Below are 144179 nucleotides of genomic sequence, written 5' to 3'. Positions count from 1 at the left end.
AGGAAGGAAGGAAGGAAGGAAGGAGAAAGAAAGAAAGAAAGCATTTCATCTTTTGCTTTTTGCTTTTGTTTCAGGACCTGCTATGATCCAGTCCATAGACTGAATCACTAAGCATTAAGGCTTAGTAAAGTGAAAAACTGGTTCACAATCCATGAAGGACAGAGTTATACTAATATCTATGAAATCTAAAAGCACTTAATACAAATTAGTCTTCTAATATCAATACTTTTTACTCCTCCCTTTTACCTTACTACTAAATTTGACTCCCAAATTCCAAATCTTTCTTCTTAGAACTTTAAAATTTTCTCTGTCTCTCTCAGCCCTTCACTCGTGGTCTTCTTTCCCCATATATTCTTCTGTTCTTATTGTGGAAGTTTAAAATGAAGTACGTTTTTTTGTTGTTTTTCTTGTTGTTTTTTAATAAATTATGTGAAACATCACTTTTCCTTTGCTGCCACCTAGTGTACATAAGAAGCTATGCAGCTGAGAGGAATACCCATTAAGCCTAAGGAATGATGTGAAGGAAGGAATGTATTTCATTGTTTATGGAAGAATATTTAATTGTAACTGCTTTTTATGCCATATAAGAAAAGAAGTCTCATCATTTCAGAAAAGGTTCACTGAATGTATTTTGTAAAATCAAGTTTCATATATCATTCTTTAGTATTCAATGGAAGAGTTTAAAATGAACTCCAAATAGTTTTTCCTGTGTGTTTAGACTTTAATTATAAAGTATGATTTCACGATGACTGAACATGAATCAAATGCACCTCCATCTGCTTGTTTCCCACTGGGGAAGCTGATCCTCCAGTGCTCTGAGCTCTGTGAACTGGGGGGTTCCAGATCCAGATCCAGGATCCAGAGCAGCTCATACATGATGATAGCATTTAGAGGCCCTTGACTTCTAAAATGTAGAAATGATTTTTAGTGTAGTCCAAACACCATGCCCACCCTTGGCACAAGGCTTTCCTCCCCATCAAATGCCTGCTCTAGCATTTCCTCCTAAATATCTCTCTTCTCTATACACACCTAAGTTATTTTCGTATGTTTGCAAATGCTGCATCTACTAGATGGTCATGTATGTGAATTTAGTTTTCTCCAGAAAAGTCTTCCATAAATGATGGCAACAATATCTCTACAATTTTTGGTACAGCCCATAGCTACCCAAATTGTACTAAAATGATAGGTTTTAATCAGAAAATAAGTTATGCAGCATTCAGAAGTACATATTTTGAAACTTTTCTAGCAATCTGACATTGCTATAGTTTTTTTCTTTACATTGTACAAAAATTAATACCCCTTCAATGAGCAACATATAACTGTTTACTAAAATATTATATTAAATTATACAAAAGGGAATTAGTAAATTTCATATCCAGTAATTAGTTTTTAAGGGTAAAGATAATAAACAAATATTCAATTAATTAAAGAACAGCAATTCAGATCTATTGTGAGACTTAAGAATAAAACTAAATATTCCTGTGAGTTTTTAGTTGGGCACCAGTGGTTCACCCCTGTAATCACAGCTACTCAAGAGGCTGAGATCTGAGCATTCAAAGCCAGCCCAGGCAAGGAAGTTTGTTACACTCTTATCTGCAATTAACCACTAAAAAGATTGGAAGAAAAGTTGTAGATCAAGTGGTAGAGCACTAGCCTTGAGCAAAACAGCTCAAAGGTGGTGTTTGAGCCATGAACTAGTTCCAGGACTAGCACAAAAAATCCTGAGAGCTTTTAATGGACCTGAGTAATACTTAAAATGTTTAATAAAAGCTTTTATTAAATGTGAAGATTACATAGTCTGTATCCTTAATTTTGTATTAGATTTATTAATTAGCAAATGAACCATCCATACATTGCTGGAATTTGTTGATGTACTTAACCATCCAATGTGTTATTAAATTTAGTTTTCAAATATTTTATTGAGATTTGTATGTATACACTCAGAGAAATTGCTCCATGATGTTCTTTTTTCCATTTGTCTTTTTCTGGTTTTAGTATCAGGGTAAGTAATACTAGCTTTAAAGCGTGAATTTGGTAGTATTACTTCCCTTTGCATTTTTTGAAGATCATTAATATTAATTATTTCTTTATTCATATTTTCCCATATCAATAAGTTTAAGTAAACTCAGGGCTCACTTGGCTTCCTTCTTCAAAAATGTCACTGTACCATTTAGGCCACGCTTCTAATCTGGCTTTTTGCTGAGTAACAGGAAATGAAGTCTTCCAGGCTTCTGAAGGATTGGCTTCATTTTGAACCACAGTCCTCCAGACCTCAGTCTCCTGAGAAGCTGGTTAAAGCTGTCTGTGTCATCACCCAGCAGGTGGTAGTTCCCAGAATTCTTCAGGGAATGCTTGTGGGGTCAGGCTTTTCTTAGTTTGGAGATTTGTTATAACTCTACATTTCATTATTTATTATAGACTCTTTCAAGTTGTTTAAGCCCTCTGATTCAAATTTGAAGTGTTCCATTTGCCAAGAAAGACGTCTATATTTTCTTGATTTTCCAGTTTGCTGTAGCATAAGCTATCAAAATATTCCCTGTGTTCTTCTGAATTCCACTGGTGTCGCTTTTACTATCACTTACCCTGTTATCTCTGACTTTATAATTTATGTCTTGTCCTTTAATTTTTAGTTAGTTTGGGTAAAGGTTTGTTACTTTTATTTATACTTCCAGAGAACAATATAACTCTTCTATTTATTTTATTGTTTTTCTTTTGGTCTCCATTTTATTAACTTTGTCATAATTTTTACAAAAGACTAAAATACTCAAGACCACAATTAGAATAAGCTGAACAGAAACACATTTTATATTTTAATTTTCATCCTTTTTTATGTATGTGCATGTACAAGGGCTTGAACTCAAAGTTCAATGTTTATGGTCTAAAACTTGAGCCATACCCCCTTTCAATGTGTTTAATAAAGCATACCATAATACAACCATGTCAGTATTACTCCATTTACAAAATGTGGAGTTAGTTAAAATTGCATTTTTAATTTTTTCTCATTACATTTTATTATCTTTTTATTGTTATTGTGAAAGTGAAGTACAGAGGGGTTACCGTTACATAAGTCAGGTCATGAGTACATTTCTTTTTGAACAATGTCACCCCTTCCCTCATTTTCTCCCAGTTTTTTCTTCCCATTCCCTCCCACACAAGTCATATAGTTTATGTTCAACATGGTTTCATAATGTCTAGTGAGTATTACTGCTGCATTTGTTCATCCTTTGTCCCTCCATTTCTGTGTCCCCCCCCCCTTCTTATCATTCCCAAACAGATAAACTTACAAACAAGACCAAAGGTACAGAAAGCAAAAATAGCAGCAAAGGAAAAAAGAAACAAACCTCTTGTTTCCCTTCCTTGGAATTCATCTGGATAAACATCATTTTATAAGGTCATGTGCACATTGCTATTGAGCCTCTGTGAATCTCTCCTAAGAATAACCTCATATGTGAATGTCTAGAGACCTGCATAATTTTTAAATGTTTTTTATTGTGAAAATACTTTACAGAGGGGTTACAATCACATGAGCAAGGTAATGAGTACATTTCTTATCAAGCATTGTTGCCTCCTCCTTTGTTTTTCCCCTATCATCCCTTCCCTCCCATCTCCACAACTACATTCCCTCCCCTTCCCCCCCACCCCACCTAAATTGTAAAGTTCATTTTTCAACATAGCAGACCTGCATAATTTATTATGCCCAAGTGTATTTTTTTTACCCTACAGTGTGTTTACTTGTAGATTTATAGGCATATTCAAACTGTGCAATCTATGTTTCCTTGGGTCTGGCTTACTTGGCTTAATATAATTTTTTCTAAGTCTTTCCATTTCCTTACATATAGTACAATATTATTCTTTCTGATGGAAGAATAGAATTCAATGTGTTATATATCACATATTCTTGATACTTTAGTCCAATGAGGGCCATCTAGGTCAATTCTATATCTTGACTATGGTAAACAATGCTGCAATGAATATGGTTGTGCTGGTAGCTTTAGGGTGGCCTGATTTATCATCTGTTGGACAAATGCCCAGGATGGGATTGCTGTGTCATAGGGAAGCTCTGTGTATAGACTTTTGAAGAAACTCCACCCTGTTTTCCAGAGTGGTTGAACAAGTTTACATTTCCATTAAAAGTGTAGGAGAGTTCCCTTTTGGCCATATTACTGCCAGCATCTTGTTATTGTTAGTTTTCTTGATAATTAACATTGTAACTGGGACGAAGTGAAATCTCAATGTTATTTTGATTTGCATTTCTTTTATGGCTAGAGATGTTTAACATTTCTTCATGTGTCTACTGGCCATTCTTATCTCTTCTGAGAAGTCTCAAAGTCTTTAGACCATTTATTAATTGGGCTGTTATTTCTTTGGAGGTTTAATTTGGGGGAGGGGTTAATTTTTTGAGCTCTAAGTATATGTTAGATACTAGGCCCTTGTCTGATCCATAGCTAGTAAAGATTTTCTCCCATTCTGTTGGCTTTCCATTTATCTTGTTAGCTATATCCTTTGCTATGCAGAAATTCCTCTATTTGATGCAATCCCATTTATCTAGTCTTTCTTTGATTTGTTGTGATTCTGGATTTTTACTTAGGAAGTTTCTACTTGTGCCTAGGAGCCCAAGTGTTTCCCTTACCCCTTCTGTAATGGTATCTGGTCTTATATTGAGATATTTGATCAGCACTGATTCTGGTGCAGGGTGATATGTATGTGTCTAACTTCAGTTTTATGCTAGCATCATTTGTTGAAGAGGCTTTCTTTGTTACATCCTTTGTTTTTAGATCCCTTATCAAATATTAGGTGCTATAGGTCTGTGGGAGTCACTTAAAGGTATTCTATTCTGTTCCCTTGATCCTCAGGCCTGTTCTTCTTGACTTGGTCAGCATGATCAATACTATCAAAGCTATTGACACTATTACAGAAATTATTATTATTATAAGCTTCTGACTAACACAGCAACTCAGTGCAGCTGGTGATAAGCCTCAAGGTTGTCAGTAGCCTTCTGCAAAGCTGCTAGCTTGGTAAACTTGAATGAGGGAGTGATGTTCTTTTGCTTTTTAGCAAGGATGGAGAAGGGACAAAAGCTGACTACTGGTCAACCTATGTCTAGGGTTTTCTTTACCAAGAGGTTTTTACCCTTTATCAATAATTTTGTTTTGTTTTCTGATTTCACATTTTTGTTCCCATGGATATTCTTTTCCCAGGGAAAAGGGGTATTCAGGGGAGAGAGTAAATTTCCAACAGCATGAGGGACTTAGGCCAGACAATAGGAAGGAATTTCTGCCAGTGAATAGTAACTCAGATATTACAGAAAACCAAAGATCTGGTGTTTTAATGCACTAAGCTGTTCACATTGTAATCAAGTTATCTTGACTTATCAAAAGTGTAAAGAACTGTTGCATTATTTTAAAGAGGAACTGTAGTTAAATTTCAAGTTTTTGCTAACACCAAAACTTGCTGTCTTTTCTTCAGAATTTAAAACTTAACTCATTCATTTTTTAACACCATAATGACCAGTAGAACAAACTCCAGAGTCCATCTCAGGGGTTCCACAGAGCAAGGGCAACTGGGGCTGAGGAATGTCTCTCAAAGGCCTTTCCCTGGTTGCATCAATGAGGCCTGTCCCCTGACACAGGAGTCAGGTCATGACAGGGGTCGTCCTGTCAGAGTGAGAATAGAATCTCGCTGGGGCCCCCAGGTGAAGTGGACTGACCCCTTGGACAAAGTCACGGACGCTGACCAGTATCTTAAAAGATGGAGTTTATTCGATTGGCTGGCCAGGGCTAACTCATCTGGGGAATGAGCAGCTCTGAACTCAAATAGCTCAGGGTTTATAAAGGCAAAAAAAAAAAATGCATTCTTTTAGAACAGATGCAAGCAAGCTGGTGTACAGAAGCAAAACTTAGCAGTTATTTTGCAAACACGTAAATCACAAACATTCCTGAAACAAAACCATAAATACCCCTGTAACAATTTCTTTTTTTTTTTTAATTTAATTTAATTTTATTTGTGAACATACTGTACAGAGGAGTTACAGTTACATGGGCAGGATAATGCGTACATTTCTTACCAAGCATTGCAGCCTCCTCCTTTGTTTACCCTTCACATCCCTTCCCAGCCTCCCCCCTCCCCCCCTAATCCCAATCCTTCTCCTTCCCCCCCCTTCCCCCCCCCCCCCCCGCACTAACGTTGTAAAGCTCGTTTTGGACATGACAACTTGTACTTCTCATTGTTGCAACAGGTCCACCTGTATCCTTAAACAACTGGTTTTTCCCCATCTCCTCCACAAGTTAGACTGACATCAAATATAGTGAAAGCAGGGGTTATACTGTGGGGGAGGGACATACAAAGCAACAAAGAGATAATCTTATAAATGTGTTAGAAACACATGCATGAAAGAAAAAAACATTAAAATACACATCTAAGGGTTCATTTTCCTGACATCACATTATCTGACCTTTTCCGCTTGACTCATACATATACTAGATATTACAAATAAGGGAAACCATGGGACCTATGTTTCTTTGGGCCTGGCTTACTTCACTTAATATAATTTTTTCCAAGTTTTTCCATTTCCTAACAAATGGGGCAATGTCATTCTTTCTGATGGAGGCATAGAATTCCATTGTGTATATATACCACATTTTCTTGATCCATTCATCTACTGAGGGGCATCTGGGTTGGTTCCATATCTTAGCTATGGTAAATAATGCTGCAATAAACATAGTTGTGCTGGTAGCTTTAGTGTGGTCTTGTTTGTAAACATTAGGGTAAATGCCCAAAAGTGGGATTGCTGGGTCATAGGGGAGCTCTATGTGAAGTCTTTTGAGGAACCTCCATACTGCTTTCCAAAGTGGTTGAACAAGTTTACATTCCCACCAACAATGAAGTAAGGTTCCTTTCTGTCCACATCCCCTCCAGCATCTGTTGTTGTTAGAGTTCTTGATTTTTGCCGTTCTAACTGGAGTGAGGTGATATCTCAATGTTGTTTTGATTTGCATTTCTTTTATGGCTAGGGATGTCGAACATTTCTTCATGTGTCTATTGGCCATCCTTCTTTCTTCTTCAGAGAAGTTTCTCTTTAAGTCTTTCGCCCACTTATTTATTGGGCAGTTGTTTCTTTGAGGATTTGTTGTTGGGGGGTTTAATTTTTTGAGTTCCAAGTATATTTTAGATATGAGACCCTTGTCCGTTGTATGACTAGTAAAGATCTTCTCCCAATCCGTGGGCTTTCTATTGATCTTGCTAGCTATGTCATTTGCCCTGCAGAAGCTCTGCAACTTTATGCAATCCCATTTGTCCAACCTTTCTTTGATTTGTTGTGTTTCCGGGTGTCTATTCAGAAAATTTCGGCCTGATCCAAGGAGACCTAGGGTTTCTCCTATTCCATCCTGTAATGTTTTCAGAGTGTCTGCTTTGAGTTCAAGGTCTTTGATCCATTTGGAGTTGATTCTGGTGCAGGGTGATATATAAGGATCTAGCTTTAGTTTTCTACATGTAGTTAACCAATTTTGCCAGCACCATTTACTGAAGAGGTTGTCTTTCTTCCATTCTATTGTTTTAGCTCCCTTATCAAAGATTAGATGGCTATAGGTCTGTAGGTTCATTTCTGGGTTTTCAATTCTATTCCATTGGTCCTGAGGTCTGTTCTTATGCCAATACCAAGCTGTTTTGATTACTATGGCTTTATAGTAGAGTTTGAAGTTTGGTATTGATATTCCTCCAGCAGTGTTCTTTCCATTCAGGAGCGTTTTTGCTATTCGAGGTCTTTTATTGTTCCATATGAATTTTTGGATTGCCTCTTCTATTTCCTTGAAGAATTTGGATAGGTATTGCGTTGAATTTGTAGATAGCCTTGGGAAGTATTGCCATTTTCACGATGTTAATCTTTCCAATCCAGGAGCATGGGAGGTTTTGCCATTTTTTAAGTTCTGTGTTGATTTCCTTTTTCAAGATTTTAAAGTTTTCATCATAGAGGTCCTTCACTTCTTTAGTTAAGTTAATTCCTAGGTATTTTATTTTTACCCCTGTAACAATTTCTTGACCTAAAGCAATGGGCAGTTCCTGGTTTTGGGGCCAGGTGTTTTGCTTTTTCAAAACTAGTAATAACAGCAGAAGGGGCAGCCAGGGGCAAATTGGCTAGTTACAGTAGAAGGGGCAGCCAGGGGGTAAATAGGCCTTGTTCTTTCCTCCGAACTAGTTGTTCCAGTTCTACCCTGCCTTGCAAAGTTTGGCCTTATTCTTTAAAAAAATCAATCATTTTGTTCTGTTTCTAATTTCACATTTTATACTCTTTTTGGCGGGTCATCACACTGCATTGATTAACTCCCTAAATGGCTTGAATCACCAGCCTCTGAGTAGTCTCTAAGCATACCCTATATGGAAGGTTAAGGCCTATATTTCCTAGATGGAAAAGTTCTGCTGGTACCTGAGTAAGTCCATTTAAGGTTTGGCATCTCCATGGTGGGGGAGGGTGACGTCCCCTCCCCCTCATGTGATAGGCATACCTGGATCCCTGGAGACAAGGGTGGGCACTTGTCTGATAGGTTACTGAACCTGTCAGTTCAGTGCCTGCGACTTGGAGTGTCCTGTGACCAATCCCCCTGGTGGGGGACACCACCATATGTATCTAAATGTTCCTGTCCTATCTCTGGTCTCGTGGCTTGTCTCAGTCATCATGGCATCCCAATTCAGATCTCCATCAGAGCTGAATTGGGTTTATTTTGTTTTCGTTCTTTCCTCTCTAGCCTGTTCCCTAGTTGTGGTAAGTGTATTTGTGGATTGCAGGTCTTCATTATATAGTTAGCAGTCTGTAGGCAGTGCATTGTAACAAAGACTCGGTGTTTTAAAGACTCAGCCCTTAGCTTCTTGGAGATGGTGCAAATGAGAATGTAAGGCCTACTAGGAGGTGTTCTAGTTCTTTAGGGGGTGTCCTGGGAGGTCTTCTGGTTATTTAGGAGGTGTCCTTGTCAGCCTGATTATGGATTGGAACCTCAAAAATTTTGAGCCAAAATAAACCTTTCTTTTTAAGGTTACTATCTCAAGTATTTGCAATATCAACTCAAAATTAACTAACTCAAGCCTAATTGTAGAGAAGTCCCCAAAATATTTTCAAAATCTTGTATTCATGACATCTCTACTAAAGACAGATTACTCTCTGGTGAGTGTATATTTATAACTTACAGAGTAGTTCCTCATCATGCCTCACGGACCACCTGGAGCACACACACACTTTGCAGATTGCTGACTAGCACACTGAGTGAACATGGCATTTGACTACTTGCTCTGGCACTGCTCAGCTTTATTCCAGGAAGGATTGCAGAGGGAAAAGCAGATTGCAGAGGGAGAAGCAGATAAAAAGCTGATAACCAGAACCAAAGTGCCAATCAAATAAAAACTATCCTTGCTCACTAACAAGCAGGATCACCACCAATGGATGCCTACATTTTCAGAATAAGTAATGGGAGATGCTTATGATTCAATGGTTAAACAGAAAATAAAAAGCACTTGAGAATTGAAAGCAGGCCCCTCATGGAAAAGAATGAAAACAGAAAAGTTTGAAGATAGGCATATCCAAGTTAACATAATGCTTCCTGTTTTTTAAGACTTTTTAACCTTGTTAGCACAGTCTATAGTCTACTTTCTGTATTTTTGCTTACAATCATTTATGCAAAAGATATAAAAGGCAAACAAGAATACTCTGAGATTGGAGCAAGAACCAGCCAGATGGGAAACAGGAAAGGTGCAGGTGATGGAGATCAAGATGATTGAAGTGCATTATATAAACTGTGAGAGTGGCCATAAAAAGACAAGGAGAAGAGAGATCAAATTCTGTTAAAAGTACACCTTGTGTGCATGGAAGTAACAGTAAAATCCTTTTGTATAATTCATGTACAGGATAAACTTGTGCTTTTCCAAAGCTATTCCAATTAAGGAGTTTAAGTTCATCAGAGCAGTTGTTGGAAATATCTTCGTGTCTTCTCCTATGTGACACCTCATATCCCAACAAGGGAACCCAGCAAGCATAATTTACTTTTACAGAAGAATGTGCTACTGACAGGAAGCCAAGCAAGCAAGTCCAAGCAAGCCAAGTCCACCATGGCTCTCACTCATCACAACTTTGGGATCATAAGCTTCCTTGCTCAGATAAACTTTCAAAATAAGCAAAACCAGGACATCTGGCCAAAGTTTGTCAGAAAAGCGATCTTAGCTTCTTGTAAGATAGCAGCTACCCTTCAAAAAGCAGTGCTTATGTCAAGTACTTGGGCAGAAAAGATTCTAACTCCTACAGTCCTGCCTTGTTTTATCCTTTCTTCAAACCTAGTCAGCTTTAATAGACTTTCCCATTCAGCAGCATCCAAAGGGAGAATATTTAAGAAACGGATTTTTGTTTTGTAAACTGCCCTCATTCATACAGCAACCAACACAGGCATTGCTATGAAGACAAGTACAAGAGGCAAATATGGACAGCAGTATTCCTTTGTCTTCCAAATTATTGATCAACAAGCTAGTAAATGGTTCACCTTTTGCCAGCCTCCAATCCTTGTAAGGCCTTTGTGCAGCATTGGTTTCTAATCACCACAGAGACCATTCCCTTTCCAGCTAATATACCCAGAGCTAGTCTTTCCATGCTATCCTATAGTTAGCATTTAGTTGTTTTATTACCTTGATGGTATCTAGTATAATTATCAAGGCTCTGGTGATAATAAATTCTAATCCAATCTACTAATGGATCTAACCCAATCTACATTTTATAGGTATTACCAATTTAAAGCTAGAAATCAAATAGCAGGTTTGATTAGGAACTCTTTGGGAGACCCCAAAAGCATCTACATACATAGAAGGGTTGGAAGACCCTCTGGGGATGATATCTCTCTCCTTTCCTGGTGTTAGCATTTTCCCAACCTGGCAACCTGGCCAGTCTCAAACAGCTTGAGTGAAATGGGTATAGGTTGAACCAAAGTGCAGTTTCCAACCCAGCTGGCCAGTAAAGTCTCCAACACTGGTCCTCTACAATACCAGACACCTTTCTAGGACTTAAATAATAAAGTTGCTTTTGGATTCTATTTTTTCTTTGATGATCAAACCTTGCTCATAATAGTTGGTGAGTTTGAGCTGACTGATTAAGTAGCGGGCCTGGCTCAACTGAGGTCATGTGGTTCCCACATTTTCAATTACCCTGGAAGATCCAGGGTATAAACAGAAAGTTTATCTTTATAAAAAGGAAGATTCTCACATTCCAGGCTGACCTTGTTCTGGCGTTCTAAGTTCTGACAGCCATGCTTGATAAGGACTGACATCAGCCCTCCCATTAAAAATTTTGTTGGTTTTACACAACTGCTCACCCAAGGCTGTTGGGAACATTTCTTTTGTCAGCCATAGGGCCTGAACTCTGGGCCTGGGCATTGCCCCATAGCTCTTCAGCTCAAGGTTAGCACTCTACCACTTGAGCCAAAGCACCAATTCTGGCTTTTTCTGTTATGTGGTGCTGAGGAATTGAACCCAGGGCCTCATGCATGCAAGGCAAGTACTCTACCACTGAGCTACCTTCCCAGCCCTTGAAACAATCTTGACTGGCTTATTATATAACTATTCCAAAAACATGTACTCATCCTTCCTATGTTTCCTCTACTTGCTGCACTTTTATAAAACCTTCAAACTTATTTATATAACATTCTTTTAAATAAAATATCTAGGAAAAAGTAATCCTACATGAAGTTTTTTTATGCAATAGCAATAAAAACAACTTGTTAGACCTGGAACATTGTAAATAACCAAATTTCAAGAGCCTTTTGCTATTAACTCAGTTAATTACTGAATGCCTATAACAGATCCTTCTGAAGATATTTACACAAAGACAGGGATATACAAGATTTAGTTTAACAAGTGCACATTAAAAATAGAGCTCAAAAATAAAAATCAGCCTTAACAGATATTTTCATATTTCCCCACATTCTCCCTAAAAAATGGCACTATAAAGAATGTCTGAGGGAGCCTTCTTAGCTCCAATTTTCTTGGGCTTCCTAGGTTTAGAATTCTTTTTTTTTTTTTTTTGTCAGTCATGGGGCTTGAACTCTGGGCCTAGGCTCTGTCCCTGAGCTCTTCAACTCAAGGTGAACGCTCTACCACTTAAGCCACAGCGCCACTTCCAGTTGTCTAGTGATTTATTGGAGATATGAGTCTCATTTTCCTCCCCAGGCTGGCTTGAACTGTGATCCTCATATCTCAGCCTCCTGACAGCTAGGATTACAGGCCACCAGCACCTGGCATAGCTTTAGAATTCTTAAATCACAGAGACATGCTGAAATGGGAATACTTTTTTGTTTTGTTTTGTTTTTTGGGGTGTACAGTGCCCTTCAGACTGCATTTCTATTTCACCCCCTTTTCTCAGCTCAGTTACTGGAGATTTTTCTCAGAGATGACTCCATCTCCAATATTTCATTCTTCCCCAGTTGCAGATCAAGACTCTTAGACACAAAGAATTGAAGAGTCTGAATCTAAGACACTTCTCTCACACACAGCCCCTGCAAACACGCAACTACCAAAGCAGTATTTATTGTTTCATTTTTTACTACCAAGGCCAATGCATGAGGTTGCTTGCTTCTGAGGGTGCCTGTTTGGGCCTCTTCCTGATGCTGAGGATTAACTTGACATCTCAGGTCCATTGTCAGCTACAAAGGATAGCAGGTTTAGCCCATCCAGGAGGTTGGCTCAACAGGGCGGCTGGATGTGCCTCCTCTTGAAAGGCTCCTACGATCCCTCACGAAAGGCATGGAAGATTGGAAATCCCTGGGGAAATTAAGGTATCCTAAGAACACCAATTCAGCAAGGCAAAGTTTACTCCTGCAGAAGGCATCTTGTTTGTCGCATGCCCAGCACACTGGATGGGGAGCCCACCACTGGCTCCCACAAATTTGAACTTTGGTATCATCTTTCATGATGGCTGAAACTTTTGACCCCTTTCAAACTAATCAAAAGCTTTAATAATCAACCAAATCCAGAACACCTGGCCATAGTAAAAGAAAACTAACCAACTTTTACCCAGCTGGTGTTCTACCACTAGAGCCATGCCTCCAGCCCCTAGCACTTCTCTGAAATAGTAACGTGTGACTACCTTTAGAAGGGCAGTGCTTATCTCAGTCAAGCACCTCAAGATTTAACTTCTATAATTCTCCCATCTTATTTTACTTTCTTTTCTTCCAACCTAGTAAGCACTGACTTTCCTACTCAGCAGTATCCAATAGGATATTTTGATTTAAAAAAGTGTTTGGTTAAGGCAGTTTTTCAGTCAGTCACTGAACAAAACCTCTTATCCAAGAGATAAAGCACCCTTCCACACATTACTCTGAAAAACATTACTAAAGAGGTAAATATTGACACCATGACTCATTTTTAAAATGCTTGCTCCATCATCAAGCTAGTAAAGGGATTTGCCACCACACACAGACACACAGCCCTTTTTTTTTAAGTGACTGTGGCCTGGTCCTGGGTCTGATCTCATGCTCTGGGCACTGTCCCAGAGCTTTTTTTTGCTCAAGGATACCACTTTAGCCACAACTCCAGTAGTATCTTTCTGCAGGTTAGTTGGAAATAAGAGTCTCATTTTTCCTGCCCAGGTTGGCTCCAAACACAGATCCTCAGAACTCAGTCACCTGAGCTTCTAGGATTACACTCGGCTTCATATGAGTTTTTAGGTAACTTGTTTGCCAATATTCAATCCTTGTAAGTCTTTCTGTAGCACTGGCCTCCAACCACCACACAGATTCCCTTTCAAGTATTATATTTAGAGCTAATTTCTCCCATTCGATCCTACCAGTGGCTCCTAATTTTTTTCCCTTGGTGACATTTCCAATTAACAAACCCTGTCGATAAATAAGAGCACATATTGGAATAATTCAATTGTGGAGATCATAGATTGTGGAGATCAACTTAATAAAACTAATTTGAGTTGCTGTTTCTGGTTTCTAGCTTTAAGCTCTTTGGGAGATTTTCAGGGGCCCCTAAATAGCATATTTGTAAATATGAAATTTGAATCACCCACTAACTATGAAGTCTCTCCTTACCTAATTTAAGGTGTTTGAGAACAGTCAGATGTGGGTTAGCCAATTGAACCAAAGCACAGGTTCCATTCCAGGTGGCCAGTAACATCTTCAACAGTGGTCTTCTGCAATACCACCAAACATTTCCCCTGGCTATACTTAGTACTTATTGCTCATCTCAAAGGCTTGGCCTTCACTAGATCCAGGTAAGTTTCCCAGAATGTCTAATTTTCTCCAGGTATAGTTGGCCTTGAAAGAATGGAGCAGGTCATTTTCAGGGGTTTTTGAAATAGACTCTTGCTTTGAGAAGAGCGAGAGGGTGTTGTAAGTTGTCTCGGATCACATTTTGCTGACCTATCATGCATGTTATGCCCATGGGGTCTGAGCTCCATGACAGCACAAATATCACCTCTTGTGTGGCCTCCCTGCCCCACAGTCAGAGCAGTACTCAGTATGTGGACAGACTCACCACAGTATTTACCTCACTTATCCAGTCTCAGTTTCAGTCTGGGTAGACTAAAAATTGGAAGTCATACACAGAGTGTCTGCTCCAAGACTGAAGTTGCAGTCATATCGTAGGATTAACTAGAGGGTCCATTGAGGGCCTGGAAATAAGCATGATCACTTTAAGGGCATTAAGACTGTTTGGAGTTTCCCAAGCAGGATTTTTTCACACGTCAATACCTGACAAACATTAGACACTTATCTGGGCATTATGAAACTGAATCATGTTTCTGACCAATTTGATCAGAAGCCCCCTACTTACTAAAAGGGAAACATGCTTTCCTGCTAGATAGAAACCCCCAAGACTCCCTCCCTCTTTATAGGAAACCCTCCCACCCTCTTGGTAGAAAACATTTAAGGTATAGCTTGCCTTTGTTTTTTTGGTTGGTCTTGGGGCTGAACTCTGGGCCTGGGTGCTGTCCCTCCGCTCTTCAGCTCAAGGCCAGTGCTCTACCACTTGAGCCACAGCGCCACTTCCAGTTTTCTGAGTGGTTTATTGGTGGTAAGAGTCTCATGGACTTTTCTTGCCCACCCTGGCTTTGAACCACAATCCTCAGATCTTAGCCTACTGAGTAGCTAGGATTACAGTCATGGGCCACTGGTGCCCGGGTTTTTAATATTTCTTTTCTTTCTTGTTGTTGTTGTTGGTTGTGGGGCCTGAACTCTGGGCCTGGGTACTGTCCCTAAGCTCTTCAGCTCAAGGCTACCACAGAACCATTTCTGGCTTTTTCTGCTTACCTGGTGCTGAGGAATCGAACCCAGGGCCTCATGCATGCAAGGCAAGCACTCTACCACTGAGCCACCTTCCCACCCCTTCATCTGAGTTTTTAGTTAACTCATTTGCCCATGGTCAATCCTTCTAAGGCCTTTGTGCAGCTTTGGCCTCCAATCACCACACAAACTCTTCCCTTTTCAGATAATGTTTCTAGAACTAATTTTCCCATGCCATCCTACTAGAGCAGTTTGTAGGTTTTAAAAAAATCTTTTAGTATAATTAACAAACCTCTGTTGATCTTATTCTAATCTACATTTTTTGATGTCCTGGGGCTTGAACTCAGGGCCTGGGCACTGTCCTGAGCTTCTTTTGCTCAAGGCTAGCATTCTACCAGTTGAGCCACAGTGCCACTTCCAGCCTTTTCTGTTTATGTGGTGCTGAGGAATCAAACCCAGGGCTTCATGCATGTAGGCAAACACTTTATCACTAAGCTACATTCTCAGCCTCCAAACTACATTTTTATTTATAGTAATCATCAGAATAAAACTGATTCATAAGCTGCTATCTGGTTTCTGGCTTGAACTCTTTGGAAACTTTTGGGGAATCCTGAATAGCACCTATGTAAATATGAGATACAAATGACCCTCTAGGGAAGGGGTCTCTCCTTACCTAGTATAAAATGTTGGAGAATGGACAGGTGGGTGAAATGCTAGGGTGAAAGGGATGGTCAATTGAACCAAAGCACAGGTTCTACTCTAGTTGGCCAGGAAGGTCTCCAACACTGGTCCTCCACAATACCATCAGACATTTCCCCTGGCTATGGTTAGTGCTTACTGCTCATCTCTTCACAGGATCGGCCTTCACTGCATCTCGATAAATTTCCCAGGAATGCCAATTGCTCCCCCTACCTAGAGAGGCAAGGGGTATAGTTGGCATTGGGAAGATGGGGTTTTGTCTTAGATCCTTACTCTTGTGAATAGCAACAGCAGGGTCTTACAAGTTTCCCCAGGCAGTGTTTAACCGACAGATCATGCACTCCATGCCCTTGGGGGTCTGAGGTTCATCACAGTGGGAAGTGGACCACTTGTTTTCCTGGTCTCTGTGCCACACAATCTTAACAGTAATGGTGGAAAGAATATTTAATCCATTTCACCCAAGCATTTTGTTGTTGTTGTTGTTAGTTGTGGGCCTTGAACACTGGGCCTGGGCCTGTCCCTGAGCTCTTCAGCTCAAGGCAAAAGCCCTATCACTTGAGCCACAGCGCCATTTCTGGTTTTCTGGTGGTTAATTGGAGATAAGAGTCTCAAGCACTTTCCTGCCTGGGCTGACTTTGAACCCCAATCCTCAGATCCTGAGTAGCTAGGATTGTAGGTGTGAGCCACTGGCACCGGCAGTTGACTTGAATTTTAAGTCTACCCAGAGAGTCTGCTTCTGAAACTGAGGTTCCAATGCCATACATCCTTGGATCAGCTAGAGGATCAATCCAGGTTTTAGAGTCAAAGTGGGAAGGAGTTTAGTGAGTAAGACTTTTCTGAGTTCCTCTTTCAGCATATAAGATTTAAAACACACACATGCAAGCACATATGCATCACAAGTTTTTGTTTGGACAAAGGCACATTATGGAGCTCAATAATGAAAATCATCCATTATTTAGTAGTGTTCTCAGACCTTTCTCAACATTCTCCCAATGAATTATCAGAAGCAGGTCGATGGATCCATTTTTCTTGGGTTCCTTAGGCGTAGAATTCTTATTCCCCATTTTAGCAGGTCTCTTGTGCTTTCAGTTTTTGGTGCACTTAATCCTCCCTATTGTAAATTTCTTGTGTACCACCCTCCTTTCATATTCAACTCTCCCCTTACTGGAGATTTCTCAAAGATGGCTTCCTCCAGCTCCCACATTTTTATTCTTGGGCCAGAGAATGAAAACACAGGTCAAGACTCAAATTCTCTTGGTGCCTAAGACACACTCAGCCCATGAAAAACCCAACCAGCAAGGTAATATACTCTAGTTCAATTTTTCCTCTCATCCATGAAGTTACTTTTGATTGGGGTGCTTCCAAGAGCCCCTTCCTGACATTGCTGATAAACTTTGCATCTTGGGTTTGCCATTAACCACAAGGGATGGTGTTTAACATAACCTTAAGCTACTTCAACAAGGCAGGATGTGTCTCCTCCTGAGGGGCTCCCAGGATCCTCCTGGAATAATAAGGATCCTGGACAAGTCCCCAAATTTTTGGGAATACTCCCCTTGTATACCCCAATATCCCAAGAAAGACCACCAAGTTGAAAGGAACTTAGCACGGCAAAGTTTAGTTCTGTTAAAGGGCATGTTACTGACAGGAAGCCTATTAAGCAACCACTCTGAGTAGGAAGCCTGCCCAGGTTTTACCCCTAATGAGTTTCTACTTCTTGTATTGACCAAGCTGTGTTCACAATCTTGCTCAACTGGCTCTTTTGAAGCTCAGCTGGCTATTTCAAAAGGGGTTCACAGTTTCAGAAAAATCAACTAAACCAAGACAACCGGGCCAGAAATTGTTAGAAAATTCTTACTCAGCTTGTATTCTATCAGTTAAACCATGCCTCAAGTCCCTAGAATGATTCTAGTAACAGGATATACTTTAATTAAAATAGCTTTTTGTAAGATGATGGCTACTCTTACTCAATGCTTTACCTCAAGCAATTACTTTGAGAGAAAAAGATTCTAACTCCTATCCAGTCCATTCCCAGACAGAATTTGTCAGCAGCTCCCTCTTTGGAATGGAGGCTTATGAGCTTCGAGGTGAAAACACCTTATTCACATATTGCTTTGGCTCCCTTAGGCAACCTCACCTCAGCAAGTGGTTATGAAACCAACAGCTGTGTATAGCTGCTTCATTATAAAAAAAAAAAAACCTGCCTTGTACTTCTGCTCCTATCGCTACTAGAAAGAGGAAAGCCTGCCCTCTCTGGAGGCACGTAGCTGGGGACTTAAGCACACATTTTGGGCACAGAGCACAGAATGGGTTGCAGCATTTTCAGAGCCACAGATGAATCAGTCAGATCCCAACTGCTTGGCACACTCCTGATGCCATATTTCTGAGCCAGAGCAGTTCCAAGCTGCCAAGACACTATGGTAGCAAGAGGCCTGAGGGAGAATTCTTGGTGGGAAGGAGAAGGTGAAAGTTTGGATTTAGGTTTTAGAAAATGCAAGCCAGGGGCTGAGAAGGTGGCTCAGTGGTAGAGTGCTTGCCTTGCATGCCTGAAGGCCTGGGTTCGATTCCTCAGTACCACATAAGCAAAAAGAAAAAAAAAAAAAGCCGGAAGTGGCGCTGTGGCTCAAGTGGTAGAGTGCTAGCCTTGAGCTGAAGAGCTGAGGGACAGCGCCCAGGCCGAGTTCAGGCCCCACGACCGGACCAAAAAAAAAAAAAAAAAGAAAATGCAAGCCACTTTCTGAATTGCTTGAGGCAGCGAGCACATCAACATGTTTTCTAGCCCTCTAGATGCAGAGTATGAGAACACTTCCCACATCTTACAGTCAATCCCTCCTGCCTGGCAGTCTTCTATCTCTTACGGGAGTTAAGCAGCTTTTAAGAAGTCTAACGGTGCGGATTACATTCTCGTGGGTTTAAACAAATGACAACACATTCTTATTGAAACAACGTAGCACTAGATTCTTGTTTGAAGCATTTCACTTGTGGCTGTGCTACTTACAAGGCCTTAATCTTAGTCAAAATAACTTGTCTGAGCCTAAATTTTCATTCTGCATAATGGAGACCATCATAGCAATGATGAACCTTGTGAATAGCTTCCTACATGCTATAGAGTGGTATTTGTTTTCTTTGAACTATCACCTTTTATCTATCTATAAGGTTGGTCTTCATTATTGTACTTCTATATCCCCATTTTATATAGAAAAACTATAACTTCAAGAAAAATTTTATACCCAGTAGTTTATAGAGAATTTTTACCCACATTGAATCTACAAAGGGTGAGTTGAGATTCTGCCTCAGACAAGCCCCATAAATGAGATCATAGCAAATAGCTCACACCTAGCCTCGTGGAAAATTAGTACTGCTAGGGAAGAGCCTTGATTTTGTCTCTTAAGGAATAAGGTAGAGTAAAGAAAGTAATGAGGCCAAAGCAAGAAATACTGTCATTCATCCTTGCCTGTAAAGCAAAGAAGAGGTAGTGTGTGGTAGCCAACCAGTGAAAATGAGAGAGCAGAGTGGATGTAGGCATTGAAAGCAATTTTTTAAGAGCCAGCTTTAACTTATGTAGATTGCTAAATAATTATTTTTTTAAAACAAAGACAAATTGCCAAGAGAGATTCTATTAGCTTGAACTCTTTCTCTTAATTCCTGCATTGAGTAATTCACAAAATTAAGATCTTTGAGGTTCCTTGAGTATGACAGTCCAGTTGGAGAAAACAAAAGTCAGTGAACCTGGTTTATCTGGAGAAGAAAGCATCCTCTGACTTTAGGATATATCCATTTCTATCTCAGAACAAGAGGAAGGAAAGAAATAACATTCTACAGAATTTAACACCTTAAAGATACTAGTTTGCTGCATTAATTTTTCATTTTTAGATTCATACAAGAAAAAAAGAAAAGAAAAGCCGAGAATTGCTGGGCCCTCTGCTAGCCTAGTACTAGGTGCTTGTTGTTTTCGGTTTTTCCTAATCCTTTAGAGATTCTAGTGAGAAGAATTGAGAAAATGCAGACATTAGCCTGCTTCAGATTAATCTGCAACCACAGTGGCTAAGTTAGCGAATTCTAAATCTAGTCCCAAAGCTGAAGGCCAAGGCTTCCCTCCCCCCAACATCTTCAGAAAAGCAGTATTGCCTATATCTCGGGTTTGTTTTCTTTAAAGAATTCAAGAGCAGAAAAGTTTTTAAAGCAGGTTTTCTTCAAAGCGAAAACAGAGCAGTGAAACAGACTCCTCAGCGAAAAGAGGAACCAAGAGCTGGTCAGAAGGGGCCCACATCCCTCAGGTATGTGTAGCACCCTTTGTCTCCACCCCTTAGGGCCTATTCCTGGATTGATTGATTGATTGATTGGTCAAGGGGTGCGCTTGTGCTGCATGGCATCTTGTAATTGGTTTCCCAGTCTTGGAGCATGAGTATGGAAGTTTCCTTATTGGATGCCCCATCTCAGAACACAAGCGTGGTAAACACTTTTGATTGGATGGCAGGTAGAGGGACACTCCCCAGACCATAGTCAGAAACAGCGCATGCATTAGCACCTGAAGCCAGATGGGAACAAGGTGTGTATTTTTAGCTGCAGTCATTCATCCCCACCACGTTGGAGCCAATTCCAACCATCACCTGTTATCCATAACTACCCAGCTGAAGTGGTTTAACTCCCTCTGAGTGGTACATCTCCACTTGGTACTCACAGGGCTTAAACTTGCATACTTACCTTGAATGCAACTTGATTTGTACTTACAGAAGGCAAATTCAGTTCTGCTTTGAGCCAATATTGTAAGATACCTTTAGCAAATCCAGGGCAGAGAAATAACTGGACTGGATTTCTAAAGTCAGGCGAAGTAGGAGCCACCATTCCCCGAGTGCTTGTATTATCTTCACAGTCCTGTATTTTGTTGTGGGAAGTAATTTCTCCTGAAGGTACATTCTGAGCTGAATTCAGGCCAAAGATTATGTTTGTGCATCTGAAAGCACATGCTTAGAAATCTAAACTGCAGGTGAAGCAAGTTTTTAGTAGCAGAACAGTATGTTCAATATGTAACTGGTAATGACATTTTGATGAACAAGTGAAAGGAAAATCATAAAAGGAGTGATATCGATCAAGCTGCATTGTATTTATTAACTGACTTGTTGAATAATGATCTTTTGTACAAATACTTAAAGGATTATATATATATATATATATATGCAATACTATGTATTTTCTGTGAGTGCATATCAATCCACAGTGTAAGTATCTTAAGGACAGGAGAACTCAAATGATCATAACAATGCAACTAGTAATGGTTTAGTCTCTTATCTGTTGAAAGAAGACAGTACAGGCATGAAGATTCCAAGAAGATGGAGGCATATTCCAGCATTAGGATATAGCCCTCTCTGTCTTGGCCTGAGGTGACCACTAAAATGCCAGTAATCACTTCCAAGTTCCAGGAAGTGAGGTGAAGAACAGAAAGAAGGAAACAAAGAAATACAGAACATGTGCGGACTGTCCTTTAAGACAATATTCTAGAAGCTATCAGGTAACATTTTTCTCTGTATTATTATCTAAATATTATCACTCTTTGGAAATGTTATCTCTATTTTACTTAGCCTGGAGTTCAGTTAAATGGACAGGTGTCTATATTGATTCAGAAAGGAAGGGCGGATATTATAGTAGGCACCTGAGATGTTTCGCTATATATATCAAGGGCTATAGACCTCACCTGTACTGTTTTACTGTTTTGTAAGGGGACTCAATTATGCATTTTATGTGCATAGAAACTACTTTGAAGCTTAAGAAAAAGAGGAAACATCTTATATGCTACATATGCTATTATATATTTAAAATGCGTATGATAACATCCAAATTACGGCAAATTGACTATGTATTTTGTGCAAAAGGGGTGATTTCCCTGAGCCTACTCTCATTACGCTAAAAAACAGCCTCACACACTTAAGTGAGATATAGCTTTGAACCCAGGTTTATAGTATACTGGCAATTTAAATTGCTTTCCCAGCCTGTGGTTGCTTTTTTCTTTTCTTCAATAATTGTGGTCAAATGCAAACAACTTAAAATTTGTCATCTTTTTTACACTTTGTATTAGCATTACCTAGTTATATAAGTGGATTTCATTTTGATACATCCACATAGGCATACAATGTACTTAATTATACTTACCCCTTCATCATTCTTCTTCTTCTCCTCTCCCAGGTTTTATTATCTTAATCACGTTAGCAATACAGCATAGTAATAGTAAGTACATTTACAATATTGTACAAGTTCAATGTCCACACTTTTCATCCTCCAAGATTAAAATTCTATACTCATTAAAACAATTTTGCACTCTCCTCTGCTTCAAGATCTCCATCAAGTACGGTTTTGCTTCCTGTCTCTATCAATTTGACTGTTCTATGTAACTGATATAAGTAGAATCATACGATATTTAATCTTTTTATGACTGGCTCATTTCACTTAGCACAGTGTCCCAAAGGTTCATCCATAATATAGCATCTGTCACAACATAATTCTTTTTAAAGTTGAAGTAATATACCACTGTACATATAAACCACATTTGCTTTATCTTTTCATCTGTTGATGGCCACTTAGATTGCCTCCATGTTTTGAGTATTGTACAAAAAGAATATGAATGTACAAAGACCTCTTCAAGACCTTGCTTTTAGGTCTTTAGAGTATATGCCAAGAAGTGTAGTCATTGGATCATATGACCATTCTCTTTTCTTTCTTTCTTTTCTTTTTTATTCTGTCACGAGGCTTGAACTCAAGGCCAGGTTGCTGTCCCTGAACTTTTCCTCAAGGTTAGTGTTCTACCACTATAGACCACAGGTCCACTTCCAGTTTTCTGCCCAGGCTGGCTTTGAACCGCTATCCTTGGATTTCAGCCTCCTGCCCTGAGTGGTTAGGATTACAGGAATGAATAATCCTGTTTTTAATTGCTTGGAAAGATGCCATCCTATTTCTCATAGAAAGGTTTCAATTTTACCACACTTTTGTCAATATTGTTACTTTACTTTTTTGTAATTATCCTAATTCATATGAAGTGGTAATTTTCTTCATTGGCTTACACTTTCCTGGTGATTAGTGATGTTAAACACCTTCTTCATGTGCTTGTTAACACTTGAATTGTCTTCTCTGGAGAAATATCTGAGTTCTTTGCACATTGTAAAATCAGGTTTTTTGTTGTTGTTGGAATAATATTCTTTATATATTCTTGATGTGAACCACTTATCAAATATATGCTTGCAACGAAATTTATCCCATTCTGTGTTGCTTTTTTGGACACTGTTGATTGCATCCTTTGGTGTTGGGAGCCGACAGTAAAGCTCCAAGGTCATCTTGACCCTTGTGCTCACTTGAAGGCACGTACAAGGAACTGGCTTTCATGAAAAGCACCAGGTGCCTGGGTTTGCTTTGCTATGTCTGTAGAGTTTGTTTTACTTTCTATCAGTTGACCTTGTTTTGTTTCAATCTGCACCTTGTTTTTATTAAAATGTTCCTTGCTTTTCTGCACTATGGTGACCATAGGTTACCTCTTGACTTCTAATAGTATATAATAAGGAGAGTTAAAAATAAACGGTGCTGCAGTCTTGAGCTGCAGACCTCCCGACCCCATCCTTTGTCTTATGTCTTTATTTTTCCGTCCTCGCCCCCTAATTCAGGATTCCCTTTCGTTGCCGGCAGGCTCTGGCACTTTGGTGCATCCTATTTTGTGTTTTCCTACAATGACTGACCCTCCTCTGTGTCAGTTTCTAGTATGTCTTCTGGTCCTGTAACTATGAACTATCATATTGATTTGCACTCCTGTTTTTGTAACAGTGATCTAAAGCTACATAATAATGCTCTGGTTGCCTATCTGCTTCCATTTTTGGATCTCTTTCCTTCAGCTTTGAGTAAGGACTTGGGGCATATCCACAACTTATTAGGTCCTTAAAAACTTGTAGAAAGTTGAAGCTATTAAATTTAGTTAGTTCTGATGGAAATATGTGACTTCCAATTCCTAAAATAGAGCAAATAAAATGAAAATTGAGAGCTTCATAATGTAGAAGCACACCAAAACTCTAGGTACATATTTTTCTTCATATGAGTATTTAAAATTGTGTGAAGCTAGAGATTTAACCTACTTGCAAGTTAACAATGAACTTGTCACATTTTCATGGATGCTGTTGGGTCAGAGACAAAAAAGGACTTAATTTTTACAGCAATAGTGAAAGTCAGTGAGATATATATAGATATAGATATATAGTGTGTAAATGTGTATTTATATATTTGAAGTGAATCAGCCCTCAGTGCCACTGAGTAAGGTAAAGCTAGCCAGGTGCAACCTAGACAAACAATGGGTTCTGAGCTTAAGCAACCATGATCTATATAATGAGCAATAGGCATGCCTGAACTTTACTCTGGAGGATGACAATAGCTTAGCAATAGCTTGTAAAAATATCCTTGCAAATATACTATAGAATAAAGAGCAGCTAATGTTCACTTGAAGATATGCAAATACTTGAGACTGCTGTGGAATTGTTTTTTTTTTTCTTTTGTTTCTTGGAGGTTCCTAGCTACCAAGACCAATATATATTTCTCCTAATAAATACATAGCTCTCCTTAAAAATGAGGCATGACGGGGGCTGGGAAGTTGGCTCAGTGGTAGAGCGCTTGCCTTGTATGCCTAAGGCCCTGGGTTCGATTCCTCAGCACCACATAAGAAAAAGAAAAAAGCCGGAAGTGGTGCTGTGGCTCAGGTGGTAGGGCACTAGCCTTGAGCTGAAGAGCTGAGGGACAGTGCTCAGGCCCAGAGTTCAGGCCCCACAACCAGACCAAAAAAAAAAAATAATGAGGCATGACAATTGGTTGAGATTTCTTATTCTTTTTCTAGCCCTAAGCCTTAAGACAAAATAGGGACTTCAATCCTATCTAGAGTACAAATTCAAAAAAAGAAATAGATGGAGTTCATATTTTACACATCTTAGAGTCATTTTTTAATGCAGGTGTGGAAGAAATTTAGGAAAAAATAGGTCCACAAATATATCTTATGAAGATATTCTATGTATTTTAACAGTAATAAAGGATTACATTTCTGTTTTTTAGTGTGTGAATATTTACAGAGTATATACAGAGAACCAAAATTTATTCCAGGGCCTATCATGGAATAGAATGTAGCAACTTTTCTATATATTGTTTGTATATTTATAGAATTCACCTGCCTGACTTCTCTCCCATTTTGATAAACAGAGCAGCTGTTTGACATATTGAAATATAAACATTATTTTTCTACCCACAGGATTCTACACACTTTGCTGCCTACTAAATATAGAAAAGATTCATGCAGAACCCTCATCTTCAAGGAGCAATTCTCAGTATCCCAAATAGCTCGTGTTTATCTCCCACCCCTTTCCTCCCAGCTGTCAATCTAGGTGAGTGATGACTGAATTCTCTAAGACAGAAAAACTCAGATAATTCACAGGCATGCAGTTAGTATCCAATGGAACCTTTTTCACTTGGATTATATTTTATCACTATCTTTGTGAGAACTTCAGCTTCCTTATTTGGAAACTGAACTGTCCCAGTAACAGTTAGTAGATGAGTCTCATTATTTAAAATTTCATTTAACTTAACTAAATTTGGAAGAATTGATTTCTCAGACACAATTCACATTTGAGATTCAGTAGCTGCATGTAGCCAGTGGTTAGTCTGTTAGACAATGCATATATAGAATATTTCCATTATCACAGATTTTTCTGTTAGCACTGTTTTAGAGCATGTTTCTGCTTGTTAAGGGATGGTCCATGTTGATAAACTACATATGCTCCATAGTTGCTACTCAGACTGAAGATCAGATCAGAAAGGCTAGATACCCGTGAAGTTAACATATAGATATAAATTGTTCTACATAGGCACACTTATTTGTGAGGAGGAAGAGGATCAAACAGTCAGCAGATTCAACCCTCTCAACTCTAGGACTGAATAGGTGAAAATTTCAGCAATTCTTTGCAGCTTTGCTTCTGTGCCTGAAATTGGCTGTGGTATTTCTCAGTGGTGATTTTGTTTGAAAGTATAAATCTGTAATTACCACATTAGCTCACAGAAGAATTAGGGTTTGTGCTTTGTAAATGTCATTTGGTATTTACATGTGACAGTTCAATTTCTCCTGGTATCAGTCCATCACAAATACCTTTCTATTGTTTCTGAGTTGTTTCTTCCATTAATTTTGATTCTTCTTACAACAGGCATTTAAAAAATAGTGGAAATAGTGGGAAAGTTAAGACTTTCTTGTGTTTTATAATCCCATTAGTGAAAACAGGGGTTATACCATGAGGGAGGAACATACAAAGCAACAAAAAAAAATCATATGGTACCTTATAAATACATTAGAAACAATAGCAAGAAAGAAAAAAAACACTTGTGTTCCTATCTTGGGGTTCATTTTGCTTAACTTCATCTTATCTGGTCATACGTACATAGCTTTTGACCTTTTCTACTTGTCCCAGACATCCGTATAATTTGGGGATGGGAAGGGAAAAAAACAAAATGTTTAAATAGGGATACAGGTTGACCCATCGTAACAATGAGTTGTACAAGACACTATGTTGAAAAACGAACTTTACAATTTAGGTGGGAGGGGGGAGTATAGTTGGGGAGGTGGGAGGGAAGGGATGATAGGGGAAAAACAGAGGAGGCAACAATGCTTGATAAGAAATGTACTCATTACCTTGCTCATGTAACTGTAACCCCTCTGTACAGTATTTTCACAATAAAAAACTTATTTAAAAATAATTCCATTATTACTCAGTAAGCTTAATAGAGAATCAGAATCCAAGAACTATGTGAAGAAATTGTATCTCCAATCACCTGTTCCCTTTCATTAATTACTGGAGCAAAGAGAACTGGCTCCCCAGAATCTCACCTTCAGAATTCAAGAATGAGGTTGGAATAAGACAAGGAAAGAGAGACAGTAATTTGCACTGAAGTAGCTGTGCTGTCGCAATGAACACATGTCCTCATGCAATCTTTTTGAATCCCACAGTTAGCTTGTTTTGTGGTTTTTATTAGTATGACAAGGATGACTGACTTCCCCAGATTTGGAGTTGGAAATGTGTGGGACACATTCCTTTGTCTATGGAATCTGCCTCAAAATTGTGTATCATTCACTTTGGCTCTCGGTACCTTTCCCATCTTTGTTGCAGGTATGTATTTCTACAAATGGAGATGTTGGTTCATCATTTGCCTTTAAATTATTAAATTATATGGATTTGGGAGATTGTGTAATTTGCTGTAGAAGCAAGATATTATGGGTAGGACCCTTTGGTCCATGTTGACATTTCTTTGTGGAATTCTTATTAGGAGCCTTACTCATGAACTCATGTGTAAGTAATTCTCCCCATATTCCAGTATAATCCAGTAGAGTGGGGCAATGCATTAGAACTTTAAAACATGCCTATAATTCTTTTAAAATATGCTTTTAAATATAATAACATAAGTAAAAGCCTTTGGTTTTCTTTTTTTAGTTTTTAATTTAAATTTTATTGTCAAGGTGATGTACAGAGGGGTTACAGTTACAAAAGTAAGATAGTGATTACATTTCTTGTCTAACTTGTTACCCACTCCTTCATATTTCTTCCTCTTTCCCTCCTTCTCTCAATCCCCCCCAAGTTGTACAGATCATTTCCAACATATTGTCACTTTTGATTTCCTTTAAGTATATGTTTGTGCTGTTCCCATCCTGGACCTCCACAAGGTGAACACTGGGACACCATGGTTAGACCCCTCTGCCATGCATATATGAATATACATATTTTCCTACAACTTTGGGGTCATATATTTGTTTGATTATTTATTTGTTTATTGCCACAGCTCCACTTCTGGCATTTTGGTGGTTAAATGAATTTTCCTGCGGGAGCTGGCTTTGAACTATGATCCTCAAATATCACCCATGTGAGTAGGTAGGATTACAGGTGTGAGCCTACTATATAATTTGACTTTTCATCTCATTATATCATGCATATACTTCCTATCCAATAACATCATAAGAAATTGCATACTGGTCTAAGAACATCACTTATAATGATTACATGGGAGTCCAGTGCTTATAAATACCATAATTTATTGAACTGTCTCTATCACTGAAAATCTTTTTTGTCTCCAAAATATTAAATGCATCATCAAAGTTCTTTTGGATTTTTCATTCTAGTATTTACTTTTTATAAATAGATAAGTATCTGCTAGTTGTTAGAAAGAACCAAATACAAATTTTCTTCTTACATAATAATCCATCTTAACTTGGTTCATCTAAAACAGTAAATTACTTCTCCCTATGAAGTTATTCTTTTTCCCAGCATGCAGTTCTAGTTTTGTGCACACCTTATCCACAATAATTCCTTTTTCTAAAATCCCTCTTGCTATCATCCAGTTTTTGTAAAAACTTTTTCCAAGGTATTTCATTAATAGGAAGGCATAATTAACTAATACCAACTTAATGTTATCATTTCCATGGGTATTTGTATTTTAGCCTGGAGCAGAACATGATTCTAACAAGATTATACTTTAATGGAAGAATCAGAGCACCAATCAGAAGGCTGAGAGTACCCTTATGAACAAATTTTACCTTGCATTGCTTATTTTTGCTTTAAGATTTGAAGGCTGAAGATTACCAGCTCATATAACCCCTATTGTAACGGTATTTGATCCTGGTGCCCTGCATCTTGTATATACATTTTTCTAATTTGGGGAGAGGAAAGGAAATAACAAAATGCTGAAGCAAGAATACAGGTTGACCCATTGTAACAATGAGATGTACAAGAAACTTCACAACTTCGGGGGTAGGGAGAAGGAGGAGTTGGGGCAGTAGGGAGAGAAGGGAATGTAGGGGAAAAACTTAATGGAGGGAAAAGAAATGCTCGACAGGAAATGTACTCATTACCTTACTCATGTAACTGTAACCCTTCTATAGAGTAGCTTTACAGTAAAAAATATTGTTTTAAAAAAGATTACCAGCTCATACTCCCACTCATACTTACACCTTAAGTGCTTCATATAGCTCAAAATGGGAAACCAAAAAGAAAGCAACTTTCAATATAGATTGTCTGCTGTTGTAACACCGAGATGCCAAATGCAGTGCCCAGCACATAGGAACCCAGAGTACCGTCATTAACCTCTAGAATACTGATTTGTTTTCTTTGGCTGGAAATCTCTTAATTTTATTATAGGCAATAATGTCCTGAAACAATATTCATGGAGAAAAAAAACAGTTCTACAAAATCAGGAAAATTTGTACCAAGTCAAAAAGAAGAAAATAAGACAAGAAAAATTCTATTCCTGATTATATAAAAAATGGGATTGAACATGGATCTACCAGTAGTCTGAAGAAGAGAAACAGTTATTTAAGTGAGTTGTTATTATAAATGTAATAATAGAATGATACACATGGTAAAAATAGAACCTGATGATGAACCATGAACTCTGCCTGGGGAGATCAGGAAAATCCTTCTTGCACAGTGTCTTGATACATGGGAAGGGAGAACAAATATTCTGCAAAAAGATGAAAAGCTTAGGAAGTTCAATAATCTCCAAATAATATGATCAAGAAATGCAAAGTATCAGGAACAGGGTAGCAGTGAATCAAATTGGAGAGATGGAAATGGCCATATAGCTTGGTGTTACAGCACTTGCTTAATATGCACAAGGCCCTGGGTTCAATCCCCAGCACTAAAAAGGAAGGAAGAAAGAGACAAAGAAAGATTTGCGAGGTGGGCATAGCACCATCATAGAAGTTTTATTCTCCACCCCCAGGATTTCATACTGTTAATTACACATTATTACTGCATGGGAGATTTTAAAACTACAGTTGCCCAAGTCTCAGCCATTTTTATTTGAGTGGATACAGATGTATTAACTTCAGCTGATATGACTTGGGGGCACCAGTAAAGCACCAGGACAGAGATATCATGGTAGCTCATATGAGTCTAGAACTTAGAAGAAAGTTTGTGAACCTTTTATTTCTACAGAAAAATAAATGCACATGGTATGTTAGCCTAAGTATGGACATAGTTTAGTCTGAGTTTAAATGTACCAGTATACAACTTTGCAACTTTGGGTAAATTACCTACCTCTCTTTAAGCCTCAGTTTCCTATTTTGGGCATGGGAACCAATGAGACTATAGTGAGAGAGTGCTCATAAAGTGTTTTCTGACTATGCATTTTTAAATTTACTATAACGACCTTTAGTTGACTTGTTTATATAGTGTAAATTTGCACCAGTTCCTGAGGAGCAAAGCCGCCAGGGATGAAGTGTCCTGTCTTGGGTCTCTCAGGTACTTGATGTCATTCCTTACATTCCAAAATTTGTGAAGTCAGAGTTGGACAAGAGGGCAGTTTTAAAACTTTTCTCTCTGAAGCCTTAGCATCTTTCAATATCACAGGGACTCTGGAAAGATGGAAGAATAAAACATAGAGAAACCACAACAGTGCTTTTCAGCTGGCTTACTGTTCATCCTTTTGCCCTATGATGGCAAATTACCAGACACTGTATTGGTTATAAACACTAAATTTATTTCTACATTCTGGAGCCTGGAGGTCCAAGATTGCAATGCCAGCATAGTCAGGATTTTTTTTCTGAGTGATGCTCTGTATTAAATATCAGGAGTGAAATCTATTTGGTTCTGTTTGTTTAAATCCCATTCATGAAGGCTTGCCTCCATGACTTAATTACCATCCACATACACACCAAGGCCCACTTCTGTAACATTACATTTGAGATAGGATTTCAACAAGTGAAACTGGATGAGGGGTTTAGTAAATAAATGTATTGTACTTATACATTTGGGGTTTTTCCCATAAGATTGTGGATCTAAGAACAGTAAGACCCAAACATCGAATGATCTCAAAACTGACCTCTGGGCCACTCTATGATTCTGGGGTATTATATTGGTCTGGCTTATTCAATTCTCTGCCTTCACTACAAGATTATTTGGAGAATACATAAGATAATTACACTAAGTGAGTAGTTATTTAGAGAATTATTTCATATTATTTACTTTTAATTTTTTTTTGGTAAGTACTTGAGTTTCAATTCAGAGCCTTGCATTTGCCAGGCAGGCACCTTACCACTTGAATCATGCCACATCCAGCAATTTTTGCTTTAATTGTTTTTGAGATAGAAGCTTGCATTTGTTTATTCCTAGGCTACCTGGATAGTGAACTTCCTAGTTGGATGTCCAACATAGGTAGGATGCCAGCCACACATTGATACACCCAGCTTTTATTGATTGAGATGGAGGTCTCTTGTATGTTTTCCAGCTTGACCTTGAACTGCCACTATCCACATTTCCATTTTCAGAGTATCTAGGATTATAGGTATAAATCACCTCATTTGACTTCTATTATTTATGTTTATGAAAAGTCTGAAAGTATGAGAAAATCCTCTAGAGTTTACTAACCATGCCCAGATTCTAGGTGATACACTTACGTTTATTCTGTCACAAACTGTGTTTTTCATTCTATTTTATATAGAGATATGGCACATAGAGAATAAAAATATTTATTACTAATGTCAATTCAAAGAGCTGTGATGATCTAGTTTCTTTGTGGATTTATATTTTCTGGGAAAAGATCCTGAGTACATTGGCCAAAAATGTGATAGTCCTAACAAGCAAAAATTTGCTTCCAGCATGATCAGCAGTTTGCAAATAGGGGTTCCATGCCTGTAGAGGAGACAGGTCACAGGGGAATTCCCTGCTGTGACCCTAAAATAAATCTGCTCTTTTCAAAATAACAGAATGGTAAAAATTTGTCAAAATTGTTGTATGGGAACTTTCTTGACCTGATAAAGAGTACTGCATTAGAATGAAAGAATTCCCAGTTGCTCAGAAATCCGGCAAAGATGTCATCCATTTCTATTCAACCACATAGCAGGCATATTTGCTAATATAATGAAGCAAAAATATAAAGTTCTTGACAAATAGCTTTTATTCATAATATATAAAGAACTCCTACACTCATGAATAAGACAATAAATAACCCAATTAAGAAGATACAGAGAGAAGACAAATAAGTACATCAAAAGCCCATCTATTACAAGACTGTTGTAGAAATTCTTCTCAAATGTGTTCAGATTATACTTTCTGCAATGAAAGGAATGTGAATATTTTCACCATCTTGATTCTTCAAATAATAACTTAAAGAAAAAATGCATAAAGTACTTCAGAATTCATGGAATTCTTGTTTCATGTTCTGTGCATAACACTTTACAAAAGGTATATTCTTTAATTCTAGAAAACATCAATATTTTTAGCTTTTTACAGAAAAAAGCAACCCATGACAACTCTAAGAAACAGGTCCAATGTCACCAGCTAGCAGAAGAGTTTTAAATATTAGTATAGTCACGGGGTTTGCAAATCATGAATTGAATTTGAGCCATGGATTCTGGTTTCTGCTCAGTCTCAATTGTAATTTACACATCAGCCTTCAGAAACACACCAATTCTCCTCTTGCCTCCATTTCTGTATTTTGAAAATGAAGATAACATTCTCTCAACCTTAGATGATGAGATATGTAACACCATCTGATGACACAGAACACATATTTGCATTGTTGGGATTGATCCAACAATTGTTAGCTTCTATAAAAATCTATGAAACAATTGTCTTATAGCTTTTATAAAAATCTCAACAAGGGGCTGGGAAGGTGGCTCAGTGGTAGAGCACTTGCCTTGCATGCCTGAGGCCCGGGGTTCGATTCCTCAGCACCACATAAGCAAAAAGAAAAAAGCCGGAAGTGGTGCTGTGACTCAAGTGGTAGAGTGCTCGCCTTGAGCTGAAGAGCTGAGGGACAGCGCCCAGGCCCAGAGTTCAGGCCCCATGACCAGACCCAAAAAAAAAAATCTCAACAATAATTTTATTGGCTTAACACCTTGCCTAAAAGTGTATCCCAAATGCCAACCGAATTTACCCTAATTTTTAAAATTGATATAAAATCAACTCAATCTTCCTGTTCTTTTAAGAAATAATCCTATTAAATGCATTTTTATGAAACCATTACCTCTCATTTTCAGCTCACTGAACTCAGTTTTACAGAGTTGTTCTGTTACAAAACTGGTTGCAAAGACTTTCCCTTGATTTCCCTGTGATAATAGTCATTTGTATGACTTCGCAATACTTTTAAGGCAATTGCAGAAGAAATTATAGCAGAATATTGCATAGAAAATATCTTGAAAATTGTATCAAGAATCTCTTTTCTTTTTCTTGTCTCTTTTTCTCAGTAGAAGGGATTGAACTCAGGGCCTCAAATGTCCTGGATAATTGCTCTTCATCCATACCCCTAGAACTTTGTTTAGTTTTAGTTTGCTTTTCTGATAGTCTCATATTAACTGCCTAGTCTGGGCTTAAACCATGATCCTCCTTCTTCTGCCTCTCTTATCAACATGTGGCACCCTTTTGTTTTGGAGATTAAAGTCCCAGTATTATATTTTTACCATACCAACAGCAAACCTCCTATACCTGTCTAGGGCATAAGTAGTTAGAATAATAGGCATGTACTACTCTCTCAAGCTGAATTTTTCTAGAAAGAAATCTTCAGTAGCTCTGCTAACAAGGAATTATTCACTAACTTCTCTTTAGTCTCCAATTCTCTGCCTCTGTAACTTCTTTCTCATTTTTCTCCTCACTGAAGCCTGCAAATTTGTGATAACTTCAGTTGACAACCTTAATAGAAACAAGGAATTAAACATGAATTTCTCTCAGGAAACCGAAGTCAGCATCTTAGGCAATCTATTTATAAAATAAATAAAATAAAAGTTATTCTGGGTGCCTAGGGCTCATGCCTATAATTCTAGCTACTCAAGAGACTGAGATCTGAGGGTCATGATTCAGAACCAGGCCAGAGAGACACATCTCAGAGATCTTTACCTACAACTAACCAGGAAAAAAGCTAGTACTAGAGGTGTGTCTTAAGTGGTAGAGCACTAGTTGTGAGCAAAGCAAAATGGGAAAGCAAGAATGAAAGCCCTTAAGTTCAAACACCAGTATTGGCACACATATATATAATAAAAAATAAGCTGGCTGCCCGTGGCTCACACCTGTAATCCTAGCTACTAAGGAGCCTGAGATCTGAGGAAAGTCCTTGAGACTCTTACCTCCAATTAACCACCAGAAAACCGGAAGTGGCACTGTGGCTCAAGTGGTAGAGCACTCGCCTTGAGCTGAAGAGCTCAGAGACAGCTCCCAGGCCCAGAGTTCAAACCCCATGACTGACCAAAAAAAAAAATATATATATATAAAATTCATGAGAACTTTTGAAATATATTCTCAATGGAGTTTTTCAGCCTTACATAGCAATGCAATTATGTCATTGATGGAAAAATGGATAGAACTAGAAACCATCATATTAAGCAAAAACAATTATGCTGAGAAAGTAAAATATTGCATTTTCTTGCTTACATGCAGTATCTAGCTGTAAAAATGAAAGACAGAAATATAAAACAGGTTCTGTTTGAGGGTGGGTACCAGTGGAAGGGGAGAGGATAAAAGTATTTATTATTATTATTATTAAAAGAGCATTATCCTCTAAGTATTTTATGTATATTCTATGTGTATGAGAAGAGAACAATAAAACCTGTTGAAATTGTTTCAAGAAGAGAGAAAGCGATAAACGGGATGAATTTTAATCGAGTTAAAAATCTATGGGGCTAAGAAGGTGGCTCAGTGGTAGAGCGCTTGCCTTGCATGCCTGAGGCCCTGGGTTCGATTCCTCAGCACCACATAAGCAAAAAGAAAAAAAGCCGGAAGTGATGCTATGGCTCCAGTGGTAGAGCGCTAGCCTTGAGCTGAAGAGCTGAGGGACAGCACCCAGGCCGAGAGTTCAGGCCCCATGACCGGACCCAAAAAAAAAAAAAAAATCTATGCACAACTAATACAGGCAAATACAAAGTGGAAAAAATATGAAGAGTAGCAGTAATACCAAAATGATATTTAAACATTTAAAAGTTTGTATCAAATATTGAAGGAATTCTCCCAAAGAAAAAATTTCTATAGTAAAATTACTTTCTCCCCTTGTTAAAAATAATGAGCTACACTGTGCACTGGTGGCTCACATCTGTAATCTTAGCTACTCAGGAGGATCACAGTTCAGGCCTGCCTGAGCAGGAAGGTCCATGAGACTTTTATATCCAATTAACCACTAAAAATCTAGAAGTGGTAGAGTACTAACCTTAAGCCAAAAAGCTAAGAGACAGCAGTCAGGCCTTGAGTTCAGCCCTCCTACTGGCTAAATAAATTATTACAATTTTTCAAATATAACAAGGTGTTATTAAGGAATATGAGAAGCATTCCTGAACATGAATGCTATAAGATGTGATTATAATAATCGATTATCATGGGCAGAATGCTTAGAAAATAACACCCATGATAAAAATCAGGATTACAAAGATGAGAAAACTTTGCTACACCAAGTAATGAAATTAGTCATCACTGGAGGAAAAAACCCAGCAAGCAAACAAAACCACACTGGGATGAATATAAGATCCTAGAATTCTCTCTTTAATTTGTCACTAGACAAGGCAATGTGCAACTTTTTATTTAAATCTTTGAAACTCACACATGGTTTTAAGTACAATATCAACAACTATAAATTTGCAATCACATGAAGTAAATTTCCTGGAAAACAAAGCTCAAAGATTTGCATATTTGACTGCATTATAATGAAATATAATCAGATTAATGATTGATTGCGTATTTTTTTTTTTTTGTCAGTCATGGGCCTTGAACTCTGGGCCTGAGGGGTGTCCCTCAGCTTTTCAGCTCAAGGCTAGTGTTCTACCACTTGAGCTACAGTGCCACTTCCAGTTTTCTGGTGGTTTATTAGAGATAACAGTTTCACGGAGTTTCCTGCCCAGACTGGCTTTGAACCACGATCCTCAGAGCTCAGCGTCCTGTGTAGCTAGGATTACAGGCATGAGCCACCCATGCCCGGCTGGTTGCTTATTCTTGACAGAAGAATCTTCAAGGAGTAGCTGTCATTGGCCTTGTCTTTATTAAATGAGTGAATTTATCAAAAAAAAAAAAAAAGAACCTCGGGGAAGGGAGGGAGGGAGGGGATGGTAGGGGGAAAACAATGGAGGGGGTAACAATGTTCAAGAGGAAGTGTACTCATTACCTCACTCATGTAACTGTAACCCTCTGTATAGTATCTTTACAATAAAAAAAAAGTAATAAAAATAAATAAATAAATGAGTGAATTTTACTAAATGTAAATGTAGAGTCATGGAAGAGAAGGTTGGCGAGCACACAAGCACATCACAGCTTCATATTTCTCCATTAGATTATGATTATGCATCAACATTATGGTTCGACTCTAGCACCTGGAATGGTAAGTTGAAGGATCATACTTCGATAAAATATTTAAAATAATTGTTACTACTTCTGAGTACTGATAAAATAGTAAGATCCTTTTTTTATTTCAAGGAGGCAGAATTTGGAAAAGAGAATTTAACACTGACCAAATACAAATATTTGTTTGAAATAAAACTTACATGTCAGTTATGTGACATAAGCAGTACAATTCATTGCATAATATAGATGTTCAGAACCAATTGTTTTTTGGAGTTTGTTTTTTTTTTTGGGGGGGGGGTCCGGTCATGGGGCTTGAACTCTGGGCCTGGGCTCTGTCCCTCAGCTCTTCAGCTCAAGGCTAGCGCTCTACCACTTGAGCCACAGCGCCACTTCTGGCTTTTTTCTTTTTGCTTATGTGGTGCTGAGGAATTGAACCCAGGGCCTCATGCATGCAAGGCAAGCACTCTACCACTGAGCCACCTTCCCAGCCCCCCAGAACCAATTGTTTTGTATGCACTGATTCTACTTGTTATTTATTATTTCCATATTAAGTTACTTATCTAGTACAATCAAGTTTTATACCAAAAAAATGAATATATTCGAAAGTCTGAAGTGCCCATTTCTACAAAGAATGGACTCAGCATCTCTTCTAAATCTCATCCTGTGTCTTTCAAATCTTTCTTCCATTGTTAAAAAAAAAATAAAACAATGATCTTAAAATCAAGCCAGAGTTTTATCCCTTATAACTATACCTGGTCATGAATATACTTGGTCCATCACTCATGTTTTAAGAAGTAAACTAAGATTTGAGTATTCCAGTTTTCCAAATAAAGTTTTCTTTGAATAACTTATTCAAACACATATAGTAGGAATCTAGATCCACTAATGCTTTTAGTCCTATATAATGTGAACAATGTATTAGAAAAAGCATTGGTACTTGTCTTTCAGTAGTGTGTGTGTGTGTGTGTGTGTGTGTGTATGCGTGTGCGCTGGCATTTGGGCTTAAGCTCAGGTCTAACACTGTCCCTGAGCGTTTTTGCTCAAGACTAGTGCTCTTTCACTTGAGCCACACCTCCCCTTCTGGCTTTTAGTTATGGAAATAAGAGTCTCACAGGACTTTCTTGCCCAGGATGGCTTTGAACCATGATTCTCAAATCACAGCCTCCTGAGCATCTAGGATCACAGGCGTGATCTACTGTTGCATGTTTGTCTTTCAATATTTTAACTGTTTTCCTCTTTGTTTTGAATTCAGATGTTGTCCTTTCAGTATTTCTTTACATTCTCAAACTGTTGTTCTCAAACTTTCAAATGATAAGCATCTGTTTGATGGGTAATTGTTCTTTTTATTGTTTGACATATTTTAATTGTTTCTATTGATTTATCCTTCCTAATGATTAGAATATTTAATATATAGACTTCAGCTTTGACTCTAAGGAGATGGTAGAACTCATGTTCAAAAGAATGTTTTAAAAGATTCTTATACAGACAGCATTTTGAACTTTATACATAAAAAAACAAAAACTGTTTAGTTTTTCTTTGTTCCTATGAAGACATTTTAAAAATAGGATTTAAATTATATGGTAATTTATTTTTTAAATGCCAACTGAACAAAAAAATTAAAATATGATAACCAGCAAAGTTTTCCCTAGCTGACTGTCCCATTTATTCCTCCCACACTTTCCCCTGTTTTGGAGCCTAGAAAGGAAAAGGAAAATTTGTGTTGATTATTAAACATTGTGGAATTCTCAAACTACCTTTTCAGAAGCTTTAGAGGGTTGGGATGTAGAACTGTGGTAGAGACAAAACCTAGCATGTGCAAGGCCCTGTGTTGGATCTTCAGCACTGAGAAAAGTAAAGAAGCAGAAGAAGAGGAAGAGGAAGAAGAAGGGGAAGATGAAGAAGAAGGAGGAGGAGGAGGAGGAAGAAGAAGAAGAGGAGGAGGAGGAGGAAGTACAGAATCACATTTATCCACACTTTTTTTAGCGAGTAATTATGGCAAAATAAGAGGGTCAAGTTTCTGTCTTTTTGATCTTTACAGTAGTTCCTGCTTAGCCTCTGGAGATGCATTCCAAGTGGATACCTGAAATCAATGAAGTACTTTACACAGTTAACCCTCAGTATCCAGAATTTCCACATCTAGAGGTTCAAACAACCAGAAATTTAAAATATTCAGGAAAAAATTTTATTCTCCAAACCATCAATATAATACCGTTACACGTATGTTGGTAATAGATATAACCCATGGTTTCCCTTATTTGCAGTAACTAGCATACGTCTGGGGACAAGCAGAAACGGTCAGTTAAGATGATGTTAGGTGAAATGAACCCCAAGATAGAGACACAAGTGCTTTTTTCTTTCTTACTATTGTTTCTAATGTATTTCTAAGGTACCATGTGATTCTTTTTGTTGCTTTGTATGTTCCTCCCCCTGGTATAACCCCTGTTTTCACTGTATTTGATGTTGGTATACTTTGTTGAGGGGAAGGGAAAAAACAAAATGCTAATAGGGGTACAGATTGACCCATTGCAACAATGAGATATACAAGATGCTATGTTAAAAAGGAATTTTACAAGGTGGGGGTGGGGGTAGTTGAGGAGGGAGGGACGGGATAGTAGGGGAAAAACAAAGGAGGAGGCAACAGTGCTGGATAAGAAATGTACTCATTACCTTACTCATGTAACTGTAATCCCTCTGTACAGTATTTTCACAATACAAAATTATTTAAAAAATAATGTATCAAACGTAGAATTAATGCATCTCCCTTGTGCAGTTTCCATTTAAACAAGTGAGCAGCTGTCTGTGTGCCGCAGAACCAGCCTTCATTCATGAGGACCCAGGAGATAGCACCTTCTTTCTCAACTGCACTTCTCAAGACAAAACAGTCTTCAACTACCATTGGTTCTGGCCAGATCCTAAGAAAAGACTCCTATATTTACTCTTAATCCCAGCTGTTAAGAAGCAAGGAGACAAAAAAAATTAAAGGTAAAGAAGACAGTCAATAGTGTTTTGAACATCCCAGCCTCCCATCCTGCAAATTCACCCTCCTTCTGTGCTTTGCAGCTCAGTGTTTCCCAAACAACTGAAGCCTGAACCATATCTCTGCATCTGGACCATGTCTCAGATCCAGGTCTGTTCTTGGGATGATAGTGAAAGTCTTTGCACTTATGATGAGGTTTTCCTTTGTAATCACTGTCTCCATGCAGTGTGTTATAAGGTATCAACTACTTCATGTGATGAAACTGAACTTATGTGTATTGAAATTTCTTTTTTCTACTATTTCATTCTTTCAAATGATAAGCTATGGATTTCTCTCAATTTTGCCTTACTTCACACAACACAGCTAGTTCTTGCAGAAGCAAGTAACACAGAAGCATCGATTAGCTCAGAACTGAACACCTCCACAAACTTCACTTAATTGCCATGAAAAAGATAGCCTAGTAAGACAGAAAACATTAAGGCAGCAACTATTTTACTCCAGCAAAACTAAATGTAATGGTTATAGCAACTGAGAGAAAAAAAACAAGAGAACAGAAAGCAAGTGAATCCTGGGGTGAAAATTAGAACTATAGAGATTTTATCACATCCTAGTAAGAGTGTCTATTTAAAAAAAAAACAAATGCAACAAATGCTGATAGGATTATCGGAAGGAGGGGGAAGGAATCTTTATTCACTGTTGCTGACATGAAATAAATCAGCTTCTATACAAATCTGTATAGACACTCCTCACACAATTAAAAGCAGACATAGACATATCACATGATCAAGCTATATTTTCCCTGGGCAAATGCCCAAAGAAATAAAAGTAAATGGACCTAAACACCTATGTGTATTGTTTCACAATTCACAATGACCAAGTCGTGCAATCAAGTGGTGCTCAGGGATGGACACATGAATAAACAAAATACAGCATCAAGCACAAAGAATAAAGTGAAGTCACTCTCATGAGGATGTGTTGACTAGAAATCATTATCCAAACTCAGAAAGAAAAATGTTACACAGTTTCTCTCATATGTGAATTCTAGAAAAAGAAGAAAGACATAGAAGTAGAAGGGTACTAGAAAGGAGAGGAGCCAGGAAGAGGAGGAGGGTTAAGGACAGGTATGATAGTAATGACTGCAATATATTATATGTATGTATTAAAACATCACAGAAACCCATTATTTTGTAAAAATAAAATTTTAAATGAGTGTTGCTCAGACTGTAAGTAGGAATCAGGGTGATGCCAAATGTTAATACTTTCTGTTTTGAAAAGGCTTATGTTTAATTCCAGGAATTTCCTTTATTTGAAGATATGACAGTGTCTTGGAGATGCCTAGGCTGATATGAAGAAGAGCCCTGCAATGTGAAATACTGCTCTATCCCACAGACCTCCCCCAGATTTCTACAGTATAAGAGTTACGAATGCCTTGTAATGCAGGAGACTGGCTTTTGGAAATCACCGCTCTAACTCAGAAAAGAGCTGAAATCTGATAGGAAATGCATACGCACCGAAACAATCCTCAGATGAATGCGGAGAAAATGTCTCTTAAATTTTAAGTTAACTTTATGTCCAATGTTAACTATCTATCCAAGAAGACGCTGAAATTTGAGTATCACCACAAGATGGCAGTGTGTTTTCAGGGTCATAGAAGAAACCTCTCAAGTATGTGTGTGAACGAAGAGGAGGGAGGAGTTCGTTGGTGAAAGCAGGGTTGTATAAAGGCCCACTCTCTTTCTAATTGGTAGACCAGATTCCTGCTGTGTTTCCGAGAGCCTAGTAACTGTAAATACCTGAATGAGACTCATTTTCTTTGACGGTTTGTTATCTAGTCATCATTGAACCAGGGGGAAAGAATGATGAGATCTTTGAATGCCTTATTAGTGATCCTGTGGCTTCACATGAGCTGTGAGTTTTGCATTTCTGTGAGAATATGAAGTTTGCAGTCTGCTGCTTGAAGTTTCCTCTATCTCAGGAATGTGAGGAGAAACATGAACTCTCTCATCCTTCATTAGGGAGAGTGGATTTAGATTCTTTAGAGGGAGCACGTCCTATGTAACAACGGTCTGTGTGACTTTTGTCTCTGCGCAGGGGTGAGCAGCCAACAGGGGGTGGAGCAGCATCCTGAGTCCCTCAGTGTTCCCAGAGGGAGCCACTGCCTCTCTCAACTGCACTTACAAGAACAGTGCTGTACTTCAGGTGGTACAGACAGTACTCTGGGAAGGACCCTGAACTGCTGGTGTCTGCATACTCCCATTGTGATAAAGATGAAGGAAGGCTCTCAGTGTATCTTAATAGAGCCAGCCTTTATCTTTCCCTGCACATCAGAGGCTCCCAGCTCATGACTCAGCCACCTACCTCTGTGCAGTGAGTACACAGTGCTCCCCTGATACCTGCAGCCTCCACCCAAACCTACAGGAAACCAGCAAAGACTGAATTGGAGCACAGATTCCAGGGCAGAGCAATTCTGCTGTACTGTAGACGCCATGGGAGTTGAGAGTAATAACATGGAAAGTATGATTGATTAAGTATTTTCCTTAAGGCAAATCAAAAACACAATCTTGATCTAATCAAGGTATTTTTCCATTTTCTCTTTTCTAACTTACATTATTTTTTTGTGGTTGTCCGGGACCTGCGTCCAGGCTGGTACTCTACCAATTGAGCTACACCTCCACTTCTGGCTTTTTGGTGTTTAGTTGGAGAGAAGACTCATAAAGACTTGGTTGTTCAGGCTGGCTTTAAGTTGCAGTTCTCAAATCTCAGTCTCTCCGGGGTAGCTACGATTACTTACATGAGCCACCAAAAATGGGTGATGTGTACATTTCTTTCCTTTCGCTTAGTGTCAGCCGTTCCCTTTTTCACTCTCATTCCCTCCCTCCCATCACCACCCTTGAGTTGCTTAGCTCACTTTCATCATCCAGCGCAGCTGATTGGCCCCTCTGCTACTACTCAGCACTACTTTCTCTATACGCTTGTGAATCTGCCCAATTGGCCTACCTTTTATTGTGGTTGAAATGTCTGCTTCACCCTCCAATTCTCAGTTTTCACTTGATTTTGTAGGTGTGTTGTTACAAACTTGTACATTTATAAGTGTTATATTTTTCTAATTGATTAGCTTTTTATTATTACAAATAGCCCTTCTTATCTTTTCATTGTTCATTTAAAGTCTATTTCATCAAATATTACTATAGCATTTCCATCTGTCTGGCTCTACCTCCAGCATACATCTTCCATCATTTACCTTATTTCTGTCTGCTTCATTTGGATAAGGAATGTCCTAGTATTGGTAAATTTGAATTATGCCATATAAAAATTTTCTATCTCAAACCATGGAATAAGATGTCCAAGTATTTGAAAGTTAGACCCACTGTTCATTCTCATTGTTAGATATGAATGGTTATACCATTTCTTTCAAATATCTTTTTTTTCTTCATTGAAGTGTCTTTTATCTTAACTGAAGATTATTACACATGTCTGTGCGAGCCTATATCTCTTCTACCTATGTCTTCTACACTGATACCCAAAGACCTTCTAACGCCCTCAGTCTCATCATTTCAGCCTTGCTGCTGGATGATTCAGCAAGGTATTTCTGAGCATTTTGATATCCACAGTTATTAGTTTGAAAAGTTTAAGAATGAATACTTGGGGCTGGGAAGGTGGCTCAGTGGTAGAGCGCTTGCCTTGCATGCTCGAGGCCCTGGGTTCAATTCCTCAGCACCACATAAGCAAAAAGAAAAAAGCCGGAAGTGGCACTGTGGCTCAAGTGGTAGAGTGCTAGCCTTGAGCTGAAGAGCTGAGGGACAGCGCCCAGGCCCAGAGTTCAGGCCCCACGACCGGACCCCAAAAAAAAAAAAAAAAAAAAAAAAGAATGAATACTCAATACATCTATATGATTTAAGGAAGTGGGAAATGTGAAATGAGTCTGGGGGAAAGGTCCAGACAGCATAGGGGACAATGACAAAAAAGGTGATTTTAATCTGAGGGCACTGGACTCTGACATGTTAATTCAAACCTCCGTATACAGTGTTTTTATGTTTCAAAAATTTTAAAAATAGCTCTCATTATCATGCTGTTGCATGCAGCCAAGTGGGAGGAGCAAACCATGGATATATACACATGAATATATTTATATTGGTGGAAAAGATCCATAAAGATCTTTGATTGTTGTTGTTGTTGTGTCTATACTGGGGCTTGAACTCCTTGCTTAGGTGCTGTCCCCTTAGCTTTGTCACTCAAGGCTGATGCTCTCCCACTTGAACCAGGGTCCTACTTTTGGCTTTTTACTGATTTAATTGGAGATAAAAGTCTCAGGGACTTTCAAGCCCAAGCTGGGTTTGAATCATAATCCTCAGATCTCAGTTTTCTGAGTAGCTAGGATTACAAGTATAAGTTACTAGCATGTGACTTACAGCTGTTTTTTTAATATAATTATCTGTTCTGTTAGCAATTATAGAATCATTTTCCTCATAAAATGTACCTCCACTTGCTTGACGTTCTACAAAACCAGATCCTTAGCAGAAATGCTTTATGAATATCCATGAAATTAAGTAAGTACTTCTTTATCTCTACCACTCTGATTTTTGGAATCACAGGCAGGTAAATAAAGGGAAGTGAAATTTAGAGCACATATTTCAGTGAAATACAACAGCAATAAAATTTCCCCAGCCATCAGAGAAAGTTCATTTGCCCTGTTCGGCCTTTAGATTAATGCCTGACTACTCATTAGAAACAAAAGTCAATACATAAAAAGAGATTCTAAATTGCTTTAACGAAATTTCCAAAGTAGATCCTTTAAAATATGGTATCTATTTTTAATTTTCTGTTTACAGATCACTCTTAATCCAGCAGGCATGGGAGCACATACCTTAGTCTACTTGAACCTGGAGAGGAAGGATTATGAGTTTGACATCAGCGAGAATGATTTAGCCAGACCCATTATGAAAATTACCTCTATTCAGAAGGCGAAAATTTCACTAAAAGATTATTTAACTGCATGAAGTACATATTTATTTTCTTTCCAGAGATGAAGTTTTGCTATATTTTCCCGGCTGTCCTTGAATTCTTAAGTGATTCTCCATCTCCAGGAACTGTATTTGCAGGTCCCAGCACCAACTCTTTATGTTAGAGCATTTTTCTGAAAAACAATTGAGAAACAGAATATATAAAAAGCTTATGAAATCAACAAGAAAATAATCCTTAAATGAAAAAGAAAAAAAATTTAGCCACTTCAGAAATGGTAGTCAAGAGCTCATAAGTATTGAAAGCAATCAATGTTTTGCACTGATTTAAAGGGCACAGCACCTCATTTCAAATATGTGTGTGGTGAATTCTAATAAACTATAGACTTCTGTATTTACTCAAATGTCACCAGCTTGTAAAAACTGTCTAAATCAATTTCTCTTCCTTGAGATGTAAGGTCTACCTGTGTGATAGGAAACAATTCTTAGTTGAAGTACCCCCACCTAGTGTCTAACTAAAATATTTTGTGACAATGACTTCAGTCTCCTTGCAGTTCTTTAGTGTTGGTGAGTTAAACTGTGCCTGCAAAGGCAGATTGGCATCCACTCCTATGCCTTAGAAGGAAGAGTGACCCCATCTCAATTTTTTTTTATTTTTAGGGTTCGGTCGTGGGGCTTGAACTCTGGGCCTGGGCGCTGTCCCTCAGCCCTTCAGCTCAAGGCTAGCACTCTACCACTTGAGCCACAGCACCACTTCCGGCTTTTTTCTTTTTGCTTACGTGGTGCTGAGGAATCGAACTCAGGGCCTCAGGCATGCAAGGCAAGCGCTCTACCACTGAGCCAACTTCCCAGCCCCTCAATTTTTTTTAAAGTGTAAAAGAGGACTAGATATAGGTCAGAGAAGAAATCCTACCTAACAAATGTGAGGCACTGAGTGAAAATTCATTCCCTCTCAAAAACATTCTACTATGCAAACTGCAAAATATATCTCAAGAACAACTTTTTCAAGAAAGAATAGTTTTCATAAAAAATCAAAAGCTGTCTTTCTTTTAAATTAGATTACTTCCTCACATCGTGGTGAACAGATGACATTCCTCATACACCTCCCATTTCTTTCTACCCTTATTTTTGCATTTCCTGAATGAACCATTAGCATTCATTCCTTTTAATGTTAACATCTAAACAGTCTCATTGAAAGAGATTTAGCATCGTAATGACCTTAGGAAATACATACACAGAATATGATTCTAGAACTTAGTGGCTCAGGGCAACAAGGATCTCATTATTAGAGGGAAATAAGGATGCTGAAAGTTAGCAGTGGCATACATACTCATCAATCACCTGTGGTGACTGCAAGCATTTTAGGGCAAGTTGTTGATGTAGTTTATGTGACATCATTAGCATTTGAGATGTATTTGATGGCACTAACTTTATGAGCTGTGGAGTTGGCTGTTTTCAGGTGCCATCTGGGAAGAATAAAAACATCATAGAATTTCAACATAACTGACTGCACTGATGATGGCTGCTGTTTTCCGCCCATAATCACTTTTCTGTTCTGAATGATAGGAAGCAGGGATCTTAGGGAAATGTAATCAAGGTGCAATCAAGGTGTCAATAGAAAAACGCAAGTTAGAAACCCAAGAGCTACTATAAACAAAAAGAAAACCTATACAACTGTCTATTAAACTATCAAAGGTCTTCAAATTTTTCTTTCATTATCATTTCAGTAATACTTATTTGGAAGTTATTTAGACTTACTGTGTTGTTGGAGCATTTGGAGTTCCAGCTTTAGGCACTTGGGGACTGTTATTGCAAGTGAGAGACCTTGCATGACAAAGTTAGCAAAAAGTCTAAAAGGCACAGGTTTCTGAATTTCGAAAAGTGTATTAACTCCGAGTGGATGTCACAGAGTTATAGTATGGAGAGTTTCAGTTTTCACAGTGCCCAAGCACACTCATTTATTGAAAACTCATTCAATGACATTTATCAACCAATTTATGTACATATATAGCACATTATTAGAACTGCTAGTGTGGTCTCATTGCCTCAAAATTTTCATGTAATAATACTATAAAAATGTTAGAAATTAGCCTACTTTTTACCAGTTGTGTATGTTTCTTTCTTTCAATGCCATTCTGAAAAATAACACAAATTCTAAGGAGCAATTTACAAAACATTACAGTTTTTATAGTCCTGATTGAGCTACTGCCAGGTTTAATTATTACAAAGGTCTTCTGATTACAAAACATAATTCAGTTACTTTCCCTGAATTTCAAATGCAGTTCACATAGTGAAAATGACTCAGTTCACTGGATTGTCTGAATGACTGCTGACTGATAAATCCAAGTCTCTGAAGTAGAACTTGAAGTACCCCGTTTTTGGATACCCCCTCACAGACCACCAGAGACCACGATCAATGCAAACAGCAAAGAGTCGTTCATTGCAAGCTCGAGCTTGGTCCTCCGTGTACTCAGCAACCAGTGACGCTAAGAGGCCCAGAGCATAGAATCAGCACAGTTTTTATAGTATTGAACAAACAACTTTAAGGAACTTTTACATTAAAAAAGTTACATGATTGGTTAACATTTAAAGCAGCTAAGGTGGGCAAATATGATTGATTGACCTTTACAGAAAAATATCCTTGGTCCATAGCTTGACCACAAATGGTTATGAGTCACACCTGGACCCACAGTATGCATGGCATGTTTCGCCCTGGGCTCTGAAAAACTGGTTGGTCGGAACATTATATGGTTTTAACTGAAACTCTTAGCCCTAGGTCACTCAGGGGCAAAGTCACTTGGGGGCAAACACCTGCCTTAAGCAGACGCCATCTATGGCTCCAAGAATTATTTGTGCATGGCTGTCTGTCATAATTTCCTAGCATTGGGGCTAAAGTGGGCCACGAGTTACATTGCAGAACTGAGATGGGGTCTTAAGTAAAATGGAGTTGCTTAGGTTTCTCAGTAAAAGTTCTCTGACACCATAACACTATCATCCTGGGGAACAATCTTTTAGCATGTGGATATTGGGGGGGGAGGGGATACACGTAAAGAATATCCAAACCAAAGCATAAGACAAAGGAAACTCATCTGTGTGTACTCTCTGACTGCCTGTAATCTACTGCAAGGATCTAGTGCAAGCTGCAAGGATCTCTGAGTGTGTGTATGTGTGAAAATTGGGGGTACTCTCTGCCCTTCATGTCACAAAGCTGCTGCCCTCTCTCTCTCTCTCTCTCTCTCCCCCCCCACCTCAGTCGTGGGGCTTGAACTCTAGGCCTGGGTCCTGTCCCTCAGCTCTTCAGCTCAAGGCTAGTGCTCTACCACTTGAGCCACAGCACCACTTCCTGTTTTCTGGTGGTTATTTGGAGATAAAAGTCTCACAGACTTTCCTGCCCGGGCTGGCTTTCAACCATGATCCTCAGATCTCAGCCTCTTGAGTAGCTATGATTATAGGCATGAGCCACTGGTACCTGGCCTCACCATCCCCCCACATCTCTCTCAATTTTTATCCTGTGCTGTGTGGGCTTACTTTCTAATGTTAATAAGACAGAGCACACATCAACCAATTCACAGATACACTGCAATTTCTGGGGAAATCCTCTCTTGTTTACTTTCCCTTTCCCCTGCATTCCTGGCGTTAGCTATAGGAAAGTCACTATGCTTTCTTTCACATGCTTTATCGTCCACTCTTTCTGGTCTCCTTCTTGTAGGCCTCTTCATCTTGCCCCTGGGGGAAGGAGAAAAATTGCTGCTTCCAGTACATTCATATTTCTCCAGTAATTAGTCAGACCTGGTCCCCTGTCGACTGTATCTCTTGGTTTGGAACCTGCCTCTTTCCTCTCTTTCTAAAGGTTCTTTATGCAGTGCATCATCTCAAATGACCAGTAGGCTACAGATGAACATGACATGTATCAATCTGATTTTAGCATATTATGTTCCTCTTGGTGGGTGAACAAGACAGAAAGTAGAAAGGAAGATGGTATAAGCTTAAGAATGGCATGAATCCATCGTACAGACCTGGTGCTGGGGATTTCATGTCACGATGACAAAGCCCCCAAGGAGAATGTAGAGTCAACTCCCTTCCGCTCAATAGCCAAGGCTTCACTCCATTCTACCCACAATGCACCTAGCTCAGCCTCTTTCCCACAGTACCCTTTCTGCCCGAGATGCTAATTGCATTTAACTGATCCACCAGCAAAATGTCCACACAGAATTCCATTTTAATTAGCATACCACACTTTTTGTGCAAATTCGCTCTCAGAGGAGTCCCATTGCAGCTGCATGCAGAAGCTAAGGACAGGTCCCCTTGATGTTTTCCCAATAGCTTTCGGCTGCAAAAGCACTTAGGCAGAATGCCATGAGTATCCTGCCCAACTGTATTACTGGGGAACACATGATTGGCTAGAAGTTGATCTTCCTATAACTTTTCTGAGTTTCTTTACAATTCCTCTCGAACCCCAAATGTACTATTTCTTATCAGGATGCCATGAAGGGTAGCAGTGTCTAAGAGGAAAGAAGAATAAGGCTTTGGACTATTTTCTTCCCTCTGTGCTATGAAATTTCAGTGCTGAAAGGGATTTTATAATTGTTGCCCTCAGCTAGTTCTTTGTGTAATGGAGAAAAATATGCTGCACTTTTTTTTTAGCTTGAACTAGGCCTAGATCATTACTGAGGGCCTCTGTAGTTTTGGTTTTTCATAATGGACACACAGAGTTATCTGCAAGCTTAAGAAACACCCATCTGCCCGGCGCTGGTGGCTCACGCCTGTAATCCTAGCTACTCAGGAGGCTGAGATCTGAGGATCGCGGTTCAAAGCCAGCCCGGGCAGGAGAGACCGCGAGACTCCTATCTCCAATAAACCACCAGAAAACCGGAAGTGGCACTGTAGCTCCAGTGGTAGAGTGCTCGCCTTGTGAGCTGAAGAGCTGAGGGACAGCGCCCAGGCCCAGAGTTCAAGCCCCACGACCGACCAAAAAAAAAAAAAGAAAAAAAAAGAAACATCCATCTATAGACTAGATCCAGGGTTTTTCCCTTGTGGGTGGGGTGGGAAGAGCAGAACTGCTGTTTCTCAGAGCTTTCCAATTCATATGTTGAAATTCTTGCTGTATTAGAAGTGACTGAATTTGAAGGTAGGGCTCTTGAGGGGGGTTAAGGTAGAATGAGGTCGTATGGGGGTGTACCCTAATTTGATATGATTTTTCTCTTCATTGGAAGAGGAGTGTAGGATGTAGATAGACAAACTATCATGGGTACACACCAAAGAAGAAGACAGCCATCTACATACTAAGGAGGCAAGCCCTCAGTGGAAACACACCAGGCCAACACCTTAATTTCAGGCTGTGGATCAGAGGTGGGGAATATCCAGCCTGGGGCTGTGTCAGATCCAAGTAATCATTTGGTACTCGACGAGACAGACACATGGGCTTCATATTCACTGGTTCTTGTTGTCTGGCCTCTCCCTCATCTGCCTATATTGACAATTTTGTATGTCCAGCAAGTGCAAGACCATAAGCTCAACTTGCAGTACCATGCAAACAAACAAATAAGCAAACATTATCTCCTAGTACTCTAGAATGTGACCTGGTTTCGAGGTCATTGCAGATTTAATGAGAGATGAGGTTATAGTGGACTAGGATGGTCTCCTAATCCATCCTGACTGGTGTCCCCATAAAAATGGGAAGTTTGGGGCTGGGAATGTGGCTTAGTGGTGCAGTGCTTGTCTAGCATGCATGAAGCCCTGGGTTCGATTCCTCAGTACCACATACACAGAAAAAGCTAGAAGTGAGGCTGTGGCTAAAGTGGTAGAGTGCTAACAAGCCTTGAGTACAGAGAGGCTCAGACCCTGAGTTCAAGCCCCAGAACTGGCAAAAAAAAGGAAAGTTCAGACACAGACACATGCAAGGAGAATGCTGTCATAGAACATGAAGGTGAGAGTCAGATGATGCTCTGTGGGCCAACATGTATCAGAGAATGCCCACTAACTACTGAAAGTTAGATGAGAGGTAGTGAGTGAATGTCTCATAAGCTTTACAGGCAGGAGATTACAGTCAAGGACTCTCAACCTTCAAAACCATGAGTTAATGGATTTTTGTGTTTGTAAGACCACCCATGTCGTTGCTTTGTTAAAGCAGTCTGGCCAAGCAAGTTTGTTGCTTTTGAGCTATTTAGAACTCAGTAAGTTATAGATGATTCTTGTCTATAAACATGCAAATTTTTTGTCCACATAGTAGTTTAATTGCATTCCTTCCCCCACTGTGAAATGAATCAGTTTTGCTCTAATTTGCACACTTATATAAATTTTATTAGCTTACACTAGTTATACAGAGGGCATTTCACCATTACATTTCCAACATGTTTACAGTATATTCCAAACCAAGTCACACACACACCACCCCTGTCTCTCAATATTGTTTATCTATAAATGTGACTTCTTTGATTTGGTTTTGATCTGGTTATAACATATTACTTGTTCCTTCATTTAATCATGAGTGAAATTTTTTTTAAAAAAAACATACATTTAAGTTTATCTGCATGAAGTTTGATTTCTGAAAAAATGGTCCTTTCACAGTGCCTGATTACCAATTCTCCCACATATTTATTTAATTCACAGATCTTAATTCTTTTCTTTTCTGCTTTTAAATAGATATTTTCACTTTAACAGTGGCCACAGTCTATGAAAGATAGGAGAGAAAAGATGGAGGAACGTTAGCTAGTAAGTGTCAAAATACAATTATTACAGGAGGAACGAGCCTCAGTGTTCTAGAGTACCAGGCTAGTTATGACATATTTTGAAGTATAGAGCCTGCAGGTCCTCATCATGTATACATGCTAAACATTTGAAGACATTCAAATGTTTTCTCGTTACATGTTACATGTTACATTTATCAAATTATTGCATTACAGATATGTACAACCATTGATCATGATATTCCAATGGACCAGAGATAGATCTATGTGAAACTGAGGAACATGAAAACTTGTAGGCATATGGCTCCTCAAACATTCAACAGGCTTCTACTAGAAAGAGGGGATGGGGCCACTCCCCACTTCCTCTAACAGCTGTCAGTCAAAGGAAGACAGATTTTAGATCAAAAGGAAAATGAACTTGCTAGTCATCAGAGCTATCCAGGACCAGATGGATTGCTTTGGGAATAATGCCTTTTTGGGATAGGGCATGTGTATGGGGGTCTGGATACCCTTTTGATAGGATGCTGGAAAGAATAGATTGAAAATTTTAGGTTGCCCCTAGTTACGAGCACCAATAATTCAAAGATACAAAAACAGAGGTAAATATCCTTTCCCCTATCTCTGGTCTCCATTTCTACCATTCTCTTACCTAAAAAAAAAAATCCCCAAGCCCTTTCTCGAGTTCTGCTTGCATCCTGATAGTCATTCTCTCATTTATCCTTTAACCTACACACGTGTCTTTGGTTTTTGTTTCTGGTGGGGGAGATCTGGCTTTCTCATCGTTAGCTCTGTGTCACCTGGCTGCCCACCAGACCAGAGCCAGATGGAACATCTAGAATTTGTCCTCTGGGCCTGGGGACTTCTAGTGCAGCATGCTGTGTGAGTGACAATCAGGTCACTGGTACGTGGCTACGAGACAGTGTGGCTGGGGTGTTACTGCCACCTGACACCTTGTCTGGGACTGTAATCTAGTAAGAACTCAAGACTGTAATTAATGCCATATGCAGATTGTCGAATGTCATAATAAATCTGCCTATGATGGCTTCTCATGGGCATTTTCTGACTCTGAATGCTAAGCTTCATGAGTCCCCGTCACCATTTTCTAGGCATATCATTATTTTTCAGGTTACATTTTGCAAGAGGAGAGACACCAATTAGCACAGAGCTGGTTAAGTTTAGACCAGCAACTTCATTATACAGCACGCCTCTTGAAGGCTTGTAATTATGCAATTTAAAAAATTGCCAAAGGCAGTTCCTTGGCATAGATAGATAGTTGCAGTCCACAAAAATTGTTTAATATATTTTTTGCCTTAAAAAAAGATAAAAAAAAAATAGACTGGATATGGTGGTGCAGGCCTATAATCCCAGCCCTTGGGAGGTTGAAGCCGGAGGATCACGGCTAGCCTCAGCTTGGTTTATATGGCATTTCAATTCCTGAAGTGTATTGGAACAGCAGGGTTTACCTTGGGTCTGGAGACATGTTAAGCAGGCAGACAGAAGGTCGTATTTGTTGCAGTGGAAGGGAAACCCGTGTTCTTTTCTTGTGAGGATCTTTATCCTTCTCAGATGCTACTGTCACAGGTCATGTTGTGGATTCAAAGGTCTTGACAGCTGGTCCTGAGTCCTCACTCGGGTAAGGGTGGGGATCTGTTACCAAGGCTCTGGCCTGTAATCCTGAGCCATGTATTGTAGCATGAGCTTCAAGGCCCTAGAGAACATTAGATCACCCAGGAAGACAGTGAACAGCAAGTCCGTGGGCAGCCAGCCGTCTCTCCTCATCGCTGTAGGAAGAGATCCTTTAACCTAAGAACTTCCACCATGTGAGCTAGGGGTCCCAGAGCCACCGCCAGCCTGGCTGAGCAAAATGACAAGTATGGAGTTGAACTTCATTCATTGTCCAAGGCCAAGGTTCCCACCTGCTCCTGCCCCCAACTCCTGTCTGGGAGCCCTAGCCCAGGGCTATCCCACTCAATTTATTATTGACTTCATCATTATCACTTACCTCATCATTGCGATTCACTTCTGTCATGATCCCTTAGTTACAACTAGGTGTGGCTGTTTCCTCTTCTAGGAGATGGGTGGTGAGTCTATCTCTTTGTGGGACTTTAGGCTAGTCTATCACTGCTAGCTCTAAGGGCATCCACATTTGAAAATTCTCTTATTTTTCATATGAGTTTGTAACATTCATAAATTATGTACCCCAAAGACTATTCTCTTCATACCTTAGGAAGGCCATCCCAAGAGAAGCATGATGTCATTTTTCTTTTCTTTGCAGTTTGAGTGTATATTTATCTTTTTGGAGGTGTCATGATTCTGAAAATCTCGGTGTAAATGGGATTTTTGTTAACTGTGTCTCGTTTCACCACTCGCTGAAGTTTTAGATTAAACTTCTCTCTGGTGGTCATTTAGAAAGTGCTCCTAATGACCTGCTCTTACGTTTCACTGTTCAGTAGTGAGTGATCTGCAAGTCGACTCTTAATTTGCTAGCGATTGGATATTTTCCATGTAAAACATTCCAAGACAAAGCAGAGTTTTACAATGTCATGGTTTCTACTTGCTCAGATCAGATGCATGCTTCCCAAATGTTCTTTGATAAAAAATGGGGACAAGTGGGTGTCAGGAAACCTGGGCTTTAAGCCTGACTTGGCAACTACCTTGGAATAGAATCAGCATCTGCAGACAGTTGACCCCCAGCTTCATACTCATGCTCTTGGTCTAGGGAAGCCACCACTAACAGATCAAGATAAGATTCCCAGCCAGGCTCACCCCAGCCTCAGAATTCTTTCCACGATGTCTTTCTAGTCAGCCCCCCACTAATTCATTAGAGTTACTATTTCTCTTTGGTGGCTTGTCTGTCCTTTGGGGAAGGAGTAGAGCACTCAAAACTTTGTGGCCTTAAAACAATTTTGACTTAAGGTCCCATAAGTTCTGAGTTCTCTATCTTGTCATTTTCATCCTGAGGTCCCAAACACTGGTCAGTTCTTCCAGAATTCAGCAGGAAAAATAAAATTCCACCTGTGGCTGTGGACAGCTAGAGGAGATTTCCTCGATGCTAGGATGCACACAAGAGCTGCTTGTGACAGAAAGATGCTGTTGATTTCTCTTTGGTGGCTTGTCTGTCCTTTGGGGAAGAACTACAGCACTCAGGACTTGGGACCCTTAAAACAATTTTGTTTTAAGTCCCTTAAGTTCTGAGTCCTCTATCTTGTCGTTTGCCTCCTGAGCTCCCAAACACTCATCAGCTCTATCAGAATTCAGCGTGAAAAAAATTGGACCTGTCAGGGCTGTCAACAGTGAAAGGTGCTACCATGCACATAGGAGCTGCTTGTGACAGAAAGATGCTCTCTATTTCACTTTGGTGGCTTGTCTGTCCTTTGGAGAAGCAGTAGAGCACTCAGAACTTGGGTCCTTAAAACAATTTTGTTAGCCGGGTGCCCATGGCTCACGCCTGTAATCCTAGCTACTCAGGAGGCTGAGATCTGAGGATCATGGTTCAGAGCCAGCCCACGCAAGAAAGTCCTTGAGACTCTTTTTTTTTTTTGGTGGGGGGGGGGGGGTCCAGTCGTGGGGCCTGAACTCTGGGCCTGGGCGCTGTCCCTCAGCTCTTCAGCTCAAGGCGAGCGCTCTACCACTTGAGCCACAGCGCCACTTCCAGGTTTTTTTTTGCTTATGTGGTGCTGAGGGATCGAACCCAGGGCCTCGAGCATGCAAGGCAAGCGCTCTACCACTGAGCCACCTTCCCAGCCCCCTTGAGACTCTTATCTCACCAATAAACCACTAGAAAACCAGAAGTGGCGCTGTGGCTCAAGCAGTAGAGCGCTCACCTTGAGCTGAAGAGCTGAGGGACAGCGCCCAGGCCCAGAGTTCAAGCCCCACAACTGACCACAAAAAATTTTTTTTGTTTTAAACTGGTGAGCTCTTTCAGAATTGGGCAGAAAAAATATTCCACCAGTGGCTGCAGACTGAGAGAGTGCCTTTCTTTGGTGCTAGAATGCACACAGGAGCTGCTTGTGACAGAAAGGTGCTATTTCTCTTTGGTGACTTCTCTGTTGTTTTGGGAAGAGTAGAGCACTCAGGACTTGGGAGCCTTAAAACAAGTTCCGAACACTCTATCTTGTCGTTTGCATCCTGAGCTCCCAAACACTTCACAACTCTTTAAGAATTGGGTAGGAAAAAAAATTCTACCTGGATAAGGAAAGGGGATTTCCTTGGTGCTAGGAAGCACACAGGAGCTGCTTGTGTCAGAAAGACGCTGTCTATTTCTCTTTGGTGGATTGCCAGTCCCTTGGGAAGAATGGAGCACTCAGAACTTGGAGGCCTTAAAACAATTTTGATTTAAGGCCCCCAAGTTCTCATTGCTCTATCTTGTCATTTGCAACCTGAGCTCCCACCACTCGTCAGCTCTCCCAGAATTGGGTGGGAAAAAAATTCATCCTGTGGCTGTGGACAGTGAGAGGGGCTTTCATTGGTGCTAGCATGCACATAGGAGCAGCCTGTGACAGAAAGAGGCTGTCTATTTCTCTTTGATGGCTTATCTGTCCTTTGGGAAGGAGTAGAGATCTACAACCTCCGGACCTTAAAACCGTTTTGTTTTAAGGCCTGCAAGTTCTGAACGATTGTCATTTGCATCCTGATTTCCACGTTCTCATCAGTTTTCCCAGAATTGGGCAGAAAAAAATTCCACCTGTGAATCTGGGCAGGGAGAGTGGGTTTCATCGGTGCTAGCATGCAGACAGGAGCTTCTGGTGATAGAAAGATGCTATTTCTCTTTGGTGGTCTGTCTGTCCTTTGGGGAAGGCATAGAGCACTGAGAACTTGGGGGCCTTAAAATTAATTTGCATCCTGAGCTCCCAAACACTGGTTATCTCTCCCAGAATTCTTCAGAAAAAAAGTTGGACCTGTGGCTATGAACAGCAAGAGACCATTTGGTCGTGTCAGGATGCACACTGGAGCTGCTTGTGTCAGAAAGATGCTATTTCTCTTTGGTGGTTTGTCTGTCCTTTGGGGAAAGAGTAGATCACTCAGAACTTGGGAGCTTAAAACAATTTTCTGAGTGCTCTATCTTGTTGTTTGCACCCTGAACTCCCAAACACTCATCAGCTCTCCCAGATTGGTGGGAAAAAATGGACCTGCGTGGCTCAGGACAGTGAGAGGGGCTTTTGTCAGTTCAAGAATGCACACAGGAACCGCCTGTGTCAGGAAGACGCTGTCTATTTCTCTCTGGTGGCTTGTCTGTCCTTTGGGGAAGGTGTTGAACACTCAGAACTCTATCTTGTCATTTGCATCCTGAGCTCCCAAACACTCCCAAGCCACTTCAGTGGCTTGTCTGTACTTTGGGGAAGGAGTACAGCTCTCAGAATTTGGGGGCCTTAAAACAATTAGTTCTGAGTGCTCTATCTTGTCGTTTGTACCCTGAGCTCGCAAATCCTTGTAAGCTCTCCCAGAATTGGGCTGGGAAAAAAATGCATCTGTGGCTGTGGAGGGCAAGAGGGCATTTCAGCTGTGCCAGCATGCACACAGAAGCTGCTTGTCACAGAAAGATGCTGTCAATTTCTCTTTAGTGGCTTGTCTGTCCTTTGGGGAAGGAGTAGAGCACTCAGAACTTGGGGGCTTTAAAACAGTTTTGTTCTGTTGCTTTCCATCCCCACCTTCCTTCCTCCCTGGCATGCATTTATGTTCCTTTAAATTGTCTTTTCTATTTCTTATTCTTTTGCCAGTTGTGGTGGTGGTGGTGGTGGTGGTGGTGGTGGTGGTGGGAATTGAACTCAGGGCCTCAAACTTGCTAAGCAAGCTCTCCCTCACTTAAGCCACACCCTCAGCCATCTTTGCTTTCAGTCGTTTTCAGATAAGGGCTTTTGCTGGGGGCTGGATGACAATCCTCCTACTTGGTCTCCCAAGTTGCTGGGATTACAGATATGCACCACCAGCCCAGCCCTGAAGGACATTCTCTGTTTCTTTAAATTAGTCATTCAATCAGCAAGTACTTAGCTATTATAAGCTGCAGAGTAGAGCCTGGACTGGACCCGGTGCATTCATTCACCTGGGCCAACTCCCCAGCCCAGAGCTCTTTTCCTGATGACTGATTCCCCCCTCCTGATGCAGCTCAGAGTGACTTCAGCATGTCTCACTGTCCCAGAGGCGGAGAGAGCACCATGGAACTGCGCTCCGTTCCAATGAGGTCAGCTGCTTAATACCGTGGCCATTCCTGTGGAAAGTAGCCTTCTCAAAAGGCCCAAAATAACCCACTGCCACAGCCCTCCAAGCCCACAGCAGTGACGCCCACACCTGCATGACTGTGACAGACACACAAAGACTGTGACCAGCGAGGGAGGACCTGGGGGGGGGGGGGCCCACAGGCCTGGTCCTGGGGGGACCGCCAGTCTCCTCCCTGCTTTTCTGTGGCCAGAGCTCCAGGGAGGTGCTGCCTGGATGACAGAGGTGTTCCACATTGCCGGCTTGTTCCTTGAGATGGGGGTTAGGGGGTCTCAAACCACAATCCTCCTACCTATGCCTCCCAACAAGCTGGGATTGCTCACAGGTGTGCAGTCAGGGGGCTGGGCCTGGGGACAGGCTCTTACAGAGGTAATTAAATTAAAATGAATACATCCTTGTAAAAAGAAGAAAGCAGGCTGAGGCACAGGGAGCTCTCTGGAGGGCGGAAGGGGAGGGGTCCCCAGGGAGTCAGGGGTGCTTGGGTGTCTGCTGGTTTTGGTATTCTCCATCTTCTCCTCGGCTGAGCACCCGAGCCATGTGTGGACAGATGAATGAATTGATACCCCATCTGCCAGATACTGCCCCAGGGCAGCACCCACACACACGCACATGTGCACGCACACACCTGTGCTCATGCAGACACACGCACAGGTACATACATACTCATACACAATCACATGCACACACAGGTACATGCACACACAAACACACACACACACACACACACACTTCTGCCCGAGGCTGGCAGGGGAGAGGCCACGCAGCAGGCGGAGCCTCCTTGTCTGTGAGAAGGTGGCCAGAGGACTAGGGAGGCCAGCAGCAGGGGAGTGAGGACAGATCTCAAGGAATCCAGGCCGGCCAAAGGCAGAGCTGCATACACCGGAAGTCGGCTTCGCACCCTGGACGAGGTCTGCTCCCTCAAGCTTCTATTCGTGTTGAGGGCAGAGGGCAGGGCGGGCTGTGCGCGTGGACTTGGCCAGGTCCGGGTGGAGGGCTACGTACCCGGGGTGACCTTTCACCCCAGCAACGCTGTGCAGCTCGCTGTCTGCTGGGGAGAAGCCCAGAGGTGGCTTCTTCTGGATGGGTGTGTTCTGTGTCATGTTCCACCCGTGTGGTCAAGGCCTGCTGCCCCTCACCCAGGCCACGGCTCCACGTGGGCTTTCCATGATGACCCTCGCTGCCCTCGCGGACAGTTGGCCCAGAGAGCCCTGCTCTGCCCTTTCTCGGCAGCCGCTGGATGGCAGTCTAGTGCTCTGGACTGTCTGTAAGTCTGAATCCGCATGTCCTCTGTCCCCAGGACCACATCCCTGTCACTGAGAGCAGCTCAGGAAGCGGCACCGCACTGGCCCACGGTGGCATGCGTGGGCCAGGTTTCTCCTGCCCAGCACGCTGGTGAGAGGGTGGGCGCCTGCCGGAGTCCTGGAGAGCCCATGATCACGCTGACAGTGGGTGGCTTCACAGGGCCTTGCTCCTGCAGAAGGCCCCGGGACCTCTGAGAAGTAGAGGAATAAAAGAATACGGTATAAAGGGAGTGGGAGCCCTTGCCAAGCCCAGACCCAGAATCCCAACCCTGCTTTTAAAGTGCTTGGACATGGTGAACTCATTCTATAGCACTCCTCATCCTCTGAATGGGGAAGCGATCAGTTTCTTTTTTGCATCATTGCCAAGTGGGGTTGTAAATTCTGCAAGAAAAATGGTGAAGTATATGACCAACAACTTCTTGCTTCTCAAAGCAGCAGAATGACTCTGTGTCTCTATCACCAGGACATAGCAAGAGCTTCTCCTAAAAACAGAGTTTCAGAAGTCACAGCACTGAAGGACTCAGATTGCGGCTGTGGTGATCTCAAAACTCAGGTGAAAACATCACATATAAATAAATATAGGAGCAATGCAATAGAATACTAATCAGCCACATAAAGAAATAAAAGCTGGTCATTTATAATAACAGGGATGAATGTGGAGGGCATTGTATTATAGGCCAGACAACCAAAACACTACCACAAGGTCTCACTTGTATGTAAGATCTAAAATGATCGATTTTAAAGAAATAGAGAGCAGAGGTAGGAACTGGGAACAAAGATGAGGATCACAATTAGACTTAGACAGCCCAGGAAAAATAGTTACAACTTTGTCTCAAAAAACAAGGCAGGGGGCTGGGAAGGTGGCTCAGTGGTAGAGCGCTTGCCTTGCATGCCTGAGGCCCTGGGTTCGATTCCTCAGCACCACATAAGGAAAAAAGGAAAAAAAAGCCAGAAGTGGTGCTGTGGCTCAAGTGGTAGAGCACTAGCCTTGAGCTGAAGAGCTGAGGAACAACGCCCAGGCCCAGAGTTCAGGCCCCACGACCGGAACCAAAAAAAAAAAGCAAGGCAAGTGTGTAGTGGTACATGCCTGTAATCCTAGCTACTTTGGAAGGGCAGGGGGGAAGACAGAGTCCCAGGCTAGCCTCGTGCAAAAACCCATAGAATAGCCCAAACCGTAGAATGTTTGACAAGTAACTTCAAGCCCTGAGTTCAAATACCAAGTAACATGGTGCAGGGCCGGAGAGGGTGGGGGAGGGGGAGAGGGAGAGAAAGAGAGAGATTGAGCAGAAAGGTGGTTTCCAGAGCCTAGGGTAGGGGAGAGGTTGATCAATGGATATGAAGTTACAGTTGGGGAGGAGAGAAGTTTTGGGGTGCTATTGTACAGTAGGGGGGACTTTAGTTCTCAAAAATGCATTATTAACTGGGAGAGAGTGAGGGAAGGGTTGATATTATCCAGAAAGAAACATACTGGTTACCTGATTACATAACTGTAATCCCTCTGCATATCACCTTTCTGATGATAATATATAAAAAAGAATGGATTACATATTTCAGAACAGCCAGGGGAGAGGCTTTGTAGCCCTCCTTCTGCTCACCATCCACCACGAGCCCATCCACGCTGACAGGAGCCTGCACGGTGATTTCAGCTCAAGCAGAAACCTCAGGCTTCTAACCCTGTGGCCAAATAATCCTTCCTCCCTTCACAAAAAAGAAAAAGAGAAGAGTTCTCTCATCACAAAAGAGGATGCTCCGCGTTTAAAGTGGGCTCACACCCGTCATCCTAGCTGAAGGACTTGCCTCTCCCCTCTTGGCCCAATCATTTTATGTGTCTAAAGATGGAGTCTGAAAGATCAACCTCCACCCTATTGTCCCAGGCCCATACAGACGCCAGGCAAAGCCCACGTATGTGCCAACTTGTTTGATGTGCAGGCAAGGCAACCCACCAAAGCCTGGCTGTAGACATCCCATTGTGGGCCCAACCGAAAAGCCCCCACCTCCCTTGACCTGGTGGCTTTTTCCTTCACCTCTGCCTCCTGCCTCGGACCTCCTATAAAAACCCAGCTCCTTTCCAGCTCTCTGGTACCACCTCCAAACCTGTGGGAAGGTCTGTGCCCCTGGCTGCTCCTCCATAAACGGCCCTCACCTATTGATGACTGAGTCCTGCCTGTTCCTTTTCCCTTCTCCATTTTCCCAACACTCACTACTCGGGATGAGATCTGAGGATCACAATTCAAAGCCAGCCCGGGCAGGTAAGTTCATGAGACTCTTATCTGCAATTAACCACCAAAAAGCCACAAGTGGTAGAGTGCCAACCTTGAGCAAAAAAAAGCTAAGGGACAGTGCCTGGGCCTTGAGTTCAAGCCCAAGTATGGACACACACACACACACACACACACACACACACACACACACCACGAGGTAAACTGTTTACAACAGCTCTCTCACTGCAGCCTCAGGACCAACACTGGAAGGAACTGTAGAACATTTGTCCACCTGCCACCTGCTGCCCTCGCTGCCCGGGCAGCCACGTGTAACCTGACTCTCCTCCTGCCCCAGGCCCCACAGCCCAGCCATTGCAGCCCCCACCCAGGCCTGGCCTGACAGGGCGCCCCACGTCCTGAGCGCTTCTGGGAAGGTAGGTGCCGTTTCTCCCGTCCTGCTGAGCCATTTCTGTGGGCATCCATAGCACCCTGGCCAGGGGGCAAAGGGCAGAGGACCCCAGGCCTGCACCCCACCCTCTCTATCCCAGCCACATCTTCCTCTTTGTCACATTCACAGCAACTGCACACAGGAACTGCAGCAAGGCGCACAGAGCCATGGGTAACGCAGCCCTAGAGATGCGGCGAGTGACCTGAGCACTCCCCAGGGCGGACTGGCAGCCTAACCTCAGGGCAGCCTCCATGCTAGGAGCCCATGGTCAGCCCTGGGAGTCTGGGGGAGGGGGAGGGTGGAGGCACAGCAGCAGGCTGGCTCCCCCCGCCTGCTCCTGGACAGGTCTGCACACTCCCCCATTCCACACAGGTCTGTCCCCTGGAGCGTGGAATCACCCAATGAATACTGCAGCAAAGGGAACCAGGCAGCTTCCTTCCCCTCTCTTGTTTTCAAGGTTCTGCATTTGGCCAAAGTTCTTCCCCCTCCCTCCATCCTCCCCCCGCCACACACACCTCCAATCCACCTGTCTCAACCAGAAATTTTTTTCGTTGTTACCATAACACTTGCTTATAGAACATTCCAGCGACAGGAGAGGACAGCATAAGATGGAAAGTCAGATCCTACTCACTCATCATCACCACACCACTGGCCTCCTCAGAGAGGACCACTGTTAAGAATGTTGGGGTCTCCTTCCAGGCCTTCCCTAAGTGAGAATACAACAGGTTGTTGCCAGGTGCTGGTGGCTCACGCCTGTCATCCTAGCTACTCAGGAGGCTGAGATCTGAGGATCACGGTTCAAAGCCAGCCTGGGCAGGAAAGTCTGTGAGAGTCCTATCTCCAGTTAACCACCAGAAATCTGGAAGTGGCACTGTGGCCCAAGTGGTAGAGCGCTCGCCTTGAGCTGAAGACCTCAAAGACAGTGTCCAGGCCCAGAGTTCAAGCCTCATGACTGACAAAAAAATAAAATAAACCCAGCAGGTTTTTCCCAGAATTGTTTTTGTCCTCCAGAATTGTCGTCAGTGGCTCATCGGATTCGCTCTCAGGGAGCTGTCAAAGAACACAAAGGGCCAGACAGGAGCTGGCTGTTGACAATCACATCAGAAAAGCCCCTGATGCTGCTGCTAACATACGATTTTTCCTCCCAAATCCTTGCTCGCATTCTATGGTGGTGTTGGCTTGGAGAAAAGCTCCTGAGCAGCGTGAGCTCAGTCCCTATGGTTTAAAGTCAGTCTGTTTCCTTTCCATACCGCAGATCAGAGCTGATCCCCGTCGTGAGGTGCTCAGCGCAGGCAGCTTAACCCACCGTGGTGTTTATAGGCAGAGACAGGATCCAAGGCTGATGGTTTTAGGAGTGCCTACTTCTCCTTCCCCACTTCATGCATTAATCAGCTCCAACTGCCCTCTGCTGGTGTGTTATGGAACTGTCTTGGGAAAAGACAGGCTGGATTTAATTACTAATCACCAGGCTGAGATCACCAGCTGCACTCTAAGTCACCTGTGCCCACCTGAGCACAGGCAGCTAGGATACCGCTCTCAGATCTGTCCCTTACGTCTTTTCACTCTTCCTTAACATCTGCGCCATCTTAACGTTGTCAACTCGCAGGAGATTTGCTCAGTGCTAAGTCCACAGAGGCAGCTTTGGAGGAGGAGAGGGGGTACTGAGCCTACAACCCGGTGGATGGATGTTGATCTAAAGTTCTCAATCTTTAAGAGATGTAAATGTTAATCTCCTCAATCTGATCATTGTACTCTGCAACATGTGACAAATGATCATTTTCCTCTCCCACAGATTTGTATAATTGAAACATTATTTTTTTAATTCCCTTGCTGGCTGTGTCTTGATATGTCACCACCTGACACGTTGCTTTGCATGAAAGTAAAGGGCTCAGAAAGGTAAATAGAAAGCGCTGAATCGCAGGACACACAGATAGGTCAGCTTGGCCTCTGCTGTGCCTGGTGAACAAAAGGTTGGTTTCATTGGGGAAAGAAGAAATTCTGAAAGTTGTGTGGGAACAAGTTCATTGCCAGCAGCCACTGCTGCTGGATGGCGCTTGTCTTAAAGCCACGGCAGGTGTGCAGTTGATATGGCTTTTGGGGCCTCTGGAAGCAGGCGTTGGTCAGCTTCGCGTGTTCCCGGTGGCTTTGTGGCTGTTTGGTTACAGGTGACAGGGCTGGCTCCAGAGTGCGCAGTCTCTCCCCCGAAGGGCACCAGGGAATGAGCTGTGCTCTTAAGTCTACAAAGAGCAAGATGCCAGCCTGGACTTGCTGGGCCAGCAGCTGGTGGATAGCACAGACAGGGAGGGGACAGATAAAAGGACCCAGCTCTCGCCAAGGGCACTTGGTAAGAGGAAGCACTGTCAAATAGTAAGCCCGCCTTATTCGAAGATGACAGGGGATGTAGATGGTGCAGAGATCAATAACGACAAAAAGAATTAAAAAAAAAAAAAAAGTAATTACACAGCTCCACTGATAGGAGGACGCTGGGTCTCAGCTGTGTTTTGGTGGGGTGTGACTGGCAGGCACACTTTCCCTTCATTTTGTGAAATAAATCTCCCAAAGTAAAATGTGTCTAGCAGGCTTAAGTGATAGTTTTAGATTTGTTGGAAGATTGCATGTCTTTAAAGTTGGGGGGGAGCATTATGAGGAACAATGAATGAAGCACCCACAGTCCAGCGCTGAGCTCTCTGCACCCCGAGCATTCGTGGGTTTTTGTCAACCAAGGTCCCCTTGGATACAGACGCAATGGCTACCAAGGATCTACCACCATTTATATACCATGCAATTAATTATTCACCTGGTTAAAGCATGTACCACCTATTCAAAAAAACACAAAGAAGATTTTCTTTTTATGTACTTAGGTTTATGAAATCCTATTGAAAACAGAATTATTCACGATTTTTCTTTGAAACATTTTAAAAAATTTCTGCACTGCTCTTTGTACAGATGTATCACCTGGTATCTGTATAAATGTGAGGGACAGTTAATAAGCACCTTCAGTGGTTTCCACAGCTTCAGAACTTATGTAAAACATCTTAAGATGAACCTAGTAACAAGAATAAAAACAGCCACAAAAACTATACATGGGGGTCAGTACTTGTTATAGAGAGCTTGATATGTAAATGATAAATACCAAAAAAAAAAAAGTGAAAGTCAAGGGGCTGGCTACATACAAGACCCACATGTTCCCCAACTCTCGTGATTCTTGGGGGTACAGTTGTCTCTCAGAACAGCTTCCAATCCTGTAAGGTAAGATTGTCTTCCAGGTGCTCAGGTCCTCCTGAGCATGGGAGAGAAAGGCGAAAGCAGGGGCGATGGAGAGGCTGAGTGTGGGGGGCCGGCAGTGGAGGGGGGGCTCTCCACCCGAACCAGGGAAATTCTTCATTCATAAGCATTCTTCAGTGCAATGGACTGGCTCATCTCTGGGGTTATTTCAGGATTTCCTCCCTCCTTCCTCCAGGTTTTCCACCCCTGTTCTCCATCAGTCTCTCTGTGAAGCTCACACTAAAGCTTCTGCACTTCCTCACCCCCACGTTCTACTGACCGAAACTCCTCAGCTTTCAATCCACCATCTCCACTGGCTTAAGACTCTGGGAAGCAACCAGAAAGGTCAGTTCTAGAAACACCCCTGTGACCATACCAACACGGTCCCCTGAATTAGCCCAATGAGCAAAGGTCTAGAGCATCAGGAGAAATGCTCAATTAGAACTTTCTGGACTGTATCTTTAGATTAAAAAAAACAACAACAACAAAAACTGCCAACAATGGCCAAGCTAGAGGGGTCAATGAAAAAGCAAGTTCATGTCTAAAAGTGTTCTCAGACACAAGGCCCGGGAGGGGAGGGTGGGGAGGGCAAGGTAGCAGGCCACCGCGGATGGCCCCCACGAGGAGGCTGGACATGGGTGCCAAGAGCAGGCACCGGACACCACATGCCGAGATGCAGGTGCTCTGGGCAAAGGGGAAGCACTCGGTAATGTTTGGCATAATTTAAGCTGTATAAAAACGGTGCCCTAGGCTCAGACATCTTCCTCTGTATCTTAACATTGCTTCGACTTAACTTCCTCCTTCTTTGACTTAAGCCTTTAACAATCTAAGCATTCCACTGAAATCCCAATAGTCTATCTGAGGGGTGACATCAGGAGGACAGGGCGGGGCGGGGCGCGATGGAAAGGCCAGGCATTCCGCGGCAGGGATCCAGAAAGGATGGAGGTGTATGGGGTAGAAGGCTGGGAGTACAGGGAAACCAGCACCAACAGAGTCCCGGAAGGGTAGTGCCCTCCTTCACTGCCTTGTCAAGGCAGGCCCTGGCTTTTATGCTGAGCTACTGGGCTGGTGAGTGCATTAGCATAAAAGCTGAGCCCAGAAGGCACCAGAAGGCACCGGAAAGGATGCATGTGGTCCGTGGAGGGCAGCCAGGAGGGGGCGTGTGTGAGGACGCAGGAGCCGGTGCATCACGTTCACTCCAGACTCCAGAAGCTTGTGTGATCATTGGAGTCTGGCCCTCACATGGGGGCGGGGACACCCAATGAGGAGGGGTGGGGGGAAGGCTGTTGGGCCCAGGCTGGGCCTAGTGGTCTCTCTGCTGCAGGGCAGTTTCTGGTCCAGACCAAGTGTCCTCACGTGGGGTGTGGCATGAAACACTTGGTGAGGAGACAAGGCACTCCGTCTTCACTTCCGCTCGATACAGTCGACGCCCACAGTGTTGTCCGGGCAGCTGCAGGTCCTGCTCCCCGGGGTGGCCAGGCAGAGGTGGGTGCAGCCACCATTGTTCACAGAGCAGTAGTTGTGGCCTAGAGAAAGCAGACGTCAGTCCCGCCTCTCCTCCCACCCTATCCCAAGGCTGGCCGTCCAGAGGGAGGGACTTCCTCACTAACCCCACCCAGGGTTCTAAGAAGCCAAGGGAACAGGGATCACTGTGCTAAGTACTCGCCATCCTGAGCTCTGTCACCTTGTCACTAAGGCGGTTGGGCAAGGCCTCAGACTCCTGCCTTGGATGCTCTACGGACTCAGAGGCTAAGCAGATCACAGGGAGGGCCCCCCAACTGTAACAGAGCCCTGAGTTCTGTCTATGAGGAAGGGTCTTCCTGTGGAGGCCAGGCTAAGCTCAGATTCATGATCCCCCTAGTCTCAGCCTGCTGAGGGCTGGGATTACAGATGTGCGCCACTACTCTTGCCTTCACAATCTTTCTTTTTTGGTAGTCCTGGTGTTTGAACTCAGGGCCTAGGCAGGTGTTACATTGCTTGTCCCATCCACAGGGTTAGAATTTCAAACACAAAGTCCTCCTTCTCTAGCTGGCAGTCCAGCCTCACAGCGATGGAAATCAGGAGGGAAGGCAGATTAAGGAGACCCACAAGAGGCAGCCTGGCAAGAGGCTTCTGCCTGTAGCTCTGGGTGGCCTCTGTGTGACTTTGGGCCATGGCCTTCATTTCCTCATCTTAAAACAAATATAACAACTGGGCACCAGTGGCCTGTAATCCCAGCTGCTCAGGAGGCTGAGCTCTAAGGATTGTGCTTCAAAGACAGACCGGGTAGGAGAGTCCATGAAACTCTTATCTCCAATTAATCACAGGAAAAAAAAAAAGCCAGAAGTAGAGCTGTAGCTCAAGTGGTAGAGCACCAGCCAGGAGAAAAAGGAACTCAGGGACAGCAACTAGGCCCTGAGTTCAAACCCCAGAACTGGCAGAAAAAAAAAAAAGGAGGAGGAGGAGGAGGGGTTAGGGGAGGAAGAGGAACAACAGACACAATAATGACTGGAAATGGAGCTGGGGCTCATGTGGTCGAGCGCCAGCCTTGAGCAGAAAGGTCAAGTGATAGCTCAAGGCCCAGAGTTCAAGCCCCAGTACCTGTCTGGCCTGTCTGGCCCTGAGCCCACGGACACTGTGACCCTGCCCAGGACTTCATGTCCTCATGCTGCGCTGTCAGCTGTCAGCATGCAGCTCCGGGCCAAGGACATCGGCCGCCACCCCAGGTCCCCAGGGGCGGGGCAGCAGTGAGTTACCTTGGGGACACTGCGCTAGGGCCATGGTGATGCCATAAGGCCGCGTCTGCTTGTGGGGGTGGAAGGCGTCAGTCTCTTTGGAAATGGCGAGGTCCACGGCTATCACAGAATTCCTGGAAAACAGCTGGGGGGAGTCAATACACACCGTGCTCCCAACAGCTGGAGGAGGGCCTAGAGGTGGTGGACAGGCCTGGCCTGGCCACCCTCCCTCCTCGGAAAGGGGGGGAGCGGGGGGGGGGGGGCCAGAGCCTGTAGTGCTCCAGATCTCAAGGAAGGCTCAACTTCCGGTTCCAGGCAGGCCCGGAGCTTTCACCTCCTCTGCCCAGGTCAAGAAGAGGCCTTGGCATGAGCCTCTGGCCCTCCTAGGGAGCAGCACAGTTGCGCTCAGGGAGCTCCCTGCCCCTCCCCCCCCACCCCCACCCTAGCCTTCTCCCCTGTCCCCCAGCCGTGGAGGCTCTCAGCGCAGGAGGAAGGCCTGGCCTCCCAGGGCAGCGGGTGAGCTGCAGCCCCCAAGGCGCGGCTGACTCACGTCTTCCAGTCTGTGTAATAGAGATTCTTCCCGTGGCTGGTCACAGCGAAAGGGTACTGGAGGCCTTCGAGGGCCCTGTGGCTGCCGGGCCGCTCCGGGTGCAGGCACTCTGCCCGATGGGTGCCTGTGGCCGCAGACAAACCCCTCACTGTTCACCCACACGCGGGCCCTGCGTGCCTCACAGCTCCTCGCTCAGCCTGCCGCGCCTCCCCCCTGCAGCCTCCCACCTGCAGCATGCATGCATGGACTAGGGACACCCAGCCGCTGCACACTGCTGATGACTGTCGGCCTGTGCTTGCATCTCGGGGTTCAAACCTTACTCCCTGCCCAGCCCCACAGCCGGCATCTGCCCGTGTACCCACATAGCATCAGGACTCAGAAGAGACGTAGCAGACTTACACCGAAGGGAATGGGGCTGCTTCCCCTGATGGGCATCCTGCCCCCACATCCCAGCCTGAGGGACACCCCGGGGTGTCGCTCAAGGCAGAGCAGCTGGCAGTAATTGCCTCTAAGTCCTTGGAGGCAAATGGAGCCATGCATGGCTCCACCACCTTCCTGCACTGCCATCTGAAATAAGGGCTGGCCAACTCTGTGTGTGTGCGTGTGTATATGTATGTGTGTGCGTGTGTGCATGTACATGTGTGTGGTGCATGCATGTGCGTGCATGTGCATGTCAGAACTCGGTCCTGAACTCAGGGCCTCACACTCTTACTCGGCTTTTTCACTCAAGGCAGGATCTCTACCACTTGAGCCACAGTTCCACTTCCAGCTTTGGGATGGTTTACTGAGAGACTCTTAGTTTTGTCTGCCTGGGTTGGCTTTGAACTTCCACCCTCAGATCTCCTGAGTAGCTAGGTCTAAGGTCATAAGCCACCAGTGCCCAGCCTCAGCTCTTTCTAAAAGGTCCACACAGTAATCATTTCCATTTTGCAATGTAAAAAACATCCCGAGCTTCTAGGCTACGCAAAACACAGGTGGCGGGTTAGATGTGTGTGGGAGCCTGCCACCCCCCGACTGCCATGGAGAAGCTCCCGACAGCAGGAAGCCTCCAGTCACCTGCGTCCACCCAACAGAGCTGAGATGAGAAGGGGTCGAAGGTCAGGCCGTTGGGCAGGCCCAGATTGTCCTGCGCGAGGATCCTGCGGTTCCTGCCATCCATGTAGGAAGTTTCGATTTTGGGATTATCTCTGTCCCAGTCTGTCCAGTAAAGGTTCCTGGAGGAAAAAAAGGAGGTGAATGGAACAGGAATCCTGACAGTTTAAAAGTTTAGGAAGGGAAGTGGTGCTGTGGCTCAAGTGGTAGAGTGCTTGCCTTGAGCTGAAGAGCGCAGGGACAGCACCCAGGCCCAGAGTTCAAGCCCCACGACCAAAAAAAAAAGTTTAGGAAGAACATTTTTTTGTGTGTCTGTGCCAATCCTGAGGCTTGAACTCTTGGCCTGTGTGCAGTCCCTGAGTTTTCTTGCTCAAGGCTAGCACTCTGCCCCTTGAACCACAGGGCCACTTCTGGCTTTTTTCTGAGTAGTTTTTTGGAGATAAGAAGCTCAAGGACTTTCCCCACCTGGGCTGGCTTTGAACCACGATCCTCAGATCTCAGCTTCCTGAGTAAGCTATGAGTAGCTAGGTGTGAGCCACCAGCGCCCAGCAGAACATTTGCAAAGAACCTAATGCAGGAAGTGGAGGTGTGGCTCACGTAGTAGAGTGCCAGCCTTGAGTACAAAAGCCAAGCAAAAAAAAGGATGAGGACCTGAGTCCAAAACTCAGTACTGCCACAAAGATAAAGAAAAGAACCTATGAGAAGGAACGGGAGGCCAGCAAGCAGCGAGGTGGACGGGATCTGGAGGTGACAGGGTGAATTTTCTTTGACAAGAATCCTGAGATTTAGCACCTGGCCCACAGCTGTTATTCTGCTGCCAATAAACCCAGTTCTCATTTTCATAACTGACATGGGATACTCCAAAAAAGCTGCCAACCACATTAAAACCTGCCAACGGACAGGGGCACACGGCAGGCCCAGGGAACCAGACTGGAGCGAGAAGCGGGCATTGGCAGAGGCGGCATTGGGGTCCCTGCTGCCCGGGAGGCGGGGCTGTGAGGGGACAGCCTGGTCCCGGGCAGGCTGCAGGAAGCCACCAGAAGGCATCTGCAGGATGCTGGGGCAGGGGAGGGGGGCGGGGAGGGAAGGCTGTCGCAGGCAGGAGCCAGATAGCATGTAGGTCACCCTGATACTCTTTTGGGGCTTTGCACAACCTGAGTTTTGACCTGCATCCAACCCACACAGAAGATACCCATTTCTGAGGTGTCCGCTGACAGGGTCTCTTGTAAGAGATCTGAAAACAACAAGGCACTGTGCTCTCTGGAGCGCTTGCCTGGCCCCTCGCTAGCTCGCAGGACACCCGAGGTCACCCACACCCTGTACTCGCTCATCTCAGGAGAGGAGCAAGCTAGACTTAGAACCTCACTTTGGAGATTCCTAAGGACCCGGGTGCCAACAGAGCAGAGCAGAGTACACACGCACACCGTACCCTCTCACGGGGTCCACCACGATGCCCCTGGGATTCACCAAATGCGTCTCGAACAGCACCCGGCGTTGAGTGCCATCCAGCTTGGAGACTTCTATCCGGTCCAGGTAAGAATCCGTCCAGAACAGGTTCCGGCCAAGATGGTCCACAGCAAGGCCCTCCGGACTTCCCAGATCTGCACCAAACGCAGAGCAACTCTGGTTTTCTAGGTATTCCTTCATTTCTGAGCAGGTGAGATGAGGCTCATTCTTTTTCCTTTTTTTGTGGAGTTAAGGACAGGGCCTGGGGCCTCGGGCACGCTGGGCAAATGCTAGAGGACACTTGCTGATTACACAGTGCTGTGTCCTGGGTCAGTCCTGCTACTTGGAGAAAGCAACGGGGGGATGTGAAGGGCTTCCTGATTATTGGACAAGAGAAGTAGATCATGACACCGATGAAAGACGGCTCAGACTTCAACACATGGAAAAAAGAGGAGCCCATGTTTCTGAGTGCATGAAATCACCACAAGGCAGTGAGGTCCTGCTGCCATCATCCGAACCCCCAGGGAACAACAATCTGGGCTGCGCAAAAACAGACATTCATTGCAAGTTCTCTCATTCTCCCCTGCCCTCCCCTCCTCGTGATCTTTCCTCTACAAAAATCAGGATTTAGCTTCATTTTGTTGTTAGTGTAACAGGCTTTTGCTTGGAACGCAGCTCAGTGTGCTGCAGGTTCTGGGTGATTATCAGCTCCCAGAGCAACAGGAAATAGCAGGTGATGAACTATTCCCTTCTTCCTCTGTGTTTTGAAAGCAAATCACCACAGATCATAGCAATCACATTTTTTAAAGAGACAAAGAAGAGGCAGAAAGGCGTCCTCAAACTTCTGCTCATTAAGCCAAAGCATGAAAACTAGCCATCCACTTCCAAAACGTGATTCAAATCAGATCTCAGTGCAAAGCTGGACAGAGTCCATTCGTCCTCTGCTGATCCCAGCTCTATGGACTCTAGGGCAGCGTGATATTCTTGCTCAAAGCAAGAATTATTCCCAAATCAGATGAGTAATGCCTTAGGCTACAGAGGAATGCTGACCATTTTCCCACAGGAGATTTTTGCTGCAGTGGTGGTCTGTCCTCTAGATCAAATGTGCTGTACAGAACAGCCTTGACTTGAATGGAGAGCGACAATCAATGTACATATTTATTTAGCTCTTGGCTCACTCTTTTTTCTGAGCGCACAGCCATAGATGTGTATGTACAGTTTTATTTACTTATTGGCTGTGGCAGTACTGGGGCTTGAACTCAGGGACTGGGAGCTCCCTGTCCCTCAGCTTTTTTGCTCAAAGCTGCTTCTCTACCACTTGTGCCACAGCTCCATTTCTGGAGCTGGTTAATGAGAAATAAAGTCGCAGGGACATTCCTGCCTAGTCTGGCTTTGAGCCTCAATCCTCAGATCTTATCCTCCTGAATAGCTAAGAGTATGGGCATAAGCCATGAGTACCTCGATTCACACATTTTTAAGTTAAGGTTACATGTGTTTAAATGTTCAAGTTAGAGTATACCAAAGCAGCAGAAAGTTAAACATCAGTAACCCAATGAAAATCCAAAATTGTGTGCAAAAGTTGATCCAGGCTGGCTCTTCCTAGGCTATCCAAGCAAGTATGGGGGTGGGGAGGCAGGACAGAACTGCCCCCATCCTCTCCCCGCCCACCCACCATGTTACAGTTGAAACAATAATGCTTTAACTGGACAACTGTCTTGGGAATAGACTCCAGGCTCAGGGTCATTCTTGGTCATATACTTAAGACCATCCTGACTTTTATCTCCACCTGCTTTGCCTTTGGGAAGAGTCATGGAACCGACTGAGAATCAACTTAAGTCTCAGCCGCCAGTGGAGGCGTAGAGGTGGAAACTCCAGAGTGAGTTTGCCTTCATTGCTTTCAAAGAAAGGTGCTTGTCTTCATTATATTATCCCAAGGCAAGTGGCAAATGTCAGCTACATTGTCCCTGACTTGGTAACCCATGAGTGGCTGAGGACACTTTACTGGAGTTGGGAAGGTGGCTCTGAAGCAAAGACCCTGGGCCCATACTCACACTCTGTAAGCAAACACCCTCTCTTCCTGCCCATGGGGCTGAGAAGGTGAGATTCTGCGCCTACCTTGTCTAATGATGGTGGTGGGCTCTCCACCATGCAGGCTCGCTCTGCCAATGGAAGGCTCGGAGATGTCTGTCCAGTAGACCATCTTATCCACACAGTCAAAGGCCAGTCCAATGATGACTTTCTCCTGCAGGCCAGGAAAGGAGTTGAGAAGGGCCCGCCCCCAGCGTGTGCGTATAATGATGGCAACAAGCTACGCACACTTACCTGTCTCTGGAAAGTTTTATACACAAAGTATCTTTGATTCATTTGAACATCGTATCATTGTGTTGTGTGAATTCTTTATATGGTTCAAATAAGATTCCTATCTATTCACCTGTATGTACAGTAACACATGCTATGGACATTCTCTTTCATCTGTAGTTCACCTCTTTATTTTTTTTTAATGGTGTTGACTTTGAAAGGTAGAAGTTGTAAAGAATAAAAGGCATAAATATTGGGAAGGAAGAAGTAAAATTTCTCTAAAGTAATGACCGTTATCCTGGGGAATCTATAAGCTATTGTAACTAATCAGCCAAGCCCAGTGGTGCACGCCTAAAGTCCCAGTTTCTTCAAAGACTGAGGCTGGGCCAGGCACCAGTGGCTCACGCCTGTAATCCTAGCTACTCAGGAGACTGAGATCATGGTTCAAAGCCAGCCCAGGCTTTTCCAATAAACCCCTAAAAAAGCTGGAAGTGGCACTGCGGCTCAAGTGGTAGAGTGCTAGGCTTGATCAAAAGAAGCTAAGGGACAGTGTCCAGGCCCTAACTGGCAAAAAAACAAAAAACAAAAAAACTGAGGCAGAAGGATCACTTGAGCCAAGGAGTTTGAGGCCAGCCTAGAAAAGAAAGTGAGAACCTATCTACATTTAAAAAAAAAATCACAAAAACACTTTTAAAAACCTCACCCAAACTATTACAATGACTGAAATGACTGAATCTATAGCAATGTTACAGGACACAATTATTTCTGCATACTAGTAAAAAATAAATAGAAACTTCAAAATCAATGTCTATTTACAGCCAGGTACTGATGGCTCACACGTGGCTCACACCTGTGATCCTAACAACTCAGAAGGCTGAGGTCTGAGGATCACAGTTCAAAGCCAGCCTAGGCACACAAATCCAAGAAACTCTTATCTCCAATTAACCAGCAACAGAAGTGCAGTTTTGGCTGATGCAACCCAACAGCTGTAGGCAGACAAGACACAGATCCCATGGAGCCATAGGCAAGGCCTTCAGTGTACACACACACACACACACACACACACACACACACACACACACATATCCTATATGAACCAAGGGAGGGGCCCACAGAGGGACACTCAGGGCCATGTGGACGAGGCCTGGACTGGGGGTCCTGCCTGGACCGGGGGTCCCGCCTAGACCTGGGCTCCCCATGGCCCCAGGCCCACGCTTACCGGGACATGCAGCAGCGTCTTGGCTTCCTCCTTCTTCATGCTGCTGCCCTCCAGAGGCAGGTGCCCGATCTTCCCAGCCTGGGCAAAGAGCAGGTGGGTCCCGGGGGGCAGGGGTGTGACGGCGGTGGGCAGAGCAGGCCTCTGGTGAATGGGAGGAGGCACCGTACTCAGACCTAGGAGGCAAGGAAGGTCAGACAGTGGAGGCAGGGATTGGGGGGGGGGCACAGAAACACAAATGTTCACACGCACGTGCATGTGCGCGCACACACACATGCACACCCACGCATGCACCCACAGCCCCGGGCATGGCCCAGCCACACAGCGTCTGTGTTTTCTGTCTGGAAGAGCCAGAGGCTGAAAGCCTAGCCTGGGAACGGGTGTCTGTGAAGAGGGTAAGGCAGCCGGCGGACCAGTGGGTGGGAACAAACGGCCAGCTCCTCCAACAGAAGTGACTCGGCCCAGCCAGCCAGGTGCACATCCCACCCCCAATCCTAGCTACCTGGGGCCCCCTATTCTCTCTCTCTCACTGCCAACACTGATTTCATGGACACTCTTATCTTCCTGGCTGCTTCCACTTTCTGGATCGCAGTCTCGGCCCCAAACCCCATGCTCTTGGCCTGGCCCTGTTCCCCCACACACACCCCTCCACTCTCCTCTGAATGCTCCATGTACACTGTGTTCCTGTGGGACATAGGGTGGAGGGGGAGAGAGGAGAGATGGCCGGGCAAGCTGACACCCCAGACAGGTTGCTGGGCTCTGTCCAGCCCCAGCCAGCCACAGTCACTTACACGGGGGCCTCATCCCGGGCCTGGTCCTGGTGCCCTCCAGCTCGCGGCCTTCGCGATCCACGCACCAGCAGTAGCCCGTGCTGCTGTGGCACTGGGTGGGCACATACTGGCCATGCTCATCACACTCGGGGACAAACACCCCCGGCAGCTGGGGCCGCTGCACGTCCGCTCCCCCCGCCGCGGCGCCCAGGAGGCGCTCGCGCTCATGCTGGCACCGCGTCTTCTCCGCCTCTGTGGACAACAAGCAAAGGACAGTGTCACCCAGGACGGGCATGCCTGCCATGCCTCAGGCACCAGCGATCCAGCCCTGTCGCTCTTCCAGCTCAGACTACAACCACTGGACTTTACCTTCCCTAGGTTAAAAACGTGATTACTTAGAGTATCATGACTGTATCGGAGAGTGAACTAAAATAACAGAAAAGGAGCCATTTTAAAGTGAGCCCATCAAGTGGCATCAGCCACGTTCAGTGCTTATGACTGCCGTCACCGTCTGGCCCTGAAATATCCACATCTGGCTCACACCTGTAATCCTAGCTACCCAGGAGGCTGAGATGTGAGGACGGCAATTTAAAGCCAGCCCAAGTGGGAAAGTCCATGAGACTCTGATATCCAGTGAACCACTAAACAGCTAGAAGTGGACGAGCACCAGCCCCGAGCAAAAAAAAGCTAAGGAACAGCATCCAGGCGTGGCTGGCTGGCTTTGAACCATGCTCCTATGTGGCTAGGATTGCAGGTGTGAGCCAACAGCTCCCAGATTGCTTTGGTTATGTTTGACCTAGTCTTGCTTTCTATGCTCAGCCGGCCAGAACGCAATCCTCCTGTTTACACTTCTTACACAGCTGGGATCACAGACATGTTCTACCATACTCTGCTTGTTATTGGTTGATGAAGTCTCTCAAACTTGAACCACCATCTTCCTGATCTCAGTTTCCTGGGTAGCCAGGATTTAAGAATTGATAAGAAGCCAGCCAGCCCAGGCAGGAAAGTCCATGATACTCTTATCTTTATTAAACCACCAGAAAACCAGAAGTGGTGCTGTGGCTCAAGTGGTAGAGCACTCACCTTAAGCTGAAGAGCTGAGGGACAGCGCCCAGGCCCAGAGTTCAAACCCCATGACCAAAAAAAAAAACAAAAAACTGACAAACAGCAGAGATCGAGATCTCAGTCCTGACTCATGAACGTTTTGAATGTTTATGGCAAGCTGGAAGCTCAGCAGTCTCTCGGGATGTCTCGCAGTCTGGCCAGCAGACAGTGGGAATGACCCAGGGCTCCAACGGGCCCCTGTGGAGGCCACCAGGGCCTCTGGGGAATTTTGCACCAAGGGCCTGGGCTTGCTCAGAGCTGGGAAAATGCTGACTCGTTAAAAGTTGGTTTGCTGGGCCCGGGGAGGATGCACTCAAGCCCTGATTCTTATCTGAGGGGAATGGAAGTCTGGGGTGACTCGCTTCAAGATGGGACATAGAGAGCAGTAGAAAACGAAGAAAAGTAGAGAACTGGGGGAGACAGCACATTCTGGATCTCTGCATCTCCATCCCTCTCCCCCCCACCCCCATGAATTGGTTTCTCTGTCAAAGGAACGGGCCGTGCAGCTTCTGATGGGCTCCAGAGAACAGAGGGTAGGAAGTGTATGGGAGATTCTAGAAGCCAAGCTTTTCTGGGGACAGACAACAGGGACTGGTGGGAAGACCGAATGGAGTTGCTTGTGCGTCATTTACTTGGACTCTTCTGGCATGGCATGGGGGTCTTACAGGGACCCCAGCTGCTACACAGGATATGAGCACTTCCGTGGTGCACACCGCTGGACGTGGCGGCGGTGCAGGGTGATGACAGGTCTGCTAGCTCAGATTTCTGGCCCTCAGCCTCACCTACCCCAGGCCCAATGGACACTTGATAGCCCAGGAGTGCCATGTTCCCAAGAATGGGAATCTATCTATCTATCTATCTATCTATCTATCTATCTATCTATCTATCTATCTATCTATCTATCTGTTTGTAGAGGGGCTCGAACTCAAGACCTGGGCTCTGTCCCTGAGCAGAAGTACTAGCGCTAGGGATCTACCACTTGGAGTCACAGTGCCATTTCCAGTTTTCTGAGTTGTCTGTTGGCAATAAAAGTCTTTCCTGCCCAGGCTGGCTTCAAACCATGATCCTCAGATCTCAGCCTCCTAAGTAGGTAGGATTACAGGTGTAAGCCACCAGTGCCCGGCCCCAAGTAGGGGAAAACAGTGTTAACCTGGAAGACTCTTTTTTCCCCTTTTTATGCTGGTGCTGGTGCTTGAACTCAGGGTCTAGTGTTCTTGCTAAGCTTGCTAAGCTTTCTTGTTGAGCTAGTGCTCCTGTTCAAGGCTGATGCTAAACTACTTGAGCCATATCTCCACTTCCCACTTTTTTTGCTGGTTAAGTGGAGATAAGAGAGTCTCTGGGATAAGCTGAGACTCAAGACCTCTCCTGGATCACAGTTTAAGCTCGGGAACAGGTTTGGCTTGGGAGCCAGTCCCTTCTGTATCCGGTAGGTAACTGGTATGTACTGAATGCTCTGTCGTCCTTCAACATGACTGGCACGGAGTCCAAATCACATGGAAAATACTCTGCAAATGTTTTCAAACAATATTTTAGTTAGCATTTGTGTTGCAGCTGGAGATACAGAACACGAGAATCTCATAGGTAGCCCGTGTGCTGGGTCCCAGACTGCCCAGCCCTTACAGTGCTGAGTGACGAATGTCTGTGGTGTGTACCAGCCAGCCAGCCATGGCAATCTGCTACTTCAATCCAAGCAGGGTCCCCTCTCTATCCCTCTCTCTCCACCAAGGAGGTGACTCCAGCCAGGGCCTGTTCCTTCTAGTGCACATTTTATGTAGAACATAGGCTTATCTTCAGGCAGGTTTGTATTTTCTATACATAAGAGCATGACAGGGTATATTCCTTTGTAGCTCTGCTTAAGTTATGTTTTTGAGGCTTATCCACGAACGCCTGTTATTGCATTATATGAACTGAACCAAGTCATCACCCTTTCCTCTCACAGATTCCACGCAGACCTTCTTCCTTTACAATCTGCAGGGACATTCAAGCACATTCCTTGTAGACAGGGTGTGGGGGCGGGCAGGGATTTCTTCAGGGAACAGGGTTCCATACACACACATGTAAGCAAATAGCCGCTATTAACATTATCACTGTTTCATCTTCCTTTCCCAGCCTACAAGTCTGAATTTGTTTCTGTTTAGTAAATAGTCATAAAGACAGGGCAAAGAGTCAGACTAAAACAAATACAAACAAAACTGAAACATCTGTGTGCCTTTGAACTGGAGCTGTGGCGCCAGCCTTAAAAACTAATGAGTGCTAGTCTAACAGCTGCTACAATGCCCCACACCAGTGACCATGAACTCATCTCTACAAGCCTTCCCTGTCTAATCTGTGGGCAGGGCTAGATCCTCATCCATAACCTCAAAACAAAAAGTTGACGCTGCTTGAATCCCTTAGACATAGAAGGGTTGGGAATCTTTTGCTATCAAGGCCCAGTAGTGAGCCTGAGAGTTCTCAGCCCCACGGAACTTCAGTCTCTGTTATAACTATTGAAGTCTGCCTTCCTAATGGCCAAGCAGCCACAAATGATGCAGAAGCTAATGTGTGTGGCTGTATTCCAATAAAACTTTATTTATAAACACACACAGTGGGCTAAACTCGGCTCCATGACCCTGAGGAAGCTACTAATTTCTATGTAAATTTGACTGAGCCACAAGCACCCAGATATTTGGTTACACACTATTCTGGGTGCTTCTTTGAGGGTGTTTGTTGTTTTTTATAAAAATTAACCTTTAAATGGATAGAACAAGTAGATTATCAGGTCCTCAGATTTCAGACTCCTGAGTAGGATTACAACAGGCTTGAGCCACGAGTGCCCAGTTCCATGCTTTTCCTCATCCCATGGGTGGGATGAGGCCCAGTCCTCCTTGGTTCTTGGGCTTTCCTGATTCTTGGGCTTTCAGTCTTGGACTTTGATGTTGCCTATGGCAAAACTGGGGACCTGTCAGCCTCCTGAACGATGTAGGCTGTGTTCTTGTGATCTATCCTCTTGGCTCTGTTTCTCTGGAGAGCGCTGGCACAAGCAGCCCTTCCTCAGCCTGCACTGCTGGCTCAAGTTCTCAGGATGATTCCCCCCCAGGCTGCTGGTATGGCTGTGGGCCCTGCGGTTACACCCTGCACAGCTCTGTGCCAAAGCCCATGCTCAGTCTCTGTCTCTAGAGACCGCTGAGAACTTGCCAGGAGCTGCCACTTCCCTGTACGCTCAGCACTGATGTCACAGTACAGCAACGGATCTCCAACCCCGCACGCCCCTCACCTCCGGGCTCGCATCGGAAGCCATCTCCCTGGTAGCCAGGTTTGCAGCGGCATGTGAAGGATCCTGGCAAGTTGTAGCAGACAGCGTCAGGGTGACATCGGCCTGGCTGGCATTCGTCCACATCTGAAAAACCACCACAGGCCAGGAGGCCACAAGATTATTTCCAGAATTCATGGTGGACACAATCATTCACACCAGTTGCTAAGATCTCCAGGAACCTGCTTCTGGTCTGGAAACTGGGACTTTTAAACTCACATAACATGGATTCCTGGGACACTGATGTGCTCACCATTTCTATCCAACACATTTACAAGTGCAGTTCACTCTGACCATGTCTCCATGGAAAACCAGATTGGTCAAAGGAAAAAGAAAGGGTCTGCTCATATGGAGAGGTGATCCCACTCATCATAAACAAGAGCTGCCCAAGCTTTGAACTTTGGGGCTTGAACTCTGGGCCTGAACACTGTCCCTCAGCTCTTCAGCTCAAGGCTAGAGCTCTACCACTTGAGCCACTGCATCACTTCTGGTTTTCTGAGTGGTTTATTGGAGATTAGAGTCTCACAGATGTTCCTGCCCAGGCTGGCTTTGAACCAGGATCCTCAGATCTCAGCCTCCTGAGTAGCTAGGATTACAGGCATGAGCTATAGGCATGAGCCATCAGCGCCCGGCTTTGTACATCACCTTTACAATAACAATAAAAAAATACTCTGCTTTGCATATCAAGAACCCTAGGATGCTTTATTAATCATGCAGCTTCAAACTACCTTATTCACACCAGCCAGACAAGCTGCCCCATGTGTGAAAGGATTCCATCAACCATTTATTCTCTGACTCTGCAGACATTTATTCAAAAAGGAAACTTGGTTTTTGTGGAGAAATCTGTGGCAACCCAACTGAATGACTGCATAGATCTTGTTACATAAATTCATGGACTTTAAGCTCTGTAGGCCGAGATTATTTTTCTTCTTGCAAAACACAAACAAAATCCTCTATGCGGGCAGAGAGCAGGTGTCTGATCATTGTGTAATCAACACGTCATGGAGAACAAATTAGCTGGGGAAAAACAGCCCCCAAAGAGAACACATAGTATTTCCTATGTGCTTTGCGGCTCTCAGAGAGATACAGACAGGAGCCAGCTCACCCAGTGGTGCTGGACCAGAGTCCTTCGGTTTAGGGGGAAGTGGGTAACCAGAGAACAAGTACCAATGTAAACCCTTGCAGGGTGCGCAGAAGGTCAAGTCAGAGTGGCCTCGTACCTTGGCAGGCCCGGCCGTCCCCAGAGAAGCCAGGCAGGCAGGAGCAGGTGTACGAGGTCCCCCCGGTGTAGACACACTGGGCCCGCTGTGGGATGTCGCAGTCATGCAGGCCAGCCTCGCAGTAGTTGATGGGCCGCTGGTCCACAATAGCTTCAGAACAGAAGGTCCACGCACATGGGTGGGAGAAGGCCCTGAGCAGTCCGGCACCTCCCAAACCCCTTCCCACCCGCACTTCAGTCCAGTCCTGTGGGCCCTAAAAGACCCCAGATCTCCCCACAACTCTGCAGGCTGCACCCTTGCTCCCCACTGGGTTGTGCCTCTGCCGACTCTCCCCAGACCGACACCCCGGCTGGTCACTCGGCCTGGCTTTCAACTGTGGCTCTGCCCTAAGGACTCTAGCTCAGGCCTCTCTGAGCACGAAAGACCAGGAGTGGGATTCAGAACCCAACTGCCTTCCTCTGGGTGTGCACACACAGCATCTGCAGGGGCCATGCTTCCCACGGGAATACGCAGCTCACAGTGGGAAAGCCACACGCCCACTGCCAAAGCCAAGGTCAAAGTCACAGGGGAAAGAAGAGAAGACCTTCCCCAAGGCGGCCAAGGGTTTCTTGCCCAAGAGACGACAGGTGGCCCTGGGGTGACTGTAAGCACTGGTGGATCAATCCTATAGCCATGGATTCTTTTCTCCTGGACAAACTGGAATGCCTTCAGCATATGGAGCACGGGAGGCCAGCCGAGGGGACTCCTGCATTCCAATGGCTCTGGCGACAGTGCTCACAGAATGAGGGCTGAGGAAGCAGGCGCCGGCCCCGCCTTGTGTGCTTGCCTCAAGATGGGAATCAGGGCCGAGATCAGAGCCACGGTTTCCAACGTCCAGTGACTCAGGGCTCCCACTGGGACCATTTGTTTCTGGTGTTCTGGAAGCCTCAAGACGGGATGGAGTCCCAGTCCCTCAGCACACCCAGGTCAGGGTCCTCTCCCTGAGCAAAGGAGCCAACTAAAAGGGAAAAGAGCCAAGGGGACTGGAACCTTCCAGGGCCCTCAGCCGCTGGGATCATCAGTAAGCACTCCAAGGCTAGATCTCAGGGAACACAGCGATCACCGTGCCTTTTGCCCTTGTTTTGGAGCAATGGAATCCACTATCCAAGCAGCTGGCTCAGAATTTGACACACAGAACTGGGGAAGGCTGGAGGTTGGGGGAGAGGACAGGGGTGGCCGGGGACCTCCCTGTGCACCCCCCGGCAGCTCACGCAATGCTGCTTATGTACTTGGGCCACAGGAGGCCAACGACCTCACATCCATGATCTCACTCAGATGGGGAGCTGCAGCCCCTGCCCTGTCCTCCCACGGGTGTGACATCACCCTGCCTTCCCCGCTCAGGCCTCAAGTTGGATCTCAGTGACCATAAGGGGTAAAGAGTCCACCACCCACGCTCCAACCAACACAGGATGTCAAGACTGTTGCGCTAAAAGCAAACTTCACCATCTGCTGTAACTCCAAAAACAGAGGAGGAAATCAGGCTGCGGACACAAACTCATACTCTCTACTGAGAAGAAAACAAGGAAGTTCAGCAGCGCCAGTGAAATCTCAGCCCCATGGAAAGGGGACAGGCCTCCCAAGGCCACAGATGTTTGGGTCACACTCAACACATGAGGACTGCCAGTTCCCTCCCTCCCGCCCTGCCGACACCAACAGGGACCTTGGCTTCTAACCCAAGCTCCCAGACGAGCAAAGGAAGCATATTCTAGACTGAACAAACAGCCAGGGGACATCCGCTGGCTGATACAGGACTGGAGGGTGTTTGTCCATTGGCAGACATGCTGAGATCAGGTGTTTAGCTCAGCACGTCGGCATCTGGACCTGGAAATCTCCAAGAATCTTTGAACTTAAAATGGACCCGTCATGAAACCAACTGTCAAGGCAGAACAGCAAGAAAAATGTGGTTGGCCGACATCATCCTTATTCCCCAGATCATTGTCAACCAACAACGTAATTAGCATCAATAATAGTACTGACTTACTTCAAAACATGCTTAGAAGTTCTGCAATGTATGGTCTATAAAATTAAGATCCACAAATGGAATGGTCCCCAAGTGGGGTTTTAGATGTAACTCGGGTAGAATTCAATCTAACGGTAGAAACATGTCCCAGAGGAGTCATCTTTCAACACCAACCCTAGGTTGTATATGGCATGGCCTTAGTTAACTATTAAAGAGTATACTGAAGCCAGGTGAGGGTGTCTCACACTTATAATCCTAGCTACTCAGGAGGCTGAAATCTGAGAATCGTAGTTCAAAGCTAGCTCAGGAGGAAAAGTCCAGTTAACCACCAGAAAGCCTTATGCAAAAAAGCTCAGTCAGAGACAATGCCCACACCCTTAGTTCAAGCCCCCAGACCGGCATAGATAGATAGATAGATAAATAGATAGATAGATAGATACACAGACAGACAGACAGACAGACAGACAGATAGATAGATAGAAGAAGCAAGTGGCTCCTTTGCCATGAAGCTCATAGTATGCACCATGAATGTGTATTTTGATAAACTGCCTGGAAAACTTACCCACGCATGTTCCCCTGTCTGAAAAGCTGTAGCCCTCCACGCACTCACAGCGGAAAGTTCCCGGGAGGTTGTTACAGATTTGATGGCTCCCACACACTGAGGGTTGTTCCTTACATTCATCAATATCTGCAGCAAATTGTTGAAAAATGAAGATTTGTTTTAGCCTCTTCAACATCACAGAAAGCATTTTCCCCACCCATCTTAAGACAAAATTTTCTGTATCTGCAAAGTAGTATGAAATGAAGATTCTTTTCCCAGAGTGTGACTTAGCCAGGGTCCACCAGGCCCTTTCAAGTAAGTAGGTGCCCCTCCACCTCTTCCCAAGCTAGTTCCTGAGATGGGGACCCTCCAGACAAGTCCCTCATGTCAGACACGAGAACGACACACGATGATGCCTTACACATGGGACTGCTGGACTTTCCTCCAATCACGACAACTAACCAAAGTTGGCTGTTTTACAACCACACTATGAAAATGTGAATGTCACCTAGAGCTTAATGGACTGAGAGTGGGGAATCTCAGTAGATGGCTAACAGACCAGAGTCGTCTCCTCTCAAGCAACCACACTAGAGCCTGGGCCAGGGGGTAACAGAGCAAAGACCGATGCCTTGTGGTTGAACAGAGGTGGATCCAAACCCAGTCTCCCTAATGAGTGTGGTCTTGCGCAGGTTACCTCAACCACTCAGCCTCCGTTTCCACAGCAGTAAATAAGCGTAACAGTACTCATTGTGTAGGTTCGTCTGAGGAGTAGAGAGCATGGATGTGGCCCGGGAGCCTCTGCACAGCCAGGACATGGAGCTCTGATGAGACTCATTAGACGCTCATCCTCTACCCCCAGTTCTGGCCACAGACGTGGCCAATTCTGGGAACCAAGGTCACTGGCTCTGGGTTCCAGTCTGTGACTACTACTCTCGTAAGGCCTGCTGGCCCAGAAGAGAAACTGCTAGCCTCTCATTATCACAGTTACCTGTCACACACAGACAGGTTGGATGGGAACAACTGCACCAGGTCCTTCTCACACCCACCTCACCCCCTCCTGAAAATGTGTGTGCAGAGGCTTGCACAAGTGCTGAGGCCGCTCGGGCAGGGCCTGTGCCTCCAGCCTCCCCACAGGGCTTGCACTCAAATCGTTCACCCCAGTCGGGCCAGTCCCTTCATCGAGGAGACCCTGTCCTGCTGGCGATGTTCTTGGGCAAGGCATCTTTGTGACAGCAGTCCAATGTCTGGGCCAGATCCAGGCAGAAGCCCAAATGAAAGGCTGATGAACTTTTTGAAAGCGGGGTGTGTGTGTGTGTGTGTGTAAGAGACAGGCATTCAGGTAAAGGGTGTGTGTGTGTGTGTGTGTGTGTGTGTGTGTGTGTGTGTGTGTGTGTGTGTGTGTGTGTGTGTGTGTGTGTAAGAGACAGGCATTCAGGTAAAGGTCTGTGCCAAGCACAGCGGGAGGGGTTTAGGGAGCAGGTGGACTGCAGCTGGGTAGAGATGAGGCCACACAGCAAGCATACATCTTCCAGTCCCGTCTACCAGCTGCTGCTCCCACACCCACGCACTCCATTCCACACCTCTCGGGAGGCTCCCACAGATGCATGCACATGCTGTTCAACTATGGGGCCTCTGATGGCTTAGACCCAACTGTGGAAAGCGCAGAGCAGAGCAGCAGGCTCCAATCAAGGCACTGGAGCCCAATCACCAGGGAGCTTCCAAGCCTCCATTCACCCCGGGAACATTTGCGGGGAGGGACACTATGTGTTCAGAAAATATCCCGGGCCACCAGGCTCCTCCCACATGGCTAACCCCACACTTGACCTTCAGCACCATAGGCCAACAGGGCCTGGGTAAGGGGACAAGGGACAATCCTCCCCCACCACTATGCTGGTCAATATACCCCTCCCAGAGATGAGATCCTACCCAACCTCTTCCCCAACAGCACCACCTCGCAGCCCTGGCAGTTTAGAAACTGCCTAATGTACATTCCATACTGTAAATTGAGGCCAGGACCTAACCCTTCCTTTCATGGGACTGAGACTTGGTAACCATGGGGACGGTGCCCAGTAACCATGGTAACTACCTCAGTCACACTACTCATCATCAGGCCAGCTTCCGGTCGAACATGAGCTTCGCCTGCTGTTACCACTCTGCCCGACAGGGGAATTCTGGATTCTTAACTATGCTGCTTTTCACAGATTTTCCAACGACCGTTTCTCCCACTGTTCCTTTCACACCAGTCTCCTTGAGAAAAGTTTCATTGTCAGTTTGCTAAATGTCTTCTATATACTCAATACCTGTTCGCTGAAGATGAGCCAGAACTGTCTCTACGGACAGCAGACCGAGAAGCGCATGGCACCCTCTGTCACGCAGTGTGTGAACCACGGAGGGCCGTGGTCCAGCTAGGAATCTCCAAGTTATCTGGGAGGGTCACGGTGCGACGTTCCCAAGCCAGCCTAACCTCCCTTTGAATCTACACTCCTACTTCAATGCTGCACACCCGGAAGCACCGGGTCCTTCTCCTCACAGGCACGTCCCAGGTCAAAAATGACCCATAAGCCATCTGCTTAATGCGATTTCTACCAAAAGCCTCATGTCCCCATGCATTAGTGCTCTGGGGCGTGTTCTAGTGAGCCCGGACAATAGGAGCCTGGCTAGGAATATCCCACATTCCACGCAGCTAATATTCCAGAAGGACCACTGAGCACTGGACAAAAGCAAGTGCATACACGAGCAACTGCTTCCAGATCTCCTGGGTGTGACAGAGGACATAAAGCAGGCTGGCCATCCCTAAGCACCAAGCTGGGGTGCCAAGAGCAGAGGCCTCCAGAAGGTCAGCTGGCAGCAGCAGCAGACTGATAGGCAGGTAGCTTTTAGAGTGGAAGTGGAACTACATAATGATGGAGGAGCTGTGTCACAATGAAAGGGTTCCCCCATGTGGTCTCCACACCACCCTCATGACTTACAGGTGCTCTGTTGACACACACACACACACACACACACACACACACACACACACACACACTCTCTCTCTCTCTCTCTCTCTCTCTCTCTCTCTCTCTCTCTCTCTCTCTCTCTCTCTCTCTCTCTCTCTCTCTCTGCATGAGCCGTCCTAAGCCAAACACAGTCATTCGAGACTAGCCTGCTCTTTAGGCAAAGACTGAACAACTGTCCACAGGAAAGTCTTTGAAGTTAAATTATAAATAATTTTTTTGGGGGGTCCGGTCATGGGGCCTGAACTCTGGGCCTGGGCGCTGTCCCTCAGCTCTTCAGCTCAAGGCTAGTGCTCTAACACTTGAGCCACAGCACCACTTCCGGCTTTTTTCTTTTTGCTTATGTGGTGCTGAAGAATCGAACCCAGGGCCTCAGGCATGCAAGGCAAGCGCTCTACCACTGAGCCACCTTCCCAGCCCTAAATGATTTTTTTTTAAGTAGCACCAGAAGAAAGGGGTGTAATAAAGATGCTGAGCTCAAATACTCCATCACTGCTCACCTCTGAACTTCCATGAGGAGAAACAACAAGCATGGTCAGGGATATAGAGAAAATGGAACTCCATCACTGCTGGTAGACACCACCACCATGGAAAGCAGTATGGTGGCTCCTCAAAATATTCAATACAGAATTACAGGATGATGCAGCAGCTGGGCACTCCTGACCTATAATCGCAGCTACTCAGGAGGCTGAGATCTGAGGATCACAACTTGAACCCAACTCAGGAAGGCAAATCTGTGAGACTCTGATCTCCAATTAACCAGCAGAAAGTTGGGAGTAGAGCTGTGGCTCAAGTAGTAAGGCTCCAGCCTGGCACAGAAAAAAGCTAAAGAACAATGCACAGGCACTGAGTTCAAGGCCTAGTACTGGCACATACAAGAATATGATCCAGCCATCTCACTTTGGGTAGGTACCCAAAGGGAATAGGAACAGCAACTCCAACAGTGTTTGTACACCCAGGCTTGTATCAGCATTATACACAATAGCCAAAAGGTGGTGCAAGCCTGATGTCCAAGGCAGATGGACAGATAAAAATACCAAGAGAAAAGAAGCCAGGAGTCAGTGGCTCACACCTGTAATCCTAGCTACTCAGAAGGCTGAGATCTGAGGATTACGGTTCAAACCAGCCAGGAAAGTCTGTGAGACTCTTATCTACAATAAGCCACCAGAAAACCGGAAGTGGCGCTGTGGCTCAAGTGGTAGAGTGCTCGCCTTAAGCTGAAGAGCTGAGAGACAGCACCCAGGCCCAGAATTCAAGCCTCATGACTGACAAAAAAAAAAAAAAGAGAGAGAGAAAAGGAATTCTGGCACACACCACAATATAGGACATCATGCTAGCCACCAAAGGAGGAATGCTGTATGATTCCATGACATTCCCAGGGTCGTAAGATTCCCGAGACAGGAGGCAGAGCGGTGGTGGGCAGGGCCAGGGAGGAGGAGGAGGGAGCAGTGCAGTGGGCACAGAGCTTGTTGTGCCAGATGACAGAGTTTAAGATGATGGTCATGGTTTCACAGCATGTGAATGTACTTAACAGCATTCTGCTGCACACTGAAATGGAGCTGGCGTGATAACCCCAGCCTGTAGCCTGGCACCCGGGAGGCAGACATGTAAGGGGAGTCCTGAGGTTAACTTAGGCTACCTAGTGACACTCTGTCTTAGAAAAACCAAGGAATGCACATGCATCTCAGTGGTAGAGTACTTGTCTCATTTGTGCAAGTTTGATTGCTGGTGAAAGTTCTTTCTAAAGTAAACTTTGTAAATGTTATTTTATATGTACTTTACAACAAAACATTGTTTTTCAAAAACGGCAGCAAAAGAATTAAGAGTGTCAGCAACTATACGAGGTAGCTTGTGAAACTTTTTTTTTTCTCCTTCAGTCTGGAGCTTGAACTCAGGGCCGGGGCACTGTCCCTGAGCTCTGCAGCTCAAGGCTAGCATTCTACCATTTTGAGCCACAGAACCACTTCTGATTTTCTGGTGGTTAATTGGAAATAAGAGTGTCATGGACTTTCCTGACAGGGCTGGCTTTGAATCGTGATCCTCAGATCTCAGCCTCCTGAGTAGCTAGGATTACAGGCATGAGCCACTGGTGCCCTGCTTACTTGTGAAACTCTTAATGCAGCAGAGCCTGAGTAAATCACAGCTCACAGTCTGACCAGCCATGACCTCGACTTCCCTTTAACCTTTCACACTGAGAACCTGAGAGTGTACAGGAAGAGCTAGGACCATACAGTGGAAGAAAGAGGGAGGGAAGGAAAGAAGGATACAAGCTGAACCCAGGACAGGACCGAGGGGACAGCAGGCACGCAGGTGCACAAGGAGGCATTCTACTCTGCTGTGCCTGCTAGATCCTGGGTCTAGAACCTGTGTGCTCCCTCCTAGCTGGTCCCCTAGCTCCCCGCATGCCCCACCCATCAGAAGCCAAGCCTTACCATGGCAGGTCTGCCCGTCTCCTCGGAAGCCGACAGAGCACTCGCACAGGAACTGGGTCCCGGGGCCGGGGCGGCACGCAGCGTTGGCGTCACACCCGTGCGTGCCGATGTAGCAGGGATTCTGAAGGGCATCGGGGGAGCCATCTGTGAAGGCAGACAGGAAGCAAGTGAACGTCAGGACCTCGAGGAGGCCTCCTGCTAACACAGGAAGCAGGTAATGATAAATACTGATGGAATGGGTGTGTCAGTGACCCTGGCCGAATCATTACCCACTGCAAACATGTATTGACAGTAACTGCACTGCATCCAGATACACCATTATTAATGTGTCCATTGAAAATAGTTAAAGGCTGTGGCTCACGCCTGTAATCCCAGCTACTCAGGAGGCTGAGATCTGAGGATTGTGGTTCAAAGCTGAGTTAACTTGGGCAGGAAAGTCTGTGCGACTCTCATCTCCAATTAACCACCAGAAAACTAGAGGTGGAGCTGTGGCTCAAAGTGGTAGGGCGCTAGCCTTGAGCAAAAGAAGCTCAGGGACCGCACCCAGTCCATGAGTTCAAACATAAATAAGTAAAATAAAAATAAGTAAATAAATAGAAAGGAAAAAATACTAAAAAGCTGTCCAGAGCCAACATGAAATTAATCTCTAGTGACCTAACTTTTTTTTTTCCCTTTCTCCCTCAAGGTATTTTAGCATGATCTTCTCCTCTAGATTTCAGAGTAAGAAAGCAAACTGCAAACACCAGAGAGCAGAGGTTTCTGACACATGTGAGCACGGGGCAGGCGGGGGGGAGGGGAGAAGGATGGGGGGGATAGGGAGGGATGGGTGTCTGAGAGCGCTGGCACCATGCCGGCCAGTGCCCCATCCTCCTCACCCCTCACAGGCCCAATGGAGTTGCTGAGGGCATAGCGCAGGATCCTCTCCTCCTGGTTGTAGAGCACGAACACACTGTCCACCGAGAGCTGCTGGGTGCTGGGCAGGGCAGGCTGCGTATCGCGGTCATGCGGGCACTCTTGGAAGGTGATGGTCTGGCGCCACTGGTAGGTGTGGGTACGCGCAGGCGCAGCGCTGTCCTGCCCCGGCGCCGTCACCGTGTACTCGCGGGTAGAGGACGATGTGATCACTGGAAGACAGGAGGGAGCCAGGCGATGGAGACATGGTGATGGAGCTCTGCCCAGGGCAGTCCCTGCTCATCACCAACCCTAGGATGGTCCGGAGGACAGCTTAAGGAAGACAATGTGTTGGTGTTGGAATCCATGTCCTTTTGTCTCCTACATCTCTTTGTGCTACCCATCGGGGAACTTTGGGCATCAAGTGGAGATCAGGGCAGGAATCATGGTTCACAGATAACTCAAACAACAACAACAAAACTCTGTTCTCCAACCCACAGCTGGGGGCTGGGGTGCATGCCTGTCTTCCCCAGAGACTAAGGGAAGCACAAGGAGGAGCTGACAGCCCAGGCTGTGCAGGTCTGACGGGATCCCACCAGGAAAATAACCTGTGAAAGATGGGGGCCGAGGGAGTGTCCGCCTGGCAGTACCACCAAAAAGGAAAAGGAACACAAGAAATGCAATGGGTGTTAGCAGCCAGTTTTGGAACGACCACTCTATAGCATCATGAGCAATGCTAGGCAGAGGAGGAAAGACAAGCAGCTCGCTCAGGAGAGCTGCAGTCTGACCATGTGACCAAGCCCTCCGCTTCCTCAACACATGAAGGCCTCTTTGTATGCCTGGACTCGGCAAAGCAGAGGAGAAACAGAAATTCACAGTGTGCTGCCTGCCATGCAGCGCCCTCCTGCTGACGGCCAGGCTGCCTGGCCACAGGCTGAGCACAAGGCCCTTCCCCAACGAGGACTCAAGCAGGCTGCCCTGGCCACAGATACCAACATGGCTGGAGTCTGACAGCATCTGACAGCAGCCTTCAGAATGTTTGAAGCCTTCAAACTGTTCGACTCACTACCTATTTCTTAGAAAAGTCAGATATTTGGTCAAGATTTGTGATAAACAGTCCAGGTCATTGTGAGAGGGAAAACATGAAACAATCTCAGCCTTAAGGAACAGAAGAATCGTTCACACCAGTAGAACTGGACTGATGTATTTTTCCAAGGCCACTCACGGGAACTAAGGAATACACACAAATTGACGTTAACAGAAAGGTAAAGATTCAACAATGCAGTCTGATTGCAATTTCAGTTAAAAACAACTCTGAACAGTAGATTATGTAATTGCACTGTATCAATCAATAATACATTTCCTGATTTTTAAAACTACAATATAAGCATATTAGAGAATGCATTTGCTCTATCAACAACACAGGACGTGTTTAGGGGCTGAAGTGTCAGGTTAAAAGAATGCAACTTACTTTCCAATAGTCAAAAAGAGTTACACCCCACAAAAACAGACCCGAAGACCAATGGAACAGAATAGAAGATCCAGAAATAAATCCACAGGCCTACAGCCAGCTGATATTCGACAAAGGAGCCAAAGACATACAATGGAAGAAACATAGCCTCTTCAACCGCTGGTGCTGGGAAAACTGGGCAGCCACATGCAGAAAACTAAAAGTGGACCCCAGCCTATCACCATGCACCAACATCAACTCAAAATGGATTAAAGACCTTAACATTAAACCTGAATCTCTGAAACTACTGCAGGACAGAGTAAGAGAGACACTTGAACTAATAGGCACAGGAAGGAACTTCCTGAACAGAGTCCCAGGGTCACAACAAGTTGGAGAGAGACTCGACAAATGGGACTACCTTAAAATAAAAAGCTTCTGCACAGCTAAATCTATCGCAACTAAGCTAGAAAGACAACCAACTAATTGGGAAAAAATATTTACCAGCAATATATCAGACAAGGGGTTAACATCCTGTATATACAGGGAACTCAAGAAACTAATCCCTCCCAAACCTAACAAACCAATTACTAAATGGGCAAGGGAACTAAAGAGGGACTTCTCAAATGAAGAAATAAAAATGGCAAAGAAACACACGAGGAAATGTTCATCATCCCTGGTGGTGAAGGAAATGCAAATAAAGACAACCCTGAGATACCACCTTACCCCAGTCAGAATGTCCCACATCCACAAATCAGCCAACGACAAATGCTAGAGGGGATGTGGAGAAAGAGGAACCCTATTACACTGCTGGTGGGAATGTACACTTATACAACCACTTTGGAAAGCAGTCTGGAGGGTCCTTAGAAAGCTAAAGATTGACCTCCCTTACGACCCAGTCATACCACTTCTAGGCATCTACCCTGAACAACAGGAACCAATATACAAGGACACGTGCACCTCCATGTTTATTGCAGCACTGTTCGCAATAGCTAGGATATGGAAACAACCTAGATGCCCCACCACAGATGAATGGATCCAAAAATTGTGGTATCTATACACAATGGAATATTATGCAGCCATTAGAAATGACAAAATAATGGCATTTGCAGGGAAATGGATGGAGCTAGAAGGAATCATGTTGAGCGAGGTAAGCCAAGAACGAAGAGACAAATGGTACATGGTCTCCCTGATAAGTGGATGCTAAATCCAAAAAGTTAGGTGATATGACAAAACTAACAGGACTTAAGAAACAAAGAACTCCCGCTCATCTGGTTGAACCACTACTAAATATCCCCATGCTGCTGATCACAAATATGGTATATAACATGTGAACACTGTTATATATTACAGACTGTGATAGACAATTTGCTCCAGGAAAGTTAGAATGAACTTGTGACTTTGAAATTATGTAATCACTTAATCACAATCAAAAAAAAAAAAAAAAAAGAACCTCAGGGAAGGGAGGGAGGGAGGGGATGGTAGGGGGAAAACAATGGAGGGGGTAACAATGTTCAAGAGGAAGTGTACTCATTACCTCACTCATGTAACTGTAACCCTCTGTATAGTATCTTTACAATAAAAAAAAAAATGCTCAGCAACATAAAAAAAAAAAAGAGTTACACCCTACATATAAGTGTGTGTGTGTGTGTGTGTAACATGACTGGTAAAGTAACTGAATTCATCGCTGGCGCGCAGGCACTCACCTGAGCTGGAGTAGTGGTAGAGCTCCGTGTAGGGCTCGATTTGCACGGTGGAGCCGGTCGGGATCTCGGGCACACGGCCCTCCAGCTCTGTGTTAATGGTCAGGTGCCCATGCTCGTCCACTCCACTGAACTGCTGCTTGATGACCAGCTTTCCTGGGTGCCCCACGAAGGTCACCTCTGCCTGGCGGGTGAATTCGCCCCCTGGAAAGCAAGATGGTGGGTCACCCTTCTGCCCGGCCAGCACCCCTCCTGACAGACGCAGGATCACAGTGTTCCATAGGTACTCGACAGCATCCACTCATGACTCGTGGGCTTTCCGGAATCCATGGAGACATCTAGATCCCCACCGAAAAATGCTTGTTCCTGGGTCAAAACCCTCCCCAGGTGGTCCCAGTTAATGATGTGTGTGTGCGTGCATGTGTGTGAGTGTTTAGGGAGTGAGAGCTGTCCCTGAGCTTTTTTACTCAAGGCTAGTGCTCTACCACTTGAGCCACACCTCCACCCCTGACATTTTGGTGACTGACTGGAGATAAATCTCACAGACTTTCCTGCCCAGATTATTTTCAAATCGAGATCCTCAGATCTCACCCTCCTGAGTTGCTAGGATGATGGGCCTGAGCCCCCACCCAGCACCCAGCTGGTGATGTGTACAGTTAACCTGGTCACTTAGTCCAGGGAAGAACAAGAGGTCCTTCTGTCTGCTTCTGAGAATACTTCTGCAGACAGAATTCTGGCTCCATCTGCTCCCAGGCCGGCCCAGCCCCTGTTCCACTGCCTGCACGGCCCATTAACCTCATTGTGCACGCGTTACCTACCAGTGATGCTGAAGCCATTCTTGAAGCTGTCCTGCTCCACGGCAAACATCCAGCCGATGATGCCTCCGATGGGCGCCAGGGGCAGCAGGGAGTAGCCCACGGTGTGGGGGATTGTGCTGATGGCAGTGTAGGAACGTCCCTGGTTCATCACCACGTAGGAGTGGAGGTCAGTGTTCTCGAAAACCACGGGCACCTGGCTGCTGCCCACGAAGATCCTTCCCTTCACCTTACCGTTGACACGCTGCGGAGAACCTGAAACACAACCATTAGGTAAGCGTGGCCTCCCGGACAGAGCCGTGAGACCGCAGGACTCATGGCTTCCTGACCATTCTCTTTGTAGACTCAATGTTACCGCATAGTCAGAAACAGGGGCTGATCACGCCCTGCCTGCAAAGACCAGGAGGACTGTGGTTCAGGGCTGGCAGAGGGCAATCAAAGCGGGGTGCGGTGATGTGCACTTAACATCTCAGCTGTGCAGCAACTCAGGCTGCATGAGGCACAGATGCAAAAATTAGTGAAAGCAGGAAGAGCTTGGAAATACAGCTCAAGTGGTACGGCACCTGCCTAGCAATGGGTGGGGGGTGGACCCCATTTACTGAGGTTTGTGAACCTCAGTAATACAGACACACACAAAATTGAAGAATCTTTGATGGGCCTGTACTTGCAAGCCATCTCCGTTTTTCTGCTGTGCTCAGTGTGCCTGACAGCACACAGAGCAGCCAGGACACTCGTGACCCAGAGTGGCTGAGCACACGTTCTATTGCAGCAGCCCTGGGAAAAGCCGTCCAGCTAATAGGAAAAGAATGTAGGAATGCATCCCAAGAACAACTGCACAAACAAGCCAGAAAGCCAAGTTCAGGAAACCTAGCAAAATGTTTCCACCAAACCCTGAGCTAGAAATAAATAAATAAATAAAACTTTCAAGTAGCAAGATTCCTACAAGCATTTAAACCCAAAACTATTAATCTATTACAGGGTGCATACATAACATCAAGATTTGTCACGCTCAGCTTGCAGTCAAACAGCTGCTGGACATTCTCAGCTGATATGTGCCGGGAACACAGTTCATGGGGTGACTTTTTAAAAGTAAGTGTTCAGGGGCTGGGAAGGTGGCTCAATGGTAGAGTATTTGCCTTGTATGCATGAGGCCCTGGGTTCAATTCCTCAACACCACATAAGCAGGGGAAAAAAAGCCAGAAGTGGTGCTGTGGCTCAAGGGGCAGAGCGCTAGCCTTGAGCTGAAGAGCTGAGGGACAGTGCCCAGGCCCAGAGTTCAGGCCCCACAACCGGACCAAAATAAAAATAAAAAAGAAATCACTTGAAAGAAGTTAAAAGTATCCTCCAAAATTAATCTGAAAAAATACACTACATTTTCTTCTGTTGCCAAAGGTAATATTTTTAAAGCCTCACTTTATTACCCCCAAAAGACTTTTTTCTTTTGCTTTTTCCCAAGTTAAAACAGGAACTAGCCAGGTACCAGCAGCTCACACCAGTAATCCTCGCTACTCGGGAGAGGCTGAGATCTGTGGACCATGGTTCAAAGCCAGCCCCAGGAAGGAAAGACCGTGACATTCTTATCTCCAATTAGGCCAGAAGGAGAGCTGTGGCTCAAGAGGTAGAATGTGATATGAGAAGAGTCAAAGGCCCACTATGGTGCATTCTGTAGTTTTTGTTTGAATTCTGATCTATGCCACAGGGGTCACACTGAGTGACCTATTATTAAACCCTCTCGTGTCACACAGAGTGAGTTCCCATGATCCTCTGGGAGCACCAGGTCTGGCTGGTCCCAATGGGGGCTGACCTCAGCCGTCATACAGGTCCCTCGGGCTCTGGCCCCACAATGAGTTTAGCACTCTATAGATTAACTGAGACACACTTCCAGTGCTATAGCCTCGCTATGGTTTCTGGAGCACAGGAAGGAGGAACGGGCTGGGGGGGGGGGGGGGGGGGGGAGTGGTTAAAACTGCACCCTTATAAACTCTGGTCGACACCAGTGGCCCTGTCAGATTAAGCAACCATGAAAAGAATTAGGTATGAGGCTGAGATCTGAGGATTGCAGTTCGAAGCCAACCCCCAGCAGAAAAGTCCTGAGACTATCTTCATCAATAAAACTACTCAGGAAAAGCCAGAAGTGGCGCTGTGGCTCAAGTGGTAGAGAACTAGCCTTGAGTACAGAGAGTCTCAGGGACAGCGCTCAAGCCCTGAGTTCAAACCCCATGACTGCCAAAAAAAAAAAAAAAGAGGTCTGGGCTAGGTGCTGTGGTATCTCACATCTGTAATCCCATCTTCATCAAGAAAATTAAAGTTTGAGGTTAACCTGGGAAACATATAAGTTGGTTACCGACACCCCATCTCAAATGGTGGCATAAACCTGCAACTCCAGATACTTTCATCTCAATGAACAAGATAGAAATGGTGGCATATGCCTGCTATTCCAACTACTCAGAGGCCTAAGTGGGAGGAATGCAATTAAAAGCCCAGGGAACAACCACCAAAAAAAAAGCAAGAATCCTACCTGAAAAATAAAAACAGATGCAAAAAGGGCTGGAGACATGGCTCAACTGGTAGAGCACCTGCCTAGCCTAGCAAGCACAAAGTCTGGAGATCAAACCCCAATACCTCTAAAAAAATAAAACAAGTCTTTGAGCAGAACTGGAGAGACTCCCTCATCCCTGAGGCCAACCTGGACCCCAAAGACTCTATCTCAGAAGAAACCACTCGAGAGACTCCAAGGACAAAGACGCAGTGTGACCAGTAACATGGGGCAGGACCCATCCTGCTCCAGCTCCACCACCCACTATTTCCACCTCTGTCATTGTCTGGGGCCTCTGAGGTGCTGGAGATGAAGCAGCAGCCCAGGGAGGGAGACGCTGCCCACCCAGAGGCCAGTTACCTTCTGCGACGCACTGGCGGCCGTTGCCCGTGTAGCCCGCCACACAGCGGCAGCAGAAGCCGGTGGCGAAGTCCCTGCACTCAGCCTGCACGGCGCACTGGTGTCTGTTGTTGGCACAGGTCTGCCGGGTATCCGTGTTGTAGCTGAACACTGTCGGGAGAAGACAGCAGCCCATCAGTGCTCTCCGCGCCTCTCAGGCGACATCCCATGCGTCTCCATTCCCAGGACTCATGCCCACCTGGACGCTCAAAGTCTACTGTGTGGGGAATGGGGTGGCTCCATTCCTCAAGCCACAGGTCTCCAAGGAGCTGAGAAACCGTAGGAGACCTATTCAACCCAGCCACAGTCTGTGAACTTGGTGCTACCCAATCAACCTTCCATGATGGCCAGTCGTGAGGCTAGGAGGGCCAGCTGCACACCAGTGGGGTCCTGTGCACTCTTTATGCTTAGTTAAATAGATGTATAATTTTGAAATTCAATTTGGGCCGGGCACTGGCAGCTCACCCCTGTAATCCTAACTACTCAAGAGACTGAGATCTGAGGATCCTGGTTCAAAGCTAGCCTGGGCAGGAAAAGTTCGTAAGATTCTTTTCTCCAATGAGCCATCAAAAAAAACCTGTAGCTCAAAGTTGTAGAGAATTAGCCTTGAGCACAAAAGCCCAGGGACAGCACCTAGACTCTGAGTTCAAGCCCCAGGAAAAGCAAACCCCCCCCCCCAAAAAAAAAAAGAGAAAAAGAAGAAAGAGCCATTTGGAGAGTGGCACTAAGTGGTTCATCCTTGTAACCCTAGGTACTCAGAAAATTGAGATCTGAGGAATGAGGTTCAAAGCCAGCCCAGGCTGAAATATCCATGAGACTCTTAATCAGTACAAAGCTGGAAGTAGAGCTATGGCTTAAGTAGTAGAGCGACAACCTTAAGTAAAAAAGCCAAGCCAAGCAAGAGTCAGAGGGCATGAGTTCAAGTACTAATACTGTCTCACACACATACACACACACACACACACACACACACACACACACACACACAAAGACACTTTAACCATCTGTGTCTATATATACAAATTTTCAAAAACCTCTCTTTCCCCATGGGAATAATTCAGAATCTCTGATGTGCAAAAGCTGGTCAGGAAGAACTCCTCCATTACACCCAGTCTAAAACCCTTTGACAAAAGAATCAGAAGGAATCTCTCCTCAGGTTAACGTTTCACCTCCCACATATACTTTACTAGAATCGTGAAGCAGCCCATTAACTTCAACGAGCTAGAACAAATGAATTTGGGCTAAAGTTCAAATGCACAGAGAGGATGATGATCTACTTATAACTGGCTGTGACGTGTGGAAATAAATGCAAATGTGAGCCCCTGGAAACGCCTTGGGCCTGCATGCTGGGCGGGGAGGGGTCCCAGGCTGAGCACACACAACACACGTTGGGAAGCCCAGCTCTCTCTCCATGGGTGAGCAATGGCCTACAGAGCTGAGGACAACTGTGCAAACACTAAGAATGTGCTGCTGGCCTTTCCAACGAACACATAAATAACTTGATTGGAGGGAGAGAAGAACATCTGATACAGACACACTTCGGGTACAAATGTAGGCTTTTTCCAGAGGTAGACAGTGGTATACAGCCTCAAGTTTCAGGAGGGCTGTCCACAGTCACACTTAAATGCAGTGGTTTCAGAAAAGAGAAGCTCAGAGATATCTAGCAAGGGCAGTAATCGGACAAGACTCAAAACTCTAAATATCTACAGAAAGCATATTCCACACTGGGGAACTGGGGCAGAGCATACAGGGGGCTGAGGTAGGAGCCCAGGACCTTGTCCTGGCATTGAATGCAACTTGTCTGTTCCTGAGCCTCAGAAGTCAGTAAGCCTGCCAGCCAGCATGCACTCCAGCCAGTCCATACAATACACACCAGCCAGCACACACAATACACACCAGCCAGTACACACAATACACACCAGCCAGCATGCACTCCTGCCAGCATGCACAATGCACACTGGCCAGCATGCACTCCTGCCAGAACACACAATGTACTCCAGCCAGCACACACAATACACACTGCCCAACATGTACTCCTGCCAGCATGCACAATACACACTGGCCAGCATGTACAATGCACTCTAGCCAGCACACACAATACACACTGGCCAGCATGCACTCCTGCCAGCTCACACAATGCACACCAACCAGCACACACAATGCACACCAGCCAGCATGCACTCCAGCCAGTACATACAATGCATACCAGCCAGCACACACAATGCACACCAGCCAACATGCACCCCAGCCAGTACACACAATACACACCAGCCAGCACACACAATGCACACCAGCCAGCATGTACTCCCATCAATATGCACATACACACAGGCCAGCATGCATGCCAGCACACACAATGCACTCCTGCCAGCATGCAGCTCAGCTTGCCCAAGGCTGGGAAACTCATTAAGAACAAACATGTCTGACTACTGGTGTGAGGCACAGAACAGGCGAAGAGAACCAAGATGAGTGAGGAGTGTGGGACAGACAAGGCTTCTTAGCAGAGGCAATGAAGTTTAAAAGCTTGAACCAGCCTTGCATTGGAATCTCAGGAGATTACATTTCAGCCTCGAGAAAGGGGAAAAAAATGAACACAGATTAGTCTGAGTATCTCTAGTGAGAGAAATCAAAGCATGCTCAGACTATCTGTACATTTCCTCAAAATGTACTCCAAAAAGTAAAAGTCCCTCAACTACTACAGCTGCCTAGAAGACATTACACTGTAAAACTATACAAAAAAAAAAAAAAGAGGATCTGCTTGTTTTGAATTTTGTGATCTTCACAAATCAACTGTGCAACCCACTGGTGCTGGAAGGAAAAAGAATCATCCATTGCAATTCCAGAACCAAGAGGGAGCCAATGTCACGCCAAGCCGCAGAAGGAGCTTGGCTAAAATGTTTGTGCAGGTGGACGAACACATTTCCCACTCAGAAGTCACAAACAAGAAAACCTGACTCTCCAAGGAACTCTCAAGGCATGTTTCTCTTTGAAACAGACAGAACGGAAGGTGGGCGGTCTTAAACGAGGATGTGCTTTTTCCAGTGTCCAGCCACAGGTCTGGGTGCCGACCCTGTGGGGCGTGCCCATGGCTCTGGGTGCTCCGCTTCTCCTGGCCCAGGTCTCGCTCTTCACCCTGCCATGCACAGACCTACGCCCCAGCAGCAACCCTGCTCCCCAGAAACCCAGCTGTAGCCTCCGCATCTTACCAACGCCTGTTTCCTCGACTTCATCCACATCAATGACATGTTGCTGGGGAAACCTCTCCACGGGCAACTGGAAGGATCTGGTCCTGGCCCTCTCCACGGGGGAGCGTGGAGGCCTCTGGGTTGCCTCATGGCCTGAGGAGAGGACGCTAGGCACACTGTGAGAGCCAGCACCCCCCCTCTGTAGAGTCTCGTAGAGAAAGGAAGATGTGCTCATGTCCTCCAGACCCAGAGATGGGGTCACTATGATGTACTCTTCATCCTCATCCACATACTCTGTGCCGTCGTCCGGTCCCAGGTTCGAGTCTGCAGGCACCACACCACTGGCTGTGGCCGCACTCCCGATCTCAAACACCCACACACCCTGAAGCCCAGAGTTGCTGCTCCTAAAGGCAAAGAAGGTTTCTTGAAAACGAGCCAGCCCCTCAGAACCAAGCGGGAGAAGCCCTGAGCAGAGGTGAACCCAACACAGCCAACAGGGGCTGGAACACAGGGAGACAATGGCCCTCTGGTCATCCCAGAGCGCAGACACCAGGGGCTCTGGAAAGATCAACCCAGATACACCTAACAGCAGCAAAACTCATCATCTATCAGAGCTCATGAACACCCAGAACATGGGTAAGACTTGCTACTCGGTCTAGATACTTATTGCTGGCTATGTGCTTGACCTGGATTGAGCTAAGATCTCACTCGTGTTTCCCACACTAACACAGAGCTCCTAAAACCATTAGAATGTCCCAGTGATCAAAGCAACCTTGGAACGCTATTTGGGTTGATGGTGGCTGCAGGAAGAGCCTGCTAGATAGGTGGCCAGAAATCCACAGCATGGTGGGAGGTTGAGAAGTCCCCCGTCCAGGGGCCCTCCCAACAGCCACCTGCAGGGGCAGAGGGGCCAGGGCTGACAGGACTCCTCCACCAGCGGCCAACACTGGAAGCCATGTCCCTACACTATGAAACCCCCATGCAGACCACCCCATGTGCTGCATGGGAAAAGTAACTATTCAACACTTAAATCCTAGCCAGTGCTAGTGGCTCACGTCTGTCATCCTAGCTACTCAGGAGGCTGAGATCTGAGGCTCACAGTTCAAAGCTAGCCCGGGCAGGAAAGTCCATGAGACTCTTTTTTATTTTTTTTTTTTGGGGGTCCGGTCGTGGGGCCTGAACTCTGGGCCTGGGCACTGTCCCTCAGCTCTTCAGCTCAAGGCTAGCACTCTACCACTTGAGCCACAGCGCCACTTCCGGCTTTTTTCTTTTTGCTTATGTGGTGCTGAGGAATCGAACCCAGGGCCTCGAGCATGCAAGGCAAGCGCTCTACCACTGAGCCAACTTCCCAGCCCCTCCATGAGACTCTTATTGCCAATTAACCACCAGAAAACCAAAAGTGGAGCTGTGGCTCAAAATGGTAGAGCGCTAGCCTTGAGCAGAAGAGCTCAGAGACAGCGCGGAGTTTAAGCCCCATGACTGACTCCTAATTATTTTACTCATTTCTGTGTTCCTGGGCTTATTTAAGCATCCGCATCTCACTGGTGAGAATGTATGTAGTAATTAATCTTCTTTTGAACACTTCACTGACATCAAGAACTTGAACTTGGCAAATGCTTTTTCACACTCAAAGCCAGTCGGTAAGCATTTACCAACACAGAACAAAGGGACAGACAGGAGAATTTTAGGCTAGATGTGACTATATGGAATGAAGATGGGAGCTTTGTTCTTTGTTTTTCTAACAATAATGGGAAAGGAAATATTTGAATTATATTTTTAAAAAAACCAGTCTGGGCTTTCCCTCAAGTCTAAGAACATAATGATGCTCTGTCAGTGTGGGCAAAAATGGTTTTATCAGGCTTCAGTTCCTGTCAGGAGACCAGTTTGACTAAACCTTCAGTTCTCTGGATGTCACCAGTTTAGAAATAGTTGGTTTTTTGTTGTTGGTGGTGGTGGTGGTGGTGGTGGTTGTGGGGCCTGAACTCTGGGCCTGGGCGCTGTCCCTCAGCTCTTCAGCTCAAGCACTCTACCACTTGAGGCACAACGCCACTTCCGGCATTTTCTGCTTATGTGGTGCTGAGGAATCAAACCGGGCCTCATGCATGCAAGACTAGCACTCTACCATTGAGCCACCTTCCCAGCCCATAGAAACAGTTTTAAATGGTGTATATAAAAAGTACACTTGCTACCTTTTCATGCTGAGTATATTCTTTTCAGCTTACAAAAAATAAAAATACTGCATATAAAACTATATACCAATTTAAATCCATAAAGATATTTTTAGGTAAAGATTTACAATGCCTACTACATCTTCCTTGGTAAAATATTATTTTTTCTCAGGGGAACATGTACAAAGAATGAAGAAAGCATACTTGGCCAAATTTTCAATGGATTCTTGATCATCAGCAAATATGTTATATGGTCCGTCGCTCTTCCAAATGAACCCCACTAAGCCTTTACTGAACGCAACCATGGCAGGCACTTGTTTCTCGTCCTTCTTCGAGAAGGTTGTGAAGAACTGCAGACCTTCTTCGGGATAAAGGAAAATGGCATAGGAGCTGGAATTGGAGGAGGCCAGGGCAGCCTGGAATGTGTTTCTCTGTGGAAAGAAGGGAAAATTCATTTCCCAGCAACACACCCATCTTAAAACATGCCATTCACTAAGAACAGTGAATAAAGTTCCCACTTTATTCCAAAAGAATCCACTATTTTACGACCATGCTGAACTGTCCTAGGATTATTATCAACATGAAATGTCCTAGTTAATAGTGAATATGTTCTGAATAACTCTGAACTTAAAGTTAACCAAGCTGGACACCGGTGGCTCATGCCCATAAGCCTAGCTACTCAGGAGACTGAGATCTGAGGACCACAGTTCAAAGCCAGCCTGGACAGAAAAGTCCCTGTGAGACTCTTTTATCTCCAAGTGACCACTCAAAAACTGGAAGTAGAGCTATGGCTCAAAGTGGTAGAATGTTAGCTTGGAGCAAAGGAGCTCAGGGGACAGTGCCCAGCCTCTGAGTTCAAGCCCCACAACCACAAAAAATAATAATAATAATTAATTATAATTATATAGATAGAAGCTCCAGATAGATCTTATGGAACTTAGGGAATTCTCGCCCTCAGAATCTGTCTCAACATGTTCAACCACACTCACACTTGGGTAAGTATTTAAAGTGTGAGGCCAGTGCATCAGAAGCACCCTCTCCCTGAACACTCACCTGGCGTTCCCCGGCAGGGCTCGGCTCTTGGTAGGGGGCTACAGATTCCCATGTAACGACCACCACACTCGTGGGCTGGAAAGAGCTATGTGGGAACCCCTTGTGGACATACTCGGCCGCCAGCTGAGTGGCAGAGGGGGATTGGTCCTCGCGGTAGTACACCTTCCCCAGGCCGTCGGTGGTGTCCAAGTCGGCCAGGAAGGGAGCGATCATGCCGAAGGTGGGCGGGAAGAGGCCGGGGTGGGACTCCTTGGCTGGTGGTTCACTCATGGCAATGATGCCATTGGTAGTGACCTGGAGGAAACCAAATGTGGTTAGAGGGACCATGGAGAGGACCCCCTCCCTGCCCCGCCTGGTGGGGTGAACCCCACTCTCAGAACTGCAATGCATACTCACACCAAGTAAAATTTGGGACGGGCAATAAGCCTGAATGGCAAAGCCAGCTTTCCTCCTCCAGGTAAGATGGGTGGCAGACCCCGCACAGGGCAAGAACCATAACATATGACTGACAGGTGCCAGTCACCAGGATGTGGGCAGTGTCCCAGATTATATTTTTTTTTTTTTTTTGTCGGTCGTGGGGCTTGAACTCTGGGCCTGGGCGCTGTCCCTCAGCTATTCAGCTCAAGGCGAGCACTCTACCACTTTAGCTATAGCGCCACTTCTGGTTTTCTGGTGGTTTATTGGAGATAGGAGTCTCACGGTCTTTCCTGCCCGGGCTGGCTTTGAACCGGGATCCTCAGATCTCAGCCTCCTGAGTAGCTAGGATTACAGGCGTGAGCCACCAGACAGCGCCCGGCCAGATGATATGTTTTTAACTGACAACAGTCTCCAAACATAAGTTGGGTTTTTTTTTTTTTTGGGGGGGGGGGGGTGGTGCCAGTCCTGGGGCTTGAACTCAGAGCCTTATTGTCCCTGAACTTTTTTTGTTCAAGGCTAGCACTCTACCACTTGAGTCACAGCTCAACTTCAGGCTTTTTGTTGTTGTTGTTGTTAATTGGAACTAAGAGTTTCATGGACTTTCCTGCCCAGGCTGGCTTCAAACCATGATCCTCAGATCTCAGGCTCCTGAGTCACTAGGATTACAGGTGTGAGCCACCAGTGCCCAATATATAAGTCATTATTAAAGCCTTGCACACTTAGTGAACATATGGAATAATCACTCCACGCTGGGGCTGTGTGAAGGGCTGTGAGCACAATGGGGGGAAGAGCTAGTCCCTGGCTTCAAGGAGCTCACCGTTCAGAAGAGGGGTAGAAGACACTAACAGATGATGATAAATAATGTACCAAGAAGTAAATCTGGCTGGTACTGGTGGTTTATATCTGTAATTGTAGACTATAACTTAAGAGACCAAGATTGGGCTGGGAAGGTGGCTCAGTGGTAGAGTGCTTGCCTTGCATGCGTGAGGCCCTAGGTTCAATTTCTCAGCACCAATAAGCAGAAAAAGCTGGAAGTGGCGCTGTGGCTCAAGCCATAAGTGGCGCTAGCCTTAAGCTTAAGAACTGAGGGACAGTGCTCAGGCCCAGAGTTTAAGCCCCACGGAAAATTCCACAACACACCATCTCAGTAGGAAAAGCTGGATGTGGTAGTGTGCCTGTCATCCACACAACAGCTATAAGCTAATATAGGCGAATCACAGTCCAGGTATGTGCCTGAGCAAGAAACAAGTCCCTGTCTCAAAAACAACCATTGCAAAAAAAAAAAAAAAAAAAAGGCCTAGATTCATGGTTCAGTGGTAGAGTGTCTTTCTAGCAAGTGTCAGGCCCTGAGATATGAGAAGAAAGGAAAAGAAGAGGAAGAAGAAAATCTTCATGGGACTGTTGTGACTAGTAGAATGGATTAGAATAATAATAATTACTGACAGTTTACCATGTTCTAGGAGAATTGCCAGCATTTAATAGAAAATTCTAGGGAAACTCCTCAATTTCCCATCATCCGCTAGCACCAGCAAAACTTTTCTAGAACATACTGACAAGAGAAAAGAAAGGAATCAGGCAAGTGCTCCCTACAACATGCCAACCTCTGAGCACAAATGCCTCCCAGGGCCGGGCAGGAGGTCGGGAACGGCGGCCCTCACTTTCTCAAACCCCCACAAGTTGGCAGTGGCCCGCGATCACACATGAGCCACATCCAGACAGCTCGGTCTTAAAAAGAAAACACTGTTTCCAAGTGAAATTTAAATCAGCCCAAGAATTCTGAAAACACTCCTGGTGTCTTTTATTGCTAGGAATCCGGGCGCCAGACGGTTGCTATTTTCATGAGGAATTCTGGCCTGGAAGTCAAGTTCTATGCAAGGATCCTGAAGCTGCAAAAGCTCCAGACAGAGGCGGCTCAGGAGCCCTCATCAGCATCATTGTGGGAGGGAAGGAGGGAGGGAATCCCAGTGTGATGTGCACCGCGGAGGCTACACCCATTCCCAACCTCATGCTTCTTCCCCATGAACTGCTTCAGTGAAGGACAGACTCCGTGAGCAGTGTCTCCTCACATTAGGTACAAAACACCCCTCCCCTCCACATTCCTTCCCTCAGGGGTCCCTGCAGCCATCTGCAGGGCCAGTGTAATCCCCAAAACCTAGGAGCCCCTTAGTTTTTCCTGTGTATCCTACCTCTGATCCTGCTAGCATCACACCCTTGTTACCCTCAGCTGGCTGCCCTTGCCCCCAGGACTGGCCCCCACCACTCCCCATTCCTCCCAGCTGTAAGGCATCTGTCTCCCCCTCCTACTTCCTTCCTCCTCATGTGCAGGGCCAGCCAGTCTGCCCGCCTCTGTCCCTGCCGCAGCTTGCAGCTTACGTGATCCTGACGCCACCCCTCCAGACTCTGGGTCAGCAGGCAGGACAGGAGTGTTCAATGAGGGCTCCGCCTGTGTACCTAGGCTGTTCTGGACATGTGACATAATCTGTGAGGCCGAGGCTTCCAGGGGACCCTGGGGCTCTAAACTACTGCCACGCTGCACTCCAAAAACCCAGAGGCTACAGTGTTTCTACAGGAACTGGAGTCTGATTCTGCAGGAAATACCAGAGACCCAAGAACCGGTTAAATGTCATCATCAGAGGCAATCAGCAAGATCCAAAGTACAAGAGGAGACATTCTAAAGGACCATACTTCTTTAATAAATAGATTCTAAGGGGGGAAAGGGGAAGGTGATAAGCAATAGTCTCAAGCAAAGAGGCTACTCAAAATTTAAAATGGAAGTGTGCATGTGTCGCACGCACGCTGGTACCCTACCACGTCTGGCTTTTGTAGCAGTTAATTGGAGATAAGAACCTCACAGACTTTCCTGCCTTGTCTGATTGAATTGTGATCTTCAGATCTCAGGTTCCTGAGCAGCTAGGATTATAGACATGAGCCACCAGTGCCCTTCTAAAATGGAAAATTCTTCAAGGACTCCATGGATTCAAAGAAAAAAAACCAACAGACAAAACAGAAGACAGCAGAGACACATCACAGAAAACGAGACCAGAAGGTCTCTGAGGAAAACCAAACCACTGCTCTCTAATGAAAGCTGCTGGCTCACAGGTGACCAACCTTGGCCCTGAGGGTCAGACCTGGAGATAAGAATTCTTCACAGGTTCCTGCTGTCTTTATTTATAACAGGTTTTTACTAGAAAGCACCGACTCCTTCCTGGGCCCCACACACGAACTAAAGCAGGAGAAGAGCTTGGCACCTCTCCTCTTGCTCCAAGCCGTTCCCTCCACCATCACTAGCAATCACCTTGGGCTGACACTCCCCGAGGAACCAGCTTTGCAGGATTGGCCCGGGGCAGAGAGGACCATTACCTGTAATGACCAGACTGCACCTGAGGAGGGAGAGCAGCCTCTTGGGAACCAGAACAACCCCTCAGATGAAGAGAAGGGTTCCCAGGGGATCCAGAACTGAGACAGTGACCAGGCAGCACCACCACACACCCGTCTCCTCCGGCCTCCACGCCTTCCTTTGTCTGTTTAAACCTCAGGCTCCTGAACTTCTGCATTTCAGCTGCTTCGTGCATCTTTCTCAGCCACACGGCTTCTTATCTCTTTATATCTTTTCTCTTCCTGGTTCTGTATCTGAACTATAGGAGTGAGTGGCTAGACTTGACATGAACTTCCCTAATAGACTTCCTTGTCACTTTCTCCCTCATCAGACACGAGGAGAGGGGAGAGAGCTGGGCTGATTTTCTGGTAATGGGAATCTATACATGTAAAAAGTTTTAAGAGTCCTGAGAAGAGCCACATGCAGAGGCACAGGCCTATAATCCCAGCACAAGGAAGGGCTGAGGCAGAAAGACTGATTTCACAGTAAGACCCCATATCAAAAGTAAATGAATAAACAGGTAAAAAGTCTTTAAGAAGAAACATATACACCAGACATTGTTTTTGGGTTTTGACTAGACTCTGATTTAAATCAATTAACTGAAAAGCAAGATAAAATGTTTTATGAGATAGATACTGGTGGCTCATGCCTGTCATCCTAGCTACGCAGGAGGCTGAGATCTGAGGATCACAGTTCAAAACCAACCTGGCAGGAAAGTGTGTGAGCCTCTTATCCCCAATTAACCACCAAAAAAGCCAGAAGAAGTAAACCTGTGGCTAAAATGGTAGAGGACTAACCTTGAGCAGAAAAGCTCAGGGACAGCACCCAGACCCTGAGTTCAAGCCCTAGGACTGGCACAAAAACAAAAACAAACTAACAAACAAAAAGAAACATATTCATTACCTGACTTATGTAACTGAAACCCCTCTGTACATCACTTTTATTTAAAAAATTTAAAGTTTTATGAAACTATTTGTATGCTGACTGCTATTAGGAATTACATTTTGATAAGATCACAATCTTGCTGTTCTGTTTTTTAAAAAGAGGCTTTTTTGAGATACACTCTGATATATTAACAATGAAATAAAATGTCTGGGAATTGCTTAAAGATAATCTAATTGGGGATAAACGAAATGTTACTGGTCACAAGTTAATACTTGTTCAAGCTGTGTGATGGGGAGTTCATTATTCCATTCTACTTCTAATATTTGAATTTTTTCCATAATAGAAGTTCAGCAAGAGAGTCAGATAGTGAGTTTGAGTCCAGTCTTAGACAAAGACAAAAGGAAGGTCAATTTTTACAAACAGAGAACAAATATGATTGAAAGTTTACCAATGGTTTTAACAGATGAGCCAAAACTCACGCCGGCAGGCGAGGTATCTTTGAGGCATGGCCCTTGACTTTGTCTTTTTTCTCCAGCTTTGAGGAGGTGTACTTGAGAAGTGTACACATTTAGGGTGGAGGGGGGATTCTGAGACATAGAGATCTGTCCACTGTGAGAAGCTGGCAGAGCATGGGCTACACTGGGTTCCCAGAGCGAAACAACGTTCGCAGCCGGCTAGCATCCGACACTAGCCGGACCGTGAGGAAGTGATGGTACCGTCTTCTCAATAAACAGCGTGCAAGACTGGCTGTAAAGGAATGAACGTGGACCCCTGGCCTACAGGACTCACAAAACTGAACCTGACTAAAGACTTAAATGGAAAAGATGAAACCCTAAAACCCCTAAGAGACAATGTTTGGGGAGAGCTTCTTGGTGTGGTTCTTAGCAACAAAATTTGGGGGCACGACACTAAAAGTACAAAGCAACAAAAGCAAAAATAGGGCAGTGGGGCTGCATCCCTGCCCTGCCCTTCCCCCCTCCCTCCCCCTCCCCACCCCCTTGCACTGGGCCAGCTGGTTCTGTGCTGGAGGTGCTAGCCGAAACACACCTGATCATTAAAGTTAATCAACTGTTGCAGAGCCTTGAGGCTACCCAACAGTGCCCTGCAGTCAGAGAAAAAAAAAAAGATTAAACAAAAGCACTGTGCAGCAATTCCCAGTATTCCCTTTCCCATGTCTGTGCTAATTTTAAAAAGAAAAAAAGATCTGGGTTAGGAGACCAGACTTCAGTTCTGGTAGGAATGCTGATGAATGAAAAACTGGAGTAGGGGGAAAAAAAATAGAGTTCAGCTTTTACACATGCTGGAAAAAATGTTTAGATGGCTTACAATTCTTCAGACTCTGCATGGTAGGTTCCTATTTAACCGTGTCCGTTCCCACCCCTCCCCTGTCCCATTCCCCTCCCCCTCTTCTCAGCTGAGGCCAGCCCTTCTCTGAGTGCTATCAAGACTCAGCCCAGTGCCCTGATTCCCAACGCCACCAGCAAGCTCCTTGGGAAACACAATGCAAAACCTGAGAAAACCCATCTGAATTACTGAGAGAAATAATGATAGTTATTGATATAATTATTGTAATGATATTGCTATATTACAGTAACAATGATTGCTATGCTAACACTGTAATTTATTATTAAGCTAACCAAATATTGCCTCCATGAAATTTTGTTGACTTTGCAGTAGGAGTAGAAATTTACTCATCACAAAGCATCTGAGAAAGGGAACTGGTTAGCTAGGTAGGGATAAAAAGTGATAGTCAGGGCTGGGAAGGTAGCTCAGTGGTAGAGTTCTTGCCTTGCATGCACGAGGCCCTGGGTTCAATTCCTCAGCACCACATAAGCAGAAAAAGCTGGAAGTGGTGCTATGGCTCAAGTGGTAGGGCACTAGCCTTGAGCTGAAGAGCTGAGGGACAGTGACTAGGGCCAGAGTTAAGGCTCCACAACCGACCGAAAAAAAAAGTGATAGCCAGCACCAGTGGCTCATGCCTGTAATCCTAGCTACTCAGGAGGCTGAGATCTGAGGATTCTGGTTCAAAGCCAGACCAGACAGGAAAGTTGGTGAGACTCTTCTCTCCAATGAATCACCAGAAAACCAGAGTGGTGCTGTGGCTCAAGTGGTAGAGCGCTCACCTTGAGCTGAAGAGTTGAGGGACAGCGCCCAGGCCCAGAGTTCAAGCCCCACAACCAACAAAAAAAAAAAAGTGATAGGCATCAAGCCCAGTTGGTAACAAGATTCCAACACAGTGCCTTTTGTTCCCATAGTGCCCGGGGGCTTCTGCACAAATGCAGCTTCTTCCCACAATGCCTTGAGTCCCCACTGAAACGTTTCTTCCCATAATTCCCTAAGTGCCGCTCAACCAATGAAGAGAATGGCATTTGCACATGCACAAGCCATGGAGCAATGAGTTCACAGCCCTGGGCTCAGGTGGCAGCAGCCTAACTATAAGGGGAGGAGGTCAGTGGACTCCAGATCCTCGTGTCTCACTACTTTCTTTCATGACTTTCACTTTCAAATAAATTTACTCAGTTTACCTTCGTCACTTTTAATTCTTTGTGTGTGGGGGGGGGGGGGGGGTGTTGTGGGGCCTGAACTCTGGGGCCCAAGCACTGTCCCTCAGCTCTTCAGCTCAAGGCTAGTGCTCTACTACTTGAGCCACAGCTAGACTTCCGGCTTTTTCTGCTTATGTGGTGCTGAGGATTCGAACCCAGGGTCTTATGCATGCAAGGCAAGCACTCTACCACTGAGCCACCTTCCCAGCCCTGTCACTTTTAATTCTTTAAGGCAGAGGGGACAAATCCGTTTCCCTAGATGTCACCCCATCTCTTTCCAGGGCTGCAGCTCTGGCCCTGGAATCCTGCTGTCAGTATCACTTCACACTGAGGAAGAGCTCATTACCAAAGTTCACCAGTGAGCTCCTACATTACTGCCCCTCATCTACCCACTCACCCTAGCACACAGCAACAATCTGGCTTTTCATTCAAGCAGCTCAAGTCAATTATATCACAAAAGCCTGGGGGGGGAATGGGCCACTCGTGGTAAACAGCTGGAAGCACTTATGATTGTTTTCACCAACTGACAAAGAGGGGGCCTGAGCTACAAACTTAGAATGGATGGGCGTTCCCATTTTAAAAGGCACTTCCTGTCTCCCTCCTTCCCTCCCACCCCCCTTCCAAGTAAGCTACAGACTGCCAGGATCTCCGGAGAAAGTAAGTCTAAATGCAGATGCTTTACACACCGCCATTGGCTTCATTTTGTCCTCACTGTCCTTACATACAAACGCACTGGAAGTAAGACAAAAACATCTTTGTGGCTTCCAAGAGTCCAGCAGCAGTCCCACGGCAAAAAGCAGCAGGGACCAGGGGGAAAAACATCCAGAAAGGCACAAGAGGTACAAACCAGAAACTAGTTGGTTTTAGGCATGCAAATAGCTGTACTGAGAAGACAATGGAACTTCTACTCTGGATAGGAGGCTGCGAGGACTTGTGGTAAAAGGTAAAATAATTTAGGAAAAGGAATGGGAAAGCAACAAACATACACAGTGGATGAGAGGAGGGGTGTCTTTCACTAGGGCTGTTTGGTTTGGCTTATGAAGGGGTTTGCTATTGTTTTTAGTTTAATCCAGCCAGGCCTGTGCTGACTGTGCACTGAACGAGGTAATTCTAGCTACCCACGAGGCTGAGATCTGCGGATCACACTTTGAAGCTAACTTAGGCAGGAAAGTCCACGTAACCACGAAAAACCCAGAAGTGTAGCTGTGGCTCAACTGGTAAAGTACCAGCCTTGATGTCCTGAGTTCATGCACACGCACACACACACGCGCACACGCGCACGCACACACACACACACACACACACACACACACACACACACACACACGGCACAGCTTCTGACTCAGGTGACCTCAGCCTGGTCAGCTGAATCCAGGGACAGGAAATTCTCCCAGGTGATCTCAGTAAATCCTCAGACGCCAAAGGCGAATGCTGGCGTTCTCCGGCTAGAGGTGACTCGCTTTCCATCTATGGAGAGCGTTCTCCAAACAAGTACGTCAACCTTTTTTTTTTCTGAAAGGCGCTGACTTTTCTGGTATTCACGACTTAACTAAAGCAGGAAAAACGCTAATTAGCATCCCAGCCTCTATTTGTCTCTGCTCCAAATCATTCCCTCCAGGGGTCACTCTGAAATCAATCACCCAGGGCCAGGAAAGAAAGGACTAAGGGTTACGGACAGTACGCTCAGGCAGAAACTCCCTCGAAGGAGCAGCAGAGTCTCACAGCCAGGCCACGTCCCTTAGGGAAGATCCCCTCCCCGCCCCCACCCCAGGAGATCGAATCATCCCTGGGGAATTAGCTCGCTCCCCTTAGGCGATGAGGCTTTACAACCAGAACTGAGATAAAGACCAGCCAGGCCGCACCTGCAGCTGAGACTCAGTTACAGACCTTTTGTCCCCCACCCAATTCCTCCACTATCTACAACCAGCTCCTGAACGTTCCCTAAGCTGGCTAGAGATACATTAAACTGATATCTTCCTTTGACCCTAGGCCTCTTAAAACCCCCTTCTCTCTCTACCCTGCATAGCGTCTCTTCCTGTAGCACTTGGGGCTGAGTGCCCACACCTGACATTCTCCTATCCTAAGAAACTTTCGTGTCTTGTCTGAATTCTTTTGCTGGACACAGGATCAAGGCAGCTACCTGTGCTGTCTCTCCAGTAACTAGATGAATTTTCGACATTGGAAGATGGTTGGAAGTCTTTACTTTCATGTTGTTTTTCAGACAGCAGCTTGCAATGTAGCCCAAGCTGGCCTCACACTTTCAATCCTCCTGCCTCCACTTCCTGAGTGCTGGGATTACAGACACCTACTAGTATGCCTGGCCAGTGGAACTTCACATTTTAACTACTGGCATTCCACCAAAGAGCGCTCCCTGTCAGGAAGACAGGGAGGGAAGGAAAGAAGGAAGCTGTTCCTTTTGGCAAGCTCTAGAGAATACTGTGTCTTCTTAGCAACTGGGGTGCAGAAATCAGGGCTTTATTGTGCAAATGGGAGCTTGGTATTAGCAATATCTTAATTGAATGTATAAGTTATAGTGGAAAAGCTCAGCACTCCATGCCTTCTGTTTCTGCCAGGAGAGGCTACAAGAGATCTGGCAGCAGGGTGGGCAGCTGTGGGGAGCCAGCCTGTGGCACACCAAGACCCACAGCACAGTCCACACAGATAGAAGGCCCATGGCTGGGGCTTGCATTGAGGGAGACAAACCACAGCATGAGAGCCAGTGAGAGGCTGGGCAGATGTACCGGCAAGGGAATGGATTTCAGAAAGCACAGATGGAGGCTGGGAAGGAGCTAGAAGGCACCGCACCGCCAGTTCTACCCGGGCTCTGCGGTGTGGCTCCGCTCCTATTCCTCATGTGTGAGAGGGTCTCACCTGCAGCTCTGATCCTCACTCCAGCCTCCTGCCCTTCCCAGAACTGACCTCTACCATCCTTTACCCCTGCTAACATATTTGGGGGGGGGGAATTTCTGCAGGCTCCAAAGTCCCCATCCTGAACTTCCATTTCAGAGCCCCGATGGCTCCGTGTGATTACTGGACTACTATCTTATCCCATATTATTCTATGGGCATATATATATGCTCTGAAGGGAAGAAACATGCCGCTTATTTCCAATCTCTACAGCCAAAACTTTGAGTTGGTACACTTTTTAAAAAATGAGTCAAATATCTATGGAATGAATAATCTTAACACTAAAAAGTCCCAAAAAAGTAAATGTACTGGGCTGGGAATGTGGTTCAGTGGCAGAGTGCTTGCCTCATATTCATGAAGCCCTGGGTTCGATGCCTCAGGACCATATACACAGAAAAAGCTGGAAGTGGTACTGTGGCTCAAGCATAAAAGAAGTTCATGGACAATGCCCAGGCCCTGAGTTCAAGCCCAGGACTGGCAAAAAAAAAAAAAAAAAAGTAAATGTACTTAGTATTGGGGTCATTTAATAAAAAAAAAATAAGATCCAAGATTTCAAAATAATTTATTAAAAATATTAAGGTCCAAGATAAAATGGGTGTTGCAGATAATTTTGTCAAGCCTCTTCCTTTTCTAAACAAAAATTCGATGAAGATTCTGAGAGTCATGAAGTGATTTGACTTGACTTCATCTGTAAGTCAGCCAATATGGTTCACCAATTACCTCCCAGCCCCCACTGGAAAGGAATATTGTGTCCTGAATCCTGGGTTCCACCAGCCACCGCTGGGCACGTGGGAAGCAGGCACCCCTTCCTCCGCGGTCTCCACCAGAAGCTGAGGCGAGGCTCAGGCTTGGTGAACAGGGCATGGAGCATGGAACTTCACCCCTGCTTCTCTACCCCCACCCCTCCAGAGTCCTAGCTCAGGGAATGACCACCCAGGACAACCTCAGCTGGTAAGCTTCCTGCCTGTCTGTGTGGTGCTGCTCCAAGTGAACTACTAGAGGTGTGTGTGCATGTGTGCACAAGTGTGCATGTGGGTGTGTGAGATGTATACATCCTTTTGTTATCAAGGATATCCTTTTCATTTTCCATGGCGTGAAGGATTTTTATCTCCCCATTAAACAATAACGAGTTCATTTTTTCCAGTTTTATGAATCAAAGACAAATGATTGGCTCTGCAATAAAGCCAGCATCGAGGAATTCCTCCTCAGACCTACCCGTCAGTCCCATCAGCGGGAGAGAGCCGGCAGGGTCCAGCTGAGATGAAGACCTTTTGCGCACAGGAAGGAAATGTTTTTTATGGCTCTGCATAACTTTATTAGTTTTGCAACCCTCACCCAGGGAGCTCTGAGTGTATTCGCTCAGCAGCAGCAGGACTCATGGGAAAGCTCCAGGGTGGGAAGAAGAGCCTGGTGGTGGGAATAAGCAGCTCATCCCAGAGCCGAGTCAGACCTTACCACACAGGGAGCCTGAGGGCTCACAGGGGTCTGGTAACCAAGATGGCCCCTGCCCTTCCCACAGTACCCTTTCCCAAAAATACCCTCCTCCTGTCACACCCAGCCTGCAAGGACTCTGTGTGTGATCCCATTCCATCAGAAGCTCAGCAACGTGTTGGTTTTAGAACCCCATTATACTGGTGTCGTGTGTGTGTGTGTGTGTGTGTGTGCACATGAGCACGCACACACACAAGTACTGGGGCTTGAACTCAGGACCTCACACTCTTGCTTGGCTTTTCTGCTCGAGCCTGGCATTCTACCACGTTTCTGCCTGGGCTGGTTCATAAGTATGACCGCCAGCACCCTCCCTCCATGAGTATTACACAGCTCACCTCATCCAGTATCTGTCACATGAGAAATTGAAGCTGAGAAACACTTCAATGTATATACCATTCACACAGCGGGCCCATTACACACTCACCTCGGTGACATTATTTTTCATGAACATAATTGTCTTTTTCAAACCCAACAATCTCCAGGGAGAGAAGTGCTTGCTTTGCATTTTGGCAAATCCATCTGATGTCTGGCTTAATGCGTGGCCGCTGGGTTCTGAGATCCTTGTGTGACAGACACACGTACGTGTCACGCATGTGTGGTGTGTGTGTCACGCGTGTGTCCTGCAGCTGCTCCACTATATCCGTGGGACAGAGTGAGGGTGACAGGCACAGCCACATCTCGGTGTGGGGAGGCCTGGGCCTCGCGGGTCACCGCCCGGCCGCCCGTCACAGCCTGAGAACGACTGGCTTGGAGAGGCTGCACTCCCAAGACTGCGATCCGGGCTCTCCGCGGTGGGTTTCCCGAAACGCCAGGGTCCCCCCTGCCGGGTACCCGGCAGACCCAGGCCCGTGCCCGGGGGTCCCGCAGACACCTCGCCGGCTCCTGCCGCCGGGAGAGGGGCGCTGCGCCCGCCCGGGCGGGCTCCACGCGGCGGGGACCCAGGCTGCGGGCCGGAGCGGGACGCCCCCCCGCGGCCCCCACTTCTGGAATGCGCCGCTCTCTATTAGATCCACATGGTGCGGGCTGGAGAGGGAGGGAGGGCGGACGGCGGCCCCGCGGGACCCGGCCCGGGCCGGCCCAGCCGCTCCTCCTCCGGCCCCCCCCCCCCGGGGTGACACTCGCCTGGCCGCGGGAAGCTGGGCCCGGGGCGCCCGGCGCCCTCGGCCGTGACCTCGGGACTCGGAGCTGCGCCAGCGAGGGCAGAGCCGCTGCCCGCGCGGACCCGGGCCCCACGCCGCGCGCGGGCCGGGCTGGACCGTCCTTGACCGTCCTTGTCCCGCCGGGGCTCCGCGCCCCCGGAGCGAGGCACCCGGGTCCCCGAAGGGAGCTGCCGGACCAAGAAGCGCGGGCCGCCGGGGAGGGGCCGCACGGAGCCCCGGGATCCCAGCGGGGCGCACGGAGCGGCGCAGACCCCGCGCGCGGGCCCCACTCCCGGGCACCGACGGCAAGGCAGCGCGGAGGCCCTCGCGCCCCGCGTCCGCCCCATCCCGGTCCCCGGCTTCCCCGCGCCCTCCCCGCCCGGCGCCTCGAACCCCCGGCGCCCCGCGTCCACCCCAGCCCGGTCCCCGGCGCCCCGCATCCTCCCCGCCCGGCCTCCCCGCGCCCCACCGCGGCCAGACTCACGTAGACCGAGGCGACGTCCGAGTCGTCGTAAAAGCGGAGCCCGGGGCCCCGCAGATCCAGGGCCGGGGAGACCACATCGTCCCCCGCCGCCAGCTCCCGGTCCCCGTGGCCGGGCCCGAAGGGGAAGAGCCCACGGAGGCCCAGCCCGCGCCCCGGCCCCGCCAGCAGCAGCGGCAGCAGCAGCGCCCGCAGCGCCCGCGTCCACGCCGCCCCGCGCCGGCTGCCCGCCGCCCGCATCGTCCCCGGCTGAGGTCCCGACCGAGGTCCCTGGCTGAGGTCCGGGCCGACCCCGCGCGGGGGAGGGAGGCGGGGTGTAACCCGACGCGCGGGGCGGCCCGCGGTGGTCCCACCCCGGGGGAGGGGAGGGCGGCGCCCCGCCCCGTCCACCCCCGCGCGGCGCTGCGGCCCGGGGTGGGCGGGAGCGCGAGGGGTCCGCGCGCGGCGTCGCCCCCGCCGGGGTCGGAGCGTGGCTTCGAGGGCACCGGGCAGGAGCTGCTCCTTCACCCGCCCACCGCTCACCCGGCCCCCTGGGGGCCTCGCCCTGGACCCCCTGGACGTGGAGGTCTCACCAGCCTGGCCGGGGCGCGTGCGGCTCTGTGGACCGAGTGCCCGCCCGGGCAGAAGGAACTGGGCCCCCCCCACACCCCGACCCCGGGGCTGGAGGCCAGGAACTTGGGAGGCCCCGGTCTGAGCCTAGACTAACAACCCTGGGAGCCTGAGCTGGCTCTAGGTCCGGGAGGAGGCCGGGGATGGGGAATCTTGGAGAGAGCCTGGAGAGATCAGCCATTGGGTGAGGTAGACAACGAGGCCGCAGGTCTGCTAGAGGCTGGGGGCAGCCGTGGGCACCGCGAGGGGAGAAGGAGCCGGGCCTGCGGACAGGTTTGCCAACCCGGCTGGGGCAGACGTGAGCTCCCCAGGCCCACGAGGTCTGGGAAACCCCTGCTTGCCGGCTCAGGGGTCTGGGAAGGGATCTGGCGGACGGTCTGAGCTGCGAATATTCTGGAAAGGAGCCCTACGCCTGCAGAAAACACAAAGACAAAGCAAACGCGCCTCCCCCACCCCCCACCCCCGCCCCCCGTGCGGTCTTGACCTTTCCTTTTCCTTTTTGGCATCACTAGGGTTTGAACTCAGGGCCTTACACATTCATCAGAAGCTCCACCTCTTGAGCCTCACTAGCCTGGATGTGTGTGGCGTTGTCATCCACCCTTGACACCCGTTCTTTCTCTCTGGAGTTGCCAGGGACACAGAGTTCCCCAGGTATACCCCGGGACACAGACCACCCCACGGCTTTTCACATCCAGAGACGTTAAATCATCCTGCCAAGGCCACGCAGCCAGGAGCCAGAGGTGATGGAGATGCTCCAGCCAGACACTCCCGGTGATGGTCATTCAGTCATGGAGCTGGGGATGGAATCCAGGGCGTGCAACGCGCTCAATACCACCTCTGTACCACGGTGCCCCTGCCCGTGCCCCTTGCAGCCTGGCTTGTCCCCACTACCTTAAGTGGCCTCCTCTGTGTTGCTACATTTCTCTCCCTTGTTAGAGTGACTAATGCAGTCTGCTGTCAGATTCAGAACCCCAGCTCTCCCTTCCTGGTCTTCCCTCCCAGATACCCTCTCTGGCTCCGCTCCATGCCATCTGGGCTGACTGCTTCCCCGTTCTTCCAGTTCAGGTCATCTGGACTCTAGCACCCCACCTTCCACAGGCCGAGAACCACGCCAGGAAGGTTTGGTTAGTGAATTAGCTTTGTGCCCATACCAGGGCCTGAATTCAGGGCCCGGGCATGGTTCTTTAGTTTTTTCCCACTCAAGACTGGTACTCTACCACCTGGGCCACAGCTCCTCTTCTGGCTTTCTGGGGGGTTGTTTTTGCTGGTTAATTAGAGATAAGAGTCTCACCAATGTTCCTACCCCAGCTGGTTTAGAACCCAGATCCTCCTATCTCAGCCTCCTGAGTAGCCAGGATTCCCCATGTGAGCCACCCGTCCCTGCTTCTGTAAGGAGTTTTCTTCAACTACCCTCACAAGCTTCCAGCCCGAGGGTGCAGAGAATTCATGTCCTCCAGCTGTGTGCCCCCCACAGCAATCCCTTCTCCAACCGGCTCTCCACCCCATTAGGAATGGTCAGAGACCCTGAAGCCCTTGCGGGTGCAGGCTTTCTCCCTTTACGGTACTGAGACAGCTGCTGAAATGCCTATTGGTCCACAGAATTTCCCTGGGGGAATGTGAGGCAGAGCTTTCCTCCCTGCCGCTGGTTCAGCATGATCCTCAAATCCAGCCCCGCTGAGGTCTGGGCTCCTATTTACCTACAGTAAACACCGTCTTTACCATTTGCTCAGGTTTACTGTCAAAGAATTATTGTGAGAATCAGATAAGATAGCCCACAAAGTCCTAGGGAAGTGTAGAGCGGGCCACAATGTCTATAATCAGCAAGCTCTCCTCATTATCGAAGCGTGTGGGTTGCATGATTCTGATTATTTCAGCATTAACCGAGAAAGTCCCATGACATGAGTCAGACATTGTGCTGGGAATCTGAAGGACCATCACCACGAGGTGCAGCCCTGTCAGGGAGAATCTTCCCATTATGTTGGGCAAGGTGTGCCTCAGGAGATAGATACCCAAAGAGCAGGACGAGATACCACTGGCTGGATTCCTGCTTCTGCAAAGGGCCATACATATATAGCTCTGAGCTGAAAACTGATGTCATTGCACAAGCGAGGCGCCAGGACTACAGGCTTCACATAACCCACCCAGCTTCAGAGCTGATGGAAGAGCTAGGATTTTAATCTCTTTGTGTAACACAAAGCTGACTCTATCTGCCACACCCATCTGCCTATCTGGACAGACCCAGTTGGTGCCGTTGAGGTAGAAACCTCGATGTCTACTCATAAGTGGACACATTCGCTTCACTGTTTATACCCTGCAATATTAATGTGTGCTCTTGTTCTCCGTGCCTGCCATCTGGGCTGCTGGAGTCTAGCCTGTACTGTAAACTGGCTGTCATCTATTTATAGGCCAGTCTCTTCACAGAGTCCAGTCCTTGTGGGATGTCCAAGCTGGGTTCCTTACCAGGTCCGCACGGGCTGTGCCCCTGTTACTCCTTTAGGATTTATCATTCCCAGCTGGGATTTGGTGGCTCACAGCTCTAATCCTAGCTACTCACAAAGTTCAGATCTGGGATTTGAGGTTCAAAGCCAGCCCAAGCATGAAAGTCTATGAGACTTATCTCCATGAACTACAAACAAACAAAAAACAATAACAAAACAAAAAAACCTAAAAATGGAGCTGTGGCTCAGGTGGTAGACTGCTAGCCTTACATAAGGCCAAGGTGCATCTCAAGGCCTTGAGTTCAAGTCTCAGCACTGACACACACACACATGCACACACACATGTGCACACATATACACATTATCATTCCAGGGATAATGTTCGTTACAGAGTACTCTGTTTCATATTATTTGCTGGACATTTGCTGAGTGTAGATAATAAGATAGCCTTTCTTCTTGAGCCATTTCAGTTGGATTTTCCCAGATGGAAGCTCTTTAGGGCAAGGACCATGTGTCCTGATTATTTTTTCTGAGTTCATAGAGCCTCGCCGATGCTTCCTGCACACAAATAAAAGTTGAATGCTTAAGACCTCAGTAGTGCCTTTTAGTAATCATTCCAAGCTTGTAACCCCTATTACTTGAGAACAGAGGCAGGAGGATCACTAGTTCGAGACACTTGCCCTTCATGCATAAAGGAAAATTGCCTTGACAGTCTCTCCCTCCTTCCCTCCCTGCCTCCCACCTCCCTCTCTTTGTCTCTCTGTCTCTCTGTCTGTCTGTCTGTCTGTCTGTCTCTCTCTCTCTCTCTCTCTGGTGTCCTGGGGCTTGAACTCAGGGCCTGGGCACTGTCCCTGAGCTTCTTTTGCTCAAAGCTAGCACTCTGCCACTTGAGCCACAGCACCACTTCCAGCTTTTTCAGTGTATGTAGTACTGAGGAATCGAACCCAGGGCTTCATGCATTCTAGGCAAGCACTCTACACTAAGCCACCTTCCCAGTCCTCCTATATATCTTGAGTGTCTCTTCATTCCTGACACTGGAGGGTTGTGCATTTCTAACACTGTAAAACCAGAAATGCTTGATCTTAGCTGCTGGCTGGGACCATTCTATCCAGGGCTTTCACTTGGCTTCACCCAAGCTAGGCCCTGCTCCTAAGGCTGGTAGGAAAAAGCCAGAGGTGGGATCACAGTCCATTAGTGTTAAGAGAGAGCTAATGCTCTGAGAGCACTCAGATTTGCATCAGGGGAAAGTGAAGATTTCCAATTAGACATGCAAGGTTTGGCCTTGAAGAACCAAGAGGGAAAGGGCTTATGACCTGCGGTTGCTGTTCAGGATTTTTGCTGGAGGAGGGAAATTAACAACTTCCTGGGACAGGAAAGATACCCTGCAGGTCAGCAGGAAGAGGAAGCAGGTGGCCTCCTGTTGTGTCCAGTGGGCAGGCCCTGGCTTGCTTGAGCTCAAGCTACAGGGGCTCCCTGAGCTAAAAGAAAACCAGAAAGGACTTGGGAGTGGGGCCCCATCAATTCTCAGCACAATCTTGTTGCTGATTAACGAGGGACAAGTGCCCTGGATTTGTCTGCTTGGGCTGGCTTGGAACCATGATTCTCACATCTCAGCCTCCTGAGTAGGATTACAGACATGAGCCACCAGCACCCAGCTTGAAGTTTGGGATCTCCAGAGCCGACATAGTGTGACAGCTTATTATTGGACACTTTCGTCTGACAAGTAATAAGGCATTGAAACATGAAGAGAGAAATGGCAAGGTGGAATAAGAGTCCTTTTAATTGACTATGGTTAGCTGTATTCATTCACCTCCTGTAAATTATATGTATATAACACATTATAAATGCAAGGTGTGATTTTTTTATAGTGATAACGTGTCATTATCCTAGATCATGTTGAACAGTTTTACCGCAGACTGATGAAAGCATTATCACAGACCCCCGTGGGGCCCTAGGCCCTAGGCCTAAGGAGCCTCTGTTGTGGAAGATGGCCAGCCCATTCCCTCCAAGCCATCCTGGGCCACCACCCAGGCCTCTCACCCTGGCAGTCCCTTCCTCCGGGAAGTCCTCCCCTCCTCTGAGCCTTTCCAGATACCCGGGGAAGACAGGCCTGGCCTCACACAGGGAAGACAGACTAACAGCCCTGTGCATGCACGCCGCAGGATGGTGACCAGCTATAGCAGCCCGCCTGAGGTAGGTGCTTTTAAGGATCAAAGTTCATGCCCCTCCTGGTCTGGAGGCCTAGAAGTCCAACGCCAAGTCGCCAGCCCCTTGGGACATTCTCATGAGGCAGGAGGTAAAAGGTAAGAGCCTGCCTCCACTCCAGGAGCGCTTTCCACGGCAGCCCCTGAGCGAGGCCCCCGGTGACCTCAGCCCTCCCTTAGATCCCCTCCCAAATCCCGTATTGGGCCAGGCACCAGTGGCTCACACCTGTAATCCTAGCTATTCTGGTGGCTGAGATCTGAGGATCACAGTTTGAAACCAGCCAAGATAAGAAAGTCGATGAGACTCTTAACTCCAGTGAAGCACCAAAAACCAGCAGTGGAGCTGTGGCTCAAGTGGTAGAGCAATATCCTGAAGAAAAAAAAAAAAAAAAAAAGCTCAGTGCCAGTGCCCAGGCCCTGAGTTCCAGCCCCAGGGACAGCGCGCGCGCGCGCGCACACACACACGCACACACACACACACACACACACACACACACACACAGACTGTAATGGAGTTGCATTCTAACATAGCAAATCAGGAGGCATATTCAGACCCAAGGGCTCTTGTTTCTCATTTTCATCATTGTATTGAGCAAAACAAGGGCCCAAGTCCCTTGTGTGTGTGGGTCCTGCCACTGCAGCCAGCACACAGTAGATGCTCATGAAATGCTCACTGAGCATAAGTGATTTTGAACAGAAACTGCCCTGTCCATGAGGAAGCTTACTTAATGACAACCCTGAGCCAGCCACCACCAGGGCCACCTCCCAGCATTGTCAGCGCCAGGGCTGGGTGGGGGACCTCTAGTCCCGGTCCTGAAGTAGACATGGCATGTGTCGCTGTGGGTTTCAAACCAAAGTCATTAAAAATGACTGCAAGGAACATGGTGTCTTTACTTGTCTGGAAACAGGACCCGGCTCCTCTGGTAACGCTGAGGGGCAAAGCCCTGTGCCGGTGCCGATGACGTTGTTCCAAGTGAAGAGAGGTGTGCAAAACAGAGGTGAGGACAAGGAAGGGAGGCGCTTGTGTGTGTGGCGGGTGAACTTTCTTCTGACCAGAACTTGTTCAGATATGGTTTTCTTAGAGCAACATGCTCTTTCTACTAAAAGCATGCTTTCCATGAGATTGCCCCTCTCTCTCATACACACACACACAACACACACACACACACACACACACACACACACACACACACACACAAAACGCCTGCTCCTGTCCCTGAGAGCTTGCATATAAGGAAACAGAAATTCCTGAGTCCCCACATTCTTTTGGTCTTGGTGACCTGGGTGGCTGTGTAGAGCCTTGGTCCTCTTCCTCCATCTGCAAGACCAGCATGTGAAGCCCCCCCCCCCCCCCCGCACCCTCACCCTGCTCAGCAGCAGACCAAATATGGTGCTGTGCTCCAGCTCAGAGCACAGCACAGCCCCAGGGGTGTCACAAGAAACTGGAACACAAATATTTACCCACAGAGGAGAGGACCCCCCAGGAGGACAAGTGGCTGACCCGCTGACAGATCGCCTTCTGGGTTTACTCTGAATTTATGGTATGGAAAACAAAGGAAGAATGAGAAATGGGTCCAAGCACTTGTTTGGAAAAGCAGCAGCCGGCTGGTCGCTCTGTGAAGCCTCTCATCCTGCTTCACGGGAGACCCTGCTCCCTCATCCCTCAGGGGGTCAGCTCCCCCCCAGCTCCCTCCTGCCCTCTAGCCACAGGGAGCAGTCACATTTCAGAAGTTAAATTCCTCTCTTTGAAACTTGTTTTTATGCCAGTGGCCAGTGGCTCACGCCCATAATCCTTGCTACCCAGGAGCTTGAGATGTGAGGATCTTGGTTCAAAGCCAGCCCAGACAGAAAAGTCTGTGCGACTCTTATCTCCATTCACCACATACAAAGCTGAAAGTGGAGCTGTGACTCAAGTGGTAGACATCTGTTAAAAATAACCAAGGGGAACTATGCACTGTGGCTCATACCTGTAATCCTAGCTACTCAGGAGGCTAAGATTTGAGGATTACGGTTCAAAGCCAGCCCAGGCAGGAAAGTCTATGAGACTCTTATCTCCAATAAACCACCAGAAAACTGGAAGTGGCGCTGTGGCTCAAGTGGTAGAGGGCTCACCTTGAGCTGAAGAGCTGAGGGACAGCGCCCAGGTCCAGAGTTCAAGCCCCATGACCGACAAAAACAAACAAACTAAGGGGCAGTGTATAGGCCCCTACTTTAAGCCCCAGAACCAGCACCATAACAAACAAAAAAATAAACTTGTATGTTAAACATTACCAGCTCTCTATTACATTTACTTTGCACTAAATCTATAGGCTTTTTCAAAGCTTCCCTTTTTCATTGTAAAAAAAAAAAAAAATCCGTGATTAAAAATAAATTCAAGCATTCAGAAGCATAGAATAAAAAAGCAAATTTCCCCTCTCCTTTTATTCCATCCCATACTCACAGGTAAGGAGAACCTTGTCCCTCTAGAACTGTTTCTGGGACTAAGGGCATGCCAGGGTTACAGTGCCCCCAGCCCGTCCCAGCTCAGCAGTCCTCTAGGTGGTGACTTCTTTACCACATCAGTTTGCTCCTCTGTGAAATGGGCAGATCATGGTCCACAGGCCATGGGGTTGTTTGTGCAAGTGCCCAGAATGGTACTCAAGGGCGAGCATTGATACCATATGTCTTACTGCAGAAGTCCAGCAGACAGACTTTTACTCTAGTAGGATGGTTTTGCATGCATTGCTCTACAAATGCATTTATCACTTATGTGCTCGGGCTGGGTGCAGCTCCCTCAGTCTGTCTATCTGTCAGTCTGTCTGTCTGTCTCTCCAGACCTGGTTTGCTTTCTAGCATCTCCAGTGTCTCAGGAAAGGAGAGGCCAGGCCTCTCTGGGCCTCGTCCCACTAAGATATTGAGGTGGATTTCTCTGTTCTCTGTTGCAAACAAAGCTGCACTGGTGCATTCACCAACATTTCTTTTTTAATCTTAGCCAGAGGCCTGTCCGTGGATGGAAGCTGGCTTCTGAGCTGAAGGGCTATGCATCTCAAGGTCTGATCCATCCAGTGAACTTTTAGCAAAGTCTGTGAATGTATACTCTGAAAAACTTGTGTGCAAGCGTGCAAGCCCAGCAATGTGTCAGCATCCTCCTGCCTGCCACGTCTGTGGGGGAGACCCCTTTAGAGGGACAGCCATTCCAGCCGAGCCCCTCTGGGCCTAACAACCCCTCCCCCAGCCCCGCCTGTGAGCTGGCTCAGATGGGTGGACTGGAAAAAAGAAGGGGAGGTAGGCCAGAGGCCTGCGTTTGGGGAGACCCAGGAATTACTTTACAAGTGGACATATTCTGTTCAGCTGCATAGCTTATGGGGCATTTTCTTTTTGGTGCTGGAAACCAAACCCAGGGACCCAAGCCAGCTAAGCAAGCTTTCTCCCACAGACTCTGCTCCTGGTAAGGCTTGCTCTACACACACACACACACACACACACACACACACACACACACACACACACACACACACACACCATGCTTCATTTTGAAAGTTGTCCTTATTCATTCTTCTCCTAAGTCACTTTTATTGCTGCACAGCTTAAACAAAGTAAAAGAGGCATCTGACTCTTTCCTGGAGTGCTTGGCCTTTAAAGATTCATCTTTATAGCTCCATATATCTGCAGTTGGTTCTCTCTGGTGAATCTTTTTTTTTTTTGGGTCCAGTCGTGGGGCCTGAACTCTGGGCCTGGGCGCTGTCCCTCAGCTCTTCAGCTCAAGGCTAGCGCTCTACCACTTGAGCCACAGCGCCACTTCTAGCTTTTTTTCTTTTTGCTTATGTGGTGCTGGGGAATCGAACCCAGGGCCTCATGCATGCAAGGCAAGCGCTCTACCACTGAGCCACCTTCCCAGCCCTCTCTGGTGAATCTTTAAGGTTGCCTGTACATCTTCTTTGTCCAGGCACACACCACAGGGCATGTGTGTTACTCCCAGTTTTTAGCTATCACAGGTAAGGCTGGTAAGAATGTCCGGGGAATGGGTTCTGCGTGAACACATATGTTTGACATTTTTCTTGGACAAGCATCTCGGAGGAGGCTGGGGACTGTCTAGGGGATGGATGCTGAACTTTATATGAAACGGACAGGCTGTTTTCTAAAGTGAGTTCTCTACTATACACTCACATAGTTGGTGAAACTTTTATTGCATAATGCTGAGTTAAATAAGTGAAGCCAGGCGCTGGTGGCTCACACCTGTAATTGCAGGAGGCAGAGATCTGAGGATTGAGGTTCAAAGCCAGCCTGGTCAAGAAACTCTGTGAAACTCCATCAACAACTAACCAGAAAAAAAAGAAGCTAGGCTAGAGGTATGGCTCAAGTGGTAGAGCACTCGCCATGAGGGGAAAATAAAAAAGCTAAACAAGGGCTGGGAAAGGTGGCTCAGTGGTAGAGCACTTGCCTTGCATGCCTGAGGCCCTAGGTTCGATTCCTCAGCACCACATAGCAAAAAAGAAAAAAAGCCGGAAGTGGCGCTGTGGCTCAAGTGGTAGAGCGCTAGCCTTGAGCTGAAGAGAGGAGGGACAGCATCCAGGCCCAGAGTTCAGGCCCCACGACCAGACCCCCCCACCCCCCAAAAAAAGCTAAACAAGTGAATGCACAAGGCTGGTAGGAGCAAAGGGGGGGGAGAAAAAGCACTTAGCACAACTAATCTGAGAGTGGCTGCTTAGCACAGGCCCACAGTCAAGTGAAGCCTGCGATTCTCTGGATCAAGGGCTGGCTAGGAGCCCCTGTCCCCCATCATTAGGGCTATAGTGCCCACTGCTAGCCCAGGAAAAGGTCAAATCCAAAATGGAAAGGACAGTGCCTACTGAATGCATATCATTTTATGTTACAACATTGAGACATTCTAGGTCTTACCATTGTAAGTGGAGGCTATCTGCATTATCTGTGTGTATAAGTAAGAGCAGGCTATGGGGGGGTGTGGGGGAAGGAAGGGAATTCAAAGTCCAGCATGGGGCTGGGCGGCAGCACAGACATACAGCACTGACCAAGTAAGAAAAAAAATCAAACCTTTTCGCCTGAGAGCAGATTTGATAACTTTTTTAGTGGAAGAGAAGTTAGTGTTTTTGTAGTGTTTCATTAAACTTGTATTTTTCATGCTTCTCCTTATAAGAGATTTTGAAAATCAGCTGAAAATTTTCTGTTGAAATTTTTATCACTCATCCATGTCATGCAAACACAGAAGTTTCCAGAAGATGGCGCCAAGGTTTTTCTTTTTCCTACCTTCTTTAATAGAAGGTGGAGAAATTCTCATAGTTTCTCCTGAACACAAAGCATTGCCAGGTACAGCCATAGTAGAAAGTTCCAGTAAGATGGTTAGGGTTCAGTTCTCAGCACTGCAAAGAAAGGAAGCAAGAAGGGAAGGAAGAAAGGAAGGAAGGAAGGAAGGAAAGGAAGGAAGGAAGGAAGGAAGGAAGGAAGGAAGGAAGGAAGGAAGGAAGGAAAATGAAGGAAAGAAAAGCAGAGAGAAAGAAATCAAGAGAAATAAAAAGAGAGAGAAAGAAAAAGAAGGGAGGGAAAAAAAGATTATTTTTGAGGATAGCCTAAACACACATGCTCCTTAGATCCTTATTGTTAATTATCTTTCTGACTTCATGGGGCTTGAACTCAGGTCCTGGGGATGTCTCTGAGATTTTTTGCCCAAGGCTAGTGCTCTATTGCTTTGAGCCTCAGCTTCAGGTGAAACTCACAGACTTTCCTGAACGTGCTGGATTTGAACTGTGATCCTCAATTCTCAGCCTCCCAAGTAGCTAGGATCATAGGTGTGAGCTTTTGGTGCCAGGAATTGACATTTAAAAGCATGAACTCGTGGATTTCAAAGAGTCATGGCCACACCATGGCTAGTGACCTCCACGGGGGACACCACAGGCCCAGGTGTATCCAAGGCCTGCCGAGGTTTCCAGGAGGGGGAAGAGGAACAAGCCACACCTAGAACTTGCCAGGGATTTAATCTCAGTGACTGAAGATGCCCAGTAGGTGGCAGCAGACACAAGGGAAGTCTCCTGGGGCCTACACTCAATAGTGGGGGGAGGGGGACGGTACCTAAAGCCACGCCCTCACCAGATGGCCAGGTGAGTGACACAGAGAAAGAGGACAGGACACCCAGGGAGTGCAAGGGGTTTCCAGCCAGCACCTGCAGGGGTGGGACAAGAACACCAGTGGGTCTGGTGCCAGGGCCCAAGGCACAGCAGGGTGTCTCACAGGCTGAGGTTGCCAGGACCCAGGTGAGCTGGGTCTCAGCCAGAGGGCCACTGGTGACCATGATGAGGCAGAGCTGCTGTGGCTAGGGCCGAGGGCCGTCTGTGGGACCCAGGGTGCACCGTACGGAGGCCACCGTCCTCAGGGCAGTGGGGCTGTGGGCAGAGGGATCTGCTGTGTAGATGGCTGAGCACTTTACACCTTAGCTAGGGGGTCAGGGCAGACAGCTCCTCTCCCAGTCCCCCTTCCACCCCCCCACTCCTGTGATAGCTCATTTGCGCACTGCACATTTCCTTTGCAAATCTGAATCACAAGTGGAACCAGGAACTGGCCGGGGTCACAGAGCACAGCAGGGGCTCTGGAGCATTCTCCACACTCACTCCTGACACAGCCCAGACACACACACTGGAGCCATGCCACCCAGTTACTCCTTGGAGGCCGGGGCAGGGCTTGGGGCGGGGTCCTGCGTGGTGTTTTGGTTTGCTAGGCTCTTCTGTTAGTTGCTTAGTGTCTGAGACAGGGGCTCACTGTGTACCCAGGCTGATTCCAGCTCTCCATTCCCTGGCTTCGACCTTCCTGGTGCTGGGATGGCAGGTGGGCACGGCACCTGGCTACACAGGACGTCTCAGAGCGGGAGAGCTGTGTTCTCTGGCACAGCGCAGTCTGAGGTGCCTGGCAGGGTGGGGTGTGCTTGGCCTCCCCAGCCTCTGAAGCCCTGGGCCCTGGGTCCTGATGGCGAGCTGTGTCCTGGGGTGTGAGCGCCTTGTCCTGTGGGGTGGGGTGGGGTGCTGTAACCTCAAGCAGTGGAGCTGGGAGTGGGGGTCAGGTCACGGAGCCGCTTCCGGAGGGATGGACGTGGTCTTGAGGAGCGTGGAAGTTCTCACCAGGGCGCGTGAGCAGAAAGCTGGGCTGCCCTGCACAGAGCTCCAGAGTGCTGCATTGGGGGCATTTTGCAAACACCCCAAATCGGAGGGTTTCATGAGAGCTGGCTGGACAGCAGCGGGGGGGGGGGGGGAGGGGAGGACAGGGAGCCCCTCCCTCTCCTCCATGCCAAGGCTGGAGAGAGGAGCAGGGAGGCATGGGAGTGGTAGGTGGGGGTCCCAGTCCTTGTGGGGAGGCTCTGCCTGTGTCCAAAGGGCAGTCCAGGAGAACTCGCAGTGGGATGGACAGGGGGATGGGCAGGGGATGGGCAGGGGCATAGACGGGGGACGGACAGGAGGATGGGCAGGGGATGGACAGGGGAGGGCAGGGGGAGGGCAGGAGGATGGGCAGGGGATGGACAGGGGAGGGCAGGGGGACAGATGGGGGATGGACAGAGAATGGGCAGGGGGATGGACAGGGGGACAGACAGGAAGACAGACAGGAGACGGGCAGGGGACACAGCTGAAGGACATATGTGCATGGGGACGCTTGCACCTTGCTGTCTTCTTGAGCTGCATTTGGAGCCACTGGGAGGAGAGGACAAGGAGGGATACGCTTCTAGCAGCCAAGGGCTTCTTTAACTGTGGCTTGTGGTTCTGGACAAACCACAGATCATTCTGTGGAGATGTTAATTAGGGGGCAGAGACCTGCGCTGGCCGCTGAGGGCTGGTGGCTGCAGCCCACAGTGAAATTCCCTGCCGCCCTGCAGATACTTCATCCCTGTGATCTCTTCACCGTGCCTGCAGCCGCCTGGAATAGAAATCACAGACTGCCAGCAGGAAACAGACTGGGTGCCACCCAGGGACACCTACACTTTCCTGCCTTGTGCATGCATATGTGTGTGCATGCGCGTGAACGTGTGTGTGTGTGTGTGTGTGTGTGTGTGTGTGTGTGTGTGTGTGTGATGGTCCTAGGGCTTGAACTTGGGGCCTGGGTGCTATTCTTGAGCTCTTTTTGCTCAAAGCTCTACCACCAGAGCCACAGTTCTTGGGGGATGGCTAGTTGGAGATAAGAGTCTCATGGACCACGATCTTCAGTTCTTAGTCTCCTGAGTAGCTAGGATGACAGGTATGAGCCACTGGTGCCTGGCTAATTTCCTGCCTTTTTAGTCTTTAAAAGGCAGAGCAAAAGGACCTGAAGCCTGTGGACTCTAAGGTGCCCAGTGTGTGTTCATGCATGTGTGCATATGTGTGTGCATGTGGGTGTGTGTGTCATTTAGTACTGCTCCCCTAGGCCGAAGGAACTCCCTTATGCTTAGAGATGGCTGCACAGGTCCATCACCGACTCCCGTGGGACCTGTGATGGTGGGGTCAGGAGGTTCAGGACCAACATGTGCCCTGGGGGTGGCTCCGAGGTCATGGCAGTCTCCTCCCTGCACTGAGGCAGAACGAAGCCAGCCAGGCCACCCAGGGACCGTGGCCCTCCCTGGGCTGACCAGAGTCCAGGGCCAGGTTACACAGTAAAGTGTAACGGACGGCTGGGGGCAGAGGGGTGGGGCTCCCGGAGAGTCAGCAGCCCTGGGGCCACAGCGGGGGCTGTTACCTATGGGATGGGTGTTTGTGGTCACTCCTGAGCTTTGTGGGGAGTGTTGCTCAGTGTCTCGGTGCTGGATACAGGTGTCCTCGGCCTCTGTGTGCTGTGTGTCTTAGAGAAAAGCCTTTAACCTCTCAGAACCTTCTTTACTTACCCCTGAGCCGGAGGGCAGGGAACGCAATGGAGTGTGCCTAAGTGATTCCTTCTAGCACCTTCAAACCGTTGGCTCTGGTTCATTTGCTTGCTTGCTCAGTTTTCCTGGAAGTTGTTTAATCTCAAACCCCGATCTACCAAGGCCGTCCTTCCCTGGGCACCTCGGGGCGCTGCTGGGTCCGCCAGGGCCTCCTGACCCCTCTGCCTGCCCCTCCCCGGCCTTCATGCCATCACACTCCGGCTTCTACCTGACCTTTGCCCTCCCTAATTCCACCCGGGCCCCTCGGTCCTGGGTCTCAGTCTCAGAGGGAGAGGGGTAGGGGGGAGGGTTAGACATATTCTAAATGCTTGCCCACTTCAGAGCCAGGTAGAGATGTAGTCTTGTCACAATATCAACCCCAGTAGGGGACAGACAGTCCAATGTGTCCCCTCCCCCAGCATGTTCCAGGCTCTCAGCTGTCACGCAAGCATGGAGGGAGCTACCTGGTCCTCAGTGACCCAGCCCCAGGACCCAGGGCAGAGGAACAGGCAGAGAACAAACCAGTGTGCTCACTCACGCACGCCACCACACCTGTCCTCTGAAATCCAGGGGACAGCAGGATGGTAGAGAGGGGGACTGCCAGGAGAAGCTGGCCAGGGCTGTTAGCAGTGTCTGTGGAGAAGCCTTTGTGACTCGGGTTCCTCTCCTCCCACAGCAAGACATTCTTTTTTTTTTTTTTTTTTTTTTTTTTTGTTTTGTTTTTTTTTTTTAATTTTTTTTTTTTTATTGTAAAGCTACTATACAGAGGGTCACAGTTACATGAGTGAGGTTATGAGTACACTTCCTCTTGAACATTGTTACCCCCTCCATTGTTTTCCCCCTACCATCCCCTCCCTCCCTCCCTTCCCCGAGGTTCTTTTTTTTTTTTTTTTTTTGATTGTGATTAAATGATTACATAATTTCAAAGTCACAAGTTCATTCTATCTTCCCTGGAGCAAATTGTCTACCACAGTCTGTAATATATAACAGTGTTCACATGTTATATACCATATTTGTGATCAGCAGCATGAGGATATTTAGTAGTGGTTCAACCAGATGAGCGGGAGTTCTTTGTTTCTTAAGTCCTGTTAGTTTTGTCGTATCACTAACCTTTTGGATTTAGCATCCACTTATGAGGGAGACCATGTACCGTTTGTCTCTTCGTTCTTGGCTTACTTCGCTCAACATGATTCCTTCTAGCTCCATCCATTTCCCTGCAAATGCCATTATTTTGTCATTTCTAATGGCTGCATAATATTCCATTGTGTATAGATACCACAATTTTTGGATCCATTCATCTGTGGTGGGGCACCTAGGTTGTTTCCATATCCTAGCTATTGCGAACAGTGCTGCAATAAACATGGAGGTGCACGTGTCCTTGTATATTGGTTCCTGTTGTTCAGGGTAGATGCCTAGAAGTGGTATGACTGGGTCGTAAGGGAGGTCAATCTTTAGCTTTCTAAGGACCCTCCAGACTGCTTTCCAAAGTGGTTGTATAAGTGTACATTCCCACCAGCAGTGTAATAGGGTTCCTCTTTCTCCACATCCCCTCCAGCATTTGTCGTTGGCTGATTTGTGGATGTGGGACATTCTGACTGGGGTAAGGTGGTAAGCAAGACATTCTTAATAAAGGAAAGGCTGAGCTGGATGGCTCACACCTATAATCCTAGCCACGCAAAAGACTGAGATCTAAAGATCCCTTTTTGAAGCCAGCCCTGCAGCCCTGGGCAGAAAAGTCTGAGAGACTCTTTATCTCCAATGAACCACTAAAAAGATGGAAGTGGAGGTGTGACTCAAGTGGTAGAGCACCAGCCTTGAGCAGAAAAAGCTGAGGGACAGCACCTAGGCCCTGAGTGCAAGTACTAGTAGTGGTGCTCACACGCGCACACACACGCACGCACACACACAAGCACTGTTCCTTTTGGAAGTGCTGTCCTCACTGTTTTCCCTCTTCCAGAACCCAAGTAGTCTCCATCTGCTCTAGAAGGGTTAGCTCATTCTCAGGGCATCCACATTGAGGCCTATACCAGTCAAATCCCAGCAGTCCTGACACCCTCTGCCCCTAGCTCCAAGGCCCTGCAAACTCCCTGGGGTTGGCCCTCTTTGCCTCCTCCTTTCACTGGAGGCGTGGGAAGGTTGCAGGCTCAACAGGGTCCTCTGTGAGCAGACCATTCTTTCCTTCCGGAGCACAAAGCAGCCAGTGTGGTTGGGAGCAGCAGAAAATGCAAATGGCGCCTTGGGTGTGGCCAGGGCCCAGGGCCCCAGTGCTGGCCAGTGTTTGTCCTTGAGGTATTCTTGGTTTTCATTCTAGCAGGCAGAAACCTAAAGCTAACTTAACACTCAGTGTGCCATGGCAGGATCGTGGCCACAACCTGGTAAGTGGTGTGATTGGTCCAAAGAGGACTGGAGATTAATCACCGCACTAGGGAGCGCGAGGTGCCCTGTGTCTCAGGAGCTTTCTCCCACAAAGAGGTGTGCGTGGCCTGAAAGACCATAGAGAGGGGGTTTACAGAAGCTGTGGGCTCAGGAGGGAGAAATATTGCAGAGTTCTTTGAGATTTGGGGAAGTGTCCAGGATTGCTCAGCTTCTTGAACCTGGGGCTGGAAATGTAGCTTATGGTACAATTTGCTTAGCATGTGCAAGGCCCAGGGTTTGGTTCTTTTTTTTGTTTTGTTTTGGCCAGTCGTGGGGCTTGAACTCTGGGCTTGAGCACTGTCCCTGCGCTCTTCAGCTCAAGGCAAGCGCTCTACCACTTGAGCCACAGCGCCACTTCCAATTTTCTAGTGGTTTATTGGAGATAAGAGTCTCATGGAGTTTCCTGCCCAGGCTGGCTTTGAACCGCAATCCTCAGATCTCAGCCTCCTGAGTAGCTAGTATTATAGGCATGAGCCACCAGAGCCTACCCAGAGATTTTTGTTTTGTTTTGTTTTGTTTTTTGGGTCCGGCTGTAGGGCCTGAACTCTAGGCCTAAACGCTGTCCTTCAGCTCTTCACCTCAAGGCTAGCACTCTACCACTTGAGCCACAGTGCCACTTCTGGCTTTTTTTTTCTGCTTATGTGGTTCTGAGGAATCAAACCCAGGACCCCATGCATGCAAGGCAAGTGCTCTACCACTAAGCCACCTTCCCAGCCCAGGGTTTGGGTCTTAACACTGAAAAACAAGCAGATAAAAAAAAAAAAAAACAGTGGAATTTGTAATTGTAAATAAACCTCTTGTTCTACATAAATATTCATTTGAGCACCTCATTTTGCATTTATGATTTTCTTTTTATTTCTTTAAAGGGATCTCTGATATTGAATAGAATAGTCTTTAGGCCCTATCAAAACTAGTGTTGATTCAGCTTCTTCTCCTCCTCCTCCTTCTCCTTCTCCTTCTTTCTTCTTGTATGTGTGTCTGTGTGTGTGTGTCTGTGTCTATATATGTGTGTCTGTGTGCACTCATACTAGGGCTTAAACTCAGAGCCTAGCTATTTAGGAGGATGAGACCTGAGGATCCTGGTTTGAAGTCAGCCCCAAAAGAAAGTCTATGAGACTCTTATCTCCAATTAATCAACAAAAAGCTGGAAATGAAGATGTGGCTCAAGTGGTAGAGCACCATCCTTGAGTGGAAAGAACTAAGCAAATGTATGAGGCCCTGATTTCAAGCCTCAGTACTGGCGTGTGTATGCACATGCACACACACACACACACACACACACACACACACACAAATTCTAAAGACAGATAAAAGTGTTTGTAAATGGTGTATGTACTCTCAAGTTAATTCTCTACTTTTAACAAGAGGCATGGAACGGTCTGTGAAGATCTATGAAGTATTACAGGATATATCGGTCATCACTGGCCTCCCAAGGAAATCCCTCCCCCCTTTTGGGGAACTCTCTACTCCTTAAACTAGAAGCCTCCCCGACAGGAGCCATCAGCCCACCTCCCCCCTCAAGCCAGTCTTGCTGCTAAGATACAGGTGCACGTTTATTGAAGGATTGATCTCAGGTGCACACATATGTCAGGCAAAACCCCAGGATGCACAGATGTGCTTGACACAGACAAGGCCATCGGACCTGAGCTTGGCTATGAACATTTCATTGTGGGCCTAGCCTGTAAGGCTCTGAAGCCAAGCTGTGAGACCAGGAAAGGGTTAAGAGGTTGGAAGACAGAACTGGACCCTGTGAAGGTCAAACGGTCTAGGCAAGACAGGCAGAGCCGTTTGAACATTGAAAAGCTTGAGACCTTGGTTAAGGGAATGCTTACTCAATTCTCTGCCCGTACCTGCAGTCAAACCCACCCATACCAAGCTCAAGTCTCCTCGCTCAGACTCTATAAAACCCTTGACTCAACCTCCCCCCAAACTCAGCCTCCAAGCCCATGGGAAGGCTGGGTCCTACGCTGTTTGTGCCTCAATAAACAGTCCTAGCCAGTTGAGAACAGAGTCTGGCTTTTTCCGTTTCCTTTCTTTTCCATTTTCCTAGCATCTGGTGCCAAAACCCAGGAGAGGAAAAGAGCCAGGAGTAACTGGGTCCTCGACCCACCTCCTGGCGTCCTCTCATTGGGCCTTTTACTACCCTCCACTGGGGACACAGAACCCCCGTGCCTCTTTTTACTCCGTCTTCCTCTTACTACCCCCTCTCTTCTATCCCCGGACTCTTGATCTCCAGGCAGGAGGCCTCTGACAGTTAATTGACTCCATCTACCATGCAAAAGCCTTCAGGACAAGGTAAACAACCACAGTCCACTGTGGAGGCACCCCAACATGGACCTGGAAACCAAGAGTCCCTCCCTTCCTGTCTGAGGGGTCCCCAGAGACTCCAAGGGTCTCTCAGGGTTTGCTGACCCCCAACACCCTTTCATTAGGAGCTTGGGATCCATCCATTGGCCTTCTCCAAACCTCGGGGAAGCAGTGGGACAGGTCTCTCTGTGGTCCTACCAAGATTTCCAAAATGGGTTCCAAATTGTCTGCTCCCAGATACACTCCACTGGCTTGCCTGAGGTCTAACCTTAAGACTCTCTGGCTGACTGATTTATAGTTAAAAAAATCAACTCACTTATCTACTAAAATCTGGCCTCACTATCCTTTGGACAATGGCCACCATTGGCCCAAATTTGGAACCTGTAATTTTAATATTCTTATTGACTTACACAATTTTCTCCAATGGAATGGCAGAGAGTCCAAGGCCCCATATGCCCAAGCCTTTTTCCACCTTTGTTCACAACTCTCTCCCTGTGGGGCTGGGAAGGTGGCTCAGTGGTAGAGTGCTTGCCTTGCATGCATGAGGCTGTGGGTTTGATTCTTCAGTACCACATAAGCAGAAAAAGCTGGAAGTGGCTCTGTGGCTCAAGTGGTAGAGTGCTAGCCTTGAGCTGAAGAGCTGAGGGATAGCGCCCAGGCCCAGAGTTCAAGCCCCACGACTGACCAAAAAACAAACAAAAACAAAAAAACCTCTCTTTGTTCCTCCTGCCCTAGGCCCTCTTTGTCAACACCTCTAACACCTAAACCCTCCTCCACTGAGACCCAGCCCCTACCTAGCACCCTAGCTCTCAATTCCTCTGAGGGTACCCTCCTCCTTCCTGTCCATCTTCGGGGTCAGTCCATGCCTCATATTAAAAAGGAGTTACAATGCTTAAAAAGGGGGCCTAGGACCCTCCAAAGTAAAATCCCAGACTTGTTTTTTTATGTCAGGGAAGAGGAAATAAAGGGGAAACAGGAACAGGAATGGAAACCAAAAGGAGACAAAACCAAGACCAAGTCTGCTAGAACCACGCCTTCCCAATTCAGTTCAAAGAGGTAGGATCAGCCCTGGGGTCCTTGTTTCAGGTGCAATCAGATGGGACATTGGCCCAGGGAGTGTCCAAACCCAAAACCTGCCACCAAGTCTGCCCCAGCTGTGGACAATGGGGACTAGAAATGAGAATGTCCTGAGGCCCGCTTGATGCCCCCAAGCTGACTGCCTGACCTCCATACTTCCCTTCCCACTTCATGCCATCACTAACACGAGAGGGCCCAGATTCCTAAGCCTAAGCTTGTTCTCCATCTTTACTCTTATAACTACATTCTTCCTCTCTACAGCGGGTCCCAATTCTTTAAGTGAAAACTGTCTGTCTTTTCAAAGCAAGATCCTTCTGTGGACCTTGGCCCTTGTGCCTGCCTGCCTGCTTGTGTGGCTGCCACCACCAAAATGGGCCTCTGTTCAGGCTCCTTCAGTAATCTCTCATTGATAGCAGCTGGCTGGCAAACACACTGTGGCCAGCTTCTCTCTCTTACTTCTCTCCCCTTGTCCTCCTGAATCCACAGAGTCTTTCATAAAGTTGTTTTGTTACAAACCACTCCAGTTTCTTGTAGTCTTTATCATCTGACAGACCTCTGAAGCCAATTACCTGCTGTTCTATACCTTTTACTCCTTTTTAAGTTTCCTAAGGCCTCCTAATAACAGGATGTTGTCTTCCCATATCCATAACTTTGTCATGTTCAGTTTCATAAGCTATTGTGCCCCACAGCTTGTTCCAGCACAGAGCTGCCACCTGCCTAATCCCCAGCCAAACAGCCTGCCCAACCCCTGGAAAGGCCAGAGGATTCCTCCACCTCACTTCCCACCACATGGACGCCATGGCCTGGGCACTCATCACAGCTGGTCGAGCCCCTCCCCTCTCCCCAATTCTCTCTGCAGGCCCTGGAGACTGACACCTAAAAAGAGACAAAGGCCACATGGTGGGTTTTCACTGGATCCCCCACTCTTCCACCAAGCTTACTCATCTTCACTCCTCTAGGTGTTCAAAGGTCAATTCATATGCTAATGTGCCTCGTTACCAAAATTGTTTTACGTCTTGAGTTTTGCCTTGTATTTTATTTGGTGTTACCTGTATATCCAACACTGACCATATGGTCCTATCATATAATGGGCAAAATGTCTTTTGCCACCCACTGGAATTCTAAAAAACCTGCTGATTTTCATTTTTTTAAAACCTAAGAACATCTTAAAACTTTTGCGCACATGTGTGTATGTGTGTCTCATTTTAATACATAAAATCTGTCATCATGGGTTAAAAAAGAGTCTTTTCTACCAAAACTAACATACTTCTACCTTAAATATTAATAGTTTTGTACTAATATTTCCTAAAATTATTTGTTCCTTAACTGCAATTGCAACTATTATCTGTACTGCTTATAAACTGCAGCCATGTGAGAAATGTAAATGTCAAAGAAGTTAATTACCGACTGTGCTACTTGTTAAAAAAAAATCTTTACCAATAAAAGCAATAAAAAGAATGAGACCCAGCCCAGCTCCTAGCCAGCTGTAATTAAACAAGCAAACTGTAAAGCCTTTTTCTAACCCTGGTAATCAATTACTTAAAATGTGAGCCTAACTCCTTGATAAGGAAGAAGGACAGAATGGATTGGGATAAGTACTTAAAGAACTACTCTGTCCCAGCAACCTGACTGTGGGTGGAGCCAGAGCAAATTTCAAGCTGCAAAGAAGTTCATCAGATTTGGGTAAAAATAAATGTGTATAAAAGTTATGACACTATATTAAGGTTTAGTTTAAACTAATTTTCCCTTAAATATTTGTTTATGTCAAGAACCTTCAAACACCTTTTAACTAAAATGCTGTTTTTCACTAATATCCATTTCCCAAGTATGTAAGCTGCTTTAAATATAAAGCTGACAATGGTTTCAACTTTAAGTACTATCCTAAAGTGCTATATTCAGTTAATCAGCTGCTATTTCAAAACTTTCATCATGTCTACTAAGTTTTGTCATTGCAGATTTTATCCTCTACAGCAGAATAAATAACTCTTACAAATATTTATTGGTCAAAATAAACTTTTTTTTTTTTTTTGGTCATGGGTCTTGAACTCTGGACCTGGGCACCCGTCCCTCAGCAATTCAGCTCAAGGCTAGTGCTCTACCACTTGAGCCACAGCACCATTTCTGGTTTTCTGGTGGTTAATTGGAGATAAGAGTCTCATGGACTTTGGGGCTGGGAAGGTGGTTCAGTGGTAGAGCACTTGCCTTGCATGCCTGAGGCCCTGGGTTCCATTCCTCAGCACCACATAAGCAAAAAGAAAAAAGCCAGAAGTGGCGCTATGGCTCAAGTGGTAGAGTGCTAGCCTTGAGCTGAAGAGCTGAGGGATAGAGCCCAGGCCCAGAGTTCAGACTCCACGACCGAACCCTCCACCCCCCTCCAAAAAAAAGAGTCTCATGGACTTTCTTGCCTGGGCTGGCTTTGAACCGTGATCCTCAGATCTCAGCCTTCTGAGTAGCTAGGATTACAGGCGTGAGCCACCAGCACCCGGCAAACTTCTATTCTTAACAAGTTCCAGGTAGACCCTGCTTACGAGCTGTTTCTATTGATCTCCTTGTTGCTTCAATTGGAAATAAAATGGGTCTTGTGACAAAAACTAAGTGTAAGTCACCAATGTAAAACATGCCATCAGCCAACTGGGACACGCCATCCCAGCAACAAACCAATGACCAACAAAGAGCAGATACCACCAGTACAAAGCTTGCCCTGGCAACAAGGGATCCTGGAGAGGAGTGAGAGGGGATGGTGTCACATTCCCAGTGGAGTCACTTTGTGCCTGCCCTTTCAAAACTAACCACAGCTGGGAGATCAGGGAAACAGTTAATAAGCATGCCTGTCTGATGTCCATGCCTGTCTATCTTCTAACTGGACAGGAACTTTAACAAACCATAAACACTCCCTTCCTGCCCCTGGTCTAGTTATGTGGAAACTCCTTATTGGGCACTAGTTTCTTAACCTTCTTCAAAAGTTTCTCTCAGCACACCACCTGGGAACAAGTCAAGGCCATCCTACCGCTTCAGGCAACCACAGGCTTCAGAGGCTTCCGCTTACACCACCCTGCCCTGCCCAGCGCAGACCTGGACCCTGAAGACCCCAGCCCCAGTGACTCCTCGATGCCCCTACGTCCGCAGAAAGTAGTCATAAAAGACCATGACTCCTCTCAACTTTTTATACCCCTTCAGGGTTTCACATGATGGGAATATGCTTTGTTTTCACAATCCTGTGCTGCTCCCACGGCCCACTGGCCACCATCCCCTGGAACTCCTCCTAGTTCTCAGGAACACCTCACCCCTGACCCTTATCTAAAAGTGCAGGACCAGCAGCGTCAGGACGAAGCTGCTGCCGTAAAACCCCAAATGGGACTGTTTATACCATAAATCCCAGACATGACAGTTCAGACAACAAATCCCCAACAGGACTGGACAAAAATTCCAAAATAAAGAGTCTAACCTCTTTCCTGGTCTCATCTTCCAGCTTAATCTTTTTATCTATCCAAAGACCCTATCTGAAGGACTTTGCTCTCCCTCTTGGATGGATCTAAAGATGGGATTATCCAGGTGCACACAGATACCAGGCAAAACACAGACAGGGCAAGCAGACCTGAGCCTGGCTGCAAAAATTCCTGTAGGCCTAGCTGCGAGTCCAGGAAAGGATTAACAGGTTCGAAGACAGAATTGGACCCTGAGAAGGTCGAACCATCTAGGCAAGACAGATGCAGGGCTGTTTGAACATAAAAAAAGCTTGAGACCTTGGATAAGGGAATACTTACCCTATTCTCTGCTTGCGTCTGCAGTCACTCTCCTATTGTAAACCCAAGGAACCTCTGTCTCATTGCTCAGATGCTTTAAAACCCCTGATTCAATACCCCTACCCTGCCCCCCGAACTCAGCCTCTAAACCCTCAGGAAGGCTGTGGTTCCTCTGTTTGTGCCTCAATAAACAATCCTAGACTGTTGAGAATAGAGTTCAGCTTTTGCCTTTTTCCTGCTCTTCCATTTTCCTAACATTGATATTGGCTGCCTCTTTCCCAGGCTGAGTTGTAAGCCTGAGACTCAAAGAAGCAGGAACTTCATAAGATTTTTCTAGAAAGAGACCCACTCTCCCAACACCCTTTCCGACCCCTTTCCCAGGCCTGCCCTGACTATAGCAGTTGGTCAGGCGACATGAGCACTTTGGCTTTCCTTTGTGTCTCTATGGGGCTGCATGGTGCACTGTGCCTAGGGAGATGTGGGTGGGAATCTGGCTGGAGATTGCTTGGTGAGTTCTTCCTTCCTGACATAGGACCAGCTGCCTTGAATGTGAGTGCCATGGCTGGGGCCTGTGGTAGCCGCACAGGCAGCAAGGTCATTATGGAACCAGTTCCACTGCATTACTGGGTGTTGTCCCTGCTTTTCCACCTTGCATCCTCCAATACACCTGGAGGTTTTGTGAGCAACCTCATGGGCCTATTAATGAATTCTTTTCCTCCTTGAATTAACTGAACCTTATTTCCTTCTTTATTTCTTTTTTTATTTTATTTATTTATTTGCCAATCTTGGGGCTTGAACTCAAGGTCTGGGCACTGTCTCTGTGCTTTCTGCTCAAGGCTAGAGCTCTACCACTGGAGCCACAGTGCCACTTCTGGCCTTTTCTGTTCATGTTGCGCTGAGGAATGGAACCCAGGGCTTGATGCATGTTAGGCAAGCACTCCACCATGGAGCCACATTCCCAGCCCCAACAGAACCTTATTTCTGTTGCTGGCAACAAGTAGTCAGGGAAACAGAAAAGAATAGTGGGGGAAACATTGGCAACAACTTACTCTCATGACAAGGAGAATGCCAGTTTGCTTCTCTGGTGTGTGTGTGTGAGAGAGAGAGAGAGAAAGAGAGAGAGAGAGAGGAGAGAGAGGAGAGAGAGAGAGAGGAGAGAGAGGAGAGAGAGAGAGGGGAGAGAGAGAGAGAGAAGAGAGAGAGAGAGAGAGAGAATGCCTTCAGACAATGAAATTCCAGTAGTGATTAGGTTGCGCATGACACGGATGGTCACCTGTAACAAGATTTGCCCAGGGCTTCCACTAAAGGAAAACTTTGAAAATGGGGTCAATTGTATGAAGAGGAACAAAGAGTTCCCACAAAGGGTCATGGTGGAAAGAAGTGGTGGATTCCTGAAAAGTGAATAGCACGGTCTTAAATTCTGATTTAATGCCAGACTGGGCTCAAAAAACATGCACCTTTTTTTTTTTTTTTTTTAATTTTACAGCCACCATGAAACACTCTGGGGACCTGCAGGGGCTGTGTTACCTCTGGGAAAGGCTGGGGACCTGCAGGGGCTGTGTTACCTCTGGGAAAGGCTGGGGACCTGCAGGGGCTGTGTTACCTCTGGGAAAGGCTGGGGACCTGCAGGGGCTGTGTTACCTCTGGGAAAGGCTGGGGACCTGCAGGGGCTGTGTTACCTCTGGGAAAGGCACAGACTCCTCTTGTCACTTCTGTGACAGTTGTGGGGCCCATGCCAAGAGCGGGGAGTGGGAGGTTGGGAGAGAGGGAGGAGGGACAGAGAACTCAATTGCACAAAGCTCCCCTTGTCCCAGAGAGCACCCCAGAACTCCAGTTCCTCAGAGTCCGAACTTGGCAAACTGCCTTTTGAGTGAAGCCAGCGGGGCAAAAAAGTGAGTGCAAGGTCCAATCTCAACCAATAAGCTGGTTGCGCAGATGCATGTCTGCAGTCCTGGGTATGTAGAAGGGGTGCATAGGAGGCGTGCTGTCCAAGGCTGGCTCAGGCAGAAAGGCCAGAGAGCCTATCTGGAAAATAAATGGAAGTAAATAAGGGCTGGAGGCATAGCTCAAGTGGTAGAGCAGCTGTCTAGCAAGTAAGAGGTGCTGTATTCAAACCCCAACATTGGAAAAAAAAATAGATTGGCACACCTTATGCCACCTCCTCCAGGGAGAGGCCTGGGGCTTGAGTGGGGTCACCTCCATGGATGGTGTGGGCCTGTGACAGGCGCTGTTGGAGCACCTCAGTGTCTACGATTGGAAGCCGGTGACTCAGCTGGTGCCACAGCAGCCCAACAGGCCGACCCCGAGCCCACCCGTGCTCCTGATATTCTGAGGCCCCGACTCAGGGCAGACCTGGAGAAGAAATGGGGTGGGCTCACTTTGCCCCTTGGCAGCAGCTGTCTTTTTATTTATTTTTATTTTTTAAATTTTTTTATTTTTTTGGGTCCAGTCGTGGGTCCTGAACTCTGGGCCTGGGCGCTGTCCTTCAGCTCTTCAGCTCAAGGCTAGCGCTCTACCACTTGAGCCACAGCGCCACTTCTGGCTTTTTTCTTTTTGCTTATGTGGTGCTGAGGAATGGAACCCAGGGCCTTAGGCATGCAAGGCAAGTGCTCTACCACTGAGCCACCTTCCCAGCCCTAGCAGCTGCCTTTTTAAGAAGAGGGAAAATACGACCATTTCAGACTTGGTGATGGTGCCTGCTGGGAGACAAAGCCTGGAGAGCTAGTTCTACCGTTCCAATGTGAACTGTCTCCCACGATTTCCGCTATTGCGGGCTTGGTCCCCGGTGAGTGGAGCCATTTTGGAAATTTCTAGTCACTTTGATTGGTAGGGCCTAAATGGACTTGAAGATTTATACCTGGTCCCTTCCTGTTCCCCTCTCTGCTTTCTGTCTGCCATAAGGTAAAAACAAACTGACAAATGAACAAACGGCCATCGCTAGGTGCTGGTGGCTTATATGTAAGCTACTGAGGAGGCTGGTCTGAGGGACTGAAGTTCAAAGCCAGCTCAGGTAGGAAAGTCCTCAGGACTCTTATCACCAATCAACCACAAAAAGCTGGAAGTAGAGCTGTGGCTCCAGTGGCAAGCTCCGCCCTTGACCACAAAAATCTCAGGACAGACCCAGGTCGTGAGTAAGCCCCAGGACCAACACACACACACACACACACACACACACACATACACACACTAACTCCCCTCATATGGTCCCACCACCTGGGACCAGGCTACCCCCCACACCCACGGAATCCCTGAAAACTACCAGCCAACTAAATCCTCCCGCCTTTTACGTTGTTCAGAACCTCCTCTGAACCTGAAGCCCGGATACGATGCTTTGCGTCACTCAGGAAACGGGTCACCGAGAGGATGACACCGCTCCGTGGTTTCTGTTCCTTCACCGATGTCTCTGCTGTTCCTCTGGGCTGGCAGGCAGGGATTTGAACACACACGAGAGCGAGAGTCAGCGTCTGACTCCTCACGCCAGTGGGCTCCTCGTGAAACACCTGCTGTGGTGGCACCTGCCTCTGGCTGCTGGCGAGCCCAGCGGCCACGGGGAAAGGAGGGTGCTCTGACCCGTGGAGATGCCTGCGAACCGGAAGGGGGGGCAGCCTTGCCTAGAAGGAGCAAGGCCTGGAGGTGGATCCCCACTGAAAGCAGGCAGGGAGGGGCAGTCAACCATGGGCAGGGTCATTAGGGATTAAGGAGAGGAGTCACACCCAGCAATTACAGCCTCGTGACTCGTTGCAAAACAAGAGAACTTCTGCTTGTGTTTCCTCCCCGCTGTGGCACCCCTGTTCTGGTGGCTATTTTAAGCGCGTGCTCCTATCCCCATTCCTCTGCTTTTCCACATGGAGCCAAGGAGGGGCAGATCTCAAGTTGGATCATGAGACAGGGGATCTGTGGGAGAGGAGGGCATGGCTTCTCACTCATCCAGGGGTCCCGTGTTACCCCGTGTGTGACGGGAACCCCTGGGTGTTATCTTGGGTTTTAGAGTTGTAAGGATGTTGAGAAGTACGTTTGATCCTGGCCGGTCAAAGAGGTGGGCTATCCAGGCAATTTGCTATTTTTTTACTTTTATGGATCTTTTTCTGTTTAAAATCTAAGGGGGCTGGGGCGGGGGGTGTCTCACTGTCGCTCAGGCCTCAAACTCACATATACTGCCTCTGCCACCCAGGGTAGGGGCCTACCACACCTGGCATTCTTTCTGGGTTCCTTTGCAGGTGTGGCAAAGACTGTCAGGTTCTCCTGAAATCCACCCTCCCTTTAGTCCACAAAAAAAAAAAGCAGAGGCAAGACTTTCAGTTGTGCTCAAGACCGCACAAAATAGGCAGCGGTTTCCATGTTCTCTCCTAGCGAGCTTACTGAGGTGAGGTTCTTCTTCCAAGGGAGGTGGAAATGTGCTGTGCCCGGGACAGTGCTGTGGGAAAGGACAGGACAGGTGCCCTTAGCCCGCCTGTGTTCTGCCACGCGCCAGCCTGGAAGGTGGGCATGATGGCTGGAGTGCCAGGAGCCACTCTGCATCCCGGGGTTGGTCTTGTGGCGAGCACCCCGCAGGAGAACGCTGAGAGCCGGGGCTTCTGCTTCAGTGTGCGGAACTACAGCCGTGTTGTCTGCAGTGTGACCGGAGACAAGGGTCAACTGGGGGCAAGGGTCCACTAGATGCGCCTCGCTCCAACAGGCCTGGGTGACCACAGGGCAGGACGCTGGGGAGACACCCCGTTCCTAGCCTGCCCTGGCTGGGGGGAGCGGCAGACCAGGGCTGGGGCGGTGCCTCGCTCGCGGGGTGTGGCGCGCGGGGGTAAACCGAGTCAAGCTCTCTGCCGGGAAGAAGCAGAGCCCCGGACAACAGGCGCCGAGTGGGGCCCGGGGCCCGCGGGCCATCCTGGCCTGCCTGCGCGCGCCCCCGCGGCCTCGTGCCCGCGCGTGGCTCGTGCACGTTTAGTTTGAAGGGAAAGGCAGCTTGCTGTGGCTTTGTTCTTCAGTAAGGGGCGAGCCAGCGAGGCTTGCTCCAGGCCGGGGGGCGCACAGCGCCCTGCCCAGCCGCGGGGGCGCGCGTTGGGGGGCGCGCGGCATCGGACTGGCCGGAGCTGGGCGCGGGCACGCGGGTCTGCAGGGGGCGGGGCGGGATGTGCGCTGGCCCGCAGGGGGC

At 46.3% G+C, this 144179-nt stretch overlaps 1 protein-coding gene across 1 annotated transcript; it reads right to left on the bottom strand.

Annotated features, from left to right (window-relative positions):
* Window positions 1–63874: 63874 nt before the first annotated feature.
* Window positions 63875–115635, bottom strand: Nid1 (nidogen 1). The gene is made up of 20 exons (XM_042686132.1): window positions 115399–115635; window positions 102157–102450; window positions 101308–101534; window positions 98957–99339; window positions 95712–95861; window positions 92819–93070; window positions 92004–92204; window positions 88835–89083; window positions 87960–88103; window positions 82553–82678; window positions 79992–80141; window positions 78736–78858; window positions 74400–74630; window positions 73612–73784; window positions 72210–72336; window positions 70078–70249; window positions 68613–68770; window positions 67557–67680; window positions 67028–67140; window positions 63875–65818 (listed from the first exon to the last, which is right to left on the bottom strand). The coding sequence occupies exons 1-20, from the start codon at window positions 115633–115635 to the stop codon at window positions 65697–65699; spliced, it is 3756 nt and encodes a 1251-aa protein (XP_042542066.1). The 3' UTR covers window positions 63875–65696.
* Between the last annotated feature and the right edge of the window lie 28544 nt (window positions 115636–144179).

This window comes from Dipodomys spectabilis, unplaced genomic scaffold (assembly GCF_019054845.1).
Source record: "Dipodomys spectabilis isolate Male_0828 unplaced genomic scaffold, ASM1905484v1 ptg000096l, whole genome shotgun sequence".
Taxonomy (NCBI): domain Eukaryota; kingdom Metazoa; phylum Chordata; class Mammalia; order Rodentia; family Heteromyidae; genus Dipodomys; species Dipodomys spectabilis.
The sequence above is the reverse complement of the archived record's forward strand: the minus strand, read 5'-3'. Positions and strand labels throughout refer to the sequence as shown.

What these genes read in the sequence shown, in the direction of transcription:
- Nid1 (XM_042686132.1), bottom strand. Translation starts at nt 115,635, where the DNA reads ATGCGGGCGGCGGGCAGCCGGCGCGGGGCGGCGTGGACGCGGGCGCTG. An exon ending in TCCATTGAAAATTTGGCCAA is followed by an intron (nt 99,340 to 101,307) that starts GTATGCTTTCTT and finishes CTTTGCCTTTAG; the next exon opens with GAGCAGCAACTCTGGGCTTC. An exon ending in AGACAGGGGAACATGCGTGG is followed by an intron (nt 80,142 to 82,552) that starts GTAAGTTTTCCA and finishes TCTGTTCTGAAG; the next exon opens with CTATTGTGGACCAGCGGCCC.